The sequence below is a fragment of the Pleuronectes platessa genome, chromosome 17 (genome assembly GCF_947347685.1).
Source record: "Pleuronectes platessa chromosome 17, fPlePla1.1, whole genome shotgun sequence".
Lineage (NCBI taxonomy): Eukaryota > Metazoa > Chordata > Actinopteri > Pleuronectiformes > Pleuronectidae > Pleuronectes > Pleuronectes platessa.
The window spans coordinates 20,312,327-20,454,908 of record NC_070642.1 but is presented as its reverse complement, the minus strand read 5'-3'; the positions used below and the strand labels follow the sequence as shown (position 1 = coordinate 20,454,908).

At 44.1% G+C, this 142,582-nt stretch overlaps 9 protein-coding genes and 1 pseudogene across 17 annotated transcripts in view; 3 read left to right on the top strand and 7 right to left on the bottom strand.

Annotated features, from left to right (window-relative positions):
• The window catches only part of LOC128459908 (dihydropyrimidinase-related protein 5), a 34,832-nt gene extending 17,027 nt beyond the window's left edge, over positions 1–17,805 (bottom strand). Inside the window, exon 1 of the mRNA XM_053444861.1 lies at positions 17,726–17,805. The gene's annotated coding sequence lies outside the window, so the exon portion shown is untranslated. The remainder of the gene's footprint in view (positions 1–17,725) is intronic.
• A 5,757-nt stretch (positions 17,806–23,562) lies between these two features.
• LOC128459910 (DNA (cytosine-5)-methyltransferase 3A) lies at positions 23,563–57,823 on the bottom strand. The gene is made up of 23 exons (XM_053444862.1): positions 57,477–57,823; positions 53,033–53,231; positions 47,684–47,791; positions 41,668–41,791; positions 41,280–41,317; positions 41,051–41,176; positions 30,339–30,542; positions 29,620–29,778; positions 29,356–29,463; positions 28,789–28,936; positions 28,552–28,695; positions 28,407–28,451; positions 27,837–27,916; positions 27,628–27,740; positions 26,441–26,624; positions 26,249–26,333; positions 25,554–25,699; positions 25,333–25,423; positions 25,089–25,237; positions 24,919–25,004; positions 24,752–24,821; positions 24,302–24,420; positions 23,563–24,098 (listed from the first exon to the last, which is right to left on the bottom strand). The coding sequence occupies exons 2-23, from the start codon at positions 53,099–53,101 to the stop codon at positions 23,957–23,959; spliced, it is 2,538 nt and encodes an 845-aa protein (XP_053300837.1). The 5' UTR covers positions 53,102–53,231; positions 57,477–57,823; the 3' UTR covers positions 23,563–23,956.
• Positions 57,824–61,202: 3,379 nt separating this feature from the next.
• Positions 61,203–83,500, bottom strand: LOC128459744 (dystrobrevin beta). 7 transcript variants are annotated; one of them, XM_053444589.1, is made up of 22 exons: positions 83,386–83,500; positions 82,991–83,163; positions 76,573–76,623; positions 73,879–73,970; positions 73,346–73,426; positions 73,023–73,236; positions 72,461–72,546; positions 72,109–72,263; positions 71,899–71,998; positions 71,460–71,626; positions 70,265–70,389; positions 69,158–69,229; positions 68,674–68,751; positions 68,340–68,427; positions 68,018–68,097; positions 67,724–67,837; positions 66,630–66,726; positions 65,929–66,082; positions 65,411–65,500; positions 65,192–65,239; positions 63,360–63,392; positions 61,203–63,163 (listed from the first exon to the last, which is right to left on the bottom strand). In XM_053444589.1, exons 4-21 carry the CDS (start codon positions 73,967–73,969, stop codon positions 63,385–63,387), a joined length of 1,848 nt encoding a protein of 615 aa, XP_053300564.1. In that variant the 5' UTR covers position 73,970; positions 76,573–76,623; positions 82,991–83,163; positions 83,386–83,500; the 3' UTR covers positions 61,203–63,163; positions 63,360–63,384. The 7 variants fall into 7 exon arrangements, 6 of the variants coding, with proteins under 6 accessions (XP_053300564.1, XP_053300565.1, XP_053300563.1 ...); XM_053444590.1 differs by lacking the exons at positions 82,991–83,163; positions 83,386–83,500 and adding an exon at positions 81,652–82,145; XM_053444588.1 differs by lacking the exons at positions 82,991–83,163; positions 83,386–83,500 and adding an exon at positions 77,853–78,727.
• Positions 77,722–86,598, top strand: LOC128459743 (toll-like receptor 5; annotated as a pseudogene).
• A 703-nt stretch (positions 86,599–87,301) lies between these two features.
• LOC128459764 (kinesin-like protein KIF3C) lies at positions 87,302–105,249 on the bottom strand. Its single transcript, XM_053444623.1, has 8 exons — positions 103,262–105,249; positions 94,006–94,107; positions 93,758–93,880; positions 92,713–92,831; positions 92,304–92,420; positions 91,915–92,023; positions 89,491–89,633; positions 87,302–89,152 (listed from the first exon to the last, which is right to left on the bottom strand). Exons 1-8 carry the CDS (start codon positions 104,672–104,674, stop codon positions 89,065–89,067), a joined length of 2,214 nt encoding a protein of 737 aa, XP_053300598.1. The 5' UTR covers positions 104,675–105,249; the 3' UTR covers positions 87,302–89,064.
• A 3,698-nt stretch (positions 105,250–108,947) lies between these two features.
• On the top strand, positions 108,948–119,994 carry rab10 (RAB10, member RAS oncogene family). The gene is made up of 6 exons (XM_053444622.1): positions 108,948–109,743; positions 115,180–115,240; positions 116,166–116,304; positions 117,371–117,460; positions 118,099–118,200; positions 118,809–119,994. Exons 1-6 carry the CDS (start codon positions 109,617–109,619, stop codon positions 118,893–118,895), a joined length of 606 nt encoding a protein of 201 aa, XP_053300597.1. The 5' UTR covers positions 108,948–109,616; the 3' UTR covers positions 118,896–119,994.
• Positions 119,995–122,138: 2,144 nt separating this feature from the next.
• lats1 (large tumor suppressor kinase 1) lies at positions 122,139–129,201 on the bottom strand. The gene is made up of 8 exons (XM_053444620.1): positions 129,028–129,201; positions 127,756–128,235; positions 127,038–127,158; positions 125,058–126,502; positions 123,930–124,512; positions 123,632–123,814; positions 123,295–123,401; positions 122,139–123,120 (listed from the first exon to the last, which is right to left on the bottom strand). The coding sequence occupies exons 2-8, from the start codon at positions 128,104–128,106 to the stop codon at positions 122,605–122,607; spliced, it is 3,306 nt and encodes a 1,101-aa protein (XP_053300595.1). The 5' UTR covers positions 128,107–128,235; positions 129,028–129,201; the 3' UTR covers positions 122,139–122,604.
• A 557-nt stretch (positions 129,202–129,758) lies between these two features.
• nup43 (nucleoporin 43) lies at positions 129,759–133,686 on the bottom strand. Its single transcript, XM_053445291.1, has 8 exons — positions 132,991–133,686; positions 132,283–132,405; positions 131,999–132,076; positions 131,399–131,561; positions 131,165–131,300; positions 130,928–131,079; positions 130,716–130,832; positions 129,759–130,259 (listed from the first exon to the last, which is right to left on the bottom strand). The coding sequence occupies exons 1-8, from the start codon at positions 133,336–133,338 to the stop codon at positions 130,030–130,032; spliced, it is 1,347 nt and encodes a 448-aa protein (XP_053301266.1). The 5' UTR covers positions 133,339–133,686; the 3' UTR covers positions 129,759–130,029.
• Positions 133,687–134,215: 529 nt separating this feature from the next.
• On the top strand, positions 134,216–139,772 carry pcmt (protein-L-isoaspartate (D-aspartate) O-methyltransferase). Of its 3 annotated transcripts, none has more exons than XR_008342219.1 (8): positions 134,216–134,361; positions 137,060–137,164; positions 137,256–137,287; positions 137,457–137,561; positions 137,735–137,855; positions 137,939–138,024; positions 138,138–138,369; positions 138,830–139,772. XR_008342219.1 is itself a non-coding variant. In XM_053445731.1 (8 exons), the coding sequence occupies exons 1-8, from the start codon at positions 134,307–134,309 to the stop codon at positions 138,833–138,835; spliced, it is 636 nt and encodes a 211-aa protein (XP_053301706.1). In that variant the 5' UTR covers positions 134,216–134,306; the 3' UTR covers positions 138,836–139,772. The 3 variants fall into 3 exon arrangements, 2 of the variants coding, with proteins under 2 accessions (XP_053301706.1, XP_053301705.1); XM_053445731.1 differs by having other exon boundaries at positions 138,138–138,263; XM_053445730.1 differs by having other exon boundaries at positions 138,138–138,307.
• An 886-nt stretch (positions 139,773–140,658) lies between these two features.
• lrp11 (low density lipoprotein receptor-related protein 11) overlaps positions 140,659–142,582 on the bottom strand; it is a 5,437-nt gene continuing 3,513 nt past the window's right edge. The window contains exons 7-10 of the mRNA XM_053444779.1: positions 141,413–141,580; positions 141,272–141,328; positions 141,089–141,181; positions 140,659–141,006 (exon numbers count right to left, since the gene is read on the bottom strand). Coding sequence (XP_053300754.1) covers positions 140,852–141,006; positions 141,089–141,181; positions 141,272–141,328; positions 141,413–141,580 — 473 coding nt within the window. The 3' untranslated portion in view covers positions 140,659–140,851. The remainder of the gene's footprint in view (positions 141,007–141,088; positions 141,182–141,271; positions 141,329–141,412; positions 141,581–142,582) is intronic.

Sequence of the window (142,582 nt, the reverse complement as noted above, 5' to 3'; positions counted from 1 at the left end):
CGACAGCATTTTACCCATTGTGACGTCCTATTTCGAAGGCATGACATCAGAACAATGGAATCTTTCGAAAGCAGGCAAACCTGATGTGGCCACAATAACCCTACTGGGAGAGAAACTGCTGGAAATTGTCTATTTGGAGACACAATCCACCCTAAAGGGTCATGTGAGCACCGATGGGCCTGTGTCTCAGAACAGTCTGATTTGCTCTTTTGGCAACACACTTCCTCAGATTTTTGCTCAGGCTCTTGATGTTCCAGATGAGGTCAAGCTGGTCAGCTCAGAGAAGTTGAAGAGGTTGATTGCTAAAGAGATTGCAGAGTGTGTCAACTCTGTCCTCTCCATGAGCGTGGACAGTGGGAAGGAAAGCATTCCTCGTATCACACCTCCAAAAAGACTACAATGTCTGATTCAACAGGTCGGCCATATGATCAAAGGACTCATGAGGAACCTCACACGTATCTGTGCACCTTGTGAGAGCAGGAAGAAGGTCAGTCAGACATCATCCTCATCCAAGACAATCTCACAAGACAGAGAAAGTCTTTTGTCTGAAACATCTAAAACTGTCCAGGAGATCATCAAGGATGAGGTCTCTCAGTTCACCGAATCTTCTCCACTGGAATCTGGCTCCACTCTGGAGATGAAGAATGTTGCAGATGACGTTGCTGAGGTGATTGTGGATGAAATCATGATGCAAAACCAAGATGATCTAGAAGCAGCCCACAGCTCACCCTCGCTGAAGAAAGTGTTTGGAAGGATTAAGACATGCGCTGCAAAACAGTTTGCCCAAGCGTCCATTGGTCGTCTTGTGGAGAGACTGAATGTCAAGTACTTTGACAGCCCTGACAACCCAGCCTTTGATCAGGTTTTAAGTAGGCAGTCAATGGAGTCTGTCATGAATGATCTTGACGCTCTGCTTCCAACAGTAGCTGGTGAGATAGAGCAGGGGCAGAATGTGTCTCAATGGATTGATGTTATCCTCAGTGGTGAAACCGTCGAGTTAACCAATGAGCTGAAAAATATCCTCAGCAGTCACATTGAAAGGATGAGACCCAAGACCACCTCAGGACCAAAGCGCTTAAGCATAATGGTTTTACCGCCACATGCTATCATATCAGCCGACATCTTTGCCATGGTGTGGTGTTTCCTTGGAGTAATGAGGTGGTGGCTTCACACAGAGTCAGAACCTCTCACTTCCAGGGTGATAACACACACTTTGGAAAAAGCTGTGTCAGAGGGCTCGATCGATGAGGCCAGTCTGCCTTCGGATGAAAGTCAAGGGTCTGGCTCAGAAAGCGAGGTGACCCCTTCTGAATTCACTGAAGAACACAGTGAAGAGCAAGAGTCAACAGAGGACGGAAGAAAAGTACCCATCAGGATAATTGTTATGAAGCTGGTTTCGAGGATCTTTAAAAAAGCAAAGGTGTTGGACACGCTCAGATCACCAAACACCATCATCGAGCGTCTGTTCGAAAAAATATGGGTCGAAATCCAGGATGAAGATTTTGAGATCACCCCAAAAATGATGCAACGCCTGGACAAAGTCATTTTCCAAAAAATCAGCAAAAGGTGGCAGAGTGTTGTCAGTGTGCTTTTGGAATTGGAAATGGAAGACCCAGCACTGGAAGAATATATTGTTTCTTCCTTCAAACATCAGCTTATGTCACCAAGTTCCTGTGGATTTTTCTCCTGTTTTGGCTTCTCCAAATTCTTTTCATTAAAAACCTTTTTCTTTTAACAACAGTGTTGTTTGTTTCTATTGTGTTTGGGCTTTTAAGACAGATTGCTCCTCTCTACGCCTCTGTGTAAGTCTCCTGTTGTTCAGGTTGCCTCCTACTTTGCCTCCCACTTAAGGCCGAATTATAGTCCTGCGACTGCAACCGCGGAAGGCCACGCAGTTGCATCGACGGACTCGTTTTGATTTATGCTTTTCTAACGTGTTGCGCGTGTTGCAACGCAATTCACCGCCAGAACACTAGGCGGAGTAACGTTGTTTGTCGAAGACAAAACACACAAAGAAGAGACGTCTTCTTCTTCATCGACTGTTTATTTAGATCGCCACTCTGGCTCCTCATAGCCTATTTCTGGCGTACAAATCGGCTAGCCAGTGACGGGTTATACAAGTTGTCATACTTTTGGATCTCTTCTGCCAAGTGCTCATCTATTTCGTCTATATTCGTTCATATAAATCTACCGTGATTTCCGCGTATTATGTGGCATGAAACCGGAAACTAGACTCCGCACGGGATGTAGTAAGCAGACCAATCACAAGCCTTGTGGGCTGCGTGAGGCTAGCGTCACTTTGTCGTATAGTTAGAAAAATTGGCGTACAACCCGACTGTAATTCGGCCTTAAGTTAACACAATACAGAATCTCCCAACTGAGAGTGTGTTTATGTGCATGTGTGAGAGTGAGAGAGGGAAACGGGGGGGGGGGGGGGAATTAGGGAGAGTGTATCGAGGGAATGGGGGAAAAGGAGGGTTGTTCGTGAACAGCGAGGCGTAGCGTGATGTGAGTTGTAAACTCTCAGGTGACTAGCTTGTTGGTATAACCTTGCGGCTTCAATCCAAACAACTGAAGCAAGCACATGAGTGTGTGTGTGTGTGTGTGTGTGTGTGTGTGTGTGTGTGTGTGTGTGTGTGTGTGTGCGTGCGTGTGTGTGTGTGTGTGTGTGTGTGTTTTCCACATGACAATGTTTCCTTGTATAGTTTGCTGACATTCTCAACAAGGTCATTTATTTATGTTCTAGTTTATAATTCCAAAAAAACAAGTCAGCAAAATAAATCTAAAGGACAAAAAAAACACCTACCTGATCATTAATAACTTCACACAAACAATCGCCTGAACAAAACTGTTTTAATGACAGAAAATGTAAACTCAAAGTGTAAATAGAAAGCTGTCCGGTAGAGATCAAAGACATCTCATCCCCTTTGGAGAAAAATAAGCAGCAGTTAATTGTTCTGAATGTGTAAGAATATAACGTAAGATACGTCGTGTGGATAAAGTGTCATAGGGCCGGTTCCATAGACTTTGGTTCCCAGGTGCTGCAGCTGAAGGAGAACAACTGCACGTTCTGAACCTCGCTCCCACAATATTTGAAGGTCCTGTGACATGGTGATGTTTTGCAGAGCTGGTAAAAGTCAGACAATTTCTAACCAGCTTGCATCGTGTTATGTCGAGGTAGCTACCGCTGCTACCGACATCAACAGTCAATATTTGGGGGCGTGGCTTGTTGGAAAACTGGTGTCAGCCTGTGATGTCAGCTGCCCTGGATGCCATTCTCTTTGGTGAGTGTGTTCTGCCTTTAGTGTGTACTCTTTAGTGCATGTTCTCTTAGGTGTGTTCTCTCTCTGGATTGTTTTCTTCCTCTAGTTGATAGGTGAATGTTCAATGTAGTCTACGGCAAACCGAGATAGCACTTACTATATCCAGGAATACAAGGAAATTCAACCTGATATTTAAACGCCAAGCCAATAACAGAAGTATTGGAAAACAATATCAGAAACAAGAATATGGACATCGACAGCATTTTACCCATTGTGACGTCCTATTTCGAAGGCATGACATCAGAACAATGGAATCTTTCGAAAGCAGGCAAACCTGATGTGGCCACAATAACCCGACTGGGAGAGAAACTGCTGGAAATTGTCTATTTGGAGACACAATCCACCCTAAAGGGTCATGTGAGCACCGATGGGCCTGTGTCTCAGAACAGTGTGATTTGCTCTTTTGGCAACACACTTCCACAGATTTTTGCTCAGGCTCTTGATGTTCAAGATGAGGTCAAGCTGGTCAGCTCAGAGAAGTTGAAGAGGTTGATCGCTAAAGAGATTGCAGAGTGTGTCAACTCTGTCCTCTCCATGAGCGTGGACAGTGGGAATGAAACCATTCCTCGTATCACACCTCCAAAAAGACTACAATGTCTGATTCAACAGGCCGGCCATATGATCAAAGGACTCATGAGGAACCTCACACGTATCTGTGCACCTTGTGAGAGCAGGAAGAAGGTCAGTCAGTCATCATCCTCATCCCGAACAATCTCAGAAGACAGAGAAAGTCTTTTGTCTTAAACATCCAAAACTGTCCAGGAGATCATCAAGGATGAGGTCTCTCAGTTCACCAAATCTTCTCCACTGGAATCTGGCTCCACTCTGGAGATGAAGAATGTTGCAGATGACGTTGCTGAGGTGATTGTGGATGAAGTCATGATGCAAAACCAAGATGATCTAGAAGCAGCCCAAAGCTCACCCTCGCTGAAGAAAGTGTTTGGAAGGATTAAGACATTCGCTGCAAAACAGTTTGCCAAAGCGTCCATTGGTCATCTTGTGGAGAGACTGAATGTCAAGTACTTTGACAGCCCTGACAACCCAGCCTTTGACCAGGTTTTAAGTAGGCAGTCAATTCAGTCCGTCATGAATGATCTTGACGCTCTGCTTCCAACAGTAGTTGGTGAGATAGAGCAGGGGCAGAATGTGTCTCAATGGATTGATGTTATCCTCAGTGGTGAAACCGTCGAGTTAACCAATGAGCTGAAAAATATCCTCAGCAATCACATTGAAAGGATGAGACCCAAGACCACCTCAGGACCAAAGCGCTTAAGCATAATGGTTTTACCGCCACATGCTATCATATCAGCCGACCTCCTTGCCATGGTGTGGTGTTTCCTTGGAGTAATGAGGTGGTGGCTTCACAAAGAGTCAGAACCTCTCACTTCCAGGGTGATATCACATACTTTGGAAAAAGCTGTGTCAGAGGGCTCGATCGATGAGGCCAGTCTGCCTTCGGATGAAAGTCAAGGGTCTGGCTCAGAAAGCGAGGTGACCCCTTCTGAATTCACTGAAGAACACAGTGAAGAGCAAGAGTCAACAGAGGACGAAAGAAAAGTACCCATCAGGATAATTGTTATGAAGCTGGTTTCGAGGATCTTTAAAAAAGCAAAGGTGTTGGACACGCTCAGATCACCAAACACCATCATCGAGCGTCTGTTCGAAAAAATATGGGTCGAAATCCAGGATGAAGATTTTGAGATCACCCCAAAAATGATGCAACGCCTGGACAAAGTCATTTTCCAAAAAATCAGCAAAAAGTGGCACAGTGCTTCAAGTGTGCTTTTGGAATTGGAAATGGAAGACCCAGCACTGGAAGAACATATTGTTTCTTCCTTCAAACATCAGCTTATGTCACCAAGTTCCTGTGGATTTTTCTCCTGTTTTGGCTTCTCCAAATTCTTTTCATTAAAAACCTTTTTCTTTTAACAACAGTGTTGTTTGTTTCTCTTGTGTTTGGGCTTTTAAGACAGATTGCTCCTCTCTACGCCTCTGTGTAAGTCTCCTGTTGTTCGGGTTTCCTCCTACTTTGCCTCCCACTTAAGGCCGAATTATAGTCCTGCGACTGCAACTGCGGAAGGCCACGCAGTTGCATCGACGGACTCGTTTTGATTTATGCTTTTCTAACGTGTTGCGCGTGTTGCAACGCAATTCACCGCCAGAACACTAGGCGGAGTAACGTTCAGGCGCGGCGCGTCTCATTGGGCAAGTCGGGCAGTTGCCCAGGGCCTCGGCCACCAGGGGGCCTCGTCGTATTTATGATTTTTTTCTTTATTTTTCAAATAAATCACTCCTCATGTCCTCCTTCATTCAATATGAACCCAATAGCAAGACAGGCTTCATCGTACTTTCTTTTCAACTTGGTTTTCGAACACTGTGTCTTGTTTGTCACTGACCGGCTGCTTAACAGGAACGAGCTCTGATCTCACTCTGTGTCTCTGAGCGAATGTGAGAGGGCGGAGCCCCGGGGCCTGTGTGTGTGTGATGTCTGGGGACACACACGCACACACTCGCCCGCACAACACTGTACAGCAGACCTGGGCATTGTACGGCCCCCGGGCCGCATCCGGCCCTTTGGCTGTCTGTGACCGGCCCGCGTGAGGTCAACGGAATATTAGGAATCACATGTAAATAAGTGAAATTCATGCAGAGAATACAACAACATTTCTTTTATTTTGAAGGTGCCTTTTTTTAACATTTACCTGACGTACATCCTGAATGCCGCGAGCGGATGATGTGTTGGCGAACGGAGTTAAGAAGAGATGTGAGTTACTAAAGTCCGCAAAAGTGTCAGCCCACGTTAAGAGAAGAAAGATAGAGTTTTTAACGAGACATGGACTGCTCAGTATTTATTTACTGAAGTCAATGGGAAAGCCGTGTGCTTAGTTTGTGGAGAAAAGATCGCTGTTTTTAAGGATTACAATTTGAACCGCCACTACGAGACAAAGCACGGAGAGACTCTTACGGACGAGACGTAACGAGAAGGATCGAGGACATCGGTCATGAAAAACCTGGAAGAGTCATGGAATTGTTAAATGTTTATTTTCCAGTCCTGGAAAAGTGCTTGAAAAAAATTCCAAAAGTTTTGGAGAAGTCATGGAGATTTGTTATATTCATATTTTCATGTCGTTCATTTACGCTGAGTTTTAATTAATTAAAATGCTTTAAAAAGAAATACGCTCAAAATATAGGTAGGCATACTATCTCATACTAATTGAAATGTTCGGTGGGGAAGCAGGTGAGATAATGCACTACGCCAGGGAAGTGTAGATTTAACCATGCTTGGCTACAAATGGAAAAGTACATGCCATGGGTTACAACAGACGTCAATCAAACTATTGTCTCACTCATTTGTGTAATTCAAGGTTTACTGTATGCTTTGAAATTCTCATTGTTATCTTAAATACTAAATTTAGTCTCTTTTGCATGTATACACTGAGATCTCACAAAATGTTTCGTCATGGAAAGTTGGTTTAAAGATATTGAAAGTCATGGAAAAGTCATGGAAATCCATGGGTTAAAAATGTGTATGAACCCTGTGTATTATACATCAGGAGGTGTTGTGTAAGTCAGTGCTCAAAATGAATCATGTTACTGATGTTGTAACTAAATTAGTTAACTTTATCAGGGCAGGAGCTGAATCACAGACAGTTTGTTGCACTGTTGGAGGAGCATGAGACTGAACATGGGGACATAGGCTCCCACACAGCTGTCAGATGGCTCAGTCTGGACAAAGTGCTTAAAACAGTATGGGACCTGAGAGCAGAGATTCAAGAGTTTTGTGAAAAGAAAGGCAAGGACAGCCCAGAGCTCTCAGATGCAGACTGGATGGAAGATGAGGTAAATAGAGAGTTTAATTCTGCGTGGACAGATTCATTTACTTTCACTGCCAACGATGCAACGATGCAGGTGTATGACAATTCACCATACATTGTCATACACCTGTATGCTTGATATGTGGCGAGGAATTAGCAAACAATAAGAAATGTCATGTTGAAAGACATTTCCAGAGCGAGCACACAGCATCTGCTGAAATGTACCAAGCTGGAGATGAGCAAAAAAAGCAGAGTTCTGTGTTTCATTTAATTCAAAGTAGGCCTACACATGTATTATGTTCTCCTCTTCATAAGTTTGGTGTTTTCCTTTTTTGTAACAGGTTAAAATAGCAGTTAAACAGTTTTTTTATTGTCGTTCTATAATTTAATAAATGCAACAAACTATAGTTTTTATATATATTGTATAACTATATATATAACTTTATAACCTGTGTTATCAAATATTTGTTTGGCTCCAGGCAGATTTAATTTGGGGGAAGAGGGGGCAAAATGGCTCTTTCGATAGTAAAGGTTGACTACTCCTGGGTTAGTATGACACAAACACTAACTCACTCACTCACATGTCTCCCTTTCTCACACACACTCACACACACACAAGTCTCCATTTCACACACACTTATTTAATCACTTTCTCTCTCTTTCTCTTTCTCTCTCTCACACACATACACACGCACATAGTCAAAATAGATTTTTTTTGTTGGGGGGGGGGGCCCTCAAAATTGTTCTTTGCCCAGGGCCTCCAATTAGCCAGAACCGCCCCTGGTAACGTTGTTTGTCGAAGACAAAACACACAAAGAAGAGACGTCTTCTTCTTCATCGACTGTTTATTTAGATCGCCACTCCGGCTCCTCATAGCCTATTTCTGGCGGACAAATCGGCCAGCCAGTGACGGGTTATACAAGTTGTCATACTTTCGGATCTCTTCTGCCAAGTGCTCTTCTATTTCGTCCATATTCGTTCTTCTAAATCTTCCGTGATTTCCGCGTATTATGTGGCATGAAACCGGAAACTAGTCTCCGGACGGGATGTAGTAAGCAGACCAATCACAAGCCTTGCGGGCTGCATGAGGCTTGCGTCGCTTTGTCGTATAGTTAGAAAAATTGGCGTACAACCCGACTATAATTCGGCCTTTAGTTAACACATTACAGAATCTCCCAACTGAGAGTGTGTTTATGTGCATGTGTGAGAGTGAGAGAGGGAAACAGGGGGGGGGGGGGGGGGATTAGAGAGAGTGTATCGAGGGAATGGGGGAAAAGGAGGGTTGTTCGTGAACAGCGAGGCGTAGCGTGATGTGAGTTGTAAACTGGAAGGTGACTAGCTTGTTGGTATAACCTTGCAGCTTCAATCCAAGCAACTGAAGCAAGCAAATGAGTGTGTGTGTGTGTGTGTGTGTGTGTGTGTGTGTGTATGTGTGTTCCACATGACAATGTTTCCTTGTATAGTTTGCTGACATTCTCAACAAGGTCATTTATTTATGTTCTTGTTTATAATTCCAAAAAAACAAGTCAGCAAAATAAATCTAAAGGACAAAAAAAACACCTACATGATCAAAATAACTTCACACAAACAATCGCCTGAACAAAACGGTTTTAATGACAGAAAATGTAAACTCTAAGTGTAAATAGAAAGCTGTCAGGTAGAGATCAAAGACATCTCATCCCCTTTGGAGAAAAATAAGCAGCAGTTAATTGTTCTGAATGTGTGAGAATATAACGTAAGATACGTCGTGTGGATAAAGTGTCATAGGGCCGGTTCCATAGACTTTGGTTCCCAGGTGCTGCAGCTGAAGGAGAACAACTGCACGTTCTGAACCTCGCTCCCACAATATTTGAAGGTCCTGTGACATGGTGATGTTTTGCAGAGCTGGTAAAAGTCAGACAATTTCTAACCAGCTTGCATCGTGTTATGTCGAGGTAGCTACCGCTGCTACTGACATCAACAGTCAATATTTGGGGGCGTGGCTTGTTGGAAAACTGGTGTCAGCCTGTGATGTCAGCTGCCCTGGATGTCAGTCTCTTTGGTGAGTGTGTTCTGCCTTTAGTGTGTACTCTTTAGAGCATGTTCTCTTAGATCTGTTCTCTCTCTGGATTGTTTTCTTCCTCTAGTTGATAGGTGAATGTTCAATGTAGTCTACGGCAAACCGAGAGAGCACTTACTATCACTTACTATCCCTACCCAGGAATACAAGGAAATTCAACCTGATATTTAAACGCCAAGCCAATAACAGAAGTATTGGAAAACAATATCAGAAACAAGAATATGGACATCGACAGCATTTTACCCATTGTGACGTCCTATTTCGAAGGCATGACATCAGAACAATGGAATCTTTCGAAAGCAGGCAAACCTGATGTGGCCACAATAACCCTACTGGGAGAGAAACTGCTGGAAATTGTCTATTTGGAGACACAATCCACCCTAAAGGGTCATGTGAGCACCGATGGGCCTGTGTCTCAGAACAGTCTGATTTGCTCTTTTGGCAACACACTTCCACAGATTTTTGCTCAGGCTCTTGATGTTCCAGATGAGGTCAAGCTGGTCAGCTCAGAGAAGTTGAAGAGGTTGATTGCTAAAGAGATTGCAGAGTGTGTCAACTCTGTCCTCTCCATGAGCGTGGACAGTGGGAAGGAAAGCATTCCTCGTATCACACCTCCAAAAAGACTACAATGTCTGATTCAACAGGCCGGCCATATGATCAAAGGACTCATGAGGAACCTCACACGTATCTGTGCACCTTGTGAGAGCAGGAAGAAGGTCGGTCAGACATCATCCTCATCCAAGACAATCTCACAAGACAGAGAAAGTCTTTTGTCTGAAACATCTAAAACTGTCCAGGAGATCATCAAGGATGAGGTCTCTCAGTTCACCGAATCTTCTCCACTGGAATCTGGCTCCACTCTGGAGATGAAGAATGTTGCAGATGACGTTGCTGAGGTGATTGTGGATGAAATCATGATGCAAAACCAAGATGATCTAGAAGCAGCCCACAGCTCACCCTCGCTGAAGAAAGTGTTTGGAAGGATTAAGACATGCGCTGCAAAACAGTTTGCCCAAGCGTCCATTGGTCGTCTTGTGGAGAGACTGAATGTCAAGTACTTTGACAGCCCTGACAACCCAGCCTTTGATCAGGTTTTAAGTAGGCAGTCAATGGAGTCTGTCATGAATGATCTTGACGCTCTGCTTCCAACAGTAGCTGGTGAGATAGAGCAGGGGCAGAATGTGTCTCAATGGATTGATGTTATCCTCAGTGGTGAAACCGTCGAGTTAACCAATGAGCTGAAAAATATCCTCAGCAGTCACATTGAAAGGATGAGACCCAAGACCACCTCAGGACCAAAGCGCTTAAGCATAATGGTTTTACCGCCACATGCTATCATATCAGCCGACATCTTTGCCATGGTGTGGTGTTTCCTTGGAGTAATGAGGTGGTGGCTTCACACAGAGTCAGAACCTCTCACTTCCAGGGTGATATCACACACTTTGGAAAAAGCTGTGTCAGAGGGCTCGATCGATGGGGCCAGTCTGCCTTCGGATGAAAGTCAAGGGTCAGGCTCAGAAAGCGAGGTGACCCCTTCTGAATTCACTGAAGAACACAGTGAAGAGCAAGAGTCAACAGAGGACGGAAGAAAAGTACCCATCAGGATAATTGTTATGAAGCTGGTTTCGAGGATCTTTAAAAAAGCAAAGGTGTTGGACACGCTCAGATCACCAAACACCATCATCGAGCGTCTGTTCGAAAAAATATGGGTCGAAATCCAGGATGAAGATTTTGAGATCACCCCAAAAATGATGCAACGCCTGGACAAAGTCATTTTCCAAAAAATCAGCAAAAGGTGGCCCAGTGCTTCAAGTGTGCTTTTGGAATTGGAAATGGAAGACCCAGCACTGGAAGAATATATTGTTTCTTCCTTCAAACATCAGCTTATGTCACCAAGTTCCTGTGGATTTTTCTCCTGTTTTGGCTTCTCCAAATTATTTTCATTAAAAACCTTTTTCTTTTAACAACAGTGTTGTTTGTTTCTCTTGTGTTTGGGCTTTTAAGACAGATTGCTCCTCTCTACGCCTCTGTGTAAGTCTCCTGTTGTTCGGGTTTCCTCCTACTTTGCCTCCCACTTAAGGCCGAATTATAGTACTGCGACTGCAACCGCGGAAGGCCACGCCGTTGCATCGACGGACTCGTTTTGATTTATGCTTTTCTAACGTGTTGCGCGTGTTGCAACGCAATTCACCGCCAGAACATTAGGCGGAGTAACGTTGTTTGTCGAAGACAAAACACACAAAGAAGAGACGTCTTCTTCTTCATCGACTGTTTATTTAGATCGCCACTCCGGCTCCTCATAGCCTATTTCTGGCGTACAAATCGGCTAGCCAGTGACGGGTTATACAAGTTGTCATACATTCGGATCTCTTCTGCCAAGTGCTCATCTATTTCGTCCATATTCGTTCTTATAAATCTTCCGTGATTTCCGCGTATTATGTGGCATGAAACCGGAAACTAGACTCCGCACGGGATGTAGTAAGCAGACCAATCACAAGCCTTGTGGGCTGCGTGAGGCTAGCGTCACTTTGTCGTATAGTTAGAAAAATTGGCGTACAACCCGACTATAATTCGGCCTTTAGTTAACACAATACAGAATCTCCCAACTGAGAGTGTGTTTATGTGCATGTGTGAGAGTGAGAGAGGGAAACGGGGGGGGGGGGGGGGGGATTAGAGAGAGTGTATCGAGGGAATGGGGGAAAAGGAGGGTTGTTCGTGAACAGCGAGGCGTAGCGTGATGTGAGTTGTAAACTGTCAGGTGACTAGCTTGTTGGTATAACCTTGCAGCTTCAATCCAAACAACTGAAGCAAGCACATGAGTGTGTGTGTGTTTGTGTGTGTGTGTGTGTGTGTGTGTGTTCCACATGACAATGTTTCCTTGTATAGTTTGCTGACATTCTCAACAAGGTCATTTATTAATGTTCTAGTTTATAATTCCAAAAAACAAGTCAGCAAAATAAATCTAAAGGACAAAAAAACCACCTACATGATCATTAATAACTTCACACAAACAATCGCCTGAACAAAACGGTTTTAATGACAGAAAATGTAAACTCAAAGTGTAAATAGAAAGCTGTCAGGTAGAGATCAAAGACATATCATCCCCTTTGGAGAAAAATAAGCAGCAGTTAATTGTTCTGAATGTGTGAGAATATAACGTAAGATACGTCGTGTGGATAAAGTGTCATAGGGCCGGTTCCATAGACTTTGGTTCCCAGGTGCTGCAGCTGAAGGAGAACAACTGCACGTTCTGAACCTCGCTCCCACAATATTTGAAGGTCCTGTGACATGGTGATGTTTTGCAGAGCTGGTAAAAGTCAGACAATTTCTAACCAGCTTGCATCGTGTTATGTCGAGGTAGCTACCGCTGCTACTGACATCAACAGTCAATATTTGGGGGCGTGGCTTGTTGGAAAGCCTGGTGTCAGCCTGTGATGTCAGCTGCCCTGGATGCCATTCTCTTTGGTGAGTGTGTTCTGCCTTTAGTGTGTACTCTTTAGTGCATGTTCTCTTAGGTGTGTTCTCTCTCTGGATTGTTTTCTTCCTCTAGTTGATAGGTGAATGTTCAATGTAGTCTACGGCAAACCGAGATAGCACTTACTATATCCAGGAAGACAAGGAAATTCAACCTGATATTTAAACGCCAAGCCAATAACAGCAGTATTGGAAAACAATATCAGAAACAAGAATATGGACATCGACAGCATTTTACCCATTGTGACGTCCTATTTCGAAGGCATGACATCAGAACAATGGAATCTTTCGAAAGCAGGCAAACCTGATGTGGCAACAATAACCCTACTGGGAGAGAAACTGCTGGAAATTGTCTATTTAGAGACACAATCCACCCTAAAGGGTCATGTGAGCACCGATGGGCCTGTGTCTCAGAACAGTGTGATTTGCTCTTTTGGCAACACACTTCCTCAGATTTTTGCTCAGGCTCTTGATGTTCCAGATGAGGTCAAGCTGGTCAGCTCAGAGAAGTTGAAGAGGTTGATCGCTAAAGAGATTGCAGAGTGTGTCAACTCTGTCCTCTCCATGAGCGTGGACAGTGGGAAGGAAACCATTCCTCGTATCACACCTCCCAAAAGACTACAATGTCTGATTCAACAGGCCGGCCATATGATCAAAGGACTCATGAGGAACCTCACACGTATCTGTGCACCTTGTGAGAGCCGGAAGAAGGTCAGTCAGTCATCATCCTCATCCAAGACAATCTCACAAGACAGAGAAAGTCTTTTGTCTGAAACATCTAAAACTGTCCAGGAGATCATCAAGGATGAGGTCTCTCAGTTTACCGAATCTTCTCCACTGGAATCTGGCTCCACTCTGGAGATGAAGAAGGTTGCAGATGACGTTGCTGAGGTGATAGTGGATGAAATCATGATGCAAAACCAAGATGATCTAGAAGCAGCCCAAAGCTCACCCTCGCTGAAGAAAGTGTTTGGAAGGATTAAGACATGCGCTGCAAAACAGTTTGCTCAAGCGTCCATTGGTCATCTTGTGGAGAGACTGAATGTCAAGTACTTTGACAGCCCTGACAACCCAGCCTTTGACCAGGTTTTAAGTAGGCAGTCAATTCAGTCCGTCATGAATGATCTGGACGCTCTGCTTCCAACAGTAGTTGGTGAGATAGAGCAGGGGCAGAATGTGTCTCAATGGATTGATGTTATCCTCAGTGGTGAAACCGTCGAGTTAACCAATGAGCTGAAAAATATCCTCAGCAGTCACATTGAAAGGATGAGACCCAAGACCACCTCAGGACCAAAGCGCTTAAGCATAATGGTTTTACCGCCACATGCTATCATATCAGCTGACCTCCTTGCCATGGTGTGGTGTTTCCTTGGAGTAATGAGGTGGTGGCTTCACACAGAGTCAGAACCTCTCACTTCCAGGGTGATAACACACACTTTGGAAAAAGCTGTGTCAGAGGGCTCGATCGATGAGGCCAGTCTGCCATCGGATGAAAGTCAAGGGTCTGGCTCAGAAAGCGAGGTGACCCCTTCTGAATTCACTGAAGAACACAGTGAAGAGCAAGAGTCAACAGAGGACGGAAGAAAAGTACCCATCAGGATAATTGTTATGAAGCTGGTTTCGAGGATCTTTAAAAAAGCAAAGGTGTTGGACACGCTCAGATCACCAAACACCATCATCGAGCGTCTGTTCGAAAAAATATGGGTCGAAATCCAGGATGAAGATTTTGAGATCACCCCAAAAATGATGCAACGCCTGGACAAAGTCATTTTCCAAAAAATCTGCAAAAGGTGGCCCAGTGCTTCAAGTGTGCTTTTGGAATTGGAAATGGAAGACCCAGCACTGGAAGAACATATTGTTTCTTCCTTCAAACATCAGCTTATGTCACCAAGTTCCTGTGGATTTTTCTCCTGTTTTAGCTTCTCCAAATTATTTTCATTAAAAACTTATTTCTTTTAACAACATTGTTGTTTGTTTCTCTTGTGTTTGGGCTTTTAAGACAGATTGCTCCTCTCTACGCCTCTGTGTAAGTCTCCTGTTGTTCGGGTTGCCTCCTACTTTGCCTCCCCGATGGAGTTCACTTTCTGCTGTGTCATGGTGGATATGACAAACACCCACTGAAAAATACACACACACAGACACACACCATGCAGCATTGCACACTTGCCTCACCAGCTGCTTCAACACGCGCACACACGCACACACACACACAGCCACAAACACACACACACAGCCACACCCTCACTCCTCTACTCTCTGCATGCAGACAGTTCTTTAATGGGGTGTTAATTAATAATGAATGTGGAGCAGCAGGCAGACTTAGTTCAGACTCTCAATGTCACATCATCACAATGTAACACACAGACACACACACATACAGCTGCATGACAACATACTGTGGCCATGTAGTTACATCCACACCCACTTCACCTCGTTGTACATGAGAAGTGATTCGGATTCTTTCGTTGAGGACTAAAAACTATTAATTTAGACCAATTAGAATAAAAGAAAATTTATTATCAGTATGTTTAAGAGGCAGAGATGGAGTCATATTCATAAATAAAGAGGAAATCCAGATAAAGAATGAAATAAAATCCAAAGTCTACAAGAGCTTCAATCTGACATAGTAGCTGCTGCAATCCTCACATGTCAGTTTCCGCACAAGTGCAGACGACATGTGTGGCATGGAAACAGTGTGTGTGTGTGTGTGTGTGTGTGTGTGTGTGTGTTGTAAGTGAGAAGAAAGGAGCAGACAGCTGCTGACTTCTGCTTGATCTGCGTAGTAATCGCCACAGGGAGGGATAGTGTAAGGTGTGTGTTTGCACATGAGTGTGAGTGTGTGTGTGTGCTTGTCTTTGTGTTTGTGTGTGTGTGAGAGAGAGAGAGAGAGAGAGAGAGAGAGAGAAGAGAGAGAGAGAGAGAGAGAGAGAGAACTGCAAAGCTATTTAAAAGTCAGAACAAACGTGAATCAGACAAATTTACAACCCAACAGAGATAAGAATAGATATTTAACACACACACACACACACACACACACACACACACATACACACATGCACAAACACACACGCACACACACACACAGTGGGTGCTGCATAAGAGTGAATAGAACATTAGTAAATCACAAACACAGATAAACACACAATAACCACATAACTAACTGGGGCATCACTCCTGAGGATTAGGGGCATCTCTCTCTCTCTCTCCCCCTCTCTCTCCCTCTCTATCTCTCTCTCTCTCTCTCTCTCTCTCTCTCTCTCTCTCTCTCTGCCTCTCTCTCTCTCTCTGTTCACTCTTTTCTGTACGAGTGTATTTTTGTGGGAGATGTCCGGTTGTCTCCATAATTCAGCTTACACAGCTTATTGCAGCTTTTCTTTTTAACCTTTCATCTGACCTGTCCCCCCCCCCCCCCCCCCCTCCCCTCTCTGGGGCCACCTTCAGGCAAACAGCATCAGCTTTGATGAGAGGATGTATGAGACAATCACCGAGCATCTTTAACTTCCTGAGAGGATGAATCATTTTGATTTCGACCTGCGGACGTTTGGATTTAGATGCTCACAGCAGATGCCCACGTTCCAACATTCATGCATAATATTTAATATTCACACTCTTTCCGATATGGGCTGGTTGCACATTCAAGCAAACGTAATTTACACGTCTTAGTTCTAGTATGTTTATAAGGAGGGGTGTATCGATGATGGAAGCCCCCGGGGGGACAATGTCTGTGGACGTTGGACGATCAAGCTTCATCAGATTCCTGTTCATCGCCACTTGTCCCTTTCTGGAGCAGCATGTCTCAACCCCGCCTCAGAGTCAGAGCCTTCAGGCTTCATCCACACTAACTAACCTGCATTATGAAATCGTTTTTTAAAGCTAAGACGAGACAAATGTTTTAGCTCCGTCTCAGAAATATATTCCCCATTTATATCAGCACCTGAAATCCCACATCACGTGACCACCCATGTTTATAATGGAACAGATGCATAGATACAGGAATACAACATGAGTGGGCCGAGAGCTGCATCATCTGAGTGTTCAGCTCACAGTGATGCACCGATGATCTCATGATCCTCCAGAAGGACCCTACAAGAAGGTATGTGTGTGTGTGTGTGTGTGTGTGTGTGTGTGTGTGTGTGTGTGTGTGTGTGTGTGTGTGTGTGTGTGTGTGTGAAGGCCCCTACACAATCATATCCACACACCAGAGCAGGTGAGTGAGTGTGAAACAAGACAATGGGAAAGGGATGAAAAACTGGAAAATCATGTCACACATCAGTGCAGAAGATGAAGGCAATAGCTGTGTAATGCACACACACACGCACACACACACACACACACACACACACACACACACACACACACACACACACACACACACACACACACACACACACACACAGCAGGCTCGTTTGTATTCAGGACCACTCCTGCAGACCCTCCTCTTCATCACCACAGTAACTCGACATATTTGGTAGAAGAGAGAATAACCCATAAGCGAACGGCAGACTTACATAACGGGCAACACACACGCACACACACACACACACGCACACACACACACACACACCAGCTTATTGCAATGATTGGACACCACATACACACACTCAAATATTACACTGAGCCTTACTGCACCGATGGCAAGCCACACACACAAACACATCGGGTTATTGCATTGATGGCATGCCACACACACACACGTACACAAACACACACAGGCACGGACACACACACACACACACACACACACACAGACACATTTCATCACCAGACGACGCTACCGTGCATCGTACGATCGGTTATTTAAAATAATGTTTCACTGGATTTAATGTGAATTTAATTCGCTGTCATTCATAAAAACAGCAAAAATCTAAATTAGCTCCTCGATATTAATCCAATCTGACGTCAGTGTCTGTCACTTGCACCTAATGGGATTCGAACGCTTTCTCTAAATCTAAATCTGGACATCGGAGATAAACCCGTGGATCGTGAGAGTGACCTCCTCCTGCAGCATGGGGTCGACCCCCGCGGGCGTGTGGTCGCCTCCCGGCGGCTCCTACCTGGTGTCGTGTCCGCTTGTCAGAGCCCCTCGGCCGGCCTCGCTCTCCGCTCCTCTCCGTTGCCCGGCTGCAGCAGCACAGTGCGCGCGGACAGCTGGAGCCGCGCGAGCCGCAAGATGCGCGTCCGCTCGGCAGCCGGCGTCCAACCAATCAGGGGGCCGCTGCAGCCTGAGTGACGGGGAGTCCGACCAATGGGAGGGGAGATGTGTCCGCAGGGCAGGGGCGTGTTTCTCGCCTCTCGTGATGCCTTCACTTGTTCTTCGGAATTTTTATGTTTTTGGTGTTTAATGAGTAATTAGCGAGGTACAGGTGAGTCAAGTGGTCAAATTCTAACACGAGCCGTTATATATGATCCCTTTATGTATAAAGAAATATGTATTTAAGACATATACAATATTACAATAGGATGAATCCTGCTCCACAGTATTTTGTTTATGTTTTATGCTTTGCTTTTGGTAAATCTTTCAGTAATCTGCAACCATGCTAATCAATATAACTATATATTATACTATAATAATTATTTGTGACAAATGCTCTTTGTAAATATTTAAAGACTCCTTAAATATGATGACAAAAGAAGAAGGAGCTTTAATAAAAATTCTTTTTCAACAGTGTTTGTGCATCTTTAAATAAAGTTCCGGTGCTGAGAAATAAAGGATTTTATACCTTATATGGACTATACACTTTACACTATTCAAAAACTTACCAACACATACAACGTATTAATGGAATGTATTATTATAATATGCAAACTCTTTAATCGTTTAACTGAGGACATGGTAATCATCTATTTTGGATATAGTTATGTTTGTAATATCTTCACATATATATTTTATTTCATTTAAAAAAATGTATCTTGTTTACTTATTTACCTTATACACTGTCTATTCGACTGTAGCAGGTTAATTTTCTCTTAGGTATCAGTAGAGTGATTTCTTATTGTTAAATCGTGTGTTAGATAAAACACCCATATTGTAAAACGGCTCTTTAGTATTAACCTAAAATCTAATTATAAACATTTTAATATTCTGTAGTATTTCATTAGCAATGATATAAAGGATGGAAAAAGGAATTAGTCACATCTACATTTACTCTATTTTGCTCTGCTTTTGTTTCTCTAAATAAGTTATGCACCGATCGATCTCCACGACAAAACATTAGTCAACAAATAAAAAATAAGTCCCATTCAGTATTGAGTTTGATCTTCTGATCTGCAGCACATGAATGCTGCTCCTTAATCAACAAGTGTTTACCAGCAGCACGTGAAGGCAACAACATGGCGCTGAGGAGCCTCCGTGTTGGGACACGCCCACCTGACAGCATGGCAGACTGACCCTGGAGAGAATCCACAAGTAGAGATTAACAGAGGGAAGAGCTTTAAAGAGCAGAGCTGATGGATATCAATGATAATTAATAAATACTTAAAGGTTCAGTGTGTGGGATTTAGTGACATCTAGTGGTGAAGTGTCATGTTGCAGCTGAGAAGAGTCTGAGAAGAGAACTGACATCCACCAGTTAGATTAGCTGTTAGGAACTTAAATTAAGTGTTGACTTGCCGGGTTATTATATTTCTCACTGACATACACACACACACACACACCGACACACTCACACACACACACAGTTGAAAAACAAGCAGCATTTCAGGCTGGATCACAAGAAACAGTCCTTTTTTTTTATTCACGGTTCATTTCTTACATTGTTCAAGTACAAAGTTAAAATGCTTTTTTAATTAGTTCATATTCATACAAGAGTAAAATAATAATAGTGCCTTTTCATTACTACGACAAACTTAAATACAGTCATTGTAAAGACAAACTTGATTTATATTCCTAACAATATATTTTTCTTATTTTCAGATAAAATTTTAGCACCTTTTGAAACACCACCAGTTCCTCCTTTTTTTTCCGAAAAGCTCATCTTTCATTTAGTCCATGAGATGAGTGTCTGGATGCGCCACAGCATAGTGTGTGTGTGTGTGTGTGTGTACGTGTTGTGCGTGTGTCTCTGTGTGTCAGTAACAGTGTGTGTTTGTTTGTGTATCAGTGTTTAAAACAGCGCATCACTCAACCTAACAGCTGTCGATGTAGGCGAACAGAAACACCATCACCGTGTCACCTATCATTTAGAGATATCGACTCCATCCCTCACGCTTCTGACCGAACTGCGCTCTCAGAACAGACGCACACTGAAGTGACCGCTGCACACAAATCTGGTGAAAAGAAGCCAGTGGGTCACAACTGGGATTCTGGTTTGTTGTCCCCAGTTTCAGGTTCAAGTTTACTTTTTCAAATTCAAACTTTTAAAATACAGGATAAGAGAGAGAAGAGACCACAGGATCATTTTATGTCTCATTGCAGGGGGGTTGTAGTTCCAACCCTTGGTTTGTTTGTCAGCAGAATTACACAAAACCTAGGTAGAAGGACCCCATTCCATTTTAGTGTAAATCTGGACTGAGCTTTGGATCCACAGATTATTTACATTCATAATTTTTTGACATTTTTCACCGATTTCCCAGGGAATCACTTCAGCTCGTCTCCTGTTCGAGAGCGCCCGTCCTTTTGGCTCATCGCTTAAAACAACCATTTTTATTCCGGCCTCCTTGGATACAATAGAACAAGTCACTATACTAACTGTAATATATGCTTTCTCGAGCCTCCCTCTCTCCGCTCTACAGGCTGAGACTGAACTGAACTGAGCACCACCCTGGAACAGTACACACACACGATAACAGATTATTATTTGTAATATTATTACCATTATTTTTATTATCTTTACTCCCTAATCTAACATGAAATCAGAGAATACACTGACTGACTGACATGCAGCACCTGGGGGGGGGGGGGGGGGGAGGGGAGGGGAGGGGAGGGATTTCAGTTGGGGGGGGGGGGGACCCGGCAGGGGTTGTGAGCACCAAGCGACGCGGGGTGGTGATGTCACACCCGGTGGTGCCGTGGGAAGCCTGATGGCAACAGGCAGCCGGCAAATCCACAGTGTGTATGCTTGTGTGTGTGTGTGTGTGTGTGTGTTGGTGGCGTATGTTGCAGAGAAAGGAGAAGCGTGAACGTCTGCACCATATTTGTAGCAAAATGTGTGTACGTGTCTGAGTGTGTGTTTGTGTGTTTGTGTGTGTGTGTGTGTGTGTGTGTATGAGAGACCTGCAAGAGCACTGTAAAAAAGAGCAAAGTTTAAAAAGCACCAGACTGTTGGTTGTAAAAACGGAGAGTAAACTTGTTGGGAAAACATTTTGAACCTGCTGGTTTTACTGTTGTTTTGTGTTACTGTGTATTTGTGTGTTAGTGTGTGTGTGTGTGTGTGTGTGTGTGTGTGTCCAGTCGTTAGCTGGTATCTGAGGAAGGTCAGAGGATTCAGAAGGCTTCCTGGGAGAAAAGGATTGTTGGTCGTCCGAAGACCAGAAGCACCAGACTGAAAGAGATGACAGCCCTGTCTTAATAAAACACACAACTGTGTGCAGTGACGCGTACACATGGCGGTTAAGGTGTGTGTCATCTCCTTATTGTTTACCTGCCTATGCCCCTGTGCAAGGTCATGATGGGGCTGAGAGCATCCCAGCATGCATTGGGCATAAAAGAGGTTGAACAGTTGCATCTGTGTTGTGTGAGGAAGTATCTGTTATTGATTCAGGGCTGTCTGTTTCAGTCACAGGAAGTAGAAAACCAGCAGAGAGTCTACAAAGTAAAGGTCTCACTGGGAGTCGCTGCAGAGTTTTGATCCCAGTGAAGCAAAGTGGGAGCTGAGGCGCAGGAGATAAATACCTGGAAGTGTTCAGGACCGACACTTTGAAAACTGGAATATTAATTTGAACGCTGCTCTTAAAGAATAATCTCAGAGGACGAGTTAAACCTTATTGACGGAGCCAAAGATCTAAATATTTTTGATTATAAAACAAGTCTACTAGTTTTGATTTTAAAATCCAGAAACTTTGTTCAATAGTGTTATAAGCATGGCCAGAAATACCGATGTGTAAATCTGTTTTTTGATAATTGATTTAATTTTTAACCACAATTAAGTTTTACGTTGAAGGGCCATTGTTTGACTACTGCAGGTAAAAGATTTCAAAATTAAAAAAACACTAAAATAAAAAGCAATTTCTAGAAAGAAAATCTAGAAAGCAGATTTTAAATAGAGTAAAGTCCATATGTTCAATCTGGATTCTGAAAGCTCATCGTGCTCACTTGGATAAAATACAGAGACAGTGCAGAATCGGTGAGACAAAATTAAAAGCCGTGCTCATGATGGATAAAAACAAACTGCTACAGAACTAATGACCTGATATTTACACTTCACAGTAGCTGGGCTCTGGGCTGAGATGCAGGTTAGTCTCTCCCAGCTTAATGAAATGATCCCAGTAAGTTTTCCTTATCATCTACCACCACCTGCTGACGTCTCCAGGGACGTTCACTCTGGGACTCAATGAAGTCTCCAAGCTGTGAGACCCAATGTGAGAAACCTCTGCTACATTCACTAAAAGATTAACTGACAAACACTATTACTCCAAATTTGCAGCATTAAGATGGACAGCACGTGTACAGTATTAAATAAACACAAGGTAAAAAATACCCATCGTTAAAATGCTACAGTATTTCACAGCAATTAACTCAACTTAATATACAACCACTGCCTTAAAATCTCCATATTCAATACTAGTGTGAAAAGCTAATGAAAGCAGATCCTGACCAATGAGAGACCTGCAGCTGTGAATAGTACTGAGAATAAAAGCACATTTAATTCTTTGTCCACATTAAGTTCACAATATTCAAGCACACATGAGACTTTTAAAAGTTACTTTAAAAGTGTTTTCATGATGACATGAAGAATAAGCCTCATGTATATTTGAGTATAAAAAGAAACTTATTGGATCAAGCTAGGGCGTTAGCATTTGGACCTTCTAGTTTATTTAGGTATTTTCTTGTTATATTTGAATGTAAATCACTTTGTATTGTCTTGTTGTTTAAACTTTTAAATACAAATAAACTTTGCCAGTATCACTGACCATATCTCAGCTGGAATTCCTTTTTTTTTAGACGTTACTTTGCCAGAAAAACCCGTCGTTTACCTCGACTCCTGAGATCTTTTACTTCCAGAGCAGCGTTTTCCTCAGAGAAGAAGAGTCTGATTGAGTCCTGCTCTCTTTGGGAAGCTGTCCTGCCAGTTCCTTCACAGCAGATCTGACAAATCAAAACCTCCTGAAGCCTCACGATCACCTGCTGTTTGCATCGACCTGTGAATCATTGTGTAGTTTGACTCGGGGTCAGGGAAACACAAAACTGCAACGACTGAAACCACCAGAGACTGTTCAGTGTCTAAAAGCACCAGGAACTGTAAAAGTGTTGTATTAAAGTGGCACCATTAGGACTCTTATCACTGCCTGACCAGCACCATGAGCATCAACCGGAGTGTGTGCATGTGTGTGTGTGTGTGTGTGTTTGTTGTTGTATATATTTGTGTTTGTGGGACTGTAATATACCAGCAGCACTGTCACTACACATGGATACAGTTATGGTTGAGAGGGAAATCATTGGTGTGTTGATGTGTTCAGAGCGTTACTGTATTTAAAAAACAAAAAAGAAAAGCTAGGGCGTCTGTGTTAGCTCTAGCGCCCCCTGGAGGTTTGAACTCCAGCTGCCACCACAGAGTAAAGCCAGAAGACATCAGTTTCAAGGTTGGACAGGAAGTTCGTGTGTGAGGATTTACAGTTCAGAGACCCTGCACCAGCGTGTGTGCAAATCAATGGCTGCTCATAAAGATGGAAAAACACCACAGCTCTCAAACGGTGAAACCTAAATGTCTTGATATGGCAGCTCCATCCCCCCCCACCCCCCCCCACCCCCCCATCCAGCTCAGATGACACATAAAGCTCAAGATGGCAGCACCAGCACGTGTTCGGCATAGTTTGGATTCATTTTTTTTTGTTAAGTAGGAGGAAGTGGAGACGTGGCGGCCATCTTTATTACCAGTCATTGGTGTAAATCAATGGAAGGTAGCACCAGGGGACTAAGGTCAGCCAGTGGCCTACAGGCGTGTGTGTGTGTGTGTTTGTTAGTGTGTGTGTCTGGTCATCCTGTGTCAGCCAACCTTCATGTACAATCTGTTTACAGTGTGTAGTTGTAGTTGTGTGTTTGTCCTTACATGATGTTTATGTGTGTACGCATGTGTGTGTGTGTGTGTGTGTGTGTGCATGACAGAAAGAGAGAGAGAGTTGGTGTGTAACTAGTTGCAGGCGAAGAACTCCTTGAGTGGGGCGAAGAGGTGCCTGATGACGGGGACGCTCCAGGACCGTCCCAGCAGCCTTTGCCTGGCCAGACGACTCATGTTGGACACGTCCGTGTAGTGGACGGGGAAACCGAACACCCTGGGGACACACGGGACATCCAGGTATTTGACTTTCACGAGATTTGTGGTTGTAATCAAATGTTTAAGAGCTACAGATTTCCTTCATGCATCCAAATCTTCTATCAATTGAAGATAAAGTTTATAAGAGTTACCTTCTTTATGAATACAACAGGGTAGAGACACGTGACACACACACACACACACAGACACACACCACCGTACCTCTCCATCTCCGTGCACCAGAGGATGTCCTCCTTGTTGTCCATGTAGACGGGGAAATGCTCGTCTTTCCCCTGCTTCACAGAGTTGGAGCGTGTCGTTATCGTACGCAACTTCTCAAACTAGAATTACCATCCAGAGCCAAACACATCACACACACAGACAGACACACACATGCTGTTTGTGCACCAGCTTGGAAGATTGGGTGGTTTCATATGAAGCATTAAAAACAAAAAACTAAAGTAGATAAAAAGTAAAACAGTAGTAATGTAGAAAGTAATTTCCCCCTTTTTATATTTTCAAATATTCGAGACATTTTTAGATGCTGCATATTTACACTCTTAGCTCATTATAAGCTGTAATTTGTGCTTGAACATGAGTTAAAAACTTAGATGCCATAATAATAATAATAATCTCACACACACACACACACACACACACCCAGGTGGTTACCTTGGCATGGCGCCCATGCTCGAGGCACTCCTGTAGGTCCAGCCTGTCGTTCACCATGGCTGTCAGGGGTCTGCCACAAGGAAACGAGGGTGAACAAACTAAAAAAGTAGAAAGTTGTGTTCCAATGGTTTGAATTGTGTGTTTGTAGGTTTGTAGGTTTGTATCACCTGGACATGCCTGGCAGGTTTCCCCAGAAGTAGCGAGCGCGGTGTGCGGCCGACACTTCCTTGGCGTCGATCATTATCGGATTAGACTGCAGACAGATGACAGGGTTACGTTGTGTGTTTGTATGTGTGTGTGTTTTGTAGCTGCACTTCATTTGGCTTGTTCACCGCACCTCTAAAAAGCGAGAGATGTCCCGCTTGTCGCTGACTCCCATCGCGACCACGTTCTCAAACAGCCAGAAGAACGGCCGCTCGTCGCCGGGCTTCGGTCGCGCCTCGTGCAGCAGACGGTAGAACTCAAAGAACAACCGGCCGGTTCCCTCTGCAGGGGGAAGAAGAGAGAAAAGCCTTTATGGTGATAAGTTAAAAAATAACGACGACAACGAAGAGACGTCGTGACTCCGGATCACCTCGTACCGTAAAGGCCTTTGCGTGCAGGGTTGACTATGGAGAGGTCGTTACAGGGGCTTCCTCCGATCACCAGGTCGAAAGGTCCCCACTCCTCAATCTGACAACACACAACACGAGTCAACATCACGACAAAAGACAAGTCGTTGTGTTGCTTTAAATGCATCGTGTCCGAATATCCACAGAATCTCAGGTGACCATTATTTGTGGAGGAGGAGAAGGTCACCTACGTGTTTGCGGGTCACGTTGCGGATGTCTCCCACGTACATGATGCGTCCGTGGTGTCGCACCAGGCCGACGGTGATGGAGTCTTCACACACCTCCGACGCCACGTACTTGTCGATCTGGATTCCCAAGTCCCTCAGCACCAGCAGACCTGAGTAATGGATTTGATCGTTTCAGTCATTTACCAAAGAAGAAGAGTTTAAATACGTATCAAGCCTCTTTCGGCCTCTGCCCTGTTTAGTAACCCTAACCCTAGACATCCCCTTGAGCACTGGGAACTTGTGTTGGATCTTTTTCTGTCATTTTCTGTCATTTTATCGAGTTATTAGCTTTAAACAAGTTGAAAAAACTTAAACTTGGAGTCTGGAGCCCGGCTGGCGGCTCTGTGGGAAACTTTATGGCTCTTGAAGCAAAATGCTGACGTCTATCGAGTGTAACGTTCTAAAACAAAGAAATTCAAAATCATGCCGAAGGGAGACATTAATGTGTTCCATCCACAAATGCAAACCTCATGGTGGCGCTAGAGGAAAAGTCAGGGGATTAATAGAGTCATTAGGAATCATTATCTCTGGAGCATGAATGTCTGAAAAGGAAATTTCCCAGCAGCCCCCTCCCCTCCCCCTGCTTGCTGCCTTAGACTGACTGACGTTGTCTATTAATAGTGAATTAATTGCTAGTTCCCGCCCACGTGTTTACGTACCTGTGGCGATGCCGTCAAACAGAGAGAGGACTCTGATTGGCTGTCTCTTCTCCGCCGCCACTGGAGGATACAACTTGGCCGGCTCCTGGAACCAGAGAGTGATATATGAGTATATTCACTAATGCTATAACAGCTGTTCTTTATATATATAATAACAATTTGTTTGATAAGTGTTATCTGTGTTCATCTTACGAAGTCCTGCTCGTGGTTGTTGGCGAAGAAGTGCTGGAGCCGGCAGGGCCAGTCGTCCCGGCGCCGCAGTAACCCGTGGGTGTTCCGGGGGCCGCACATGTAACAGTTCCACGGATCTTCTTTGATGGCTATCGCTGCTGAGCCGGTTCCGACCAGCAGATCCACACACTCCACACAGAAACACCTGCACACAGGGGGGGGGAGGGGGGGGGATTCATCAGGTTAACCTTGTGATGAGCAAATTAAAGAAATTACGCCCTTGTTGTCTTTAACCCCTTGTAGAAGGAAGGTATTGGAAGCACTCTGCCACCATCTAGTGGTCGGAGTGGAAAATACATACTAGCCCCTTGGGACTGTGCAAGTTATTTTGAAATATTAAGCTGCATTTGAAATTCTGTGATGATGGAACAGCAATGATTGTACAGAAACATATGTTGTTATTCAATTTCAAGCAAAAGCAGCATCAATATAATAATCTACAAACTAGAGACTGGAAAATGTGTTAAATTAAGGTTATGCCCCATTATGCCTCATGTAGCTAATTTGCCTCATACCTAAATATCTATTGGATATGCTATATTGAAATTAACAATCTCCACTTAATTTAGCATCTGTATGACAGCCAAAAACACAAATAATATTTTGTTTTATATAATTGGAAATTAATTCAGGCAATAAGGGGTTAAGTTCTCGTCTACTTCCTGTTCAGGTTGTGCTGATATGATCTGACCTGTGATTTGTCTCCTTGGAAGAAGGTTGAAGGAGTTGAACTAAATCAAAAAAGCACATTATATATTTAACCCGGTCTTCTTGTGAGTTAAATATGATCTCACTCGTCTTCACCTGTTGCTGTGTCGTGTTTTTATTAGTTTGCCTCTCAATAGTTTAAAGTTCTCTGTCTGGACACGTCCACGTTCAAGCTGGCAGCTCCGTGCATCTCAGCACTTTAGAAGTTAAATGAAAGTTTTATTATTGCGACACTTGATATATGCAGTATTTGCAGTGATGGAGTCAGAGGAGCCTTGAAGCCTAAATCAACAGTTTACTCTGTATTCTCATAAATAAACCTAACACAGGCTGACTCGTCCTTCATGTGTCATAAACTGTTTTTCTTCGTGTGAAATCCAAAACCAGCGCCCGGGTTCTGGCCGCGTCCCACCGAGCGGTGCACCCGGCCCGGCACTGACCTGCAGCAGTTGTTGTTGCCACACATGAGCACTTCCCTGCCTCCACAGCAGATGGTGCAGTAGGACTGGTAGCCATCATCATCGTACTGGTAAGCGCACTCCAGGAAGGAGTTCTGTCAGGACGGCCAGACAGTAATTAAGGAATAATGCGGATATTATTATTTGTTGTTTCAATAATTGAAAGGAGAAGAGCTGGGTGGATTTCTTACTTTGCAGCCCTGACACATGGCTCCTGAAAAGAGGGGATGCTCCAGAGAGACGTTGAGGCTCCCGCAGGAAATACAGATATCTGAGCAAAGGCAGACGCACAAACATTTTCAAGATGTGGTAAATACACAACTTTCTCAGCCGCTGAGGGACAAGGTAAACACAAAGCACTTAAATTCACCAACACGACTGAGTCACAAACCACAATCCACTCAAACAGTAAATGATTCAACTGTTTTTTTTATCGTCGCTAAACGACTGAAACACAAACAGGAACAACTGACTTTTAGGATAATTCAATAATAACCAATGAAAATCAAATTATGTGTTGATTTAAAAGCTCCTAGATGATGAAAATAAATTGTATTATATTATCCAGAGAAAAGTGTTTCATAAAAAGGGTAATGACATTTTAAAATGATGCCGTATATCAAACAAAGATATTTTAATCCTAGTTTTTTAATATCTCAATATTCAACATTATTAAATCATTATGTTTTTCATGTCATTATTAGGAGGCTAGACAAATAAATACATCACTTAACACTTCAAATACTTTCAGAGGCTTTTACCTTCTATATTCCTGGTTTTCTGTTTGACCTCACATATGAGTCTCTCTGGAAAAACACAACAAATTAGAAAAAGTTATTACTTCATACATATATATATATATTATAGAATGATGAGTTTCAGTTCAGATATCCTGAGTCTGTTCACCTCTGGTCCCCTCGTCGATCACTTCTCGGATCTTTGATTTCTCCGCGAGGTTCTTGCGCGGTTTCTTCGCCGGCGGAGGCGTGTACGCCGCCTCAGGCTCCGCCCACATCTCCGGGTACACCTCTTTGTATGGATTCTGCTCCTCTGTGTGACGGCAAGGTATAATTTACACGTGTGTGTGTGTATTAGTGGGGGTGTGTCATTGTGTGTCTGGGAGGATGAGGAGGAGCTACTCACCTTCTGGAGGCTCCAGTGACTGTGGCCCTTTGGGCAGGAAGCCGGTCATCGCCCACTCTATCATCTGTCGGGTCTGAATGTCCACGCCGTCGCCATCGTCGCTGGCATCACAGGAAGGGACGGGCCTCCCCGCCCGCACACTGGCCACCTCAACACAAAACAAACACACAATTCAACACATACAGGTGCACCGCTTGTTTATGATAAGAAACCAATGGGTGCCACAGAGCCTGTAAACGACCACGTGCTCTGTACTAAGAGATGAAGATATATTGGACCAAACATTCCCTTGAAATAATTGATTTATACTAATATCTCTACATGTCACCACTTGTAAAGTTGGGACGGAGCTGGATGAATAAACCACCTCCACATATGCAAAACACCAACGTTACATAAGAGAAGAATGAGTAAAATACGACCTTTAGACCTACACAGGTATAATTATGTCTTTGAGATGTTTATTCCATCCACAGAAATACATGATAAGTGCAGAATGACACACACACACACACACACACACACACACATACACACACACTGAGGTTTAACGCCGGGGTGGATTACCTGCAGAGCCTCGAAGATGGCTTTCCTGTACATGGACTGTTTGTTGTAGGTGGGCTGGTGGAAGGCGGAGGAGAAGGAGGTCAGCAGCATCAGCTTCTCCACACACACCTGCAGAACACAGATAAGAACAGACCTCAAATCTGTGGTTGGACTTTTTTTGGTGATGGGGGTTTTTTAGGTCTTGATCAGAATTGCCTGATAATTTTTGCAGCTGCTGAACCTGCATCCGATCAATTTCACCGCGAAGAAGCCACGCCCACTCACCACAGAGAATTTGCCATCGCCGAACCACATGACCCAGCGGGTGCCGTCGGCGGCTCGACTCCGGCCGCTCATCCACCAGGACACGATCCGGCCGGGCCACCAGGAGAAACCTCGCAGCTTCCCGAACACCAGCGTGCCGATGCCAAAGCCCCGACCATCCTGTTGGTGCACGCACACACACACACAAGTGCACGCACACAGACACACACACACAAAGGAACCACAAGCCAAGTTTGAGGTTTCATGCTCTGTTTGTAAGATGATAACTGTGAGTTTGTTAACAGGAAAGATATTTTTTGTGTCAGCCAAGGACTAGAAACTTGAAAGTATGACCAGCCTGGATTTCTGCAACATGAAAATAAAACATTCTCCTTATAGCTTAGGTTTGAGAATACACTATAAAACGTTAGTACAAAAACACAACACAATCGTTTTCCCCCTCGTCAGACGCACGATTCTTTAACTTGTGTCTTGTTTCCGTGTAAATTTGCATTAAATCAGCACAAGACATTATTTCCTCAGGTTGTTAGAACTATTATCATCCACCTGAAATGTTTATGGGATGGAGCGGTATCAGGAAACAAGAGAGCGAGAGAGAGGAAGGTGTAAAGTGAGCAGTGGTGTCCCAGCAGCAGCAGCAGCTTCAGCCCTCGTTGTCTGTCCTTCTTTTAAATATGTTTTTTTTTTTCAGACATGGCCTCAACCATTGGCTGACGTACCTGGCACTCTACCTCATTGGGTGTGGCCTGGTCCCCCCTGGCCACCGGCTCCGGGGTCACGGCGACTGTGGGGGAGGCGGGGTCCGTGTGTTGTTGTGAGGGCGGAGGCGCTGGGCTTGCCGGCTCCTCCTCTTTCCGAAAGTCGGCCTCCGTCAGCTCGTCCATCATGCTCATCTCCGCCTCTCGGTACGCCCGCCGCTCCGCCTGGGACACAACGAGACAAACATGAAGATTAATATTATATATAAAGTTGTTTTGTGTATCGATTGTTCTATAGTTAAAACCAAGTTCACAATAACAGCACAACCTTGAGATCATGAAGGAATTTACTAGACAAAATAAACAACAAACAAAGTTACACAAAGACTTTAAATCAGGGTTCATACTAATTTTGACCAATGGATTTCCATGACTGTTTAATGACTTTTCAATAACTTTAAAACAAATTTCCATAACCGAACATTTTGTACGCGAAAAAGTGACAAAATGTAGTATTTAAACTAACAATGAGAATTCCAGGCATACAGTACACCTTAAATAACACAAACCCGAGTATGCCTGCTTATATTTTGAGCGTATTTCTTTAAAAGCATATGAATTATTTAAAACTCATGAAAATGAACGACATGAAAATATGAATATAACAAATTTCCATGACTTTTCCAAAACTTTGGGGATTTTATTTATTTCCATGACTTTTCCAGGTCATTCATGACTGTAGGAACCCTGTTAAGTGGAGTTTCCCTGTCATTTTCAGCGGTGGGTATCTCCTCTGTTCTGTGGCCTCTCACTGTGGGAACAAACTTTTTGACCATATCTGTGCATAATTACGAGGAAAAATGTTCCTAACTACGACACAAAGTCAGATTTCCCGGCACAGTCGACAGGATTCTCCATTTAAGGCCGAGTCTCTGTCAGATTTTCCTTTGGGGAAAACGCCTCCAGGTTCAGAACCTCCTCCACTGGAGCTCTTGTGAGCAGATAAAGGATTAGTCATACAAATCTTTGACTCTGTGAAACCGCACAATGTTAACAGTGGATTTTGCCGTTTGACTTTTGGGCGATCATTTTTTTGGAATATATATTTGGGAAAGAATTTAAATCTATCAGAGAGTGAAGAGTAGGAGGGATGACTTGAGAAAGCTCGGGGGACCAAATGCAACAAAGGGCGCTGACTGAGCTTGATTTGATTTTTAATATTCAAAGAAATGCCATTATAGTGTTACTATAAGTACTATAAGAAATACTGACAGTAGTAGTAGCAGTTATTTAAAGTATAAGGACGTAAGTTGAGTATTAACATGATCATGACAGCCATCAACAAACAATCTTGTGTGATCAAGTCATGTATTGATTATTCCCAGAAGCAACAGGAAGCTTTCACCAGTCAATCGGCATCACATCTGTCATTTTAAAATGTTTAATGTTTAAAGGACATTTTGGAATGCGGACGGGGATCAAACTCCTGACTTTCGAGAAGTGGGCAACCCGCTCCACCTCCTGAGCCACGGCCCCTCCTGAGAGTCTGAAAGTTGACCATGTACATATATTCTGGGCGAATCCATCTTTAAAGGACGATTTCTCCATAAATGTAAAGTTGCTGCTGATCATTTCTCAGTGTCCAGTGACTCGGCTCCTTTCTGTTTTCCTCCTGTCGGACTCTACAGGCGAACCCTGTGACGTGAGCAGATCTCCTGCGGTCGATGTCTTATGTGGATCTTTGCAGTCGATGCAGTCGCTGTTTGGAGATCAAGGCCTCGGCGCTCGGGCCCCCCGGGGGTCTGTGGCAACAATCCTTTAATTGTTCCTCTAAACAGGAAGTGAGCGAGGAGAAAGGGTGCGGTGGGGAGGCAGTTCAACGGGTTCAGCTCAGGAAGGAGAGAGAGAGAGAGAGACAGAGAGAGAGAGAGGGAGTGGAAGCCGAGGGAGAGTAAATAGGATTATGATATAAAATTGAGGAATACAATACGGACGGAGAGAAGGAGAGTGGAGCGTGTCTGATGGGCGACAGGAAGAGAAGGAGAGACTGCAGGCGGTGGATTTTCTCCTCTATTACGTCCACAGAGGAGCTTTCATCCCGGTTTTTAATGCTTTGTTTGTTTGTCAACAAAACAAAAACATCTAGACGGATTTAAACAGAACTTGATGGAAAGAGGAGACGCAGGCCGAGAAAGGAATTCCATCAATTTTGACGTGGATCCAGATCGGGGGGGGGGGGGGCAGATACAGGATTGTTTTTTTTCCCACCCTCTTTACATAACCAGATTTATGACCATCTTCACAAATCTCCCATGAATGATTTATAGATCAGGGTATATTTAGAGATTTGATATCTATGAGTGTGTGGAATTTGCTGGGCCTTGGTGGAGTTGTGTGTTCTACTGAGTGAAGTTTGTCGTTGTAATAGCATCAAAATATAATGTTACACTGTGAAAAACATCCTGTTATAACAATAAACTTTCAAGTTTCTTCCCTTTCTCTTTCTGGTGTGACAGCAATAGTCTTTGGTAAAGTTCCACCTCTGATAATACAACACGTACCAGGTTCAAAGAGACAAATGTGGAATAAGAAGTCCAGTGCAGCTTCAAAGACCAAATCCAAACTAAATGAACGTGTGAAACAGTTTGAGCTAAAAACACATTCGGGTAGAAGAAAAGAGAGGGAGAGAGCGTGAGAGGTGAAGGAGGCGGAGAGATGAAGACGTGACATAAATTCAAGTTGAGGAGACAGTAAAAAGTGAGGGGGTCCGGTTGTGACACTTCTCTCCTCAGTTTGACCCCAAAGTGAGAGGAGGGTCACTCCTCCCTGCTCCTGTTGACCCCTGACCTCATAAAGTCCAAATCAGCCTGTTACACGGATCATATACCGACCACACACACACACACACACACACACACACACACACACACACACACACACACACACACACACAGGTGCACGTGCACATGCACTGTAAGGGGAACTCCACATGTCGTCACCGAATTCTAAAACATCTGGAACTCTTGAGTCAAAAATCACATCCTCACCACGACTTTAGCATTTAGCATCCTAAGTGGTTTTTGAGTGTAAAGCATGTCTGGATAAATATTGGAAAACAGTTTTACATTTTAAAAAGACACAAACTGAAATAAAAAGATGCAGTTTGTTGGATTGTTAAGATAAAATGTTAAAGTTTGCTGTGAACCCAAAACCGTACACTAATGTTTTGTTTGTATGTCAAATTAGCATCTTATATATTTTTACAGTTTTAATGCTGCATGTTTTTTCTGTCTTTACTTTCTTGTGTTTTATTTTAACCTTGGTGTTAAGATACTTATTAACTTATATCTCCTTTATTATTCTTATTCATCTACTTGGAGACAAATTGAAAGCGTGAATATAGAAGTAGAAATGTTCCAAATGCATTAATTTGATTTCCAGCTTCATCTCCTCTAAACTTTGATGATGTTATCGTTGTGGAGGAGATGATGTGATGGTGTCTTTAAGCCTCCGGACTGAATCTCCTCTTCAACACTCTGAAAGGAACTGAAACCTGCTGCTCTGGTTCATCTCTGTCAGTCTGATGAGATTGAAAATGTGACAGAGGATTAGTTGACTGTGAAAGTTTGATGGACTTTCCCTTCATTGGCTGCCAGTTGAATTTGGGATTGATTTGAAGATTATTTTAATAATTTATGAAGCTCAGCACGGTCTTACCCCCGGTTACATTACCGAGCTACTGACTCCTCACACACACACCGAGACCTAATCTACAACACAACACTCACAACACAACACTCACAACACAACAATCACCACACTAGGATTTCCTATAAGTCAAGGCTGGTAACTGAGGATGACCAGGTTTTTACTCTGGAACTCCTTCCCTCAGGAGATTTCTTACATTATTTAATTTTTTTATAGGAAAGACTCTTAGTGCCTGAATTTTAACTGGTTTTAAAAGATGTTGATTGTTTTTAAAGTTTAAATTTGTGTTAATCTTCCTTATTTTAGTCTTGTCTGGTTTTGCCTTGTGTTGTTTTGTTCCCATGTGTTTTGTAAAGCACTTTGTAAACTTGATTAGATAAGTGCTATAGAAATAAAGGTTTATTGCCACTATTACTATTATTATTACATGTTCGGATTTTCACCAGGGAGGCATTGATTCAATTTCCACTTTTATTGCACTTTTAGAAAGTTAGTTGATAAATAGCAGCTCTTAATGGTCTGGTAATGTACCTCAGATTATTTTCATAAGATAATGGTTGTGTGTAATGTGTAGTTTCGGGGGTGATTCATGAAACTGCTTCGTATTGTCACAGAAAACTCAAGTGTGCAGATGCTCTCAGGTCAACAACAACAACAGAAACACTCGAGGATGTGTGTTGTCATGTGGGGGACAAATAAAGACATGGGGGGGGGGGGGGGGTCGGGGGACACAGAGAGGCTGTAATGTTGTGAGTTACATCTTTGAACTTTATCGTACCCCAATGGCCTGGTCAGTGTTTTCACTCTTTGTGCCGCCCCCTTGACCTCCGACCCCTCACCCTCTGACCTAGCCAATGAGCCATTTCTTAAACCCCGCCCCCTTTATGAGCGTGACTGACCCTGACCTGGAGATGAACCCGAAGTTGCACAAAACACACACACTCTCTCTCACATGGTCAAGTGACGGCTCTTTGATTAGCATTGATCGCAGCCGTGGGACATGTTGAAGAAACATGAGCAGTGGGTTTCAGTGAAGCTCCCCTGAGGTTGAACCACGTCTGATGTGTGTTTCAGGAGAAGAACCTGATAACTGGTGATTTGGTTTTTCATTTGCCATCTTTTCTCAAGATACAAAAAGAGTCCAAAATGCTTCTAAATCAAACTATAGACAAACCTCATAACCTATATGAACATAATACTTTAGTGGATTGTTAATTTTACCTACTTCAGCTCAAATACTCTTGCAAATAATACAATAATAGGTTTCATAATTGTCATATAATGCAAATATTTACTCAGACTAAGCTATTTAGACTATTTAGTGGTTTTTAAAAACTTAACATGCAGAAATATAAAGTTTTACAGCTTTTACAAGCAAATTTTTATGTTTTCATGAGGGTGACTCATCTGCTTTCCAAAGACTATTCATCCAAAACCTAAATGTGCAAAAAATACGGTTCTCAAGACGATTCAAATTCAGATTCTCCTGTTTTATATTTATTTTACTCTTTTGAATCCTATTTTAAAATATTAACTTTTATATTGTGTTTCCGTTAGTTTTAAATCTATGTTTTGAATGAGCTGTTTTAGCTGCTATACAAACAAACTTATTTTGCCTTGTTAGAAGTCAGAGGCCAAAAAAAGTTGATAAATTTAGAAAGACCAACATGAAAACAGGGAGTTGTCCGAAGGTGACAAACACGTTAGGTAAACAGTAAAAGATAAACAGAAAATAAACATAATATTTAGATCTAACCGAACTTTCTTCTGTCAGATGTTTATCCCTCAAAAATAAACTTGCCCTCGAGAAAACTTTCTGGCGACAAAAACCAACTTGTATAACTTTGTGTGTCTTACACTTTTTCACACACACACACACACACACACACACACACACACACACACACACACACACACACACAGGTGCAAACTCTGCAACACGTGCACAAGAGAAAAATATGAAATCACTTACAGACCGGATATGACAGCTCTGCAACTGTAACCCTTCCTCCCTGGATCTCTTTCTCTCCTTCATTTTCTTTGTCTGTCTCTCCGTCTCTCCCTCTCTCTCTCTCTCACCTCCTCCTCCTCCTTCACTTTCCCTCTCTGCGTCTCCTCAGCTTCACTCAGACCCTCAGGTCCTCCTCACCCTCTCCCTCTCTGCTGATTGGCCGGCAGGGAAGAGTGTGATTTACTGGCTTCTTCACCTAACAGATGTTTAGGTGAACTTTCACGTCACACACACACACACACACACACAGAGAAAGAGAGAGAGAGAGATGTCTGGTAGCCCTGGAGTTAAAGGGTGATTAACACACACACACAAACACACATATGGGCTGATGTGTATAAGAGGTGTGTTCACTGGGGGGGTCAAAGGTTACGTAAGCCTCATGGTTGACAAGGCAATAGGATGTGTTAGGGTCAGGACCTCGCAATCACACACACACACACACCCAACGACACACACGTGCACACCGACACACACACACACACACACCTACACATTACTGTGAAATGCAGTTGTACACAGAGTCACATGAGACTCTTGAGTTACAGAAGGAAAAATAAAGCCAAGCTGACATCACGTCTGTGAACTGTGTTTGGAATCAAAGGCACAATGATTGTTTTAATGAGACCAGTAAAGGCTCCACCACTCGCTTTGGCCACCAGGGGGCACCCAGCCAGACAAACAACTCCCATATACAATTATAATGCCTCATGATATTGGTGAAAACATTTACACATATGTTAAACCCTCAGCAGACACAGGATAAGTCATTTCTGGCCTGAAGCTGAAAAGTATTTTGCTGGTAGTTTGGTCTCCACCAGTTCCTCACTTAAAGCCGAATAACTATTACTGGAGATGGGACGGTAACGAGCACTGGGGCGGAACCAATAACTTTAAACAATGGATGGACGACGAGAGAGCTCCTCAAAAGTGAAGCCAAATTATCTTGACCCCCCCTTGTGGCTATTGGCAGTACTGTTTTCAAAATGAGGTAAAAAGATGCCGGCACCCGTATCTAGGATTTTTTTATATCTTGTTTTGTTGAGACGTGTTTCACAATAAAAGTGAAACTAGCGTTGCAAATGTTCATAACAAATAAATGTATTAAACATGTGTGTTAGGCCTACGCGGTGCACTCTGGGGAGAAGCTGAACGTAAACATAACTCTGCAGTTACTGATTCACATAAACACGACTATTAAGTCGGACGTCAGCCTCCATAGAGTGTGAGCTCCGTGTGAGACTTGCTTGATTCAATCGGCACAAAGATAAGTTTAAGTCACGGAGAGAATTAAGAAAGCAGACCCTCTAATATATACAACACACAACCCCCCCCCCCCCCCCCCCCCACACACACACACACTCGGGTTGTAACTCTACACGCCGAGAGAAAACCACGGCGCCAGATGTTTTTATTCTGCAAAATTGGAGAAAAGAGTTCGCAGAGTGACCAGGATTTTCTTCAGATGGGTGTGTTAACAGCTGGCTGCAGTTCCAGTGACAAATGAGTGAAAACACACACTCACCGACACACACACACATACACAAGGACACACACACACACATAGAGGCAGAAACCTGGAACTGGTTAACCTCTGTCTCCATCATTGATTTCTCCTGCTCTTTCTTTAACTGTGTGTTTCCCTCAACCCCCCCTCCCCCCCTCCCTCCTTTCTTTTCTTTTCTTCTCCCTTTCCTCATCCTCTCCTTTATTTGCTTGTCCCCCTTCTTCTCTCTTTTTTTTTTTATCTTACTTCCTTTTTCTCATTGTGAAGTTTCCCTCTGGAAAACATTCAAGTTCATTAACTCAAGTGTTGAGCTCTTGAAGTGGTTTAGTTGAGTCTGTGTTTTAGTGTTTGTACTTGTACCTCATTACATTTCACATATATAATATAATATGATATTACACATTAAACTATATTATGCTGTATTATTTTAAAATACACACAGTTACAAAGGATATTCTTCAATGAGTCCTTTAAGTGCATTCAGCCTTTAATTAATATATATTTAAATTCATGTAGTGTATCTGGTTTTGATTCTTTGCTCCTAATTGCTCACTTACTTATTATTACTAATCACTATATAACCAACCTTCATCATTTCCTTTCTGTGTTTGACTCTTTTGTGTATTTTCCTTCTTTCAATTTGACATAAAGACGTGAGAGCAACCTGCATCTCAGTCTCATGTTCTGTCACAGCCACACGGGAGCCGGCGATGAGTCAGTGCATGGTAATAAGGTGTTGACAGGAAGTCATGCATGGTCTACCTCTCTCTACCTCTCTCCCTTCCTCTCTCTACCTCTCTCTACCTCTCTCTACCTCTCTCCATCTGTCACATGCGACAGTCTGAAGACAAGCTGGTGTCAGTTTGACCAATGGGAGCTCACGCTGCATGATTTCTCTGTTTTTCATGTAATTAATCAGACATAAAACATATAAGTTGTTGGTTGACGACTTTTCTTTCCTCAAACAAATGATCTGTTGTCACATTTCTCACGAAACACCGACTGCAGTTAATTCAAACTCGAGAAGGAGGAAGCAGCGGCCACGCTCTCTACTCTCACCTCCCGGTTAACTTTCTCTCACCCGTTCATGACCACACACACATCCTGTCTCTTCAGTTGTATGTCATCAACACACACACACAAACACAGACACTGCATCTACAGACACACAACCTCTCCTTGTAACAGCACAACAGCACCTTATTTTCTCCAGTATGTTGTCAATATATTAGCGAAAAGAGTATTTTACATGTGCATTAATGTGATTCAAATCTATTTTCTTACTATCTGTCTTACACTTTAATCATAGAAGACTGTATTGTAGTCTTTCTGATTATTAGTCCAATATTTAATCCCTTGTCTCTCTGCTTTTGGTCTCCACCATCCCCTGAGGCTAAATGTTGTGTAGTTTGATGCTCAGCAGATTTATTGTCCATCTGAAATTGTGTGATAGATATTTGTGGGTTTGACCTGTTACACATTGAAGCAGTGATATGATCAATTGTTAATACAGACGTGCAGATTACAGCCACTTCACGTTAGGGTTAATGGGACGTTACTGGGTCAGGCATTCAAATAAAAAAAAAGCCAAACAAACTGAAAGACCACATCACACTCTCCAGAACGGAGGACGGCTTGAAAACAACAATGTGAGACAGAGTACAATGTTGACATTCAGTCAGTGGTTGGTTTGGTTTCAAATATTTATGGTTTAAACCAAATGTTTTTTTTACCAAAACAGACAATTGTCCTTTGAGAAATATAGAGGACGTGTGTTCCAACAAACCAAGATCAGCCAAAAGGTCCAGAAGCAGAAGACACATCTAATGAATCTTGGGGAAGAAGAAGAAGAAGAAGAAGAAGAAGAAGAAGAAGAAGAAGAAGAAGAAGAAGAAGAAGACAAGAACTCAAAAAACTGAGCTCTGTCATTGAAATGTTCAAGGTTAAATCTAATGACATTCTTATCGTTGGATAATGAAATGTGTTAATTCACTCTGCAGAGTTTCTGAAGGTTCCTGATTATTATTTTATATTGATAACATCCTTTTTCCAGTAACACTGTCCAGCATGACATAACAGAAGCTATTTAAAATCAAATCACCCCAGTAGGAACTTGGTAACACCTTCATTTCATGGCCTGAAGATTTCCCGCCTGTGTTTAATCTTTGAATTCTTAGTTCCTTTGGCCAACTCACATGGAACCGATCACAGGAACGTGGAATATGTTAAGTATTAATGTTTGGAAGATCGCTTCAAGTTAAGCGGTGGGGCAGCGGCATAAGATTAAACAGAGCACCGGTGTTTTCAGGATTAAACAAGTACATTGGATCCATGTGGAGAGTTGTGTGCAAACATATGAGGAGAGAAGAAGAAAATATAACCTCTGCAGCAAAGACACATTAAAAACCAGCTTTTCTTCAAATGTTAAATGCACGGTTATATTTTAATTCAAGAAATTAAAAAAAAAATCGAAAGAATAAACAGTTATCATGGCAAGTACAGGTCCTTATTATGATTATTAGTATGAACTCTCTTTGGAGATGTTTTGAGTCTCTCTTGCAGCCACAGCTTGTTTAACACAGATCTTCAGTCACTGTGTGTTTCTTCAAGTGGTTCACGGAGGATTTTGAGATCTGCTTTGGATCACCGTCCTGTAGCAGGAGGCCGGCCTGTTTGCGGTTTCAGTTTCAGGACATTTGCATCCAGAATTCGTTCATGTTAAATTAAAACCTTCCCTCCATCTCTGCAGCATGTGCAACTGGCCACAAACAAAGATATTAGAGTATTACTGCCATACTGAACAGCTGGCAAACTAGTGGGCTACATCCACACTACTAGGTTTCTAGTATTCTAGGGTCGGTAAAGCGGAGAAGTTTAGAGGCTCTGCTGGCCCTGTTAAATTCTAAAACTCCGGGACTGGTTCTCAGTCTGGATGTTTTAAAAAACGTATAGAAACTCCCAGCTGCTGAACCATTGAGTTGTTTTGGTCGCGACTGGCTTTTCGTGGATTCATCACATTACATCACACATCATTTAGCTGACGATGTTTAACACAGGCACTTAGAGTGAGTGCATCAACCATGAGGGTACAAACCCAGAAGGGCATGAATCACGTAAGAACATCAGCTTTAAGGTTGGATGCTCGTTAGCTCGTTAGCTCGTTAGCTCGAAGTGTTAGCTTCGATTTTACAAAAGTTCAAACGATGTTCAAAATTGGAATTTCTGAGACGGCTCTCTGGATTTATTTAAGTAAAATGAGCACTTAACAGAATCAGGACATATTAAGTGATTAATATCCTCACAACATTTTAAATGATGTCAAAGAACACTAAGTAAGTAGGTTGAGCTGATTTTTATATAGAGCTTTGGATGCTTTATAATACAAAGCAGCGTCTACAGATTCAGTTTCGAAAGCCTAAAATACTTCCCTGCAGATTTTCCGTTTTCATTTTCATTCCGTGTCACCGTTTATCATTGCACACAGACAGAGACCTGATTCTCTCCCACCTCTATCTTCCAGCGGCTGAGCCACTCGTCTCTCTGTCTCCGGCTGATGTAGTACGGGTCGCCGGCCTGGAAAGTCACCCGGGGGACCGGCCTCCTCCGCAGCCTCCCGCTCTCCCCCTGCACACACTGACACACAAACACACCTCGTTATGCACTGTACTGTCAGGACCTGATGTGTGCTGCTTCATTTTAGGAAGGAGATTAAAATAAAAACAACGGCTCTTCTCACCACTTTGGGGGAGTCGCAGTTTCTGTCGTCTGGCTCGGCTGCAGGAGAAGAGAAGTTACAGGAAGTAGCCCATTTGTACAGATTTAACAAGAGGTGCAATGAGGAGGTAAAGTCATGGTTTTCATTCATATTTTAGACAAATGCCCTCAAACACTGCATCTGGAAGCTGTTAAGCAGATTATCATCCAGGTAAACTGACAGAAGGTGCTTCTGAAAACACACATCATGTCAGGATTTGACAGTTCTTATGTTTAAAGCATCTTGATTTATAGCAAGTTAGATATATCTTGCTGGAAATCGTTATTTTGAAAAATTTGAATTGTTGTATATATGTGAACAAAGCCATGTAATTTGAAATTATATGACTTTGCATTAAAGCTATATATACCCTTATTCCTCTTGGTTCTGTCTAGTTTCCGACGCCCACGCTTCTTGCGAGGGGAGGGGGAGGCCTCCGGCTCCTCAGGCGGGGTTGGGGGGGCATTTGCACAAGGGTCAGAGGTCGCCATCTCCTGGGAAACAGACGGAACACAGTCTGGGTCTGAGAAATCTGCTGCTCGCCCTCGTCTAGACCCATCAAAGCAAGCAGGCATATTAACCGTACACACATAAAAACTTGTGCATGTACACACACACAATCAAAGAGCTGCTGCAGCACACGCACAAAGCAGTTAGTCTGCTCTTATTAGTGCAACACAGAGCAGGTACGTCCAGCAGAGCCCGTCTGCAAAGAATCAGCCTAATAAACACCCTCAACTCCCATTAACACACACAAACACACACACACACACACTTATGAGATGAGAAGGGGACTCACACCGATGTCATTAACAGCGATAATAATGATTAATGAGCACATTTATGCTAAATGATGCCAACCCCCCTCAAAATGAAAATCAAAAAAAATCCATTAGCCCCCCGGCAGCAGCCACGTCTGACTCTGATCATGCCTCCGCACTCAAAAGGCCAGCCGGGGTTTTATGTGTGACTGTGGCTGAAAGGCTAACACCTTTTATAGATGAGTCGTTAAAGAGCGGAGAGCAGGGGGGGTGAATGTCAAGCTCAAAGGCTACGCTAACCGCGGCTAGCACTCACGAGCCCCCCGAGGCTGTAACGAGGCAGGTGAGACGACCTTCAAGAGCCTGAGGACTCACAACGGCCCCGGGACAGAATGAAGTGCACCAGCCGCACACTGGTTACACACACACACACACTCGATGAGAGGTGGACAATTTAATCAGTCGCATTCATTGTGCGCCGTTGCCCTTTTTACAACACAATAATTGCAGATAACTAAGAGCATGTGTGAAGTCTCTTATCTGAGGATATCAGGATCGAGCTCTAAGAGCCAGTTGGGTTTTTATCATCTATCAGCCAATCGTCAGAAAAGTAATCGACAATTTTGAATTTTGAATTAATGTCCATCATCTACTTCTTATCCCTTGGGGGGGGGGGGGGGTGGGAGGGGGGGTACAGACAATCCAAGCTACAGTCAATTTATAGTCTTCACTTCCTCTAATCCATATCTAATGTCTTTCGACTATATGGGAGACTTGAGTGAATCAACGCAGACTGAGGGAGAACATGCACCCCCCCCCCCCCCCCCCCCCCCCCCGCACCAGATTAATGTTTCAGACCTTTTTTTATTTTTTTAAGGAACATAAAGTGAAGTACTTCCTGTTTCCAGCTTCTCAAAAGTGAGAATACGTGAAAGTAAACTGAACGTGTTTGGATTCTGGTCGGACACAAGAGCCACGTTTGAAGAGAGAACCCTCATTTGGAATAAATTATAACTTTACACTATTTATTATTGTATTACACGGGTAATAATTAGAATATCTTAATGATATTAATAGTTAGCTGCGAGTTTTGAGTTCATGTCTTCATGCAAGATTTCATTTCTTGCACATTTCCGATCTGGACAATACAGAGTTTGATCGATGACGTAGCAGCAGATAATGTTTTGTTTGAATAGAGTTATTAACACTGATAGGTCTCATTAACAATATTTTAACTTGGTAAATATGTATATAAATAATTATCTGTGAGGCTGCTTATGTGACATGTTCAATCCAAAGTCCAGACAACAATATTAGGGAATGACCGGCTAAAATAAAAAGTGAATAGACTTGTCTGGGAAAAACAAAAAAATAGAGATTTGTGTTTACATTATCTTACTGACACCATTCAACACAGAAAAATGTGACAAACACAAAAGTTCTGACAAATACAAATACACTAAATTCAACTATGCAACAAAAAAATCAAGCACGTACCTAGAAAAATACAAATGCATGACACTTATTAACTGACATATATTAGCTTACATGGATTTTTTTTAAACAAATCATGAAATAAATCAAATTAAAAAATAAATAGGTGCAGCAGAATCTATCACGTGCACACGTAACATGTTCATGTGCCCCAGACGAGAACACATGAGCTTAACATTAATCGTCTTAACCCCCAAAATGAAACTAAAGCTGCATTAAGGCATAGTTTTATTAACTATTAGTTATTACTACATCAGCATCTACTTCTAACTTTTAGGCAAACAACTCACTACTTACACATTCAGCAGAAACAGAGGAACCTGGACTCGCAGTCATCTTTTTGGCCACATGGTCGAATGTAAAGTTCAACTCAGTCCACAGACTCGTGAGAAAGTGCGTCTGGACGTCTTTTGATTGCTACATGTTCGACGCTCTTCGGCCACTTCAGCCTCTCCGGCATTCAGCGATAGACAGGAAGTGTACAAACAGCCTGTGTGAGCCGGTTGAACACTTCCCCCTCTGAGAGCAGGTGTGTGTATTTGAGGCTGTTTTAGTGTCACTAACAAAAATATGACTTAATGCAGCTTTAGTGTCGAACGGAGGGGATTTTAAGGCAGGGAACTGTTCGACCTTTAGGCTCTGACGACCTGAGATCAGCATTAACTCAAATTGGTCTCTGTTTCTAACGCCTCCTCGCTGACCTGCACTTCCTCTTATCTCAACGTCCAGCCTGGACCTGGAGGGACAGGCGGCGTGGAAAGTACCCGACTTAACTGAGCGGCTGAACTCTGACCTGAACGGGTTTCTTAGGTTTTTATAAGTGGGATGAAAAATGTTATCATACCCAGGAGGAGGCCGGTCAGGGAACAGGAAGTAGCAAACAATAAAACAATAGTGCATCAAAAATAGTAAAATATCGTCCATTTATAGACGAGTAGGTTGAGTAGCTGAGCTAATTATTATCCAAAATGCCATTTCCGATGTCAGTGTGAGACACATGGAAGTAACATATGTGCAGAAACATGTGCATTGTCATACTTCTGACGTTTCGCATGGAATAGCTGTGAGTTTCAATCCAGATTGTGTTTAGCATCAAATAAATCTTGCAAAGTTAATAAACTAAATGTCTTTCATCTTCCAGCTCAACTCCTTTCATCTGTTTTCTTATGAATTTTACTTTTTCTCGCTTCAGTTTTTCTAGTCAACACTAGAGATAGCTGCTGCGGAGACACTGGCGAGAGGAGCTATCCCTAGTTGCTAGATTAACTGAACTTTTAAAAACTAATCTAACAAATGATTTGTTTGTCAAAATGCAAAAAAAAGGAAAATACCTCACAAGTTTGTGTTGTTTTACAGCTATTGGCTTCAGGCTATACAACAGAAACACACGTCAGTCAGTGTAACACACGACTATTTCTACTTTGTCGCACATCTGCTGTGAGTTAAAACAGGAGATTGTCCAATTAGGATCCAAAAGCTGCATAAAGAGGAATTTACATGTAAACATTTGACATCTTTTAAACAAAAATATAATAACTTTTATGACAGATTTATCAGTTAAACTAAATGAATGTAAACACAGATTAATGTAGTGATTCAATGAAAGTCTTGACATTGTTTCCCGTTACCTCAACAGTCTGAGTTTGCTACTACTACTACCAATACTACTACTAGTACTACTTCTGCTGCAAGTACTACTGCTACTGCAACAATTTAAAAAACGTGATAAACAACATTTCAATGAACCAAAGCAGCAGGTAAACACAAACTCAGCTACTTTTTGCAGTGTTGTTTTACTTTTGGCCCCGAGAAAGTCATTTTTTTTCACAGCTCATGAAACTTTCTGCCAAACATTGCAAACACAACCACAATGTTCCCAGAATCTCTCAGGGACCTTTGAGGTTTTGGCGCAAAATTGGAAAAAAACGCCAAAACAAACCTGAGTGAGTTGCAAATCAAAAAAAAAAACTCTGGACTTCAGGATACAAGTGAGGACCTCGATTGTTTAGTTTGAGCCTTTGTCAAGATAAACTCTACTTTTTATTGTGCATGAATTGGGTCCATTGTATATAACAGACATCATCACAACTGGTGATGTAACAGTGTGTAATTGTTGTACTAATATAGTCTCTTTAATCCTACTGTACTTCAAACTACTCTGAAGTCTTAAAAGCCACAAGCACACACACACTCGCACACACACACACACTCACACACACACAGTAATACAGGAACCTCAGCTGCTTCACACATGGTGCCAGTGGCAGCAAGCGAAGGAGAAACGAAGGAGGAAGGAAAGACGACGAGTCCGACACCTATCTGAAGTTTGAGTGCCGAGTGAGCGAGCGCCAAAGAAAACTGAAGAGAGGCCAAAAAACCTGAAGCGTGAAAGGAGCAGGAAAAGAATGGCGGCTCCGAAAACAGCTAAGTGCCGTGTCCCTGATGTAATCATCCGTGAAACATTCTTCATTACTGTGTGTGTGTGTGTTTGTAATAGAAGTGAGGGAAGGAGACAAGTGAAGGAGACATGTGAAGGAGACAGAGGAGGACACAGTGAGGCTCCATCCCTCTCTGCTCTTTATGGTTAGTGCCACTGACGGCTCCACCCTGAGCTTCACACAATAGTTCTATTCCTGGATAGACTCCACGGTGTGTGTGTGTGTGTGTGTGTCTGTTTGTGTGTCTGTGTGTGTACAATTCATGCTTAAGACCATCATTAATCGATCTTGGAAAACGTGTTCATACAACATTGTGATAAGAACTACTAACACTGATAAAACAATTATTGTTATACTACTAGTCATACTAAAGTCAAGACATAAAAGAAAGACCAGCCCTGCTCTTTAGTGTACACACACACACACACACACACACACACACACAAACACAAACACACACACACACAGACACACAAACACAGGTCTTGTTTGATCAGCTATATTGACTTGCTGATTCTGCCGCAGAGTTCATTCAGTACAAAAGGACACACACACACACTAAAACACACACACACACGCACACGCACACACACACTCACACTCACACACAGACACACACACACACTCTGAGCACTAAGAGGATGAATGAGGAGGGAAATAAAGATGCCAAAGTCCTGAAGTGTGTCAGAGTGGAGAACTGCACAGCACAAAGTCATTACAGTAATAATGCAGCACAGATTATTTCTGCCGGCCTCAAGGTGATTGGAAGGTTGCCAGTTCGAATCCCCCGGTCAAACCTACATTAGGGTAGTACAGTAACATTGCCTCTTTGTACACGCACAAGTACCCAAGTTAAAAAACTACAGCTAAATAAGACAAATGTACACGTTGTGGTCATGTTTGCACAAACACATGCAAATATGCAAAGTATAAATATCCAGTATGAGCAGATGTGTGGATATGAATTACCACAGAGTTTATTTAATCTATCCTGTGATCAAATGTTGCTATAACCAGTGTTCAGTGTTGACAGTATCGCTGTATGACAGCTCTGAGATTGCATAGAGGATAAAAGAGGAATATCACAGCAGAGGTGTGTGTTTGGGAAGTAAAACAATGTGTGTAGATCTCTAAAGAGTGTGTCTGTGCTCTAATGTCATAATTTCTCCCTCCTAGAGAAATCCAGTCCAACCTGAAGGATTCGATTAATACTCCTCTTGTTATTAACCCTATGATTATGTGCTAAAGATGACCTAACATCCGTGATGACAGCTCGCGTCTGAACATGTGGGGGCTGATAAGTGAAAATGATGATGAGGCTGGAAATCATGAGGAAGTGAAACCAGCGCTACAAGTCTGAGGGGAGCGAACACACAAGAGCTGGTTTCAAACACAAAGTCTCCATGTCACTCAGCAGCAGAAGAACAGAAAGCAACAGGAGCTGCAGCAAGAGGAGGAGGAACGTGTTCCATCTCGTCTTCTGTCAAATGTGATGATTAATTAATGAAGACAGAGTGACCTGAGTCTTCTGTGACACGCTGCATAGCTGTGAGTCAACGTGGAGTGAGTACGTGCATGTTTAACGGGTCTCTCCAGGTTAGATGGTGGAAGCAGGAGGATGAACAGATCGATGAAAACGTCTGAGGTGGTTTTGAAGCATTGAAAACACAGGGTGTGTAATTACAGCACTCACAGGAAGCAGCTGCTTGCGTTTCCTTCCAGGGCGGCCCACTCTGCGCTTGGTGCGGGGGCTCGCCGGCGTCCCCTCCTCCGGACTGTCCTGGTCCGCTCCATCTTCACACTGGAGCAAAGTACAGAGAGGCCACATCAAACACTGAGGCATTCGAAAACGACTGTATGAAGTCATGATGGATGTCAGCTAGCGGCTATGATCACAGGCAGTGTGGTGAAGAAACAGCATCAGATGAATAGAGGGAGGAAGCACATTGAGGAAAACCCCCATGAGCAGGGTTTCAAGACTTTTTGGTGAAAGGAGAAGAAGCTGAAACTGAAGATAAATTCTAAACATACGACTTTAAAAGTGAATTTATCAAACTGAACATGGGTAAATAAAGAAAATCTACGATGGCACGCAACATACTTCTAAACCCGACAAGCCCAAACAGCAACATTTAAATTCACTAGTTCCAGATTTTGGATATTCATGAATATCAGTCCTCTTAACATCCCTGATTGTTTTCATTAAGATTCATGAATTATTCCCGGAGCAATCAGCGAAAATGTTGAAAAACGACACAAATCTCATGATAAGAAAAACAAATCGTGGATCTGTCCCTTGATCTGGATCCACAGCAGAAATATAAGAGCTCATTCCCGGACCCGGACCCGACCTTCCACCACGTTCTGTGGTAAATCCCTCCAGGAGTTTCCCTGCTGATACCCTCCCTGGTGGGGGTAACCAGTAAATGACCTGTTTACAGACGTGTAATCCATCTGTGTTTAGACAACACGCACTGGTTGGACCAGCCCGGCACTGGATTCATGTGAGCACGGACACACAACACGTCCCTGTGCGAACTGGAACAATTCATCTGAAGTGTTTGAGAAACTTGTCAGAAGCTTTGAGAACACGATGCTTCTCTGCAGCTTCGGACCTGAACTAATTCACCTCGGCCTTTTGAAACAGCTTCCTCAGCTCGGCTCACAGCAGAGACAGAGCGGTACAGTAGAGCTCAGCACCTGTGTTTTAACTGGATAGTGTGTTTGTGTGTGTGGGTGTGTGTCTGTGTGTGTGCGTTCGTAAGTTAAAAATCAATTAGAAACACAATTGAGATGCTTCTAACCAGAGGAATTAACCGATTAATTCAGCTCAAACAAAATGTGCTGACATTTCTTCCTGTGTGTTTTATTTTGATTTAATTTGACTTGTTGTGACTTCACTTGAACTTCAGCTTAATGACCTGGGATGATCTCATGTCCTTCCCAGGCCCAAAACTTTAAATATCACGTCATTATAAAGGGCAAAGGTTGTTGGATGATAAAAACTCTGCTAAGAAAACAGACGACAACATGAAAATCATTATCAAAGAGTTTGCAACTGACAAAGTTAAAGCCTCGTCAGTTTTATTTTTAAGTTATAAGTGTTTTCTGGAAGTATTGATGCACAGAGTGGATTTCACTTCCTGGCATTCAGCACAATCCTGAATCATGATGATGGAGTAAGGACTGAATTTCATAATAGCTGAAACTTTATATGATGGAGATTGGTCACAGGGTCTGTTTTTCTATTTAACACATTTTCTTTTGTAGGACTCAAACACAACATGTAGGACTTGGAGTTGAATAACTTGCAAAACTAATATTCTGTGCCACCTCTGCCTCTTTGCCTCTTTGCCTGATGCTGGAATCTGTTTCCTTGATTTAATAACATCATAAATAATGAATGGGGGTGAAGAGAGGGACTATGTTGCAGAGACAGTGGCTTGAAGGGAGGAGAAGCCCGAGTGGATCAGGTGTGAATATCTCTTTTTTAAACAGATCTGTAAACCTCCCGACTCTCCCACACGTGTCCATTCACACTTTGTATTTCTTCATCTGCTCCAGACAAACTTTGACTTTCTGAGTCTCGGGTCTTTGTAGAACTTTTACTGGACTCGAGAGGAACACCTGCTGCATCTTTCTTTAACAATACAAACTTTCATGTGGCTTCACCATGAACCATATCACTGCCCGGTGCTTTGTGTCGTGTTTTAGCCCCGGAGGCAGGAATTTGCCGTCCGCAGTGATTTTCATATCATTCATGTTCGAGCGCTTTAAATATGAATCGCGGCCTCGGGCAGAAATGAAAATCACTGGAACAAGGACTAAACCTTAAACTCTTGTTTTGCTGAAGTGAAGCAAAACAGCTTTAAACGCACCAGTCCCAGTAAATATTGGTTTTAATCAGAGGTTTGTGCAACTGGGACTCAAAGTGTGACCAGTGGTAAGGTGATGTACACAAGATTAAAACAGATGAGAAGCATCAGAGAGATCAAACTCCTCCTCTCACTGATGCTGGGTTCTGGATTTACTACTGATACTGATACTAATAACGAATCCTCTCTCTCTCTCACAGCCCGTCTCCGGCTGTAATCCCGGCGGTTTGATTCCCAGCGTCTCCTCTAATGTTGCCGAGCGGTCGCTGAGGAGCAGAAAACTGCTCAGCAACTGTCTCCGACGGGGCCGGTGTGCTGAGTACAGCTCCTGATGTCACTTCCCTGACGATCAGCATAGCAACCAGCTAGAACGAGGGGGGCGGGGGGGGGGGGGGGGGGGGGGGGTAATGGCCATATGCCGGTGTCACGACACACACTCACTCACAGACCCACAACACAACACAACATGAGCCGAGTGTACGAAACAAAAACATAAAGCTGCACGGCTAAAAAAAACACACACAACCAAATCCTTTCAGGAATACGTCTCTTGCACACACACACACACACACACACACACACACAAACAGACACACACACTAGTCAATCTGTCCGAGTGTCTTTGGTCTATTTCCGTCTCCCGGCAGGTTATTTTGGGCTGCTCCAGTTGCTAAGTTACCAGACTGAAACCAGGCGGACGGACAGAGGAGAGACGGCTTGTCCTCTTTCTGTCTTTCTGTCTCTCCCTCGTCCTCCCTCTCTTTCTACCTCGCTCTCTTTCCCCCCTCTTTTCACGTTTCCTCTCCTCTGCTGCTTTTCTTTCTCAATTTCACTCTGAATCATTTCCCTCGCCTGGTGATTGGTTGATTAATGTGTCAATAAAAAAAAGGACAAGACTCGTTAACCGAGATTCCTCCTTCACTACTACGTTTAAAAAAACATCTGTAATTCAGAGGATGTCAATTATGAATTTTATATTTACACATTGAAAACCACTTAACGACTGAAATTTAGACCCCAACTTAGCATCCTGGTTATTTATTTATTCTTCTTATGGCCTTTGAACAAACAAAACCATTATCAACTGTTACTCCACTGCTCTTGTTGAGAGGCAATGGTTGCAAAGTGGTGGTTGTGGGTGGAGGTAGAAGCAAGGGAACCCCCCCCCCTTCCAGGTGTTGACAATAGAGCATTTTTGTGTTGTTTAGAAGCTTCTTTCAAACAGTGGGTGGACTTCTATCTACTTTCTTCAACCAACAATCCAACATCATGTCCATTTCTATGAAAAAGGACACATGGAGAACCTGCCCAACCCCCGACAGGCACATGTTACTGATCGAAAGACTCACACAGACCTGAGGATAACGAGACCTGATCCAACGTCTGGTCGGGTCAAACAGAAGACATTCTCCACAGCCCATTGGCTATCGTGTGAATTACCCTCTGGGGGCAACAGCAAGTATTTTGAGGCTTCTGGATTGGATCCATATACTGGATATCTGGGCCAAGACTCCGTTCCCAGTGACCGTGTTCAAGTCCGACAAATCAAATGGAAAGTTTCTCCGCAAAAAACACCAACGCTGATACTGGTTATGGGAGTTTTAGGTCCAGACAACATTTGGGCTAATTAACAGCTCCTTGCATATCAATGCAACCAAGGCCTACTCAAATCTGACTAGAAAACGGAATCCTGAAGAACTCCAACATCTGGTCTACTCGCGAACAGATTCTGCACATTCACACGTAGAGTTTGTTTATAGAAACAAAACAGATCCGAACAGCGAGTGAACACATGATGAGCTGTTAATGACTCTGATCCTTTAACGAGTCAAGACGCGCTTTAATATTTGCGTCCTAAGAAGAAATAGAAATTCATCGAAAGTAATTGAATTCCTTTATATGCCTCAAAGACTCATTTATATTCATTTCAGTACCAACAGTGTTTCTTTTTAGCTAAAGACACAGAGAATCAGATATTTCTTTGATTGAGTTGATTGAATGAGACTAAACAGCTTCTCCAGAGACAGAGGCAGAGATGTTTGTTTATCTTCATCACTTTTAACCAGTAGCTTCTGTCAGGTGCAATCATTTATAACTGGAATAAATCAAAAACCTCCCACACCTCGGTCAACCCCCCCCCCACAGTTAAAACCTCCCAAACACTGTGACTCACTCTGATTTCACTCTCTGGGCTTTTACTTGACTCTTTGAGACACACAGCGAGCGAGAGAGAGAGAGAGAGAGAGAGAGAGAGAGAGAGAGAGAGAGAGAGAGAGAGAGAGAGAGAGAGAGAGAGAGAGTTAAGTCTCTGGAGTTAAAGAGACCCAGCGAACTCTTATACGGGAAACTTTGTCCTCGTTGGCTCGTTGCCACTCTGTGAATGTGGAAGTAAGTGAGTAAGACGGGTCTTTATATAGCTGCACTATAGAATGAACTTCAAACCTCTCGCAGATTTACAACGGCTGCTGCTGCTGCCCTGGGCTCTTGGGGGGGCGCAAATGAAAAGGGCAATTTTTCAGCCCGCGTGTGTGTCTGACTGTGTTGTAGCATGTGTGCGTGTGTGTGTGTGTGTGTGTACATGCGTATTTCAAAAAACAACAACCCCCGAAAACAGTTTGAGACTCCTGCACTCGTCTGTATGTGGCGGTGTGGAGTGTGGAATGCAAAGAGGCCTGTAGGTAATGTAAATAAATAACTGTAGGTTTAATTATTACACACACACGCACACACACACACACACACACACACACACACTCTGACTTGCCAGATTTTCTGTGAGCATTGGCTAAAAACAGCTCATGCACTTCATGCTCAGAAGCCAAAGTAGTGATGGTGGTGGTGATGAAAGCTGTAATAATATCTGAGGCTGCACAAATAACAGTAGTAGAATTTCCCCGCGTATGATTATAGAGGCAGAAACAATAACAATAACTACAACAGTGGTGGTGCAGTAGAAGTTGTGGTGCAGACAGTTGAGGGTGGAAGTTTAAAAGTGCTGCAGTGACATTTTGAAGTACTACTACGTGACTTAAGTAGGAAAGTTAAAGTTAAATCGTTAAAGTTTGCAGAGTATTTGATGCAAAAGAAAACGGACCACCATTAAACCGATTGACATCATTCTACAGTATTTACATGTGATAATATAAAAGTAATGGTCCCACTCTCACCACATCGACCACGGTGTCCTTCGCTGGCGTCTGTGGCGTCTCCGTGGCGGCCGGACTGTTGGACGGCATGGCAAACGAGTTCAGGAAGTGAAGGGAAAAAAAAAATACGTGGAACAAATCAAAACATGGGAGATGCCCTCAGAAGCACCAGGTGCAGCTTCATTCAGTCTGTGAGTCGCTCGGTCCTCCCCCTCGCTCCCTGGAGATCAAACACACAACACACAGGGCGGGACGTGAGTGGACAGACGTACAGTAGGAGGACACTTGTCAAGAAATCATTTTTAAGAGCGTGGTTCAGATATGCTTCTTCCTATCGACCCTTTTCTTACCGTTTTACACACACAAACACACAAACACACACACACATATGCACAAAGCCCCAGAGTAAAACAGGTGTGTCTCTGATCTACAGTTGATGGATGCATAGTTGCTGCACATACATTTCATCGCCGAACAGTAACCGGTTAAAGCAGGAAGTGGTCCACATTCACACACTAACACACATTCACACTCACACACAGACACACACACACATGCAGGTGTCCTCAAAGGAAATCTGCTGGAATCAGGGTAGCTTTCAACACGGCTGTCCCACAGTGATTGATGGTCTGTGCCCGTTTCATTAGACAAAATGGCTGCGTTCACGCTGAAGGTACAAAACCAATGGTCGAAATATGATTTTGTTTCCTGTCATACGTGTAACTTTTATGTTTTATAGACATTGACGGGGGGAAATAAACACATTAGGGTTGACCTCTATGACCCTGATCTTCAATTGGGGCTCCTAATTGGTTAGGGAACCACCACCACGTTCCACGATCAGCCTCAGCCAATCATATCAGTTCATATCAGTGGTTAAACTGTGAAATCTATTTATCTATCTTTGTCTGTGACGTCCTTCATGAGATGAATGGACTTTCCTGAGGTTTCATCCATTCCCCCCCCATTTTGTAAGAGCTTCTCCTTTTTCTCCAGTGCTGATTTGGGGCCATTCAAATAAAACCGGCTTCACTTATTTCCTTCTTCATGAGCATCCTCCTCTTTGTCTACTGGTGTCAGTTACTGATCACAAGCCGAGGACAAAGGAGGGCTTAACGTGTTTGTAAACTGGATTTGGGGTTTTAAAGCACATTACCACTGCAGCCACAGTGTCTGGCTCTTTGCTCGGGAGCCATTGTACAGTGTGTCACTCCTCACGCTGTGGCCTTACATCACCTACTGTAAAGACAAACAGGCGGCCGGGGCCAGAGCTACCAGCGGAAAAGGCCGGGGTGGAAACTTTGCAGAAATGGGTGTACAGTATCCAGCCCTCCACCCCTGAGGGCTCCTTGCACGAGCTGCAGGCACCAGGCCAAGCAACTCCTCCAAGTTCTGCATATGTAGGTCACACACACACACATGCACACACACACAAAGACACAGACACACACACCTATAGCAGGTCTACATACAGACATTTAAATTGTTCCAGTCGTCATGCCAGCAGTGGTTTAAATTAGAACACAGTTAAAGGCCCAGAAGCCTGAACTGGTTGGAGGAGAAATGGTTGCGCAGAGAAAAAGCTTGAAAGGTGTGTGAAGGTGGAGAGAGTCACACGGAGACAAGAAAGGGAAGCAGGTCATTAGTCTTCACAATAAAAGCATACACTGAATCACTTCCTTTGCTGTTTTATTTGTTAAACTCGAGTAGCTTTAAAAAAAGTAGCAATGGCAGATAAACGTGTGTTTTGTACTTGAGCATAAAGAAAATCATGTTTAAAGGCATTTAAAACGTATTTTTAACTGATTTATCAACTTTTTAACTTTATTTAAAAGATCATCATTCATAAAAATATGATATAGCTCGTTAAAGGATTTTAGAAATCTTGAGGTCATATGAGGTCATGAGTCCAACAACCCTCAACACATTTTTCTGAAATCTTTATGTTGCTAACCTAACTAAACCTGACTGATAAAATCCATATTTAATGGAACTCAAAAACTAGTAATCCCAAAGGACTAGATCTGAAATAATCACAACATATAAACTAAATAGTTGATTAGTTGATTGACAGAAAAATGAACATACAACTATTTAATAATCAATTCATTATCGGAATCCTATTTTACCAAAAATACCATGATTTTATCTTTTGTGACCACAATTCAGACACATTAAGGTTTGGGAATAGGTCAAGTTTAACAGCTACTAGTATAACAACTAGCATAACTAGTATAACAGCAACTAGTATAACAACTAGTATAACAACAACTAGTAGAACAACTAGTATAACAGCAACTAGTATAGCAACTAGTGTAACAACAAGTATAACAGCGACTAGTATAACAACAACTAGTATAACAACAAGTGTAACAGCAACTAGTATAACAACTAGTATAACAACAACTAGTATAACAACAACTAGTATAACAACTAGTATAACAGCAACTAGTATAGCAACTAGTATAACAACAACTAGTATAACAACAACTAGTATAACAACAAGTATAACAGCAACTAGTATAGCAACTAGTATAACAGCAACTAGTATAACAGTAACTAGTATAACAACTAGCATAACAGCAACTAGTATAACAACTAGTATAACTGCAACTGATATAACAACTAGTATAACAACTATTATAAAAACTAGTATAACAGCAACTAGTATAAAAACTAGTATAACTGCAACTGGTATAACAACTAGCATAACAGCAACAAGTATAACAGCTACTAGTACAACAACTAGTATAACAGCAACTAGTAAACAACTAGCATAACAGCAACAAGTATAACAGCTACTAGTACAACAACTAGTATAACAGCAACTAGTAAACAACTAGTATAACAGCAACTAGTATAACAACGAATATAACAACGAGTACAACAACTAGTATAACAATGAGTATAATAACGAGTATAACAACTAGTACAACAACGAGTACTCCAAAGATTCAGCCTTAGTCAGGCTACTGGGAGGCCTATTTTTCAAAAACACGTTCACTGCAGTTAAATGTTTCATTGTCAACACATTGAATCAAAGTAAGAGACTGTGAAAGAAAACCTGTACCTATGTTATATGTTATATATAACGTAGGTACAGGTTGTATATATATATATATATATATTATAACGTATTAACAAACAACACATTTACACAAAACCAACACGTAAACAAAAGAACAATTAAAAACAGGGTGAGAAGCTGTCAATCAACACTGAAGAGCACAACACTCAAATCAACCTGAGCTGAATCAGTGACTCACACATGTATAACACTGTTAAACATGTATAAAGCAAACAGCACGTTGGATACACAACTGACATCTCATCCTGCAGAAACCTGCACGTCATGTCAGCCAACACAGGTCAATAACATCTGCAGTGTGTTAGAAACTCCACGATTCAGAATGATGTTCACACAAGGGCCACATACTTTACTAAATACCTCCCGTCTATTGTTCTAGTTCAAATTGCATCATTCTTAATTGTATGTTTCGATGATTCCCCCCCCCCCACACACACACATTTGTTAGAGGAAGTTATTTCCAGTGTGAGAACAGTCGTGCAGCTTGTGATGAGGATCTGTACAATCTGCTGATCACATGTTTATATGGTTTCATGGTAGTTTTACTCTTTTTGAGGGTTTAGAACAGAGGATGTTGCACCTTGTAAAGATCTATAACACAAAGTTTGATATATGAATATGGGCTATTGCTATGAAATGCGACTGATTGATTGACAGGTGGATAAACCTGCTGATCTATTCATCAACAACAATCTGCTCGGCCTAGCGTCAGTGAGTCAGGCTTTTATTTTTCAAATAGCAAACCGGAAGTTGCGTCCCCCCTCGTGCTGCCTTAACGGAGCGCAGCATAACGATAATACAGGGAGCGACCTCACGCGGCCTTTACCGGACGGCCTCCGGGCGACCGGGCTGTAATCCCGGTGTGTGTGTGCGGGGCGGGCCGCCGGTGCCAGACACGTGTCGGTGTGTGTACCGACGATAAGCTGCAGTGTGTCCGGTAATAAACACACACACACACACACGGGGGCGCGTTTCAGACCGAACGCACCCGTTAACCCCGGGAAGGCGCGCTCCCGCCAGCTCGGCTCCGCGCGCTGATGTGTCTGCATCTGGTGGTCGGAGGTGACTGCGCGCGCTCCGGTTTAACGTTACCTGCCGGTGCAGAGGGGTGGGGGTGTCGGGGGGAGAGAACCGTCTCCTGTCCACCGGTTAACGTGCAACACGATCCCGCTACACACCGTGCGTGCGGCCCGGTGGTTCGTTTTCTTTCCTCCGCCTCCGGTAAAAAACCCAAGTCCCCAAGTTCACCGCTCCGTCCTCACGCGCACATCATCCGCCGACACGGAGCCCGCGGAGCGCGCGAGCGATGACTCCAGGAGTGAACTTAACGGCGGTAACGGGAGCGTGCACGAGCCCGAATGTGATGTTTATATTTACCGTGTCGTCCGTCGCTCTGCCTCCCGGAGCCTGACGGTGGTTCTCTCTCTCTCTCTCTCTCTCCTCCCGTTCAGTCTCGACCTCTCTCTCCCTTTCTCTCTCTCGCACACTCTCTCTCACTCTCTCTCTCTCACTCTCTCTCTCTCTCTATCTCCGCTGCTGGCTCGCGCTCCCCCGCCTCTCTCTCTCACTCGCTCTCTCTCTCGCTCCTCCCGTTCAGTCTCGACCTCTCTCTCTCTATCTCTCTCTCTCTCTCACACACTAACTCTCTCTCGCTCTCCTCCCGTTCAGTGTCTAACTCTCTCTCGCTTTCTCTCTCTCTCTCTCTCTCTCTCTCTCTCTCTCTCTCTAACTATCTCACATACACACTCTCTCTCTCTCTAACTATCTCACACACTGTCTCTCTCTCTCTCTCTCTCTCTCTCTCTCTCTCTCTCTAACCGCAGAGGCTCTGCCGCACCACACAGAAAGTTTCCGCCGGGTCCTAGAGTCTACATTCTAAAAATGTCACTCACGCGCACACACACGCACACACACGCACACAAACAGGTGTAGAGGTTGGAGTCAGGTAGGAGACACGAGCTGCGTCCTAATTCAGGGGCTGAGTCCTTCAGGAGGATGCATCCTAATTCAGGAGGCTGCATCCTTAGTCCCAAAGAGAAGGCTCCTTCAAATGTGTCCTTCCAGTTCTCGGCCCAAAGTATCCCATGATCCATTGCACTTGCGTGACAAAATAGTGGTGCACAAAAAAAACGCTTTACTACCTTTTCGTCCCTAGCTTGGTCGCTAGACATTGGCTGTAACGGAGGGACAAGCTGGTGACGCAACAGGAAGTACAGACGTCTCATTCCACATTCGGCTGATGCAGTTAACAAGAGGCCGTGGTGACGATAGTTAGCACACAGGGTAATAAGAGATACAGTAGATGGCGCTAGTGCACCTTGATGTTGGTTGCCAACCGCCAATAAACCGAAAGAGGAAGTGGAAAATGGAAAAAAAGACACAAAATGGCGACAAAGAAAGAAAACAAATAGACACATGACTGAAGAGACACAAAACGATAACTAGCGCTACGTTCAAGTTCAAAGATAAAAAACGGCAACAAATGCAAAGACTACTTGGGACCAATGAGTAATAACTGGTGTTTAGATAACTTTCCTGTTTCAGTGTGTTTGATGTCAGCAGTTTTCAGCCTGGAGGAAACTTTCTGTCACATCTGTCTCGTCTCAGGGGTCAAGGTGACGTCTGAACTTAAAATGCACTTTTAAAAAGCTCCGATCTCCAGTTTCCAGAGTAAAGAATGTAAGATCTGAGAAAAGTCAAACTAATTAACATAAGCAGTGGAGCCTCAGATGTTTCTTTGTCATGTTCTACCCGAGTCACGTGACTCCACTGAAACTTTCACTGACTTTCTTGCTCGGCCGGTTCGTTTTCCTTTGATCTTTCTGCTCAGGTTTTTCCGACAGGTGAAGCCGAGGTCTGTGGGAACAAGTTGAGACGTGTGCTCCAGCTGCTGTGGACCAGGTCTTCTATCAAACATATACAGGAAAGAAAAGAAGCAAATATAATCAACACAGCAAACTTTAAAGCAGCTGCTGATGAACAAGAAGATACATCTCGGTTTGAAGTGTTGAGTGAGTGTAAAAGAAAAGTCTCTGTGGAGCTTACTTTGATAGAAACATGTATTTAAGTTGTATTGTATAATATTGGTCATGATTTTAGTATAAGTTTGCTCCCCTCAGAGCTGGATAAGTATTTTTATTTACAGATAATTCCTCTAAAAAGATGTCGATCATCTATCATCAACTAATTAGTCCATCGAAAGAAAATGTTTGCGATAATTTGCTTTAACGAGCAAAAACTGCAAAAAAAACTCATCATTACAGGTTCTAAAATGTGAAAATCTTTCTTATATATCATAATAAGTTGAATCTATCTGAGCAAATCCAAGTTGTGGGCTTAATATTGATTCAGAGTTAATTGTTTATTTCAATTGTCAGATCAAATAGACCTCTGCTTGATTCCTGCAGTTAGTTTCTAGTAGAGAAGGTTAAACTCAGTTTGACCTCTGAGAAGAGAAGGATCTTGACTACACAGGGTCATAACTACACTGGGTGTGTGTGTGTGTTTGTGTGTGTGTGTGTGTGTGTGTGTGTGTGTGAGAGAGAGAGGGCACACAAGAGGTGGGGGTTATTTATAGCAGTCAGTGAGGTCACAGACACACAGAAAACCTCAATGTGCTTTATTCAGTCTATAGTTTACACCCCCCCCCCCCTCTCCCCTTGTATACACACACACACACCCACACACACACCCTCACACAAACGCACATGCACTGAGTCACGACCTCTGCGGGGAGCTCATGGGAAAAGTGAGAACTGCTCATCCACACTAACGAGGACACTAAATCAGGGGGAAAGTTTTTTAAAGTCTTAACATTGAGGAGGAAAAACTGGTGTTTGTAGTGTATGACCAGGCTGGGGGTGTGGGGGGGGGGGAGGTATTTATAGAAACTGGGTTAGGACTGAAAAACACTGGCTCACAGGAAAATGAAAAAAAAAAGCTTCCACCGGATTACTGAGATCACGTTTGGATGGAAATATGCGTGGTGTTCTTTTTTCAGACGGCTGCCTGTTATTGTTCTACCCTCGGATTAATTACATTCCTAGAATGGTTGGATTATTTTAGGGTAGTGGGTTAGAGGCCTAAAATAGGTGGCGTGTTTTTAACGTGAGATTCTTCTTCACTGCGACCCTGGAATCTCTGCTAGAGGCGGAAGAAAGATTCAGATGCTTTACTGGGAAAGTAGAAAAACCAGTGAGTGTAAAAACTACTCAAGGAAAGTCCTGCATTCTTGTACTTGAATGAAAGTAATACTCAAAATCAGAGTAGAATTTCTAGGCAGTATATAGATGTTTAATAAAGCTCCTAAGGTAAAATTAAAAGCAATTAAAGCTTTTATAATGAATAGCATAAATCAAAAGTTGTAAACAATAAAATAAATATTTTATTACAAATACTGCACATTACTTTAACTCTTTAAAATGACCATAAACAGGATCTGCGTACACAAAAAACATTTTACAGTGTTGTAAACAAGGTATGCATTACAACTGCATTGCAATCAAACAAATTCAACTTGTGTAGTTATGAAGTTTGAAAGCAGGACGACAGTGGCAATGATAAATACTGTAAAGTCTGGTGATTACAGACAGAAGATACCTTATGGGGCTAATGGGGAAGTAATAAACTCTTAAAGGGTTTTTGGTTTTATGGAAACTTTGAGGATTATTAGGATTTTTAAGAAAACACATTTTCTTAGTTTTACCACTGGTTTAGTCACGCTCTCGTATTTCTTCCCCCCCCACTGGTTTGTTTTTGCAGTTTTGTTTCCAGTTGTGTTGGAGTCGTTGTAATATCCTGGGATTTAGAAAAAGTGCAAGACTTCAGCGGAGGGAAGTCGAGGAATTTCACAACTGGGTCACTTTCCAGGAACAGAGTGGAGAGTGTGGTTTCCAACTTATTAGATGTTTCAAATGTTTCTGCCAAACTGCAGCACGAGGAGAACATGGACACACGAGGAAGGAAGGGAAAGATGGAAAAATCTGAGCTACTGAATTCTATTAATACATTTTAGTTGTGTTGGTTTAATAGTTTTGAGCCTCAGGAAATAGTCTGTGGTGTCGAGAAAGAAGTGAACAAAGGAAACAAGCAGACGCTCAGAGGTTTGATGTTAAATATAATTTATTGCAGATGATCCACACGTTTCACTCACACAGCGTCTCAGCTCCGGCAGGTTCAGAGCTGAACGAGTTTCATGTCTGGACGAGCCGGTCCTGTCAGTCTTGATTTCTCTCGCTCTCCCTTTTTCTCACACACATACATACACACACACACGTTGAAACATGAGTTCATTCGTTTATTAAATCACTGGCACTGTCAGTCAATCATCGCTGCGGACTCAGAAACGTGATAATCCCAGCCGCAAGTAGTCAGGCGAACAAAGTGGAGTCCGGGAGGGGGGGTAAACTGATGCAGAAATGTACATTACAGCAAAAGTACAACTTCCTGTGAACACGAATCCAAACATGTTTATTAAAAATAACATCTCATGGCTGCTGAATGAAAATCAGATCAACCTGACGTGAGTCGAGCTCAGTGAGTCGCTTTGGGTCCGGTTGAAGGAGGAGGGGGGGGGGCAGAGAGTTCATTTTGAGAATATTTGGATGGAATAAATCACATTTGAGTTTTATTTGCAGTTTCAGGACTTGAACGGACAAAATTCTGTAATTTTCAAACCTTATTTCTGATTATTTTCTTCTTCTGTTGTTGCAAGAAATTAATTAACTGATTTCTTACTCTATTAAAAAATAAAATATAATAAATAATGAGTAAAGATCAAATTTAATCAAATTTTACACATAATTTAAATGATTAGCTCCAGAATGTGCTTATTGTTTTTTTATTTGTTGGCAGGATTAATACAGGAAACTATTTTTAACTTGGAGGGACGAGGTCTTACATGTTGGTGCAGATGTGCACCAATGGGCAAAGGGGGAACCAGGAACTATTTTTCAAATTCTTTATATATTAAGACAAATCAAAATTCATATGATCAGACGACTTGCTTTTTTCTTGTATATATTAATTCTCTAAAACCAAAACAATCAAGTGTCGGACTGTTGTTGGCTGGTTATCCAATATTTCACAAATTAAAAACCAAGGATTCTTTTTAATTTCTCTTCTTGAACTGATCCTTTAAAAGAAAACTTTTAAAATGGGCATTAAGGATTTGCCCCTCCCCTGTTGAACACACACACACACACACACGCTTGCTCTCACACACACACACACACAGTAATCAGATATGACCTCTTTAACCGTGGTCCTGCTGCAGCAGTGGGATCCACAGAGAGGCGTTGACGACTTCCAGCACCACGGCACTAATCTGGTCCAGGTTTCAGACCCGGACCAACACTTCAACTCTGCACCGCTTGGACCAGACGAGGGGGGGGGGGGGCATTAAAGCTTACAGCAGGGCCCGACCACACTGGCGTACACAGAGGCACTCAACCGTATGAATAAATGTCAAAGATCAAATCAAAGCAATAAATACTAAGCACACAGTGCTGAAACTTGAAACGTTACATCTCACTTCCTGTCTCTCTCTCTCTCTCTCTCTCTCTTTTTCACTTTCCTATGTTCCTCCTCTCACGTGGTTACGCACACTTCCTTCTTCCTGGTCCGGAAACTTTCCTCCTTTTTAAAAAAACAACTATTCCTTCACAAATGTCCTGAACGCAGCTCATCTGTCTCTTCACGGTGTCTCTCTCTCTCTCACTTGCTCGACCATCTCGCAATACCGAAAAAACACAGATCACACACACACACACACACACACATGCTACAGTACAAATCAGCAGGTTTCCGTCTGCTCGTTTAGCTACACACGATCAAATCAAAAAACTAACGTAAAACCACAGTGACCAGACACACACACACACACACACAGAATCACAGCTATACATCAGTAGGGACCCCCCCCCTGCTGTGGGGGTCATTTGGTGTCCAGCATCGTGATTGGTTGATCGGCAGTGGAGCGCTCATCCCCATTGGCTAACGAGGTTTCTAGGAAGATCCGCTTGAATCCCTGCTGGGTCTCGTTCGGCCAAGATGAAACTTCACACCTGAGGAGAGAGAGACACATCAGAGGATCTAATAATTCTGTCACATGGAATTTAACAGTTTAACCTTTTATGAATATGCTTGTTAACTTTGTCGTCAAGACTTAGATGAGATTATTAAATCTGTTTGTGAAAACACGGAGCTGGAACAAACAACTGAGTATAAACAGTGAAACAGACTTAAAATCAAATTACTTACTGCTCTAGTTGTTCCTCCAATGATTTTAACCTGCTAGAGAAAGAAAGTTGTGTTAGAAACAAGTGAAACAAGTGCTTCAGGAATCTGACAGAAACTACAAATAAGATTCAGACCAGTTCTTACATAGAAACTTAAAATAAAGCTGTGCTAACTAAAAACTATGATGTAGATGATCTATCGGGGTTTCTTATGCAGGCTGAACCCTGGCCTCCTGTCTGTCTGTCTGAGGGAGGGGGGGGGGGGGGGGGGGTATTCTAATGAGTTGTAAGTCTGGGGCAGGAAGACCAGGAAGTAGTTTGACCACCTTGTCTCTGCAGGCGTCCTCTCGTAAAGAGGAGGGGCTCCATAAAGCAGAGGGTAACGAGACGGAGTGTTAATGAAGCTCACAGCGGAAAGGACGAGAGCACCTGGAGAACGAGTGGACAGTGTGCACGTGGGCGTGCAAGGACACAGACAAATGAGCGTTTAAAAAGCAGAACTTGGGACGTTCGCCTGAAATGATCCAGAGGGTCTGTGAGCGAGAACGTTAACGTCAGAGTCAGTTGCTGTTAGTGAGACTCACTCTGAGTTTCTCCAGCCGGCAGCACAGTAACAACTCAGGAGAAAGTCCGTGGGGAGCCCTGCTGGGTTTTTATGTGTGAAAGGGAAACTCTGGAAAACCTCCAGACTCACTGGTTTCCAGAGTTCACGTCCCTCACATGATAACAACTTTGGACACCTCAAGGAGATTTGAGGATATCCCTGTCCTTTCTCTCAAGTTACTTTGTGAGTTTACTACTTTAACTCAAGTAAAGGATCTGAATACTTTTTACAGTGTAACCCCATTTGCTCTCGCTGCTGCACATATGATCAAGAACGCACCGCAGAGAGAGAAAAGTTCAAGCGTGCCCTCGAGAGCCGAGAGGAAACATCAACTCAGCTGATGTGTGGAAGAGCAGATTAACTTCCTCTGAGCCCTCGGGGGGGGGGGGGGGGGACGACTTACTCTTGCTCTGTGATGGTAAACTCAACATTCTGTTATTTTAAATTTCCTTGAGAAAAAGAGCTTTTTGAATGTGTGAACTTGGGCCACAGAATAAATATATTTCAAATTGATTGAATATTAAAGAACGTAATTATCAGATGTATTGATAAAGGAATAAATTAACAATCTCTTATCGTGGATTAATACGACGTAGCCTGAGGTTTTCTGTGAGTTAATAATTTAACAAATTGAAACAGTTTAATAAAACATTACAACAAATAGTCACAGTTCAATCTAAATTCTAAAATTGGATTTTGACTCCACTTTACTCCGAGGGCAGAGTTGATTATTTTTACGTCAGTGGCACAAGTTGCAAACTTGCCCCCGGGCGGCTGCCTGGTCGGAGCAGTTAGAGATCCGGCCTCAGACGTGTGGACCGACTTATTAACTGAACCAAACTCTTCACTGTCACGAGATCCCACTTCTGCTCTTTCTTGTGTGATCAGGATTTTCCATGAATAACCGTTTGAGACATGTCCGTGGAAAACAGATTTTTAAAAACTTCCCAATTCTTCACAGATTTTAAGCGAAAAACTTGCAGAAAAATCCTCTCAGAATGAAGCACTGAGTTCATGAGGACTTTTCTGTTCACTTTATATTTGTTTTACTTGTAATTTTCATGTATTCAATATGTTTTTTCATTGTTTGTTTCGCATTATTAATGTTAAAATCTAAAGACACTGATTATAAGCATCTGGCTCTGTTGTTATTGTTAAATCAGCAATTTGTTAATGGAGTAAATTTTAGTGACACTTTATGACTTTACTGAGAAAAGGTCATGAGACGCTCGTGGGAGAGATGGATGTACCTCTGTCCTTCCCGTTCAGCAGCCGCTCCTCTTCCTCCCGACCATCATCTGGTCAGAGTAAAAAGTCAACATGTGAATGTGCGTTGAACAAAATGGTTTTAGAAACTCACTAATACAAATTACATTCATTCAGAAGCTACAGAAATGAGTGAAGAACATCTGCAGGAAGGTGAGGGAGTGTGTTGTTTGTGTTGTTTGTGTTGTTTGTGTTGTTAGTACCCGAGTGCAGCTCCTTGACCAGGGAGGACACAGTGTTGGTGATGGAGTCAGCTGCCACCAGGAGGTCGTTCCTCAGGTTCCTTCTTGAGCCTGAAGCAGGAACATGAAGAAAAAAACAACAACTTTCCTTATCTAGTGTTTTAATGTATGTATTTAACAGCTGTGTGCGTCTAACCCTGGAGGTCACGCTGGTTAACTGCATTTCCAGTGCTTCTTAACTTGCCAGTGGCCGAGTAATGCAACTTACTGGTGAAACCAATCTACTTCAAAGACCTGGTGACAGATTCAAGTACTTGCCGATGTGCTACTCAGACTTTTTAGCGGCACCAGAACATCTCTTACTGTTAAACCAGAAACAAAATCATAACCAGCCACAACCCAGCAACGACATCAAATGGAAACCACACCTCCCAGTTTGACAATGAAGCACAAACGCACAACTACAAACACAGTTTTTCAGCCGGTTAAACTTGTCACAGCAGGAATGTACACACTCACTTATAGAAGGTCTCTCTCACCTTGAGCGAAGGCCTCTTGAACGTCCCCCCCCACCCCGGCCAGGGAGTCCTGGGGGGGGTACATGTGAGCCTGAGGAGACGCGGCACCTAGAGAGCGAACGGCTGAAGGACTCGGGCGGGAGGGAGAAGCGTGAGAAGAGCCAGCGGCCTGCGCCTGAGAGACGGGTTCAAGAGGCTTGTTAGGACCTGGAGGCGTCTGTGATACTTGTCTGTTCTCACAACTGACAACTGACAACTACAGGAAAAGATTTGTCTGACTTCAATAAGAGGCCGTCAACAATCCAACATATCAAGGTTGCAATTAAGGAAATGAATTTGCCCGCACGGCTTGAAATGTTTTGTCTTATTTTGACATAAATAGGCTAAACTCAACATAACAGGGAGGAACTTACTGCCTGTCGCTGCTCCTCATCCTACAGGGGCCACAACACGGGCAGGTGTAAACAAACAGGGAGGAAACGGAAGGAGAAGAGGAGGTCAGACACAGGCAGAGGCAGAAACAAGAGTCAAATGAGACAAACAAGGAGGAAGTAGAAGAAGAGGAAGTAGAAGAAGAGGAAGTGAAGCTGGTTACTGCAGAGACAGAGAAAGAGACGAGGCCCTCTAGTGAGAGGCAGGACACCGGGCTGAAGGCGATAGTCAGTGTGTGTGTCTGTGTGTGTGTGTGTGTCTGTGTGTGTGTGTGTGTGTGTGTGAGTCACCTTGAGCAGCTTCATCAGCCCCTCCAGCTGCACCATCAGCTCCCTCCTGCTCTCTTGTAGAGACGACATCCTCTGCTCCAGCTCGTCTTTCCTCTGTCTTCAGCACAAACACACAAACACACAAACACACACACGCACAAACAGCTTGTGTCAGGAGGAAACAGGAAATACAAAATAACCAAAGCACCAAGACTCTCTGGAGCTAGAAGCTGTAGTAAGATGAAAATAAACAGGATGGAGAATTTCCAAAAACAGAGAAGTAACCAACTAGGACAAGACAAGGGCTCAAAGATGAATCTTTAGTTTTTCCTAAACAGAAGAACACTCAGTATCTCCACCAAGATCAAGCTGCAACTAATTACACACATTCAAATATATCAGTCCCATAAATATGACGGATTTCTTTATCAAGGTTCATGAATTATTCTCTTGGAAAACAGCAAAAAAATGTCAAAGTATATTTGTTTTCAGGAAAATATAAGTTTCAAGCTGAGGAGTGAGGTCAAAACTTTGATTCTCAGTATATATATTAAATATTACAATCAAATACTTTAGTAGAATCAACACAGTATATTGTGATCTGCTCACATTTATGCCAATTTGAGTAGAAATTCAAAATTTGCATCTGGCACCCCCATGTGGTAATGAAGAATACACCATGACACAGTGACCTCATTCTAATATTCAAAATCATCTGAAAGACGTTAGCATCTCATAAAAACAAATATATATCACTATTATAATAATTGTTCAACCATATTATACATTACAGTGAACAACCATCGTGGATAAACAGCTTCAGATTAAACCCGCTCACTTCCAGCTCCTCCTCTTCCTCCCTTGACTTTTGTTTTCCACACTAAGCCTAAAACATGTTGGTGGTGATTTTTAGCTTTTCCAAAGGTCGACCATCTGCCGCCGCCATCTGCCATAAAGCCCCCCCCCCCCCCCCTTTGCCGCAGAGCAACACGGCCGAGTTCCCTCCGAACCCAACTGGGGATCTCTGGACCTTTAGAACACGGTTCTGTACGTTTGTGTCCGGCAGGTTTTCGTTGTGTAACTCCTGATCCTCCTGCTGCGGAGCCGGTGTTTACCTGAGCAGGCGGAGCTCGGCCAGCAGGGTGGGGTTGGTGGTGCCCCTCTCCGGGCCGAGCTGGCAGGCGGCGTCGTGCTCCGTGCGGAGATGTTTTATCTCTGCCAAGATCTCTCTAGGAAATGTTCAGAAGATAAACAGAGTGTTCAGCTCGGGCCGGGGCCGTGTGGGAAGCCAGGGCCAAATAACTGGTTTATATTCTTTTTTGGAAGGAAAAATGAATTTGAGACAAAGTGAATGTGAAAAGCTGTGGAACACACAGAGTAACACAAACTGTGTGTTGACCCGTTTGTACCTGTTTTTACTCTCCAGCTGAGCGATGAGCTCCCTCTTCTGCTTGTTCACGTCAAAGTTGATGCTCCGGTTCGGTATCACCTGAAAGACACACAAACACACACACACACACACAAAGACACACAAATAACTCACTTATTAGAACAATGACTGTGTGGGTTGATCATTGATCATTTAACGACCACAAGACTTCATTATTGTGTGTGTGTGTGTGTGTGTGTGTGTGTCCTGAGTTCTGTGCACGTGTGTAGCAAACGAGAACCTGATTTGAAGATTTGCATATAATGGTGTTAGAAAACCAATGGAGGTGTTTGTTGACTCACTCCTGAACCGTCAGACTCCGCCAGGCGGGAGGTGTAGCGGGCGATCAGTTTGTGCTCCTCATCCTGTCTGCTGGGACAGTCCACACTACTGACACACACACACACACACAACACACACACAGACACACACAATGCACGAACGTTAGCAACATATGGCTAATGATCTTCAGAAGTGTTAAAAAGGCCATCACTCTCTCTTTTCCATTATTTTGAAATCTTTGACTTTTCCCTGAGTTGTCAAATGTCCCCTGTCTCCTGCACACTCTGGTGTCTGATCAAACAACCATGTGACCAGCCTGTAGCAGGTGACAATGCCCCCCCCCCCCTCTCTCACCGTGGGCTGCTCTGGAGACGGTTCACGTACGCAGCGATCAGAGCGTGTTCCTCGTTCATGCGCTGAGCCGCTGCCAAACTGGACGACAGACACACAACACAACAACAGACAGGAAATAACCAGTGAGCATGAAAGACGGTGATTATCAACCAATTTCACCAATTTGCAGGAATCACAACAGCTTTGTTTTCACCCTGACGGCCAAAATGCAAATTTACATTTTTTGACATTATCATATAATTCTAATATCGTGCCAGGCCTTTTTTTAACTCCTGCAGTGAACCAGCTGCTGAAAAAAATACTTTTATTTTCATATAATCGAATCACAAACATGTAATTGTCAGTTGATGTAAAGTAATTGTGCAGTAAACTGTGATTTGCAAGCAACAAAGGAATAAAGCACGTTGTTAAAAACCCCATTTTATGACGACACTAAAACATTATGGCCTGGTAGGAGCTGGTTTTCTATCTGTCGAGTCTTTACCGTTTGGTGGAGCCGGGTGAGGAGGAGGACAGCAACATGGCCTCATTGGCGTTTCCAACAGGCCGAGAGGGGCTGCACGAACACAAACACACACAATGAGTCACATCCATATCAACAACTGTACAAATATAAAAGCGATAACAACGACATTAAACCGAAAACAAACACAAAAAGGCCTTCGGGTTAAAAGAAACGCACATTCTCACACTCACACTCTGCGTCGGCTTTTCTGTGCATTCATGCACTCGTGAATCGTTCTAGTCTGAGCAAACACACACAGGCCAAAGATCGCCAGAGGGGGAGAGAGAGAGAAAGAGAGAGAGAGAGAGAGTTTGATAAACCTTGTGTAAAGTTGGACAGAGCTCTGCTGTCAGCGTACTCACAGCAGTGCTACGTCTCTGAGCTCTGCCCTGAACACCAGTCTAGTCAGAGCTTGCCGGTCGGTAATGACACAGTCTGTCGGCGCTCGCTGGAAAATCAAACAGTGGGAATCCAGCGGGAAAGGGGGCGGGGCCCGGCCCGAAGAGGCGGGACTTTGGTTTTATTCATGTTATCATAACTTTCTGTGCACGTGTGACTTTGGTGACGGCCACAGAAGCAAGAGACAACGTGCTGGTTAATGTTTCACCTTCTGAGATGATAAGACTGATTATTATTTATTCCCATCGTATGTTTTGTTAGTTTCTCAATTTTGATTTGATTTTTGATGCTGATAATTCCAGTAAATACAATACAAAATATTATTTTATGATATTTCTACTTAACCTGACGTGTTCTTAGCATTTTTTTCTCTTTTTGACATAAGAAGTTGAGATGATGTGAGTGAATCTGATTCAATATTATCATTTAGACGAGTATATGTAGCTTAGATTGACTAATATAATTCACAAGTTTTATCTAAACAATTAACACTATAGCAGAAAACTGTGTTGTATTGATTTAATGATGGAACATATTTATATCTTATACATGTACCATTTATTTTTCAAGAGGAATAAACTGTAGTTGTTTGTCCTGCATGGCTAACATAGGCTCAAACCCTGGTGTGCGTTATGAAAGTTGTGTGTACAGTGTGTGTAAGTGTGTGTTAGTGCTGCGAGGTCTTACACGATATTGGACAGGTTCAGCGTCCTCTCAGGTTCCTCTGGATAAATTGGGTGGGGGGGATCTCTGGATGACACGCAACCCAGAGTCCTGCTCAGGGCTCGACCAAGCTTAGTCGCTGGGGACTTCTACAAACACACAAACAGAGACACACACACACACACACACGTCAGGTCAACGTTCACAGACCGTGTGACTGAAGCAGCGTTAACTGCATTAGGAGCCGGACTGAACTCTGTGGAGGGAACAGTTAATCTTGAAGGATGAAAGTCTGAACTCGTGTTATCAGTTTGTTGTTTATGTCGGTCGGTTACACACAAATCACAGCATCTGTTGCACGCTCACACATCCGTGTGAGGAATCCCTCATTTACTGCAGGAGTCTTTTACATTTCTATTGTTTATAATTATCATACTATTATAATTATTATGATAACCCTCTGTTGAGCTCTAAAGAATACACAAAGTCCGACAATGTGTTGCTCTGTGAGTGGAGCTCGGACCCACTCACATGATGGGTGAATATTACCCATGATCCCCAGCTTCCTGAACCAGAAGAGGGGGCCACTGCAGCAAATCCACCAAACTCTGTTTAGAATTCTTCATAATTGAAGTTTCCTGCTGAACATTGGAGATAAACTCTGTTTTATTATAACTTCTGTCTCTTTTTCTAACTGATCTGTGGTCAGTCGGTGCACGGTGCAGCTCTGAAGGTCGACAGGTAAACTGAGAGTGAACTGAATCCTGTGGGAGGTGATGTGCAAAGTCCCAGGAGGATTATTAGGAGAGATTTACTTTGACGAGCAGGAGCAGCAGTGTGGAGGAGATTAATTCCTGAAACATTAATAAGACAAATGACGCCAAGTCTGAGTGATGAATAATTCAACGACTAGGTTTCCATCTATTTATACATCATTAATATACTGAAAACATTCTCTCCCTCAGCCTCCAGCAGCTGTTTGTTAAGTATTATGGAGATTTTACATATTTAATTTCCAGTCAGACTTTTGGATTAAACAATTCACAACAGCAGTGACCAGGAGGTAACTGAGCTTTCCTCTTAAGTCACTTTATACTTTTACTTTTCCACATTTGATTGGCAGCTTTAGTTACTTAAAAACATTAACACACACACACACACACACAGACAGAGATGGTGCCCCCTGGTGTGATGAGCGAGTAATGGCCCGGTGACTCACCCAGGACGAGTGCTCCTTCATCTGATGCCGGCTGCTGTGGGAGCCGCTCACGCTGCCGCGCCAGAAGCAGTTCTGACAGAGCTGGTAGCCGCGGCACCGGAGGCAGCGGTACCGGAAACCCGTCATCCCCTCACCACGACAGAAAGAGCAAGACACGGGATGATGGACTGATAGAAGGGAGGGAGGGAGAGAGAGAGAGAGAGAGAGAGAGAGAGAGAGAGAGAGAGAGAGAGAGAGAGAGAGAGAGAGAGAGAGAGAGAGAGAGAGAGAGAGAGAGAGAGAGAGAGAGGGGACACAACAGTTGACGAGTTTAGATTTTGATCTCAAAGTAGATATACTGCTATACTGGTAATACACATATTTAAATATTTTGTATATATATCCATATGTGTGTGTGTGTGTGTGTGTGTGTGTGTGTGTGTGTGTGTGTGTCTGCTACCGTGCTCCACGTTGGCCAGTCGGTGCATGAGAGGCAGCCAAACGAGACACTGAGGAGGGTCGGTGACAATGTCCAGGAACATGTTGAGCATCACCCTCTTCTACACAACGACAACAAACACAAGAGAGACAACAACAAGAACAAACACAACAGTGAATAGAAAACAATGTTTAATAATAAACTTTCAGATGAATCAGTAACTTCACTAACCTGCTGTGGGAAGCACGAGCGAGCTGTTGTGTGTGTGTAGCCGAAGGACGGCGCTTCATGAACGACGGTGGGCAACTTCAGAGCTTCCCTCAGGAACCCATCGAATTTGGACAGAACCATCACACCACCGGAGTCAGATATCTGAGAAAACACATCTACACACACACAGACACACACACACACACACACTGTTAGAGAGCTGTTACACTAACCTACTTCCATTCTTTTTAGACGAGTTATATGCAAATCAACCTGAGAGAACAGCCGCACCGACGTACCTTCTCCACAAGGGGGCACATATCTAACGCGGCTACATCAACAACAAGCACAACACACACTGATAAGAACTCACAACGGAGTTTATCCACCAGTTTGCCTCCACACAGCATCGCCAGCATCGCCTTCACCGACAGCACCGTCAGTCGGCTCTCTGGTTCACTGGAAAAAAAAACACACAAACACACACATTTGATTGAGAAACACAACCCTGATTTTCACATAAAACCCACTGTGAGGTAAACAGCAGTTCTCAGGTAGCCTTGCAACCTCTTTATTAAGCTTATTATGATGAATTATTATATTCTAAATGCCACAGTTCTGTCCTCCTGCTTATTTAGAAGACACATTTATGTATTTTTTATCTAACAGATCCTTAATCAGTCCTTAAATGTCCAAGCAAACTTAGATTCTTAGAGATTGGATCTTTCAGAAGAGCTCAGGTCAGTCAACAGTAAAATCCCAGCGCCGTGTAATAAGATAATAATTAATGAAGGTGTCTGAGAGTTTGGGGAAGTTTGAGAGAGCTGCTGCCTTGTCGTGCACATCTGCAGCCAGAATAGATTCAATTTGAAACAGATGCATCATGGGACATTCACCCTGCAGAACACTGGGATCACACTCTGCTTTGTAGTCACCTGTCCACGGCGGCCAGTAAGAACTCCACGAACAGGGCGGTGCTCTCCTGCGGGTCGATGGTGTGCGTGGTGGGCAGCCGCTTGCTGAGCTGGTTGAACAGGGACGACACCAGGTTCTCCAGTCGGTTCACGGAGATGCCGGCGTTCAGCTCCACGGCGTTCAGACCGGCGTCCCGCACCGCCTCGATCACGTTGTATATGTCGATCAGATGCACTGGAATGAGAGGGGGGGGGGGAGTTTTCTTATACTGGTCGTATTTCAGTATCTGTATCATTCCACAAGTTTTTAATAGAAAACTGTTTTTCCTCCAGCTTTGACTCACGGTTGCATCTCTTTTGTACAAACCGGAGTTTGCAGGATGTTCGATATGTAGAAAGACAAATGGCGTCGAGGTTCTGCTCTCCTGGGACGAGAAGAAGAAGAAGAGGACGTTCTGAAAATCTGCTGAGTCATTCATCCTCACACAGGATGTATGGCTCAATGAACATTTTATTTTATATATATTATGGTTAAACCAAAAAGTATCAAGCCTCAATTACATTTCTTGACATCTTAGGAATTAAGATGTCAAGAAATAACAACAAAGATAATCACTCATCAATCTGGCTTTAATAGATACAGGATATCTATTATTGGTAAATCTTTTGACTCATGATCTTCTCATCAATCTCTTTCCAAAATCACACACAGATTATATCTCCTCTTGTCTGAGTGAATATCAATAAAGTGATATTTAAAGAAACACATTAAAACGTTTTCCAGGAACTGAAAGGTAGTTCTGGTTAATCCTGTGAACAGAATTCCTCGGCCCTCACGCCGGGTTCAGGTCATTGAGGTTCAGCGCCGGTCACTCACCGAGCTCCACGAAGATCTGCCGTCCCTCCGCTCCGGCCAGCACCGGACCCCCCCTCCCTCTGTCTCCTGGACCCCCCTCCTCCATCACCATCCTGCAACAGCCAAACACAACATGAGGACACCTTAGTGCCAGAGTGAAGGAAAATCTAAACATCACGAGACAGTTTCAACGTTTGACGGAAGTGGAAAACTGTTTTTTTTTGTAAATAACTGATGCAATAAAGAGTGAAATCCTGAAATCACCAGTTTCTAGTTTGGTTTGTTGCAGCTGAAATAAGTGTGTGGATATTGTGAATTGTAAAGATATGTGTTTACAGCAACCTTAAGAAAGGTCCATCCTGCTCCCCCCCCACTGAGAAACCATTAGAACGACCATTTAATCTAATAATCACAGGTGATGTTAAAACACCTAATTTATTAGTTAAATACGACGTGAAGTGTGTAATAAATGATTTAACTTTAGCTGAATCAATTTGTGATAGAACAATAATTAGTCATCTCTATGCTACTGTAACTATTGGATAATCAATCATTATTTTCAAGTATTTAATTTGCTTCCTATCTTAGGTTTGGATGATAATACATTTAAATATCTTTGGAGATTATTTGATTAAACACACATTTCAATGTCAAGACGTTAAGCTTTAAAAAACTTCGATGGGTATTTTCTTTACAGAAGAGAAACAATAATCTATAACTTATATAAAAGACCATTAAATAAAAATGTCCATGTCTGAAGTGTTACAGCCAGAGACAGTGAAGAAGGGAATGTGGTGAACTAAGAAATCAAAGTGCAAAAGGAATTCTTCAAGTGTTGAAATGTGATTTATTCCAATATTTCAAGAAGCTGCTTAAAACTCCTTTCGACCTAAACTGGGAAATACAATGCGTGTATTTTTACACACTGGTTTACTGGGTGCATACCGACACACCCGTCTAAACATCATGGGACAGGGTCCGTGAGAGAGGACGAGTGGAGCGCCTGGTAAATAAACACATTAATGAGAGCAGCTGATGTAATCTGACCTGCAAGCTGGCATTTAGAGGACGAGAGAGAGAGAGAGGGGTGGAGAGAGAGAAAGAGAGAGAGAGAGAGAGAGAGAGGTGGAGAGAGAGAGAGAGAGAGAGGTGGAGGGAGAGAGAGAGAGAGGGGGGGGGGTTGGACGGGCGGTGAAAGAAAAGAATAAGAACAAAAAATAAAAGTTAGCCGTCAACCCCGAAGCCTCCAGGTGACACGGCCATGGCAACGGTTACACTACACCACGAAACTAAGAGACACGCACACAAATATTTGCATTCCTCGTACAAATGTGGTGACAGACCGACCCCCCCCAACACACACACACACACACACAGACACGCACGTATAGACACACACACGCACAAATTCCAGAGAGGATTTAAAAGCTTCCCAGGAGACTTCATGCTTCATCCAGACAAAAGGACTTTTCTTTTCAGTCACTTTCACACACTCACACACACAGACACACACACACACACACTCTCGAAGCTGCTGCAGTCAAGTGCAAGTGTAACCCGCGATGATGTGTCCCTGAGGAGGACACAACTACAGACTCACACTAGACTCCACGTTGCACAGAGGACGTCTCATGTTCCTGAGAGTCACCTGGAGCTTCTTCATCATCTGAGGGGAAGTTCCTGAACTGGGCTGAACACTGATGGGAGTTGCTTCCTCCCACTGCCACCACTAAACATCATGTTTTGATCCTCAGCTCCTCCACTTCCTGTCCGGTGGCACCGCATCAACCTCACGTGAACCAAATAAGGACAAGTGGCCGTTTCCCAGAGTCTCACTGACTCATCAGTTACAACTCTGGACTCTCCTGTGATGAGTAAACTGTTATTTCCAGCTCGGCCCTTGGTGATAACTACACCCTGTCTGTCTGTCTGTCTGTCTGTCTGTCTGTCTGTCTGTAGCTGACACGCAGGAACGCTTGCTGTGTGAGGTTTGCTTCTTATTTTAACTTTCCAAGCTTTAAGCCATCGTAGATATAATTAACCTTCCTGCAATTACCCCCCCCCCCCCGACTGTGTCAGAGGGCCAGGAACAGCTCCTCGGACGTTTTTAACCCCCCCCTGGGTCAAGGCGCCGAGAAGTGGCGCTGGGAATTCTTCAGATTGCAACGCTACAACATCTGAAGCTACCAGGCGACACTACAACTACACATTTTGTCACACAACAAGTTGCTGCGTCTGTTTGTGCGTTTGTTTTGACAGGGCAACGTGTGATGCTCTATTCTCTTGTGAGAGGACAAAGTCAAATCAGCTTTGTATCATTTTCTACTCTGTCCTTTGAGTTGTGTATTTTCCTTCAGGGACTCGTTTATAGAAATGAAAGTAAAGGAAGGAGAAAGAGGGAGAGAAAGGGGGGGGGGGGACAGACGTGGCTGACACATGCATGCGTGTTGCTTCTCTGTGATTGTGTGGGTGTGCTGCACACTGACGCTGCACCGTGGTGTGTTACTGTGGCCGATAGTTGCTGAGCTTTACGGAAACAAACACGCCAACAACAAACGCTGCTCTGAACACACACATACACATACACACACAGACACACACACTATGAACCACAGGAAACGCTGTCTCTGTAATGCTTAATTTGAAATGAACGGTGTCCTTGTGTGTGTGTGTGTGTGTGTGTGTGTGTGTGTGTGTGTGTGTGTGTGCGGTCACCTCTCTGTGTCAGGGGGTCACACAGGACAGACGAGCTTCAATACAGGACGTCTAGCAGAGAGACACACACAGGGAGAAGTCTTTTCAGTCTTCAAACAATAACATCGAAGGCTCTTTGGAGACACACTGATAAAGACACACAATAAACACAACCAGTGGGACACACATTCCACAACTACATCTTCACACTAGATAGAAACATGTATATTATATTATTTTTTAATTCCAAACTTGTCGGTTTTGTAACATGCAGCAGTACAAATTAGCGTAAAGTACACTTTATATACATGTACTGCACTTTACACAACAGGATATTACACAGGAGATGTAAATTAAAAAGCAGGAAGCTGTGAGAGAAGCAAATAGTACAAATTAGATGAGTTGTTACATAACCACCACACGTGTTGACATCTGTCTCATAAGAATATGATGTTCCCGTTCTACATCCTGTTACCAAAGGCCACATGTGATCATAATCACAACCGTCAACTCTCAAAAACATCTGTTGACAGAGGAGAGACAGAATCCTGTCCCTAGAATCAATCACTGGTCAGATTCTTAGTCTTATGGAACATCTTCAAACATCTGGTTTTGTCTGAGCAAGTGTCCAAAGGTCCAAAGGTGTTCAGATTAATATCAGAAATAAAAGATTAAAGATCAAATCCTCACATTTAAAAAAAAGCTAGAAACAGCAAATATTTGACATTTCTGCAAAAGAAAATGAATTTTTAAACAAAGACGATTTGCCGATGGATTAATCAACAAATCGTTAAAGCTCTATAAACTTTTATGTTCCCCAAACTGCTGTAGTGTGAGCTGTCATTTATACATCCTGCACACACACACACACAGACACACAAACATACACACACAAGTAATCACGAATGACTTCCTTACAAATATTATTGTGAGTCTCAAAAACATTTCATTTCTCACTCTTTTTAACAGAGGGTGTGTATGTAGGGAAAGTGCATGTAAAAGTGGGTGTTGTATCAGTACAGGCCACCCAACTTCTGCACCTGTGCATAAACAGATTCACACACACACACACAGACACACACACACAGACACACACACACACATGCGCAAACCACAAGCACAGACACACACAGAGCCCTCACACACACTCTAAAGAAACTCCTCAGTGATTAAACTTATGCAGCACCAACACCTGAGCAGGGAAAATGGTCCTGAAAGCAAACACACACACACACACACACACAATCTACTGTCCCACAACCATCACACGCACTCACTCTCACACACACACACACTCTCACCTGTTCATAGAAGTCACTCACTCTCAGTCTGAATCATTCGTAGCCAAAATTCAAAAACAGAAAATTACCTCCGCGTTCGTTCTGTGGGGGGGAATCCACGAATTAATATTCACGAGTGAAGAAGAAGAAGAAGAAGAACAAGAAGAAGAAGAAGACGAAGAAGAAGAAGAAGACACTGATAAAGGGAAGAGCTTCAGGCAGGCGAGCTGGTACTAAAGAGAGGTAAGAGAGTGTTTACCCCCCTGCACACCCCACACGCACCATGCATGCCACATGACCACATCCAGCTGCTCTGTGTTCTCAAAATCTGCCCTGACAGGACCCGACCAGTGTGTGTGTGTGTGTGTGTGTGTGCATGTGTGTGCGTGATGATATATTTACAGTCGACAACTTTAGACACTGTCGTTGCTGGAATACCTACGAGCTCCATTTATCCTCAAAACGACCTCGATTACTGTAACACACAAAGCAGACCCACAAAGCTCTGCAGACAATTTGAGAAACTTGGAAGTTTGTGCGTATTGTGGAGTCGAGTGAAGAACGGTGGTTTGGCCTCGAGGCTCCTGAAACATCTCAGACATGGTGGAGACCAAACGAAGTGAAATGTGGTGCTCAGCAAAAAGCTGGAAAGTTCGAGGAGGAATCTTTAACTTGATTTATTCCAATATGCTGCTGCAACCGTGGACAAATATCTCTTTGATAAGTAGCAGCATGTGTAGTTTGATATTTTTTCATATTAATTATAACATTTAACATCACTCGAGGTAGATAGAGAAGATGTTGCTCCTTGAGAAGAATGAAAATTGGAAGAAAAGCAAAGTTTTTATATTTGATAGCATTAAAAAGGTCAAATTTCAAGCCTGAAATACCAAAATAAAAATGGGAAGTCTTTAACATCTGCAGAGCAGCACCTGCGATGGTAACACCTGAACCAGAAGCACCCCCCCCCCCCCCCCCCCCACACCTCTCCAATCTCTCTGCCTCCCGACCTCTGACCCCTGAGCCGCCCTAGAGACGGCCTGGCTGACCCTGCCTGACTCCAGGGGTGTCAGCATGCAGGTAAAAACAGAAGCAACTCATATCTGGTTACAACTTTTTTTTAAAGATAAGGGGGGGGGGGGGGGGGTGGGCGGGGGGTTGTCTGGAAGACTGGTCAGGAAGCTATAGCGTTTCTCTGAGTTAGTGGTGGTACTGGTGGAGAAATACGTGCAGGCCCGAGCTCCTGGTCCCATTCTCAGACCAGTAATGTTTTTACGACTGTTGTGAAACTAACTTTAACTTTACAGGGTTGTAAAATCCTCCTGTGTCGTCTTACTGTAACGTTTTCAAGTGATTTTGTTTGTGATAAGACGTCAAACTCGGATTTCATAGTCTCACCGATACCTGAAGCAACAGGTCCCAGCAAACCCTTTCCTTCTGAATACCTTAATAAGACTCATTATCTGATTCCTATCAATTTACTACATATACGCTTAAATCTGTGACTGCCAGCAAGTGAAGTTTAGGAGTTTATCTCCGACTGGTAATCTGGCTTTCCCGATGGTGAGGGTTCCATCTCCAGTGACGTGGTGGTCATGCTGGTTGCAAAAGAAGAATGGAGGGAATGAAAGGAGATAGAGACAGTACGGGTGGAGAAGGAGATAAAGATGTTAAGACGTGAAGAAGAATCCAGAGGAACCAAGACTCCAGAAGGAAGCAGAGAGTCAGACGCTTGGATGCTGAGTGCCAGGAAGAGAGTGAAAGAGGACAACATGTTTGATAACGTGACCTTGAGTCCTGGAGCTGGATCGATGACTCACAGAGTTATCAGTGTCCTTGGTCCAAAACAAGGTCTTACTCAAACAAAGCTCCATGACATAACTGGGGAATCTGTACTGGGAGATAACCAGACCAGTCATCACGCCGCAGTACCACAAGCCATCTGAGAATCTACCTCAGTGAACGAGTGGCGAGCTCCGAGGGGTCGCCACAAGTGTCGGAGGCGACTTCCAACTGCTCTCACACGCAAAAAAAAACAAAGCAACTCTTAAATTACACTATAATTTAATTCTAGAGAAATAACAGAAACTAGAGCTGGATAGGGAACAGGGCTGCTGCTAATTATAGGTTTCACCCTCACGGCTATTATCTCCTCACCCGCGGTGGAGACAGCAACACACAATTCAGCACTACTGTGGATCAGCGTCCTCTCAAAACACTTCCATATGGAGACGCTGAGATGAAAGGGCAGAGAGACAGTGGGGGGGGGGGGGGAGGTAACGTCTACAGGTGAAGCACGAGGGAGAACGGTTTTCATATCTGGTTGCGGCCTCCGGGGGGGGGGGGTGGGGGGGGGGGGGGATTTAGGAAAAGTCTGAAAACTGCCTGAACACACAATTAATAAAAAACCTTGACTCAGTGTGGTTTTGCTGAAGTAGTCGAATTTTCACACTGTCACAAATTCTACTTAAAAAAGGGGCTCGGTCGATTTTCTGTTAAAACCACCGACTGTAAAAAAAGATAGGCGACCTGACAGCTCCCCAAAATCTCCCCCTGGTGGCCGACTGCAGTACAGCTCATAAAGCCGGCCTCCTCCACGTTAGTAGACGGGAAATAGACCGAATTCAAAAGTCACTACGCGTCAATTACTTGTTTCTCAAAGATGATTCCTGTCGTTTGAGGAATTTTTTTATCACATGGATGTTTTTTCAACTTTCTCCAGTAAGTTTGGTTTTACTTTTGTAGTTTGGTTATTTGATGAAACCTCATGATTGACAGCTGAGACTGCCATTGGTCGAGTATCACTGCACAGATGGCGATTGGATGGCAGCTTTCATATCTGGGATATTTTGGCTTCATTTCTAGACAGTGGGAGGAGTTAGAGACACATCGTCCATCTTCTTTTACTTTGAGCTTCAATAGTACTACATACACCGATGTAGTACTATAGTAGTAACAGGATATAATTTAAGTGCTCAACTTTTAGATAGAGCTTCAATCACCAGGACATACTGGTTGGCAGTAGTAGCTCATAAAAGGCCGAGTTCACCCTGTTTCACTATCTGCACTAGATGCATAAGATACACACATTTCAGAGGGTTGGGTTTCAGAGCCACACAAATGCTCGGGGCATCTCCTGCTAACACCTTTTTGGCAGGTTGTGGTGTGAGAAGTCATTTCTGTTGACCCCCCCCCCCCCCCCACAGGTCATATGAAACGATCTGTTAAAGAGACTGGCCGGTGATCCCGTGAAGTGAAATAAGATTTATTAATCACCAAAAAGGTCAAAGGTCATTATCCCAGCATTCTCCCCCACAGCTGTTTCCATTCAGCCTGTTGTGTTGTCGCCATATTTTTGAATGGAGCATGGTTCCTCTCGTAGAAGGCCATAGTTTTGATTTGAAAAGTTTTTGATTTACGACTGAACACCGGGGGGGACGACAACACGTCAGACATTTTTAATTATAACATTCAAATGGTAATTTCTGGACTCTTTAAGTTTCCATTCAGCTTGTTGCAAACATAAACCATAAAACCTGATGAAATCCTCAACATGCAATAAGCCGAATTACCCAGTGGACTCTGGTGATTTAAAAAATTATGCAATGATGCTGAATATGATTTGTAAGTTTGAGGAATACGCGTGGTAAAGTAAAATCTGCATATTTCTGAATGGAGCATGGGGGAGAACAGCAATAGTTTTGATTTATGTCTGAACACTTTTTAGGGACAACTACACACTGCACATTTTATTGAATTATAAAACTTCAAACTGTTCTTTCTCGACACGTTTGATTTTTATGATTTAATAAAAACATACACTCCCCTGAAAGCTTCTGGTTCTGCTTCTTGTGGCTCTGCCTCCTTCTGGGAAGCTGTGTGACATCTGAGCGGCCATGTTGCAGAAAAAAAAAGTTCGACTCCCCTTTCACCTTGTTCCCCTCGAGCCAATGCGCGCGTGAGACCGCTCAAACTTCTCCGCTTTCCTCTTCACATTAAAACCCAACACTTCCGGGTATCGAACCTCAAACTACCGTCTGTAACTCCCCGTTGAATCCCCTTTGAATTAACGGAGCTCTGGGCTCTACTCACCGGGACTGTTTCCGCAGGTATTCAAACTCGCACATCAACACAGGAGCGCGTGTCACCGACTCTTCCTCCTCCCGGCTCCGAGTCCCCCCCCCCCCCGTCCCGGGTCCCGTTATCTATTCCCGCGGGGGAACCATGTGTGTCTGTCTCGGTGCCCGCCGCCTGTCCTCGGTCCTCTGAGCCGGGCTCTGCTGCTGTGATGACGGGAACTATTTTTGAAACGAGTCGCTCTGCCTCCTTGGTCCGTCCCCCTCCTCCTCTTCCTCTTCCTCCTCCTCCTCCTCCTCCTCCTCCTCCTCCTCCTCCCACCGGTGTACGCTGCTCACACAAAACCAACTCATCACTGGTTTCACTTCTAATAGTAGTTGGTTCCCTGGGCTTCTTGAAATTAACTTTTTTATTTATCTTTATTTTATTTCACCATGGGCGTATCAGGAGAAAACAAGGCCCTGGGCACAGATGTGGAAAAGGCCCCCCGGCCTTCTGGAGCCGGACACCCCAACAGAAAGAGATGATGCTGCGTTTTTTGTTCCTGCATCTTTGAATCTTACTTTTATTCAGTCTCTTATCAGCCTTTTTGTTGTGCATATTTGAGTTTATTTCGAGTCTCTTTGTTGTCGTTTCGCATCCTTGTATTTGTCGCTTTGAGTTTCTTTTTTGTGTCACACTTGATTGTTGTTTTGCATTATTGTTATTGTTTTTTGCCTCTTGATAATTGTTCTGCATCCTTTTAGCTGTCGTTTTGAATCTGTCGGTTGTTATTTTGACTCTTTGTTGTTGTTTTGTGTCTCTTGATAGTTTATTCTGCATCCTTGTTGTTATTGTTTGAGTCCCTTTGTTGTTGTTTTGAGTCTTTGTTGTTGTTTTGTGTCTTTTGATAGTTGTTTTGCATCCTTGTAGTTGTAGTTTTGAGTCTTTCTCTGTAATATGTTTAATATGTTCCTCTGTAAAAAAAAGTATAAAGTGCAAACTGGAAATATTCAAGCAAACTCTAAGTAACTTAAGTAAATATACTCCCATTACCTTACTGCTGGCTGCAATTTGTGTTTTATAACAATAATGAAACTCACAGTTTTAAGTAAGATCGGATGTAGCATCACTTCCACAGTGTGACTCTTCCTCTGCCTCTGTTCCTCTTCCTCTCTGCATCGTGTTTGACAAACCTTCATTCTGCAGAGGTTGTGAAATTCCCCAGCACCGTGTGATAAAACACCACACACTCCCCTGTTTGCACTGCTTCAGGCTGATTACAGTGAAAATGAAGCATTTAGAGTTAACTGATTAGTTGATTGAAGTTTAAAAGTGATGTTTTTATGCCAATGAATCATTAATCATCAAATAGAATGAAGTAGTGGATGAAGAACTGCAGTATGTAAGCATTTAAAAAATACTGTAGACTACACAACCTGCCGTCTTTATTTACTTAAAAGACTGCGGTGGAGAAAAAAAGTACAATATTTCTCACAAGTCCTCTCATCCAGTTGTGCAACCTCAGTACACAACAGAAAAACATAGAAATCGTGGCAAACAAAGAACACAAACATGTTATTGTACTTCCCCATGTCATGTAAATCTGGAAACTGCAAAATAAAAAAAGAGGGAACTCCCGTCAGTGTCATGTTTGTGCCACAGGGTCGATGCCGTCCTGCTCAAGTGACGCAAACACAGCAGATAAAAGCTCGGTCGAGGGGAATCTGTGCAGAGGAGATCTGGTTGTAACGCAGCTGAGACCAGATCACACGTTTATCTGAAGCTCAACGTGGAAGCTGTCTGAGGATGAGGTGTCTTCAGCTCGTTGCCATCGGGGTTTTCCTGCAGGTGAGTTAACATTCAGGATGATGACTGAAATTATAGATTTGAAGAGCTGTGAAATGTCTTGAAATAGAGAAAACAAAACCATTTTCGAGAGAAACAAAGTGCAAATTAAAAAATTCTAATTTGTATTGAGATGAAAAACACAATTTAATGTTATTGTTATTATTATTGTAGTTGAAATCGGGTTTTCAATTCAGATTAGACTAACATTTATGGAAACAGTTTTTGTTTCTGAGAATCAATTTGCTCTCAAGGTTTGTTATTTTAAATGACATCATTTGGAATTATCTTTGCAATTTGATTTGTTTTCTGTGTGAAAGAATAATTAATATATCTATATACTTTTTAATTACTTTACATTTGGTTTGTTTGAAAAATATGTATCATCAACCGAAAAAATATTTAATATTGATGTTTACTGTCTCAGAGCAAAGGCAAATTGGGATTCATCTGGTGCATTTTTGTTATTGAAAGGTCTTTCAACTAGAGTACATCAAACTGATGCAAAGGAAATAAAGAAATTCAATAAAAGATTGTCATTAAATCAAAGTATCTTCATTAAAATTTTAAATGTCCGCTTGCAGATACCAGGATGTTTCCCATCATGCCTCATCGTTGGCTCTGTAGCAAACTGCGCCTCCCAGAACCTGGTTCTGGTTCCTGCCCTCCCTCCTCACATCACCCACCTGTTCCTGGGGATGAACCGCATCGGTGAGATCAACTCCAGCTCCCTGTCGGGCCTCGAGCGGCTGCAGGAGCTGGACCTGGGACGACAGAGCGTGCAGCTCGTGATCAGAACCGACGCCTTCAGGAGACAGAGCCGCCTGAGGAAGCTTCTGATCGACTCCAACGTGGACCTTCAGCTGGAGCCCGGGGCCTTCGTGGGACTGTCCAGTTTGCAGAAGCTCCACCTGGGTTACTGCTCGCTCGATGAGTCCATACTGAAGGGACAGGTCCTGCAGCCGCTGTCCTCCCTGGAGACTCTGGACCTCTTTGGAAACCGCATCAAGAGACTCCAGCCTGCCGCGTTCTTCACCAACATGAGTCACCTGACAGACGTGAACCTCAAACTGAACCCCATCGATAGAATGTGTGAATCAGACCTGGCGGGTTTCCAGGGGAAGCACTTCCAGGTCCTCAACCTGGACTCTGTTCGCCTCCAAGCCATGTTTACTGGTGGATTTGACTGGCAGGGATGTGGCAACCCTTTCAGGGGAATGTCCTTCCAGACCCTTGACCTGTCCCACAACGGGTTCAGCCTGAACATGTCGAAACAGTTCTTCAGAGCCATCGAGGGGACGAAGATCTCCCACCTCAAGCTGTCAGGACACATGGGGAGAGGCTTTTCATTCAATAACCTCCCCGATCCAGACCGCAGCACGTTCGCCGGCCTGAGGAACAGCTCGGTCCTCATCCTGGATCTGTCTAAAAACAGGATGTTTGCTCTGCAGCGGGGGGTTTTCAGTCCACTGAGGGACGTGGTCAATATTGACCTTTCCCAAAACAGAGTGAACCGGATCGACAGAAATGCCTTCGAAGGTCTCCAGGGTCATTTGGCTTCACTCAACCTGTCGCACAACCTGCTCGGGGAACTCTACTCGGACACTTTTGCTTCTCTGTCGAACCTGCGGGTGTTGGACTTGTCTCACAATCACATCGGAGCTCTGGGTCACTCTGCGTTCCGTGGACTTCCCAAGCTGCGAGTGTTGGACCTGACAGGGAACGCTCTGCGGGACCTGGGTTTCCCTGCAGCTCTACCACGTCTGGATCATCTCCTGTTGAGGGACAATCTGTTGACTCACTCGTCGATGAGGAGTGTCCCCAGGTTTGCCGGTAATGTCGTGCATTTGGACGTTAAGAACAATAGAATCACAGACTTAGCGAATGTTTACAGCTTCTTGACTCGGCTGAAAACGCCTGCAGCGTCTCTTCTATGGAGGAAACTCAATCCGGTGGTGTGTTCCCAGTGCACAGGCTGGTCCCAATGACCTCCAGGTCCTGGATCTCCACAGCAGCTCCCTGCAGTCCGTCTGGGCTCAGGGCAAATGTCTGAATCTCTTTGACAAACTCGGAAAAGTGATCGCTCTCGACTTGAAGTCTAACGCTCTGCAGGCCCTTCCTCAAGGCATCTTCAAGGGTCTCACCTCAGTGGTCCAGATGGACCTGTCCTCCAACTCCTTGACGTACCTCCACCCGGACGTGTTGCCCAGAACTCTGGCAGTGCTCGACCTTTCCAACAACTTCATAGCCTCCCCCGACCCCGACGCCTTCCGCTCCCTCAGCTTCCTCGACCTGAAAATGAACCGATTCCACTGCGACGCCGACCTGAGGGTTTTCCTGTCGTGGCTGAACCAGACCAACGTGACCTTCCTGAGTCCTGCTCGGGAGCTCAGGTGTGAGTTCCCCTCTCGGCTCTATAGAGTTCCTCTGTGGAAGTACACTGCTCAAGTCACAGAGCAGTGAAAGCAGAGGGAGGTCAGGAAATGCAATGTCAGCAAAGAAGTTGTCCAGTAGTATTAATGCATGGTAATAAATGCTTGCATAAGTAGTGCAGTCATGTAATATCCGATGTTAGATCCAATGTCAGTTTCAGGAATGTGTGGAAATTGTAATATGAGTAAAATCTTTCAAGAAAATGTAATAAAAACATTTTCTTTATTTAAAGAGGTCTCTGATTTGCTTCATAAAAAATAAATATGCTTCTTTTAAACTATTGTATGATGTCATATATCAAATTAAGCTTTTTCTTGCCTCATTATCTCAGTGGAAAAGCAAATGAGGATGTGCTTGAATAATGAAGGGGACAGACAAAGTGCGTTATGTACATATATAGACATTAATAAACACAATTTCTGTTCAATAAGGTATTTTTCTGTTTTTGTAGTTCCAGCAGAGATACTATATTTCCCTGTAGAATCAGAGGCAGCTGTCTTCTCCTCCTCCCGCAGCAGAGGGCGCCCTCGGTCCAGTCAGGAACCTGTTGACCTTCACGCTGCCTCTCAGCCACAGACTGAGAATAAAAAAAAGCTCTCAGGAGTAAAACTAGTTCTGAAACCTGAGTGTTACACAAATAATCTTTAAATTTCATCCAATCAGCTTCCTCCCTCTCTCTTCACTCCACTCACCGATGAATAAATCAATATTTAATGAGTCTAATCAGAGATGATTCAATAAATCTGAATATCGTGGCTCTGGGTGACCACCACACGTGTAGATTCAACACACACACACACAAACACACACACACATTCTCGCAACACGGTCATTTCCATAACCACTGACCACCTTTGTATTATTATTAATATTATTATTAGAGACACGACTGATGGAGCAGCAGGCACCTGTGACAATGTCTTTATTATATTTTTTTCAGCCCCACCGGCCCCACCATGATACATACATACATATATAAAGAGAATTCCCCCCCCCCCCCCCCCCCCATCCCAACACCCTTTGCCAGCAGGTTACCATGGAAACAGGCTCCTCCACAGTCACTTCCTGATTGTCTCTGGATTCCTGCATCCACCCCCCCCCCCCCCCCCCCCCCCCCCCCACACTTCCCTCTCTCTTTCCATCAGCAGCAGCAGCCTCGCTCCGCCCCTCCCCCACAGTCCTCACACACACACACACATTTGTACAATAATTTCACGGCCCTGACACAGATGGGAAACGTTCATGGATATATATGTATTTTTTTTTTTACTGAATAATATGACAACAATGTTTGTTACATTAGAAACTGACCTCAGTTCAGTTTGGAACATCATTTAATTTTACAATAGAGGCGAATAAATAATTTACTGTTTTAAACGTTAAAATTTGATGTTTTCAGAATCGTAGACACAATTTGTTTTAAATATGTTTTAGCTTGAATATCATTATTTAAATGTATTTATTTGACCAATAGTTTGACGCTGTTTTGAATCTGGATTATACATGAAGATAAACATTCAAAACCCTCAGTGTCAATCAGTCTGAGACGGAAATAGATTTCAATCAAAACAGCTTCTGTAATTTTCAAACTTCACCAACATTTCTGGCAAATTTTGACACTTTGTGCATCCAATAAGTGATTCAGCCATAATGCAGATGTCTGTCATATTATCACATATAGTAAATGATATGATGTTTTGGTTTAAAAACATATTCTGAGACACACAGGACGATGAGGTCACGTAACAGAGATGTGGACGTTTGGATCTCATTGGGAAATAGACTGGGTGCTCTCTTGCACTCTGCAGGGGGTTCGGCTGCAACAGGATCTGAAGCATCAATAATACAGTGGTGATCCGTGCCCCCCCGCCGTCCGCTCCTCTTCACCTCCATGAAGAAGACAATGGAGTGACTGCTCGCTGCCTCCGGAACCACAGGGACGCTCCACTCGGTCCAGCTGCAGCTTCTACTGACTGTCTTACCTCAGCAGCCTTTCGGGGGGGTTTTAAAGAAACATCTTTATAACTGTGTCATTTCACAGAAACCAATATGCACAGTACATAGCCAGTAGTACATTCAGCGGCTCTTGCTATGCACTGGAGACAAGTCCTTAATTATAGGGAATCTTAATCATATCTCCTTTTTCTTCTGATTATTATTTGAAGGCGTTTCTTATTCGTTAGACATCGTGGAGGGACAGAAGAATGATGAGTGACACCGGGTATAAAGATGAAGGTCATCATTCAGGCTTCAACGCACCTCTGACCAACCACAGCACAGTTCATATGATATATTAATATTTTCTAACGTGCTCAACACAGACATAAACAATCTTAGGGGAGCCGACGATGGATCGGACCAAACCCCCCCCGAAGGAAAATAAAATAAAACATGACATATTTACACTGATTGATATTCTACAGGGGAATCAAGCAGTTTGTGAGCTCTCAGATCTCAACTGGTCACAATTAGAAACACAAACAGACAATCATACAACCCCCGTATTCACAACACACACTCACACACACACCAGTCTGGCTGCAGAACCACTCTGCAGCCAGACGTTGTTTAAAAGACAATCCACGGCTCTTGGTCCCAAACATGCAGGAACGAAGGAGGAAAAAAAAGTCTTTACATCCGTAGAACAAGAGGAACTGATGTTTTCTACAAGTTTCTGAGTTCATTTAGTTTTTCCCGTCAGGAGATAAGTTCTTTATTAGCGACCCTTTAAAAGTCTGTGACCTTCAGGGTTCGGCAGAGGTCGTAGCGTGTGCTTGTGTCCCGGCTGTGGGCCTCGCTGTGAAATGTTTTCAGAGGAAAATCAGCAGGAGGAAGCAGAATAATGAAATAAATTAACAATAGAAAAACAAACACCTAAAGCTTCTTCACTGAAGCTTTACTGTGCCGCGGTGGGTGAGGCAGCGTGACACGCCGCCAGGGAAGCGTTAGACGAGGAGGACGTGATGGACTTTGGCGTCTGACACCTGTGAAGAGAAGAAAGAAGAATTATAAAAGTGAGATGAACTTGAAGTCAAATCCCTGTCTTCACACGGAGCATAGACGCAGGTTAACAAGATTATCCCACATGAGTGAGATTACAGGGAAAATGTAAAAAAGATAAACCTTCAGATTAGGACCATGTAGAGAGGGTGTGGCTAATCCTGAATAATCCCATTTAAAGAAGCATCGAGTCTAAACCATTTACGCACATAAGACACAGGATGAGCAGTAAAAGATATCTCCCTGCATACAAAATAACACAACATGCGTCCACTACATTACAAACTGGCTTCTGGTAAAAGGGGGGGGGGGCTGGACTCACCAGGAGCGAGACTTGCGGACGCCCCCCCGCTCCTTGGACGGCGAGTTGTCCCCGGAGGTGCTTTGGTTCGGCTCCGTCGAGCGCTCCAGAGAGGCCGTGTTCGGAGGAGTCATGTCCAGCTCCAGGAACATGATGTTCTCCGCCTGAGCAGAGGGACAGAGGGACAGAGGGACAGAGGGCCAGAGGGTCAGAGGGACAGAGGGACAGAGGGACAGAGGGTCAGAGGGACAGAGGGACAGAGGGACAGAGGGTCAGAGGAACAGAGGGACAGAGGGACAGAGGGACAGAGGGACAGAGAGACAGAGGGACAGAGGGTCAGAGGGTCAGAGGGACAGAGGGATAGAGGGACAGAGGGACAGAGGAACAGAGGGACAGAGGGACAGAGGGTCAGAGGAACAGAGGGACAGAGGGACAGAGGGACAGAGGAACAGAGGGACAGAGGGACAGAGGGACAGAGGAACAGAGGGTCAGAGGGACAGAGGGACAGAGGGACAGAGGGACAGAGGGACAGAGGAACAGAGGGTCAGAGGGACAGAGGGACAGAGGGACAGAGGGACAGAGGGTCAGAGGGACAGAGGGTCAGAGGAACAGAGGGACAGAGGGACAGAGGGACAGAGGGTCAGAGGGACAGAGGGACAGAGGGACAGAGGGTCAGAGGAACAGAGGGACAGAGAGACAGAGGGACAGAGGGTCAGAGGAACAGAGGGACAGAGGGACAGAGGAACAGAGGGACAGAGGGATAGAGGGACAGAGGGACAGAGGAACAGAGGGACAGAGGGACAGAGGGACAGAGGAACAGAGGGTCAGAGGGACAGAGGGACAGAGGGACAGAGGGACAGAGGAACAGAGGGTCAGAGGGACAGAGGGACAGAGGGACAGAGGGACAGAGGGTCAGAGGGACAGAGGGACAGAGGGACAGAGGGACAGAGGAACAGAGGGTCAGAGGGACAGAGGGACAGAGGGACAGAGGGACAGAGGGTCAGAGGGACAGAGGGTCAGAGGGACAGAGGGACAGAGGGACAGAGGGACAGAGGGTCAGAGGGACAGAGGGACAGAGAGACAGAGGGACAGAGGGTCAGAGGAACAGAGGGACAGAGGGACAGAGGAACAGAGGGACAGAGGGACAGAGGGACAGAGGAACAGAGGGACAGAGGGACAGAGGGACAGAGGAACAGAGGGTCAGAGGGACAGAGGGACAGAGGGACAGAGGGACAGAGGGACAGAGGAACAGAGGGTCAGAGGGACAGAGGGACAGAGGGACAGAGGGACAGAGGGTCAGAGGGACAGAGGGTCAGAGGAACAGAGGGACAGAGGGACAGAGGGACAGAGGGTCAGAGGGACAGAGGGACAGAGGGTCAGAGGGACAGAGGGACAGAGGGACAGAGGGACAGAGGGTCAGAGGGACAGAGGGACAGAGGGTCAGAGGAACAGAGGGACAGAGAGACAGAGGGACAGAGGGTCAGAGGAACAGAGGGACAGAGGGACAGAGGAACAGAGGGACAGAGGGACAGAGGGACAGAGGGACAGAGGAACAGAGGGACAGAGGGACAGAGGGACAGAGGGACAGAGGAACAGAGGGTCAGAGGGACAGAGGGACAGAGGGACAAAGGGACAGAGGGACAGAGGAACAGAGGGTCAGAGGGACAGAGGGACAGAGGGACAGAGGGACAGAGGGTCAGAGGGACAGAGGGTCAGAGGAACAGAGGGACAGAGGGACAGAGGGACAGAGGGTCAGAGGGACAGAGGGACAGAGGGACAGAGGGTCAGAGGGACAGAGGGACAGAGGGACAGAGGGTCAGAGGGACAGAGGGTCAGAGGGACAGAGGGACAGAGGGTCAGAGGGACAGAGGGTCAGAGGGACAGAGGGACAGAGGGTCAGAGGGACAGAGGGACAGAGGGTCAGAGGGACAGAGGGACAGAGGGTCAGAGGGACAGAGGGTCAGAGGGACAGAGGGACAGAGGGACAGAGGGACAGAGGGTCAGAGGGACAGAGGGTCAGAGGGACAGAGGGACAGAGGGTCAGAGGGACAGAGGGACAGAGGAACAGAGGGACAGAGGGTCAGGGCTGCCGTACAAGTCTAAACCACGTCTCCTCCATGTTGGCAGACGGGACATGGACCAAATGAAAAAATAAAACGAGGGAAGTTCTTACAATAACGCATTATTTATGTTCTCATTTTTTAAATTTTCCTGAAAGTTTGGATTTAATTGGTTATTTTAGGCCATAAAAACAGGATGATTGACAGGTGGGACTGTCTCGTGATTGGTGGAGCACATTTATCAACGGGACCTCAATCTCAAGATGGCTTCATCTCTGGATAGCGGGAGGAAGTGGAGACATGTTGTCCATCTTTATTTACACTACACAAAACACACACACAAAACACAACACACACACACACACACTCGCACACAGACACCTACCCTGTATCTGGAGTGGGCTCCCATAGCTATGGCCACCCTGGCATACTGGGTGATGGGTCGTTTGTATCCGACTGCAGACGACGGCCTTTTCTTCATCTGAGACGATTTACTGAGGAAAGATAGGGGGTGGGGGGGGGGATCAATATCAATCAATGTTGTCACATCAAACCAGTTTCTACAAAGGTAAAATAGTTATAAAGGATTTTAAGGTCTTCCAGTGAAGGACACGGATAATTGAAGATAAACAATCGATAGTGAGAGGAGTGACAAAGGTCAGGAGGTCGTTGACCTTTGACCCCAAACCACCACATTCTGAGCTCGTTAGGTTTGACCTCGGGCCACCGATGGAAAAACACTGAGCCCCCGATATATAATTAAATCAAACCGACCTCTCAGCGGGAACCAGGGGCTGGAACTTCCACTGGTCCTCCTCGGTGTCGAAGGTCAGCCTGTTCATGATCTTGTTCTTCTCCTCTGGAGGAATGAAGTTCTCTATGATCAGGTACCTGCAGGAACAACACAGCAGCCGTCAGCTCTTCTTCACGGGCTACAGGCGGAACATCTTCATCGTGTTGGAACATTTGAAAACGTTGCGAGGAAGAGGACGCTGGAGGATTTTATAAATATGGGAAAGGCACTTTAATGCTTGTACACATTCTTTAAATCGATGTAGAACACAAACCAGCTGAGATGTTTTTGTGCCAGAGAGCTCAGACCTCTGTCTCTCACCCAATCACGTTGTAGCCCTGTGATGACATCATCGCACTTTGTTATGTGTGCTATGTTCGCTGGACTCACTTGAACTTGAGTTCTCTGGTGAGCTCGTTCTGAGTTTGCTCCAGCTCCTGTCGGCTCCTCACGTGCTCGTCGTTCACGTCCTGGATCTCGGCTTTGATGCACTGGAGCTTGGCGTACAGCTACCAGGAGAGAGAGAGAGAGAGGGAGAGAGAGAGAGAGGGAGAGAGAGAGGGAGAGAGGGAGACAAGCAGAGAGGGTGAGGACCAGAGATGTCGCCGGTGAACTGGTGAACCAAATCGCTCTGGAGGCTCTGGAGAAACATGGCAGCTCTCCCTCCTCACAGCTCCTTCCTCCTCTTTCCAGCAGCTTCCATACCGATAACCTGGTCCTAATGGGTATGACCAGTGGAACAGACATTTTCACTGATAAGGAGCTTGCATGTGATGTTTTATTTGTACGTTTCATTCTTGTTCTCTTCCGCCTAGTGGCGGCACCATGCAGTGGTAGAGGAGTGGAAAGGCACACACGTGGCGTTAGGGCATCAGAGGCACAATAATCAACACGGGGATCATTAGTCACATGGTCATCCACACTCACACCAGGGGTTGTCTGGGGTTAGTCCGACCGGCAGGGTCGGTGCGACGGGTCGGGAGGTGAGAAGAGCAGGAGGTGTCGTTTGAGGGTTTTTTGCATTGAAGGGTTTTTTAATGTGCGATGTTGAGAGAGCCGGAGAAATCTGACGAGCGAGAGGAAACGGGCTCAAGGGATCAGCGTGGAAAGGATGGACGGAGAGTGAGGTAGACACAGACAGACGGAGGGAGGGAGGGAGGGAGGGAGGGAGGGAGGGAGGGAGGGAGAGGTCCAGGAAAGAGAAGGGGACGGCAGGACAAACCTTGAGGTACTGAGATTTAAGTGAGTGTCCATTAGGAGCACAAGTCCGAGGGTCATTAGGATCCAGGTCAAAGTTCAGGGGTTCAGGGGTAAAAGAGGGATATACTCACATTAGGAAACAAAAAAGGAAGGCGTCTGTGTGTGTCTGTTTGTGTGTGTGCAAGCTTTTTGTGCACACACTTAATTGTCTTCCATCCAGCTGCAGATATTTTACCTTCTTGAGTTTCTTGGTCTTGGCCTCCACCTCCTGCTGCAGAGAAGTGAAGGTCTCTCTGAGCTCCACCGTCTCCTCGTCCTGGACGAACATCTGCTGCTGCATCTCCCTCTCCGTGCGGGTCTGAAAGCATCAAAACGTCACCTTCAGGTTCATAAACAACAACAAGGAAGGAGAGAACTCTGGGTAATAATCATAACAATCTCCTCCTATGAGAAACACACACACACACACACACACAGGTTTACCTGGTCAGCGATCTCCTGCTGCTTCATCTCCAGCATCTTCTGCTGCTCGTTGGTGTGATCCATGATGTTCTTACCTCCGACCAGCAGCTTGCTCTCCATCGCCTGGAAACATATTACAACAACATCTGGATTAATAATTAATAAACAAAGCTGCAATGTGTTCTTTTCCATGTCTGGTAAAATATATTTAAACACATTTACATTTAAAAGTGAAGGTTAAATACGACAAGATCTATTGTGTAGTTAATGACACTTAAAAAAAAATGTACATTTTTGAATGGTAGGTAATTGGATTTCAATTTTTTAGAATAAAAGATTTGAACAATTTGTATCTTAACTTTGTTTTACAAAGCATCAACAAAACAACAATGAAACACAAAATGATATTGGATAAAAGGAGAATTCAAATCTTCTTGAGGTCAAACAAAGTTCAATGAGACATTTAACAGTAAAGTCTTTGTGCGTGTGTGTGAGTGTGTGTGTGTGTGTGTGTGTGTGTGTGTGTGTGTGTGTGTGTGTGTGTGTCTGCTGCAGTGAGTGCAGACTTTGTGCTGATGAGGCAGACGGAGCTGAAGCTCAGCAACGACCTGATGTCACCAGTCGACGAGCAGCTGAGCTCAGGTTTATATCAACCAATAAATATATTTTACAATCTAGTATCTATATTGGCCCCTTAGAAAATACATCAGCTCTACTTCTGATAACCAAAAAGCAACAATTATTAACTGTTTGTTTGATTTTTTGCCGTTTCCTTTGTGTTTTTTCTGGCAGATCCATAGAAACAAAGCAGCGAGAGGATCACAGAGGAGAAAACCAGCTCATCTATCTGTAAATAACAACAAACAAACAAACAGCAGCACAGGATCACACACACTCTCTTTCTCCACCTACAATAAAAACCTCTCTCTTTATGAGGGTTTATCAAGAAACAAAGTTTGGAACATCTTTTTGAAGCATTGTGTAAACTTAAAATGTATTAGACGTATAACACAGGCCTATGTGTGTTGACTCTGATGACACAACATCATGCCTCTGGGTTAATGCATCTCCGGTTACTGCAGAGATTCAAAGACACACACACACACACATGCACATGCACACTATTCTGCCTTTATCTGTGAATGAATGATCTCATGTCCCGAGGGCAGAAAGGACGAGAGACGAGAGACGAGGAACAAGAGACGCAAAGGAAACGCAGAGACCAAGAAAATGTAAAAAGCATGAGGACATAACCGAGAGACACAAAAAAAGGAAAAGGGGCCCGAGGAGGACAAACTGGGTCCATGGCCTTTTTATACTGGTCACATTCCAGTCTCTGGACGCTCTGCACAAAGACAGCATGTGTGTGTGTGTCTGTGTGTGAACTGTGTGCCGCCTATACATTCTCAATTACACGTACATACCACACTGTCCACTCGATTGTTCACCATCGGCTGGACTCTAACACACACACACACACACACACACACACACACACACACACACACACACACACACACACACACATGCAGAGAGTACAGTGGAGTCCTTCAGAGGGGATGCGTCTGCAGCAGGTCTTTACAGAAAGCCTCTTTGTTTCTCTGTGTGTGTGTGTGTGTGTGTGTGTGTGTGTGTGTGTGTGTGTGTGTCTGTGTGTCTGTGTGTGTGAGCTCTGCTGCTCTTTGTGTTTTGTCATATTCTTTCATTTTCATCACGGGGCTGATTCATGTCATGGATTTCCTCCCGTGTCTCTTGCTCTTGACAAGCTGGTTTAGAAAAAACCTGAACTTCATCTAAATCACAGCAGCAGACAAACACAATGTGCTCAAGCTAATAACACACACTCGTTTATCCTCTTTAGTGTCTTTATTGAACACGCTCATTAAACATTAATGGTGCGGGTTGCACAGCGGATCGACTGATCTGCTCCCTGATTGGTGCAAAAGGCTGATTGTCTCCGTCTGTTGTACATTTATTTTAACGTGTGTGTGTGGGGGGGGGTTCATGATAATACATTTTCTTTGTAAAAAAAAAAAGCTCAAAACAACCTCAACAAACCTCAAACTGTGTCGCTGCGTTTTCTGTTAAACTAAATAGCCAAGACTGGCAACAGCTCTATAGAAGCAAATCTGAGTTTAAAGTAATAACAACACTGTCATGTTCCCTGATGTTCAAATGAAAGACGACAGAGCTGGAGGAAGAGGAGGAAGAGGAGGAAGAGGAGGAACGATGACTCAGTGAGGAGCCCAAATGACCTTCAATACAATCACATGAGAGACGACTCACTTGTCGTTTGAATCATTACACACACACACACACACACACACACACACACTGTTCTTAAGGTCACAGCTTATTTGAATCTGTCACCAGGTCGTTAGAAACCTTCCTGTAACTGCAGCTCATTAACTCTGAGTCAGTCTTGATTCTGATTAAAGACAAACATGTGAAGAGCTCGAAGGGCCACAACACATTGTTTTAGTTTATTTGTATTTATTTATAAATGTGTACACAATGTGTACATTTATAAATAAACGTATATTTAAAAAGTCATGAAAATAAAATAGTTATGTGCACTTAGATACTAAAGTATTTAGTTAAAGTCAACCAACACGTGTGTGTTTTGGTTTCAGAGGAAGTCCACGTCTGCTCTAATGCACATGAATAATCATTAAAAATTACTTTACTCCACTTTAATCAAATCACTTTGGATTCTGCAGGACGAGACCTAAAAGAAAACCTGAAGTTTTAATAGACACATTAGTCTTTTCCTGCAGGTGCTGAGTGAATCATGTGTGAGAGTGTCAGGCTTCTGTATTTGTGCGAGTGTGTGTGTATAATCTACCCATAAGTGTGTGTTCAATCAGTTCTGGCTGTGACTGACTCGCTTCCTGCCGGGAAAGTGAAGATAATGTGAAGCGCCGCGTATCGAGCCGGCACCGGACAGCCAATGGGCGGAGAGGCTGGGGCCTGCTGGGAGCGAGGGAGCGAGGCTATAAATACCATGTGACGACAACAGGTCTTGTGTGTGTGCGGGGGGGGGGGAGAGAGAGAGAGAGCTGGCTGGTGAAGACAGACACAAAGACGAGAGACAGAGAGAAGAGAAGAAAGGTCACAGCGGCTCCGAGGATCTGGTTCATTAGAGTCTTGAGATGTCAACTGTCAATCATCCACCTGCACCTGACAATCACACATTCATCAACATGGAAAACATCCATGTTTACATCCTGTGCACACAAATGTGAACAGTTTGCTCGTCTGACATTTTCATTTGTGTTTGAGCCGCTCGTCCATATTCACGACACTAAGAGAGAGTTTAGCGTGTAGCATGTAGCATGTAGCGTGTAGCGTGTGGGAATCGATGACGTCACAGCTAACTTCGGGGCTCACTGGGGCTGTGTGCAAAGAGCATGCACCAGAAACAACAACAACAACAATGGCAGCTATACCTGTCTCAGCTGTCAATCATTTCAAGAACTACCTAAAAGTTAAATCTGTACTTTGACTTTTTTGTTTGGTCTACTAACATGGAGGAGGTGACCTATACTGCAGCCGGCCACCAGGGGGCGATCAAGTTGATTTCACCTCCTCATGTTGTCAACTCTATATTTGGTCATTCCATACTAACACACATAAAAAATAATGACTCGACCAACCACGTGCACTGGTGTGAACAGGAAGCAGTTTGTCACTTAGCACCAGAAGACACTGGTGAGTACTGGTGGGAGTTCCATTCCTGGACAGATTGAGCCACTTCCCATGGAGTCATGAGATCTCTCCTCAGGCCGTGAGTCACGTGATCACAACGGTGTGACCGGCGAGTGAGTCATCAGCTCCCATGTGACCTCTGGCGGCTCTCAAGGTGTCAACGAGCACACGAGAGGTTAAACTGCCCGTTAGTCACGTGGAGCCGGAGACGCCTCGGGTCAGAGGAGACACGTCCTCAACCACCTCGAGTCCAGAGGCCTCCACATCGCACTGAGAGACACTGAGAGACACTGAGACCTGGACATTGTCCCTCAGACGAGATCTCAACAACAGTCAAAATGTCCTCACGCTGACGTTCTCACGTAAAGACACTCTGGAACATTTCAGGAAAATGTCCGAAATGAACCTGTTCCTTTAAGATGAAAAAGCCGTGGGAGGTTTGTTTTTAACTCGTTTTACACAGCGTATATAAAGAGTGATAAATTATTCATTTGATAATTGTGGTGTATATTTTATAAGGGCTGCAGTCGTCACTTTAGCAAGGTATTAAATCTTGTTTCCATCCTATACAAAACAAAATTTACAATGTGAGCCCTGCAACACAAACACATGTTTAATATTTAATGTTCATGTGCTGATATTTCTGTTTGTGGTTTTCTTCTTCTATGAAGGGATTGTGTTGTTTTTAAGAAAACCCCCAAAACATCTGACATAAAACAACTAATAATGATTCATTTCATCTTCAATACATTTTTAATTAAAAGTAAAATAATCTGTAAAACAGCAAATACAGTAACTCATGCATTAAGTGGCTTGTGTGTCTGCTTTCTCCAACGATACCACAGCTTCAGGAGAACCCAAACGCACACACACACAGACACACACAAACGCACCTACACACACGAAAAACCCACAAGGACGAACACAGTCGATTCATCAATATTTCAGTGATGCAGTCCTCCATGCTGAAAGATGGAGAGAAGAGAAGCTCTTTTCTGTTTATCAGCACACACACACACACACACACACACACACACACACACACACACACACACACACACACACACACACACAACACACAACACACACACAACACACACTCCACCCTCTGTCCAGGCTTTCTTTTGCCTTTAATTAGACAGGAAGGCGACTGTATAAACAGGAAACAGACATTTTACTCATAAAGCCATGCCTGTATATGTGTGTGCGTATGTGTGTGTGTGTGTGTGTGTGTGTGTGTTTGTGTGTGTGTTTGAGTGTGTAACACTGGCAATCTTTCCTATGAGGCCGTGGGCATTGTTTTTAGACATGCGCTGTGATTGGCCGGACCTCAGCCGACAGGATGTTAACCTCCTGCAGCCGACGGTGTAAAGACGAGAAGCTGAATTGAAGCTGAAGCTGTAAACTTCTGTCTCACTGTCCTCACACCTCGAGACAGCCCCCCCCCCCCTCCCCCCTTCGGCTCGCTGACGGTGCAACTTCTATTTCAGGCTTTTTACCAAACAACCAATCAGATCAGACACATCTGAGAGAAACAAGCCAGTGTTTCCCGACACAGGCTTCACCTGGGCATCCTGCCATGGGCCGCTTTGTAGTCTCAGTTTATTAGGGTCGTCTGTCCTGTAATTTCCCTGCTGCCACTTTCATCCAAATTTGTATAAACATTTCTCAACGCAATTACTCGAGCCTGACGATATGAGGTTATTTTAAGGCCAATTTAAATAGTGATGTTGAGATTTAAAGAAATTCAGAAATTTCAGCCCTAAATGTAATTAAATGTGGATATTTTCAATTTTAGAATGAACTTTATAATGAATAACTATTAATACAAAGAAACACACAAGACCAACTGAGAGGCCATTACAGAGCTGGAAAACTGAAATTCTGAAAGTCGTGTAATATAATTGAAACCTTGTTTTTTCAGAAGATGTTTAACGGCAGGTGGAATAAAAAGCCTTGAATTGAGCATCTAGGAGAATGAATGTTTTTAAGAGTTTTGTTTATATAATCGATTTTCAGGACCTACAGAAATAAAGACATCACTAATGTGAGAGACGTGATAAAGAGGAAGGTTTGACCCAGAAAAGTGGATCTAAGAATAGTCCACAGTGGAGCTGCTGCTCAGGATGAAGCTCTCAACAGCCACTGCACTGAGACCTGTTTCATAACAGCACTACTGTTAAAGATGCTAATTACAGCCACAGTGTTAAAAGATAAAACTACTCAAGTGAGAGACTGAAGTAAAATTACTACAGATTTAGTAGCTACAGCTGTTTTTTCAATATTTAATCTGCATGTAAGTAAATATAGAAAATGTACAAGATTGGATTTGGGATCAGCAGATTCCCATTTGGAATGGAACTTCTGGATTTGAGCAACAAACACATGGCCACACTGGATGAGGTCAGTTTACCCTGTGGTTACTTCTGAGATCACTGCAGAAGAAGCGATTGCAGTGCCATCGATGCTCTACCTCACTTTTTTCATAAATAACAGCGAAAGAGAAATGATGCAAACAGGGAGGAGCCGAAGTTAAACCCATGATGGTGTGAATGGTTGATTTTCAAGGCCAACCGGACTCCGGACCATTTTCCCATGTAGATCAAAGCCGGTGTCAGCAGCAGAGCAGAGAACATGAAACTGTTCCACCAACGTTTCGGTTTGATCATCAACAGACAGAGCTTTGTACCTCAGAGGCCGGTTAACTAACTAACATCAGCTGACCAGCTTCATAAGGCCAATTTATGACCTACTTACATGTTTTGAGTGTGTGTTTGTGTGTGTGTGTGTGTGTGTGTGTGTGTGTGTGTGTGTGTGTGTGTGTGTGTGTGTGTGTGTTTGTGAATGAGACGACAGGGGAACAGATTTAATTGCTTTCCTTTTTGATATTATCTATAATTGGGTTTTTTTAAGCTAATTTCAACTGATGTTTTCAGCCAGTTCTCTCTCTCTCTCTCTCTCTCTCTCTCTCTCTCTCTCTATCTCTCTCTCTCCATCTCCCCCTCCCGTCTCTGCCTGGAAACCTCTCTTTGATTGGTCGGGAGCACAGAGAGAAAAATGGACCCCCTCAGGCCACATCATGTGGTTGGTGGGTTAATATCTCACCAGCCAATCAGAGGGAAGCTAAACCTCCTGCTGAACCTGACTGTGAGTTTAGTTTGGCTATAAAAAACCTTATTTGTTTATGTATTATATAATTTGTTTTCATGTTTAAGCCCTGCAGCTCATTATTGTTAACTCATTACCATGGGATATGTACTATATGCTTATTTATCCATATATTTTAATTGTGCCAGATTCTAATGGTTTTTCTTTCGAGGCATTGTTAAGGTAAGATATTTAGAAGGCATAAAAGGTATTTTTGAAGTCACCTTGACCTTGACCTTTGACCTTTAACCACTGATATCGAATCAATACATCTTTGAGTCAAAGAGAATGTTTGTCCCACATTGGAGTAAATAAAGCGTCTTCGATCAAACGTATGAATCCGTTCCTCACATGAAGAACATCACTTTGAGGTCGCTCTGATTTCCTTTGAAACCACCAACAAGAAGCTGATGGATCAAAGCAGGGAACGCTCTTCTACTTAATCATCTTCCTCCTCAGGGAGGGGGGGGTGGGGGGTGGGGGGTTGATTCCCTGTGCTGACAACACTCCCTAGCTGCCCACTCAGGGAGAAGCAACACGAGCAGCCTCACACTCAGGATCAGGATACCAGCTCCTTCTCGTGGGACTTCCCCAGACCTTCACTCACAAACACAATGAGCCACATCCTACCGAGGAGGCCGATGAGGAACATGTGCTTACGCTGCTTTTAAAGAGACGAGCGAGGAACAAGTGCAGCGTGAGCTCTCTGTCACTTCCAGTTCGGCCTGTTTGGGGGAATTTTTTTGACTTTTAAATAACCTACAACGAAGGAAAGAAGCAAAATATACCATGGATTCAAATTGCTGTAGGGAAAAATAATGTAAAAGATAAAGAACTTGTACCTGATCAAATTATAAAGTATTTTAAATAAAGCTTTCGGTCAATAAAGTCAGTTTCTCCACTGGAAGCAGCTTCAGCAGAACAGAAGGTAATTAAGTCAAAGCACAGTTTGTTTTTTGACACTCCTGTCAAATCTCTCTGTGTTACTCCAGGACTCTTGCAGCTGTCGCTCTCTCCACCCACACAGACTGGTTTCCACCCACACCTGAATGCATCACACCCACGCCTCTGCTCTGGGAGCTGTTAAATCACTGTGGTGGGTTCAGGGGGAAGTGGATAAAACCTAAAACATGTACAGAACACGATTTTTATATTGCTCTAAAAATACTCAGATCGAAAAAGTACAACGCGTCAACTTGTCAGTTTCTATTGTTCCTCCCCGAGGCTGCTCGCTGCTGCTCAGTAAACTGATCCTGGATCTCTCGGACACAGCTACAGTTCTATATAGACTGCAGTGTTTCTGCACGGGCGACTTATTGACTGGATGTGCACAGGAATCAGAGCAAGTAATGAATGCAGGTCAGACTGGGACTCTCTGATTGGAGGCTTTGTGTTGGCGTGTTTGAAGGAGGGTGAAGGGAGAGCTGACATTTGAAGCTACAGTGACCACAGCTCCGGTCTGGACATGTGACACACCTGAACACACTGTGGTTTGAGGACAATGGGGACAAAGACTCACACTGGACCAGTGACTGGAACCACCAGTGACTGTATATATGGTGCATGTCTACTGTAAGAGATTTTATTCCAAGAAGCACAGAGACGCTCGACTATCAGCCCCAAAAGTTCACAATCAGTTGGATTATAACACACACATACACACACACACAGACACACACACTCACACACACACACTGTATTTAGTCGAAGGAGTCAGATTAGGGACATGCGGTCCACGGGGATTATCATGTGTGATAATCTGATGAGCTGTTATTAAGTGACATTATGGACAGTAACCCTGGGAGCTCCATGTCTAATTACACCTCTATTTGTGTGTTTGTCTGTGTGTCTGTGTGTGTGACAGTGTGTGTGTTTGTGTCTGTGTGTGGTCCTTAAAATGTTCATGTCTGTGCATATCTGTAGCTTCACTGAACATAAAAACATGCAGCTCTCCTGGTTAATGCAATGATCTCCCATGTTTGAGTCATTATTTCTTCTACCTTTCTGATAAACCAGGTTCACAATACTACAATACCCATGAGCCTCCACTGCTCTTGTTATGGAGAGGTTTGAATTGGAGTGGCAGCAAATTCAGAATTTGTCTTTGTTGCATTTGTGAACAAAACTCGACTCATCAATAAAACAATTGGTTGATGAGCAGAAATATAATCGATGCATTTTTGAGTTCCAGATTTTCAAATGGACAAATGGAAAAGATCTGTATTTTTGTCGTCTATGATTGTAAACTGAATATCTTTGGGTTTTGATCCGTTGACCAGACAAAACGAATGAAAATGTAACCTTGGGTGTTTGTCGATATTTATCTGATATGTTGAATAATTCATAAATCATCCATTTATTATCTACAATGGGTTGAGGGACAAAGAAAGAAAGGATGGAAACAACCTGTTCGACCTCTCACCTTGTACTTGGCGGTCAGCTGCTCGGTGGCCTCCTGCTCCTTCCTCAGATCCCCCATCATCCTCTGATTCTCTCCCAGCAGCTTCTGCTTCTCCTCGGCCAACATGAATCGATCATCTCTGATGGCCTCCTTCTCCCTCTCCAGCCGCTGCTCCTGCAGCTTCACGTATTCCTCTGCGTCCTTCTCGCCCTCCAACTCCTCGTCCTCGCCCTCCGTCTCCTCGTCCTCGTCTCTCTCCCAGCTCTCACCCTCCACCTGCTCCTTCTTCTGTTTGCTGCTCCACTTCCTGTGGTTGAGCTGGGCCCGGAGGCGAGCGATCTCCGTCTGGAACTCGCGCAGCAGAGCGTCCTTGGGGTCCTCGTTGACCCTCGGCTGGTTCTGGATGTTCTTGGCTCGGTTGGCGTAGCGGAGGGTGGTGAGGGTTTCGTCGTAGTGCTGGGGGGCCGGGCCTAAGGTGGCCACCATGACCGTCTTGGCATTCCCACCTAAAGAGTCTTGCAGCAGCCTGGTGAGCTTGGAGTCCCGGTAAGGCACATGGCCGCTGCGTCCATCTGCTAGTGCTGAGATCACATTCCCCAGAGCTGACAGGGACAGGTTGATCTTGGCGGCTTCTTTCAGGCGCTCACCCTGGACGCCGGTCTTGGCTTGGCGCTCGCTACCCGCCAGATCCACCAGGTTGAGGCGACCAACTCGAATGTGCTTCCTCCCATCTGGTCCCGGCTGGCTGCACTCCACCGTGATCAGGAACAACGCATGGGACCTGGACGAGTACTCGTTCATGTCTGTCGCCGCGACCGCCCTGGCCTGGTTGCCCACGTTCATCACCTCCTCGATCTCCTTGATGCTCTTGCAGACACACGATGTGAGATCTTTGACGTACACTCCGGTTTCTGGACTCTCTCGGAGCTCCAGGGCTCTGGCGGTGTCATGGTTGGGATCGAGGAGATCCCGAACCTCCTCCAGGTAGATCTCGAGGTAGGACGCCCGCACCAGGTACTGCCTGTCGGACTGCGAGCGGGAGATGTGTGTGAAGATGTGGTCAAAAGCGTTGGGGATCACCCCCCGTTTCTCTGGGTCCATCCATGCCCCCTGCATGGTGTACGTCTTCCCAGTTCCGGTTTGCCCGTATGCAAAGATGGTGCCATTGAAGCCTTCCAGCACCGAGTCGATCAGGGGCCTCACGCTCTCATCGTACAGGTCTCTCTGTTTGGAGCTTGCATCATACACACCATCGAACGTGAAGGTCTTCTGGGGCTCGCTGACCGGTGCTCGAGGGTTCCTGAGGATCACCTGTCCGAGACCCAGGTCCATCTGCACGATGCCCCCTGCAGGCCCGTGCGACTCCTCTTTCCGGTTCAAGGGACGGCATCGAACCACCACCTTCACCGACTCGCTGCTCTTAGTCTTTGACATGACTGCTCTCTGATTAATTTTAATAAAAAAACGAATCTATATCAAGCTACTCTCATTGGAAAAAAAAACAGGCTTCCCGGAGCCTTTAATTGGCCTGGATGTGCTCCTGTCTGCGCGTGACTTGTGTAACCATTGATTTCTGAATCATTAATAACAAATTCACTGTGGGAAATAGCGACACAGCAGAACAACACAAGCCCCGGTGCACACGAAGGGATGCCACGGTTCCTAAAAGGCTAATTTCCTTTGCTTATTGTCTGGAGCATTCGCCTGGAAGCCGACGAGCAGCGGCTCTCACGCTCCGCACCGATGCTCCATTGCGGTTCCCCGGCTCCGCGTCCAGATTCCAGATGAAAACACACAATCCGGATCAAGCAGTCGCGTCGTCCTGGTTTCAATCCGCCGGTAAGATCCACTACACACCGACGTCCTCGTCCTCATCCTCCCGTCCGACGCTCACTGATGCTCCGCGGTGGGTTTGCGGATCTGTCGGGTCCTGTGCGGAGAGACGGAGCTCTCCTCCTCCTCCTCCTCCTCAACCCACACACACATTCACACACACAGATGTACACACACTCACACACTCATTCAATCACCACACCCCACATCACTGCGGAGCGGAACGAGGGATCATGGGAAATGAAGTTTTTTTTTCTCATGTGCAAAATGACAAGTTTAATTGCTGCATCGTTTCAGTTGTGGATGCTTCACTTAACAGACAATTTTCCTATTATTTTATTTATTGTATAATTGTTTATAACCATTGTCTACTGTGCATGATTCAATTTGAATCTACACAACATGTATTTGTCATAACTCTTTATGTTTGTTGTTTCAGTCTGACATTTTGGAAAGTTTGATGGTCTCTACAATGATTTTAAAAGATTCTGAGTAAAGGTCAGTTCTGATAATTATGCATAGACAAGAGATAGTTTAGATCCTCTTGAACTAAGATATTTGATAGATTAAGATTAATATGTCCATGGTGTTTTATAAATCAGCTGTTCTTAATGGGATATTCTCTTTAACAACATCGTGTTAGTCTGATTTTAACCTATTTCTTCTGTTTAATTTATATTTGGTTATGTTTGAGCAATGCTTATATATCGGAACTGGATTTGTCTTCAGTTTTATTTCTGTATAAAGAGTTGGAAGAAAAACTATGACCTGGTCAATCAGTTATAATTATAAAACAATAAGTAATAATTGCAGTTAAAATATGAATGAAAGGATTGAATTTAAAATATTAAAAAGACAATTTACATTCACTTAATAAGATGCTTGTCCTGAATTTATGTCAAAGATGTGATTTCTGTCATGTTAAAGCATTTTCTGCATGGATTTTTATTATTAGAGGCGATGGAAGTCACATCTAAATGAATGATAATCCACTTGGTCATCAGTGATTAATCCAAGATGGATTCCCATCACTTCTTAAAACCAGCACAGATTGAGAACAATGCAAAATTAATCATTGCAAGACTTATTTAACTATTGCACTCATTCAAATAACGACACAGCAGCGCCACCTGGTGGATTAACCGTGGAGCACACCCTGACCTGCAGCTGGACGTCGCCACAGGAGTTGAGGGGATTGATGAGAAGAGCAGAGTTAACTGGTACCAGGTGTAATGGGGGAGGTTCCACTATAACTTCCCATTTTACATCATCAGTGTTATTTAATGGATTAGTGCTGCTTTAGGCCTCATGGGCACAAAGAGGAGAGTCAAAGCCTCACTGGGAATTCAACAAATATCATTGTTCCTAAAGCTACAGACACAAACTGCTTCACCTTTACTACGTCACCTCATTGTGATGTGTGTGGCAGTTAGTGACTGAATGTCACTGTTGGCTCGTGCACTGTTTGTTGATGTTTTATGGAGCGGAGCCATAACTTTATCCTATGAGTCCCCTTAGCTCAGACACTCGTGGCTTCACCTTGAATGACTCATTCTCAGGAAAGTTAGAGCTCAAAGTAAACTTTCCAAATGTGTGTGTGAGCCCGAGAGCTGAAAATAGGATGTCAGGAATATCTGCCTAACAAAACAAAATGAATGACTGGTATTAAATAAAAAGCTCAACAGTCGATTAAAAGAGAATTGCATTATTTAACTTTCTTCATGTGTTTTCAAGACAGAGGAAATCTAGCCTTAGAGAAAGTTGTTCTTATATTAATGTAATTATTTTTCATCATTAAAATTATACATGGTTATTTTTCCGTCTAGTAATGTCATTTAAAGGATCTATTAATTGTATCCTTTATAGCCACTTACAATTTAAAACCTTAATCACCTTAAAACCTTAAACTTAAATCAGTCATTTAAATAATGATGGAAATTTAAAAGCTGAAAGCATTTCTGCTTTAAAGTTACTGAAAGGACAAAGTTTTAAATTGACTTCTTGTTTCAGCTGAAGAATAAAATATGATTAGCTGTTGGGGAGAGTATCATATTTCCAGGTTAAACATAAGGTTTGTGCTTCCTGGCGTGCTCGTGATCAACATGCATACCATATACTGTTGCTGAGTTATTCCCCCCCCCCCCCCCCCCTTACTTCCTGTCACCTCTGAACCATCCGAAGTTGTTTCAAGCACAAAAATCCCTCCTTAAATACCTTAAAAAGCCCAAAGGTCACCTTGTTCACTTGTCCAACAGGTACGTGTGTCTGCAGAGTTCTTCTCTTAAAAGTGTTTTCAACTGTCACTGGCAGAACGGAGCAGAAACTTGAGTCTCTGGCTGTTTGTGAGTGTGTGAGACGAACCCTGGGGCCCCAAGCAGCAAAATTCAGGAATGCACAGTGATGTGGGAAGATTTCTGCATTCGGACATGATTTACAAGCGTAACAAAGATGGTGGAGGCCTTCGATGAGAATACGACCTAGAATTTAACCTGCGCTTTAACTTTAAATGTGAAGAAAAACAGTGAGCTTCATTCAACTAATACCTCTTAACCATCTGTTTTAGATATCTGCATCTCGTTTCTTTTCTTTCTGCCCTCCCTCACAATCTATACGTACACAAGGTATTTCTGAAAAGTCTGACAATGATTAAAGTGTTTATGCATAACCTAATGTCTGTTAGAGATGATTGTGTGGAGGTCAAGGGTCACGGGGCAGTTTTTCATTCAACCTTGTGCATAAGGTCAACTTTTTGTTCCACTACTATGATTTATTAACGTGCTAAACCTTCATTAATCCCTCCCTCAGCTTTGTCCTGACTATCTTTCTCTCCCTCTCTCTCTTTCTTTCTGTAGTGTTTCTTCCTTTGGTTCGTTTCAAGTCTGTACTCGGCAGTAGAAACGCAGCAGGGCATACTCAGCATTCCTAGGGAGTGTCTGAGAGTCCAACTACTCTGACAGGCGGAAGAGGGAGAGGGCAACACAAACACACACACACACACACACACACACACACTCACACACTCACAAACACTCACACACAGTATGCATTTAATCTCTCAGTAAAAAAGACAGGATACATGCGTGTGCACTTCATGAAACAGAGGATGTGGGGAAACGCCCGTAACAAGCACAGAAGTACTTTTTATATGACATCACTTTGCCTGAGTCACAGCTGGGACAGTCACCGCATCACACGCCCCGGCTGCGAGAGATCCGCATGAAACCGGCCGCCATGTTGGATCAAACTACACATTTCTTTTTTATTTTATTTTAAAAGAGGAACAGAAGAAGAAAGAAGCACACATGGGGCTGTGTTCAATAAACAAAAGGAACATACAAAAGTTTATACAAACCAGGGGTGTTGTGTATGAAAATCATAAATATCCTGTAGAATTTAAAAATATTTTAAAGTTTTAAAAGCCTTTTTGTTGGAAATTGTTCAACGTCTTTCAGGCAAACACTTTTATTGCTATAGTTGCCAAAAACTAAATCAAATGTATTGCGAAATAAAACACTTATATTCTTCTTTGGGGGAGGCTTTCTAACAAAACTAAATAAGCACATTTTCATTAAAAAAAAGAAAATTATTGAATAATACGATCAACATAAACTTACAGTAGTGAATTTATGGAAAATGTATGAATAATTCTCAAGAGAATTGAGATTTGAGCCCAAATGTCAGCGCTGCGCACTCAGTCGCATTTCAGTCAATTATAAAACACGCCCCGCCATACACCAGTAACCAATCACATTAGGCCGGGTATGTGAGTGAAGGCAGCGTTGACCAATCGAAGGGCTGAAGTTTGACAGAAGGGGCGGGGGAAGGGGCGCGGCCGGGCCGGTAGGGTGTCGCCGCGGTGGCTCTATTCGAAGGCGGCGGCGCTCGGCTCTAATCTCCCCGGAGGAAGCGAGGAAGGGAAAGAACCAAGAGCCCGAGAACCGACTCGCACCGGCGGCAGCAAACCCAGAGCAACTTACCCTCCCCTGCCCCCCCTCCATCCCGGTGACATCGGTCCTGCTGGAAGTATTGTGGGTTCGAACGCGCGGCGGCTGGAGTGACGGAGTGTGCCGAGAATTTGAATTAGCTCGCCGTTAGTTTGAAGAAAGAGAGAGAGCGAGCGAGAGAGAGAGAGGGATAGAGCGAGAGAAAGAGAGAGAGGAGCCATTTTGTCCCGACTGAGTGGGAGCAGAGAACTAGTGGAAAAGAGGAATCACACGGGAGGAGTGGTTCGGGCTCCTTTTTTATTTTGTTGGCTTTCTGTTCTCCTGCTGTGAAGCGACAGGGGGGGGGCAACGGTCTGGCCCGCGGGGAATCGAACACATCGGGACACGGGCCGCTGCTTTGGTATTTAAGCCACAACTAGCCCCCGCCGAGCTAATCAACACATCCCAGATCGGTTCGCTGCTGAACGGTCCGGAGGAACGAAAGGGAGCCGGCTGTAGACTCCACTCGGGCGTGTTAGGCTGCCATTTTTGTTTTGTTTTAGTTGTGTTGCCCCTTTTTTGTTGTTGTATCCACCCGGGTGAACACACGCTAGTTCTCAATGGCGAAGAAGACGTACGACTTGCTGTTCAAGCTGCTCCTGATCGGGGACTCGGGCGTGGGGAAGACCTGCGTGCTGTTCCGCTTCTCCGACGACGCCTTCAACACAACCTTCATCTCCACCATAGGTAAGAGGACACCTCCGTCCCCCCCGGGGGGAGAGGGGGACACGCTGGGGCCCGGTGGTGTGTGATCTGTCCCCGGTTCCACAGCCCGCGGGACTCGTACCCTTCAGCTGGGAGAGGCGGGCAGGGCGAGTGGAGCTAGCCGCCGTGCTAGCAGCGTGCGGCGGCGGCTTTCCGGGCCTGCACAGGTTAGCTTGGAAGCTAGCCGTGCGGTTTTACGAGCTCTTGGTCGAATCCCGGTTAACCCCCAATTCTTAATTAAGTATATGGGAGTTTAATAACAACACCTGGGGGTTGTTATGGGTTTAGTTTACCAGTGATGTCAAGTGGAACCAGTTTCTGAACCAGGGGAGTTGCTGTCACGTCAGTTGACCCAGTAGCTAGCAAGCTAACTGGGCTAGCAGCAGTGCAGGGCCTATAACAGACATATACAGGTTAGGGTTAACCTGAATAAAACCTTTATAATTACAAGCGTGTCAGTAATTATATAAGTTTTAGACTTGTTTTCTTCTTACGTCACAACAGTTCGCAGTTGAACGTGTTTACAAGCAGCAAATTAAGTCTAAATAAACAGATATATGTGGTTTTATGTTTTATAACTTATCTGAACATAATTTCTCATCCAGATCAGTTATGAATAATTATCTACAGCTGCATAGACTAATTGTTGATAAATTGACTTTTAAACTATTAGTCAGTAACTGTCTTCATCACATATTTGTGAATTTAATCACTTTTCGTGCTCAAATGTCAAACTTCTCATGTTTTTGCTGTTCAAACGTCATCATTTGCAGCTTCTGCTCCTTAAATATTATTCATATAGATTTGAAATATCTTTAACTTTTTATCTGCAATGCAGGCAAATACATTTTTACATGTCACCTCTGATCGAGATGCAGTAATTGGGTAAATTATCATAACTTTCAGAATAGGGTTTAGTATCTGAAGTCTCTTCAAATGTCACTGGTAGCTGTCAAGTTATATGTAAACATACAGAAATACAAGTATCTGTGATTTATATTTAAGTGCATAAGTAAATATACTAGTAACTTTCCACGTCTACTCAGAGGGGAACCGTAAACAATTCATCAAGATGGCATCATCAGCCTTCCCCCCCCCCCCCTCCTCTACGCATGCGTGCGTCCATCATCACGCTCACATGAGTCAAGTGTCAAGCTATGTCAAATCCCTGCACGGCCCGAGTGGAGACTCCATTTACTGCTCAAGATCGGCGCTGAGTAATAACGTAACATTAGACGTGTGTTGCTGAACCAAATGAAGCCGACTGTTTGCCACGAAACCGGCATTAGATCCTTGATCTCTTGATTGGGCTTTACTTTCAAGCCCCGGTTTTTCGCAACCTAGGTGTTGACAGACGACTCCTCCTGACTGCAGGCCCAACAACACACAACCATAATGGGCACCAGTGTTCCCGGTGGTATCCAGGCTAGATTAGATTGGTTGAGGTACAGCCCTGTGCTGTCACGTGGAGGTATGTATTTGTTTATGGTTTGGTGGCTGCTGTGGCTTTTCTTTGTCTTGTCATCAGCCGAGTACTTTGAGACTACAGACAGTCTTGTTTCTCAAAACATAGACATAGGTACTTATCCCATAACTCAGGGAGACAACGGCACAGTGCTTGATCAGAACCGGTCTATCATGAAGATTAGAAGTGCAATGTGTGGAAATCCCTCGGGTGTCCAAAAAGGTGCCAAGTAAAAGATGCAGATTTAAGGAATTTCAAACCATCTCCTCTTTCTCTGGTTTCCTTCAGGAGTTGTCCTGGTTAAGAAAATACAACACAGTTGTCTTCCAGTCAGGATTGTCTCTCCCTCTGTCTCTCCCCCCCTGTCTCTCACCCCCTGTCTCTCACCCTGTCTCTCCCCTTGTCTTCGTTCTACATCTGTACTCAAAACAAAGAAGCTTGTCGTCTGTTGAGCTGCAGAGAGTTAGGAATATGCCGGAGTTAATCCACCTCAGCTCATTTAATCTAGATGTTCAGTTGCCTTCATTGTTTTTTAGGCCAGTTTGTTGACTCATTCTGAAAGTGAAGCCTCGTTCAAGTTCCCAACTTTACATTTCCCCCCACTGCCCTACTTGGCCAGTAGATCAGAGCCTCTCATTGGCCTCTTGTAAACTTTCACAAGTCTGAAGTTTCGTTATATAATAATAAGAAGGGCCTTTTATTGCAGCACTCGTAGTAAAAATTAATCGTTCTTTTACACTCTTAAGAAATTAATGAGTGGAATAAAAGGGGACAGAGCTGCCTTTAATAGATTTATTATAGTTTTATTGCTCAAAACAAGGTAGCACTGGAAACGAGAGTCATCCAGACAAATGAACAGAGCGATCAGGGCGTCGTGGAAATCTGCATCTGGTGTGAACGCACCATTAAGACTCCGTTGACCAGTCATTGGCCTGGACGGACCAGTGACTGGTCAATCAACTCGCCCTGCACGAACCTTTCCTGGCCCCGGGCCACTGGTAATGTTGGACTGGTCCTTGTGGATACAGTCCCTGCTAGGAAAGTTGAACCCTGCTGGTTTTCCTTGTGCCTTGTGGTGACTTGTTCTGGTCGGAATCAGCGATGTTATATGATTAGTGGTTTCATGTCACTATTCTGGCGCACTGTATGATTAGTGAAGGCAACGAAATTAGTGCGGAAAAAAGACGAGAGTTCAGCAAAGCCATGAATATGAAATGGATACTGGTTAAATTAAAAGATCTGTGTGATGGATTTTATTCACAAAGGGTGGAAACATATTTCACAAGAGAGACTCTGCATCAACAGGAGCAGAAATCTGGCCCGACATAACAGCAGAATACAAATGAGCAGTGGAATTGTTTACTCTGACATTTGCAACGGTCTCCAATTTGGCCAGAGATATTAAATTCCTCAATATATAACATTTTTGGGGACGACTCCCAGTGGCTGCAGCAGGAACTGCAAAACCAGTGTCTTCCCCATCTCTGTCTGTACATCGTGGACCAGACTGCACGTGAATATCTGCCAGATGCAACTTTTAAGACCAGATTCAAATCAGGTTCAGATCTGGATTCATAACTTCAAACCACAACGTGTGAGTGGAAACAAACATTGGGGAGAAATAGCAGAACCAGGACATGTGAAACAGAAGTGGGTTCTTCCCCTGACACAGCACTCATACCTTTGGAGACACAGTGTGATTGGAGACACAGCTGTTTCTCAAAATACCCCTGCTGGAAACCACCCCCCCTCCTCTCGCATCAGTCACTCATCCTTATTTCCAATCCTCTGAGTGTCTCTCTCCCCCCCCTCCCCCCCAGTTTACATTATCGGTTATGCATATTAATAGTGCTGAGCATGCATAATGTCGCAGACTGAAACCCCCGTCGTGAATTTTGCATGGAAACTGGCAGATGGAGTCGGTGGAATTCCTGCTCGTGGAAGGAATGCTTCCTCTCGGATGAAAAGGAAAACCGCTCATAAACCAGTGGACTCTGTGTCCAGCACTTCCAGTTCAGTTTTTTGACTGGGATGGAAAGCGTCGCTGTCTTTTTTCCAGCGATTGGATCAATGTTGCGTAATTGCACAAAGCCAGTATTTCCTTCATGACCTGCCAGTGCCCCCCCCACCAGGAGAAAAGCGCGACAGTGTTTTTACTCCTCAAAAGGAACAACACTTATGTTATGTGATCTGTGCCGGGCCAAAAATCTGAGTGCTTAAACTTTTTTAAGTGGTTGACGCAACAAAACTCAAATGTTTTAGAGGTGAACGTCAATGTAGGCAAACACAGCTGCAGTTCATTTGCTGAAACATCCATCTCCTTCCCTTTCTTTCTCTCAACCTCTATCGTTCTTTCTCCCCCTCCCTCTCTCTGGGGTGTGAATAATACATAGTGAGTCATACCTTGGCAGCCAGTTCCTTCATTATCCTGTGGCCCTGCCCCACCTAGAGCACAGCTGTTTCTTGGTCTTTTTTAGCTAACCCCGATTTCTGACCCGAGCAGAACTGACAGCTCGGCGTTTAACAGGAAAACACAACTCTGTGGCCAAAGTGGAATCGGTGATGAGTCACCACTTTTTAAATTTTACCAGGCCTCCCTCGGGTCTTTCCAGTTATGACGACGATAATGAATATTGTAGACACGAGCATTTAGAGTTGAAACCGTCAGAAAATTGATTAGTCACTAGTTCCCTTTTCTGCATTTCACTGTTTCACCGATTACGGAAATGTTTCACTTTCTGCAGCACTTATTTACCCACAGTGTTGATCTCTTAATCTAGAAAGTTATAGACTTAACAATTCAGTTTGACATTTTTGTCTTTCACTTAAACTTGCGTCTACTTGTTGCTGCCATGAGTCTCTGCCTCAGGGGTGAATCTGGTAATACTACAAATATTTATTGATTTGTTTAAAGAAAGTAGAAAAGGCCAGAGAATAATAAATGTGAAGACCCCAGCATGAAGCCTTCACAGGCCTCTTTCTATCCAAACAACAATCCTCAAATTGTTTGATTTATAAGCTGAAACAAATCAGTTAACTGTAAAAAGTCAGTCCTAAATGCTCTATGGTTTGTTAGTTATGCTTTGTTGTTCTGAATTTGTGCTCCGGTTTACTAGAATAGTTTCAAGATCATGGGTTACCTCTCTGTCTAAGCACTATAGACGTGTATATTCAAAGTCATAGAAATAAAAAAAATACAGCTTTTTATGGACATAACCAGGATAAAAACATAAGAGACGAGAGTCCAAGGAAACAACTTGGTAGGAAATGCAGCGTCTAGATGAGAGGAAACATCAGCACACGTCCAAAATAATGAAATCCAAAGTCCAGAGAACAGAAACTGAAAAATGAATTTCCATTGCTGAACACTTTGTTATTTGTGAAATGAGAAACAGGCACACGGAAAAAAGTGTCTGCTCTCCTGCCCCAGAAAGTGAAGAGTCCCTTCACTGCCCCGACAGCTCTTCAACATCACATACAAATATCTGTAATCTAACCAGCTCGGGTTTGTACAGCGCTGAGGTCACTGTAGTGCATCAGATCATTGTCTCTGTTTTCCTGCCTTAACCTGATTTCACTGTGTTACCTGGTTCCGTGCACGCGCTCATTGTTAACCAGCTGCTGATCCCACAACCCTCTGCTCACGGGTTCAAGGTCTGGGCATGACACGGCAGAATCAGGAAGAGAATAGTTCATGTTATTGTCTCCCTGATGGAAGCAGCTGTCGCACACTTTCCATTTTACTCTCCTGCTCGACTTTTGTCTCGGTTGTTTCTCATCCGTCGTTGTTGATGTTTCCATTTTCTCCTGACATCAGTGCTGAAGTCTTTTAAGCTCTGTAAGCTGCTCTGTATCATTCATCCATTTCCCATCCTGCTGCCTCTCACACGCTGCACGTGTCCGCCCCTTTCTGACGGATGTGTGTACTAATATCTTTGTCTTTTGTTCCACAGGAATAGACTTCAAGATCAAGACTGTGGAATTACAAGGAAAGAAGATCAAACTACAGATCTGGTGAGTCAGTGCGTCGTTATGAGAGTTTCCTTCTCTCTGTGCAGGGCGGACATAAATGCACAAACTTTGTTGCATCATAGTGAAACATCTGTTTTTGACAATCCTCCCTCAAGTCTAGAAATATGTCAGAACAGGAAATAGTCATTGGCCCGTCAGGAGGTCTGCAGAGGGGTTACCAGTTTCCTCCACCACTACAGCAACTAGATGACTATGTTTCTGTTTTCCAAACTTTCTCTTTCTTTCTTTCTTTCTCTTTCTTTCTTTCTCTTTCTTTCTTTCTCTTTCTTTCTTTCTCTTTCTTCATGGCTTATGTAATGTCCTGTTTATGATGGTTCAGATGCCATCGCTGTTTATCACTGTTACGAGGCTGCTGCACAGAACTGAATTTGATACCCTGACATTTTTTGAAGATTGCCGCCGCAGACAAAAGTCTTTTCATTTAAATCATTCATTGATATCTGGAGCTGATACTGAGACACCTGCACATCCACACCCATGGTTATCTTCTGGAGACTGATTGTGATATTGATTTGAAGTCCAGCCCTGTGATGTTGTTATAAGTCACAGCTCTAATATTAATCAAGATAAAAGAAGGTGTTTCTTTCTTTGTCACATATTGTAAACTCAACATATTTTGAAGGGTTATGAGCCTACTGATAAATACTGAAAGTCGGTCTGTGGCATAAATAATGAGGTTACATTTTCTCACTTGAAGCAAAGCAGAACAACAAATGAAGAACTAATTTATCTTAATGCTGAGTAATCTCTTTTTATTCTTACATTTCAAGCAAAACCTTAATACGGTCTGTAGCTGTGTTTAGATCAGAGTCTCTCAAACCGTGCATGTTTTTTTAATGTTCATTTTTATGTCTGGGGCAAAAGATGCAATGAATACAAATGTGTGTGTTGTGTTGTGTTTGTTTAGGGACACAGCCGGTCAGGAGCGGTTCCACACCATCACCACCTCCTACTACAGAGGAGCCATGGGCATTATGCTGGTCTACGACATCACCAACGCCAAGAGCTTCGAGAACATCAGCAAATGGCTGCGCAACATTGACGAGGTAAAGAAGTAACACAACACCAGAGGGCTGCTTAGACATCCCAGTGGATTATGGGTAGATGTGAGGGGATCTAACAGGATCTGTGAGGACCGCTGTTTGAATCTGTGTGTGGCTGTAATAGATTTAAGTGTGTAGACTATTATATGAGTCATTTAACAAGCCAGATAATTCAGAACGATGAGCTGTCGGTAAAATATGCTGAGCTAACTCTGCTGCTGAGACCTGAGAGCGACAACATCTCTGCCTCTGGTTCAGCTTCCATCTCTCTGGTCTGATCCTTGTTGGTGTTTTTCACCTTCACTCATGTCTCCTGTGTTCAGTGCTGTCGTCTTATTCTTTATCTCGGTGAGTCTCTGGGATCCGAGCCAGAACCAGCACGCCAGATTAAGTCAATAATAAATAGTTCCTCTTTCCTGGGTGTAAGAAAACACTGTAATGTTGCAACACATGATCAGTCTGAAGGTGTTGGCTAATGAATATGACCGGAGGGGGGGGGGGGACTGAATTCATCTGGAACACTCCTCCCCCTCGCTGTTAAAGAGCTTTGCGTTGAGTTGAGGAAAAGGAAGCACATTGCATTTCCTGACAACTTTGAACTCGACCTCGTTGTAGCTCCGGGTTTGAAAGCTCGTTCCCTCTGGACTAGGTTCCATGGTTCTGTTGGAAAGTGCCGTGAACACTTTGTTAAATCACTGAGTCTCCGCCTTCTTTTGTCCTTTAACACTCTGAAACAACATGATATCAGCTCCTGACCTACATTTCAACTGTGTCCATCTCCGAGTTTTGACACCTGTAACCAAAAAGCAATGTAAACAGTCAGTTGACAGGATTTATGAAAACTTTTAATGACAGTCAGTTGTAGTGACAGTCTGACTGCCCCCTGTTGGCCAGGAGACGCTTCGATATGTAAATATTAAACCTTTTTTTATCACCATGAGTTTGATTGATTTACGGGACCTGGTACAAATGTGAATGAGTCAAAACAAACTGTGTGTGTGTAAGTTTTGTTTTGTGTTGCGGAAGTTGTCTAATAATTGTTTTGTTTTTTTCTTCATCTCTTTTTCAGCATGCAAATGAGGACGTTGAGAGGATGCTGCTAGGCAACAAGTGTGACATGGAGGACAAGAGGGTCGTACCAAAAGCCAAGGGGGAGCAGGTGAGATGGTGCAGTCCCTACAGGAAGGCCCTTCGTCCTGATTGGCTCGTTTGTTGCTGCCGTTTTGTCGATACATGTTCAGTTCCCGGTCGTGAACACAGAGACACCATGTGATCACTAAGTGTCCTGCTGACGTCATGAGAGCAGAGTGGTTTTCACATGTCGACACAGTTTGAGCTCATTCAACACTAGAGCTTATGAAACAGTGTGAAGTAAGAGACTTAAACACACAAGGCAGAGATGATGGGATGACACCGGCCGTGACGCAGATAAACGTTTGTTTGTTTGTTTGTTTGTTTGTTTGTTTTCTGCTTCATGACTGTGGTGACGCGGCTGCTCAACACTAGAACTTAAGCTTTCAGTGAAATCAGGACAAGTGAAAACACGTGAAGGTGTCAAAAGCCTTTTAGAGCAAAGTGAACCAGCAGTGACTCGTCAGTCTGCAGATTTAGCAACATCAGATACACTGCTTACTCATAGACACACACAGACACACACACACACCTGACTACACCGAGGCGTGTGTGTGTCTGTGTGTGTTAGCACCAGTGATACCTGATCTCTGCTCCACGTCAGCCACTTTATTTTGGGAGCGGACCTTCTCGTGGCTCTAACTCGTCCTCGCTTCCTCTCCACAGATCGCGAGGGAGCACGGCATTAGGTTTTTTGAGACGAGCGCCAAGGCCAACGTCAGCATCGAGAAGGCCTTCCTCACGTTAGCAGAAGACATCCTCAGAAAGGTGAGTGAGCAGCTGTGGGATCGGGGGGTAGAACCAGTTTGTGTGTTTGTGTTTCTTTGCGTTTCTATCTGTACTCGTTTGTGTAGATACTGGACGATGTTGGATTCTTGCATTGATGTAATTGAGTACTTCACTTTTTGGTTGGGGATGTACCCAGGTCAATAAGTGGAACTTGAAAATGAAATGTATAAACTGAAGAGCTGAGATTAATAATCTGAGTCTATGACAGAATAACTGAAATCAACTATTTCAATCAATCCCTTCTACATTGTGTGAATCTGCTTGTTTCCTTTATCATATTTAATAACAGGATCAGACAAACATAGTGGAAATAAAGTTAAGACATCACTTAAGCCTCAGAATATCATAATTCGATATAACTCAAGAAATAATTCAATATTTAGAATAGTCCTTTGTTGAAACTCAAATTGATAATGTCACATAATTGTTGTAATCCAGGAGGACGTTGTTAGATTTATCATCTACAGCCTTTTTAGTTTTCTGTCAAACATTAATAAGTAAAGTTTCTGAAACACGTTTGAAGTTGATTCTGTGTTTAGTGTTCGTGAAGTTTGATTCTAACTTGTTTTTCTGTGTCGTCCGGTCAGACGCCTGTAAAAGAGCCCAACAGTGAAAACGTGGACATCAGCAGCGGAGGTGGAGTCACAGGCTGGAAGAGCAAGTGCTGCAGTTGAACAACTCCTCTGATTCACGCACACTAACGCACACAGACACTCACACGGACACACACACTCTTTCTCTCTCTCTCTCTCCCTCTCTCCCTCTAACTGCTAACTCTAACTCTCTCGCCCTCTAACCTGTCTCATGAGTTCTTCTTGCACACTGACACTCGTCTCTTTTATCAGAATAAAACAATAAACCACTTCACTTGTTAACCCCTCCACCCTTCCTCCTCCTCCTCCTCCTCCTCCTCCTCCTCTTCACCCCCCCCACCATAACCACCTCCTCCCACCTCCATGTTTTTCCATCTGATGCTCATTTTTATTTCTGATAAAAAGAGAAATCCAGTCACGTTTCTTGTCATTTGTTTTAAAGGTTGTTAAAAAAAAAATTTAATAAAAAGAGTGCGAGAAGACAAGCTCATTTTTTAATATTTCCTTTGCCTGAGCTCACCTGGTCGGACCCCCCCCCCCACCCTAACTCCCCTTCCCCCACCCCCTAACCCTCAGCACTCACCTTCAGTCAGAGGAAATTAAAAATACATAAAAAAATACAAAAAAAGACTAAGACAAACGTAGGATTAACATTTTGTACATTCAGTGAGGTTTCTGTTGTCTAACCATATTCGGTCATTTACAATTTGTTACCAAGTGACGGAGGCGTGGCCAGCTCCTTTTGTATGTGGGGGTTTATTTTGTCCTGTGCCTTATATGGAAGACAGGGGCGGGGCTGTGTGGTGGGCGGATCCACATCCACCCAATGAAATTACAGTTTAATATTCTGTCGGGTTCACGGAGACGCCGAACCGAAGCGGAAACGTTTGAATTTCTCCTCCAGCCAAGAGAACGGCATTATACAGTATATGTCCTGTTTATTGATGTTTTATTTTGTCTGTATGATTTTATTTTACTTTTTATTTTCTTCCCTTTTATTTGGGTTGAATTGTTTATTTTTTTTTTCCTGCATGCAGATTTCTTTGGGTTGGAAGCGTTTCTGTAACGTTGTGTAACGTTTGCCACTGGGTAACTGTGGGGGGGGAGGGAGGTACACAAGTTCTCTTTGGAAATTCAGACAATTTTGCAGATCCATTAAAAATAAGCTTGTTTAAGTTAACTTGTTTGTCGTCAATCGTGTGATCAGTTGTGAAGTTTCATGTGTCAACGTGTGACGGGTTTTAAACTCTATTAGATTTACAACAAGCCAGGTTCGGGAAATGAAACCTATGATCATAAATATGCAACTTTTGTCCTTAGATTCTCGAACCGAATATAAGAACTTCACCAGGACAAAAAAAGGATGAAACCTACTAGCACTTGTGATTAATTAAAATTTTGGCTCATTAGGTTAAGAATTCATATTTGATCAACTCTCAAATCAAATGTTCTGTTAATGTTAGTTCAAACAGATATTGAAAGTATAGAATTGTACAGTGAGGCTAATTAAACTGGGTCAGTAGGCCGGGTTGCCACTGTCTGTTTGGCGCCCCCTTGTGGCCACAGGTCTGAATATCATCACACTGACCTGCATCTTTTCCATGAAACTAAATCTGAGGTGTCACTTTACTTTTATCACAAGTTAATGATTTGGACAGTTTCTACTTTCAATTTAAACTCAAATTTTTGTCTTGGCTTTGATTTTAAAGAGTCATTTCAATGTCTAAAATATTTTATTCCAACACAAATGGATGTTAATGATTCAATTATTGGAAATGTTGATGTTCTACTTAAAGAAACTGTTTCAGATCTGGATTTAATTTGAGCTGAAAATGTCAAGACCAATTTTGTAAAAGCCCCAAATTCCCTCACAGATGCACATATAGTTTCCTAAACTAGTGGAAAGTTGTATCTGTAATATGGTTTATTAATTGTATTTGAAGTTTTGAATTGAATAAGTCAAACTATACCAATACTGCTGATCTATAACTTGATCAGATGATGAAAATACTTGTTAATCTGAACAAAACCACGAGGCAGGTGTGGATATAAATCATGTTTTCTTGTTTACATTCTTTATTTATCACCTCGTCCCTGAACCCAAACCTCCCGCAGCAGTAATGTACACAAAAATAAACATTCTCTCACTTAACAATGAAAACACAGAAGCAGTGCACAATCACCATCAAGTCCACAACTACATTCAGAGAGAATTTCCTCAACACAAAGAACAAAGTACAGCGGGTTTACACAACCACCAGTTTGTGTTTTTTACACTTTTACTTCAGACGCACACAGAACTTGTCACGTGACGCAAATTGTGTTGCTCAAAGACAGGAAGTGTGTAAAATAGGCATTTTGTGCTCGATACTGAAATAATGTCATCTTTCTTCTTGCAGTGTTATTTTCTAAAAACAAAAAAAAAAAAACTATTTAGTGCTTTGGTCGAGAGATGAGAATAACCGGGTGAACAGCGATGGAAGAATACGTTTTACAAAAAGGTTTTAAATCTACACTGAGTGGTGTGAATTAGTGATTTGTGTGTGTTGTGAGACAGGAAGACGACAACATGGAGGCAGCAGCAGCAGCGACACTGACGAGGGCCTGCCCTAAACAAAACAACACAAAGCAGCTGACGGGAAGAGAAACATATTTACATCAACTGTGTACAACTTAATTTATAAATACACTTTTTTTTACGTATAAATTAGAAAAATAAAACAACTAGTGTAGATCAATCACGCTACTGCTACTCTCATTTTAAAGTCTGATTATTAACCCTCTTTATATTTGGTGAAAGAAAAAGAAAAAGAAAAAAGGCACAGCAATGAATAATTAGAGCGGTTTCCTCCCTGCAAACTTCTACATCACTACCCCCCCCCCCATCGCAACAGACAGTGGAATATAAATTAAGACGATTTTCTATTCTTATTTCTTTTTTTTTTTTAAACCAACAGAAGAATAAGTCCCCGCACTCAAACAGCAGCTACACTAACGTCACCAGTTACAATTCTCTTAAATAAATTAAGGCTTTAAAGGGGATTCGGGTTGAGTCAGAGAAACAGAACCCGGACTTTAACAGGAACCGGCTTCATGAGGCGAGAGGAGAAGATTGAAAACCTTTGAACCTGCTGGTTTAACGTGTTTCATCCAGAAACCAGTTTAAATAAGCTGTGGTTTTTCCTCAAGAGTTTCCAGAAGACACGTGTTGTAACATAATCTAGTAATATTTCAAAGGAAACATGAGAATATGATGCTTTTTTTTAATCACACGACATCATTGGGTTTTGTAGTGTTGGTTGTTTTTAGTGTTTAGCCCCCCCCCCCCCCCCCCCCCCCCTCGAAAGGGCGAGTGGAATAGATAATAGATGGATTATGAGACCGTGGGACAAATTGGACTAAAGCCCCAAAGTCTATGTTGCTAATGGGAAACACAAAGTGTGTATTGACAAAACAAATAGTCAATGATCCTTCAGGCTGAGACCTTTAATGTCTTCCCAGTCCCACAGTTCCCAGTGTTTCCTGCTAAGCTAACCAGCGTCATACTTATCGTACAAACACGAGACGCAGAAATTGTCTCGGTGAAAAAGAAAATTAGTGTTTTAACGGTTCCTTGTGTGAATACTTGAAGTTTGTTGATTTGATCTCTGACTCGTCCTAATAACACACTTTCCTATGTTAAAGGTTTTAAATGCTGATCTGTTCAAACGCCCTCCACACACACACACACTCTCACACACACACTCACACCCTCAGCAAACTCGCTATGTACAAGCGGTGCAGGCGGGTGCTACACGTAGACCAGGTCTCGGCCCGGTGTCGCCGAGCTGCCGGCCGCCTCCTGCTGCTTCGCCGGGCCCTCGGCCTCGGCCTGGTCGTCGTAGCCCTCGTACTCGATGGGCTTGGGGCAGCTGTACGGGTGCCCGTTGTCGTCGAAGAAGCGGCGGAAGGTGAACTCGTAGAAGGCGTGCTCCGGGTGCTTGCCGTTGCGGAACCAGCCGTTGAGCGTGTCGTTGAGGTTGTCCTCGCCGCCGCTGTCCTCGCTCCACAGCTTGTCCGGGTCCACGGGGTCGAAGTTGGACGTGTCCGTGGAGTGGGCGATGGTCGGGATGTACGGCGCCACCTGCTGCCGCTGGTCGCTGGAGAAGTCGATGGTCCTGAAGAACACGTGGGCTTTGATCTCCTCCGCGCCGTTCTTGCCGATGCGGTCCTCGGGGCCTCGGCACAGCTTGATGATGAGGTCCGACGCCTCCGGGCTGAGCTTGGCCTGGGGGGGGATGTGCAGCGTGCTCTTCCAGTTTATCACCTGGTTTCAACAGAGAGAGAGAGAGAGAGAGAGAGAGAGAGAGAGAGAGAGAGAGAGAGAGAGAGGCTCAGAGACAATGCAGTCCACACAGAGAGAGAGAGAGAGAGAGAGAGAGAGAGAGAGAGAGAGAGAGAGAGAGAGAGAGACAATGGAGTCTGAGGACTCATCACATACCTTCAGCTGCGTCTCCAGGGGCGTGGTCGCCAAGTAGGGAGGCTGTCCCACAACCATCTCATACAGGATGACACCGACACTCCACCAATCACAGAGCTGCGTGTATCCTGGAGAAGATTCAAGACGCGTTTAAACCAATCAACCGTCAGCAACCTCATCTCAAAAGACCATAAATTAATATAATATTTTAATTGAATAAACTTGTGTCTTACTTAAAAAAGCATGTTTGAGGATTTGATGCTTTTCTTTTGCCATATTTTGCTAAAAACATGAATTTCCTAATAGAACTAGTCGGATCTGGATGAACTTTAACCTCCACCCTCCTCCAGCACTCTACCTGTCCGGAGCAGCACTTCCGGGGCGATGTAGTTGGGCGTCCCCACCAGCGAGTGAGCCAGACAGCGCTGGTGCTGCCGGGCCTTCCTCCTCTCCAGAGGCTTCAGCCGGTCGGTGCAGCGGCAGTCGGTCGGGTCCTCCCACTCTTTACTGAAGTCCATGCTGTCCTGCCGCACGTGGTCGCCTGCACAGAACATCACATTCAATCACACTCTCTATGTATTTAGCATTTTCCTGATTTACAAATATCTGCCGGGTTGGACTGAAGAATTGAAATCAGATTAATAAGTGACACTAACCGCTCTGGTAATACTTGGAGTCGTGCGTCCAGCGGAAACCGGTGCAGAGGCCGAAGTCCGTCAGCTTTATGTGTCCGTCCCGGTCGATGAGGATGTTGTCGGGCTTGATGTCCCGGTGGATGAAGCCCATCTTGTGGACGCTCTCCACGGCGCAGGTGAGCTCTGCGATGTAGAACTGAGCCAGCTCCTCCTTGAAGATGCCGAGTCGGATGAGGAGACTCATCATGTCTCCTCCGGGGATGTACTCCATGACAAAGTACAGGTTGTCCTTGTCTTGGAAGGAGTAGTAGAGACGCACCACCCACTCGTTGTCGGCCTCGGCCAGGATGTCCCTCTCGGCCTTGACGTGGGCCACCTGGTTCCTCAGCAGCACGTCCTTCTTGCGGAGCGTCTTCATGGCGTACAGAGCGCCCGTGTCCTCTTTCCGGGCCAAACACACCTCGCCGAACGCGCCGATGCCGAGGGTCTTGATCCGTTTGAACATGGACTTGTCCATCTTGGCTCGCTTGAGCCGGATGTAGTTGGACTCCTTCTGACAGAGCATCATACGCATCTGCTCCTGGGCTTCTGAAGACAGACCCACCTGAGGACAAGAGGAAGGAAAACACCATTTAAAATGTGACCTGGCCTCAGAAAAGTGTAAATCAAAATGCACGTTATTACAAATAGGAACTGAGGAAAACAAGTGCAAATCAAACAAGATGCAAAAATATATTGTTAACTTCAATTTAGTCCAAAAAACAAGATACGTGCACAAGCAGTGATGTTATCAGTGAGATGAAGTTCTTCACATGCGTTTCCTTCAGCCACAGAGAGAAGATAACATGCTTTTTACACAAAAGAACAGTTTCTGAACAGCAGCTTACTTGTGTGTGTGTCTGTGTGTGTGTGTGTGTGTGTGTGTGTGTAATGAACAGCAGAGAAACCTTTACCTTTTCAGATCAGCTGTTAGTGACAGCGAGGAGAGAAAGGAAGAGAACAGCTCAGAAAAAAATAGAATAATAAGACTCAGAGAAAACAGAGATTACAAGATAGTTCAGGGAAAAACAGTTGGAAAATAGAAAAAGAGTCGAGAAGATTCACTCGTGTGATGAATTAAGGAAAAAATGCTTTTTTCTGATTCCTCACCCGGTTCATCTCACTCTCCAGCTGCTTCCTCCGTCTGATCCGCTGCTGGTGGTTCTTCAGGACGTTCTCCACGTGCTGCTCCATGAAGAACTTGAAGGCCTGAGGGGAGTACAGGGCGATCCGGCCCGACTCGCCCCTCGGCTCCTCGTCTTTCTTTTTACGGCGGACGGGAACGGGCGAAGTCGTGATCTGTTTATTCTCCTTCTCGGTCGCCGTGGCACTTTTGCCGTTTTCCGCCGTCTTGTCTCTGGAGTTGTCCCCCCCGCTGCTCTCCTCCTCCACCGGCTCCTCCCTGCCAGAGCCGAGCTTATTGGCGCCCGGATCGTACGCTGGGGGTAAAGGTGCGGGCGCCTGCTGGAGGAGGTGCTTAGGGTAGGGGGGAGGAGGACCCTGGTAGCTGGGTACTTCTGCTACTACAGGGATCTGAGGAGGAGGAGCTGGGGGCTCCTGGTAGGCCGGTGCAGCTGGAGGGGGTGGAGCCTGCTGCAGCCATGGAGGGTGTGTGGGCGCCACAGCCGTGTGTAACTCAGGTTTGTGAACACGCATGCTCTTGACCGGCTGCAGGATGGGAGCTTGGGTGATGGCAGTGACGGTGGTGGCTGAGGGCTGGGAGCCGGCCGGGTGCGGTGCCCTGCCGTTCAGCTGGTGGTTGTTGAAGGAGTTGGAGCGGACTGGCATGTTGTGTTGCCACGATGGGGACAGATCCTGGTTGCTGCTGTTGCCGGAGGAGGACTGAGGCTGATTGGGGACCAGAGGGGGCTGAGACCAGGACTGGGGGGGGCCTAGGTTGCACAAATCAAGGTTGTGACTGTTGCGGTTGGGTACCATCAGGGACTGAGGGATGTTTCCACCGTTTAAGTAAGAGGGAGAGGATGCGGGTCCTCCCATCTGATCAGTGGGACTGTGCCGGCTGCTCTGGTTGACTGGGTATGGGGGCGGGGGCTGTCGGCTGTTCCCCGCCATGTAGTCTGGCTGAGGGGAGCCATTCTGGGACCAGCTGGAGGGGAAGGTGAACTTACTCCCTCCAGAACTTTGCATTATGATGGGCTGGTGGCCCACAGACACTGGGCTGATCCCACGCTGGTTCTGAGAGGCTGCGGCTGAGTAGCCATCAGGCCACGCCCCCTGGGGTACTGGAGAGATACGGGGCACCAGGTAATCCATGTTACCAGAGTAGCGCTTGGTTGACGGGTTGCTGTCCCAGGACGTGGAAGGAGGCATGGCACCACGATTGGGTGGAGGCGTCACACTGCGCACCTGAGGAGGCATCGGAGGGTTGACTCTCTGGTTGTTCGCAGGGTGACCCTGGGGGAAAGCGGGCGGTGGTCCGGGGCTGTCGGAGCGGTAGATTATTCCATCGACCATGATGGGACCGTGTCGAGGAGCCAGAGACTCCTTAGAGCCTTTCCAGCTTGGCCTCCTCATCACAGGCATGTGGGAGGAACCTAAACACACAACATATATAGTTAGACAATTACAATTTAGTAATTTAAGAACAAAGAAATGTACATTCCCCCGATTTTATTTCAAACTCAAGACGATAATACAGATCTGTCCTAATCCAGATTTATATTTTGACTTGATCTCTAATGTGATGTGGTTTGTCGTCATGTGTTTCCAACTCTGCTGATCTTACCCTGTAATTATTTTTAGTGGTTTTAATCCAGAACAGTTGTCAAAACACACACACACACACACAAAATACTTATCAATAGACAGTATGTTGGCAGGCAACATGGTGGTTACACGCCTGCTCTTCCAAGAACGTATCATTACCGACGTCACGTGTGAAAATCATCAACCTAATTTCCGCTCACGTCTTTCCTGCAGTGACTCGTTCTCTTTCTCTCGGAGCACTTTGTCATTTCTTTAAGCAAACGTCCCGAATCCTGAAAACAATAATGGAGACGGAGCGATCCCGCCTGGACGGGGGACAAAGGAGACAAACCAGCCGCTCGTCCCAGAGGACGCTTCACGTACCTGGGGCTTTCAGGCCTGTTGTGTTGGGGTTGTTGACGACCATCGGATCCCTCATAGCGTCCTGATAGGTCATCTTACCCATGTAGTCTAAAGCCACGCCCACATTACGACTGTTGCTCGGCTTCGTGGGAAAAAAACAGACAAAAAAATTGTACTTTGTTAGGATTCATAACTTCAGCAAACCAGAACAGATTATATATATACATATACAACTGCTTTTAACTTAATGTAAATGGGTTGTAGCTTATTGCACATCATTTTCTCCATCAATATATTTATTTCTTTGTATATAAAAAGATACATTTTTATAGAATCAAGCTGGAAACAAAGATTTTTATTTGGATAACTAAACAAATCTGTTGGTCAACGAATGAATTAATAGAATAAACACATTTTTATTATATTAAGATATTAATTTCTTTCTATAAACCTGTTACAACCCCTGTTACGTACAAACCACTTCATACTTCGTCATCGAAAACACTGGCTCAAAACCAGTGGGAGCCGCCGGCTGAGAAACCACTTCTGTTCTCTCAACTGCACAAGCTTGTCCTTCTACTTTGCATACTTGTCATTTTCCAAATAATTCCCACTTAAGCAAAGTGCAACCAGGTGATTACACTCAATCACACAGACACGTACAGTCTGACACGGCTCCTGCACAACAACAACAACCTGTGTTGGCAACACGACAGCCGACAAAAAACACTCATCTCACCTCCTCGAACCCGGTGAACGGGGGGGCGTCCAGCGACATGTGCTTGTTGGCCTCGGGGCCCGAGCTGTTGGGCTCATTGGCAAAGGGCATCAGGGACTTGCGGATCTCCTGCAGGGCCTTGTGGTAGGGGTTCTTGGGGTTGATGCAGCGCCCTTGCTGCCTCGGATCCTCTTGGACCATTTTCCCGGCGCCACCGAGGTCCACTTTCGGCGGCTCCGAGGGTTTGGTCAGGTGGCGCAGGCTGTTCCTTATTTCCTGCAGCATTTGCTGGCTGTTGCCGCTGTAGTTGCTGGCGGGGAACGTCTTGGGCCTCATCTGTCGGTATCCTTCGGGTTTCTCCCCTCTCTTCATGTAAACGCATGTATGGGGACGATGGAGGGGGATGAAGAGGAGGTCGCTCAGTGCGAGGGGGGGTGGGGGGTGGGGGGGGGGGGCTGCAGAAGGAGGTGGCGTGGGTCTGAACTTCACCTCTGCATCCTCCTGAAAACACACCAGCCATTAGTAGGAATCCAGAGCACGTTTCATGTTACCTAACAGGTTTGGCAAATGAGATGTGGTGAGAGCAGTGGTTAAAGAACAGTGACAGATACACATGAGGAGTTAAGTATTGGTCAGGCTGTTATGACTGAGAGCTGATTGATTCATAATGTATCGATTTAAGCATCTTTTTAATTACAATAAAAACAAACCAGGCAGGTAGTGTAATGATTCAGGATAATAAATAATAACAATTAGCTGAAGACTAAACTTGAATACAACAATAATGGAGCAATAACACGAGGACAACAGTCATAACAACAACAGATAACTTGATATTTTACACAAATTAGCAAACGAGAAGCAGAATATAACAAACTTTCCACGTGACAAAGTTATTTTTATACTATTTGACTCGTTTAAAACCTTTTGAAACCAATAAAGTTGAGATTCCTGGCTCCAAAATAAAAGCTACACCTCTTCAAAACAAGACCCCGTCCACCTGCTAGCATCGTTAGCACTGTGCGCTATAAGCTCGCTGCTCTGGCGTCGACGATGCTAACGCGAGTCCCCGACGCTTCTCGCTAAATGACCCGAGAAACACCCAGAAATTCGCGGTTTAACGACAAACACACTGCGTGGTCTTTTTCTCGATCCCACTTTGCGTGAGACCTAACGCAGCAGCTGCGTCCCCGCGGCCCTTGCGGGTCCCAGGCGTCCATTTGCTGCCGCTAAGCTAACGACAGGTTGATAGAGTTAGCATGCTAGCTCGTTAGCCTCGGTTTGACAACTGACCCGGAGTCCTCAGCGGCCGCTTCCCTCGACACTTCTCCGGCTCCGACAACAGGCGACGTCCCCTCGAACCTTTTCCCGGAGACAAGGACGTGATTTCGGGGTCAAACGTGGAGTCGAGCCGCTCGTTCTCTGGAGCTCGTGAATTCCTGGGACTGGATTGACAAGTACAACAGACACAAGATGAACACCAAAACAACACACGGCACTTCCGGTGCTTTCACAATAAATGATCAGGGGGATATTTATATTATGTGAAGAAAATCCTGAAAACGGATAAAACTAAATGAAAAATCCATACATATAATTAAAATAACCAAAGTAATTTCCGAGAACCAGAATATCTTACTTGTCAATTTATTACATTTTCCAAAAATCTTTGTGTTCAAAGACAATAATGTAAGTAGTGCTGTGTTGTTAAATTGGTTTGAACGGCAATCTACACTTAATACTTAAAAAATATATAAGGAAATGTTTTTTGCAATAGTTTGTCCCTCAGAAATAATCTAAATCGTTAATGTTATATTTGAGCTTTTAATTTTAAAAGCAATACAGGAAACAGTAGCAGAGGTATTTTCTGGGTGAAGCTTCATTCAAGTTCCCCGGATGCAGCTTCCTCATCCTTCACCTGAGATCAGTGAACAAAACTAATCTGAGCTGTAAAGTAGAATTATATTTAATAAACAGCAGCAGAGTTCATTTTAACCTTTTGTGTATAAACTTTGAAAACATCATTTATTATTTTATTGGTTTATTTCCAAAAGTGTTTTAACGACAACATACATACAAAAAGTTCAGCTGAACTCAAATACTCTGCTTGGAACGATTTACAAAAACAATGAATTCATAATGATTCATCAATGCATCAGCAAAACACACAAGTAAAGCCACAATATCACAAACACACTTGTGAACATTTGTTTTGATATCTGATCAAAGCAGAAAGTAAAACCTCAGCTGGGACCGAAACTGGCTGCAAATAAATATATTTTTCTCATGTGCACTTTAAACTGGGATCTGCCTGTTGACAAAAATGGCCTCTCCGTCAGTCCCGCAGACGAGACACTGTCCGAGTACGTCCAGGCTGTTGACCGACAGCGTCTGGCTGGGCAGCATGTGGGTCGTCTCCAGGCGTCCTTTACTGGAGTCTCCGCTCAGCCAGGCGTTGACGAGGGACTGGTTCCCTCCGGCTGGAGCCATCGCACTGCGAGACATCATGCTGGTGTTCCTGCCGCCTGGGAAAACCACAATGAAGCATATTGCATTTGAGTTTATTGGGATTTCTGTGCCATTATTATGTTGGTGTATAGATTCCTTGGATTGTCGATATGCTTGGTTATTTTGATCTCAGCTGACCAATAAATAAAAGCTGAGGGTTTATGTCTAATACATGAAATATACAAATATCCTCTTTCTAAGGCAGAAAGATAAGTTGCTAACGTAGGATTGAACTTTCGCGTATAATTGTAACGACACCTCAATCATGTGATGTGCTGATAACATTTGGTGAATGGTTTAGATTTTGGAAACCAAAAGTCACGGTTTACAACAAGTCTTATGGAAATACTCTGGATTGTGGCAGAAATACCAATTTATCGGCAGCACAGAGCAGTTTTTTCTTTGTAAAAAAGTGTTTGTCATCTCCCTGTGCACTCAGATGAGAAGGAACCATGTGACATATGTAGTCTTACCTTGTAGGAAGGAGGGCATGTCTGACTGTGAGGATGTTTCCCAGTGTAGCAGCGAGCCGTCCTCTGAACAGGTGAACAGATGGTCTGGGTTGGTCGGGTGGAAGTGGACCTCCCACACTGGATAGAGAACCACAGAAAAACGTTTACGTAAAAAAAAAAAGCAGCAGTTATTGCTTAAAAGATCAGAATGAACTTGTAAGTTTAAGTCTTACTCTCAGCAGAGTGCGCCTCCATGAGTGAGAAGGGAGCGCTGCTTTGTCTCACGTCCCAGACACAGAGCATGCCGTCCTGGCCTCCTGTGGCTACGATGTGCTGCTGGTTCGGATGTCTGTCCACACAGTGCAGAGGAACTCTATCCCCGGAGCTGAGAGGATAACAACTTGTCAGTTTTGCTTATATTGAAAAGGAAAGAGGAAAATCTTTTTAAATGATGCCTGTGGAGATCTTACAGGGAGAGGATCTGGGAGGGCGAGTTGCTTTGTTGTCTGAAATCCCACAGCTTGAGTTGGCCGATCGAGTTCACCGTCAAAATCTCTGTGGTCCTCAGATAAGTCACCGCATGGATCGTGCTGCTGTCGGCGTTCTCTGGCAGTGATGAAATAGTCCAATGAACCATGTGAGTCCCAAGAAACATTAGTCATCACATTTTATCGTGAAATGTTGCAGCTTTAACTTAGTCTCACCTATGACTCGGATCACTGCTTCCTGGTCGGCTCTGAAGACGATGATCCTGCCGTCTTCTCCGACCGTAACGATCTCGGGGCTGCTGCACACGACACCGGTGCAGGGGGCGTTATCACAGGGGTAACGATGCGCCCTCGCCCAGTGCTGAGCCAGTGATATTGTCTGCAAACAAGAGAGAGAGAGAGATGAGATGAGACGTTGTATCAAAACACAACTATGTCATACAGGGTTTCCTGTTGAGAAGTTTGTCTACAGTTCTTTCCCTGAACTGAAACATATTTGTGAAGCTATTTCCAAATGCAGGAAGAAGAACTGACCCCTAGTTGACCCTCATGGGATAAGATTCAGGTCAAATGTTGCTCTACTCTGGGTTTAACTTCACTGTTTGATCGTCTTTTTTGCAACATGTTTTTTTTTTTATATTGTACGCCCTTATTTTGAAAAGCAGATATTCCACAAGAAGCATCAAATAGAACTGAATGCTATCACATTATTGTCCAGGGTCTGTAGGTAATGGCTACATCTGTCAGACTCCTTCTGGACCGTGTGGTAGTAAAATAAAGTTATTATTATTATAAAGTTATTAGTATAACGTGTACCTGACTGTTTTGGTGGTGGCGGTAGATGCTGACTGCTCCAGTTGAAGATGCCGTGACGATTCTGTCTTGGTCCAGAAACTGTAAAATATGAAAGGTTGTATGAAGGCACAAGATGAATTCCAGAAATCAAATATAATCTAACAATTGGATAATAGATACAAAACATAAACATGACAACACACTTGTGATTTTTCTTTGTCCAACACTGTGACATTTAACATTTAACCTTCAACCAACTCCAGGGGAGGTGAAAAGTTTAAGAACTCCTGCACTAAGAGACTCACCTGAAGGTCGAGAACATCTCCATCGTGCTTGTGTTCACACAACAGTTGAGGATCTCCTTCAAATCCATCGTCCATGTCTGAACTTCCATTGCTCCCGATGGACCAGATGGAAATCTTGTTGTCCTGCAGACACATTCACAGGAATTGATGTTTTAATACAGCAGCAGAGCTTGTTTACCTCTATTAAAACAATTATAAAAACAAATATGTGCCCACATAGACTCTTAACATATACAAAACACACTTTTACCCACATATAAATACTTGTATATACATCAATGTAAAGTAAACAGAGGCTTGTGTGGTAGATGTTGAAAGAGTTTATACACGAATGACTGAAGTTAGATGCTGCCACAGGATAAGAGAATAAGCAGTAAATCCATATCAATAATACAAATATAGAATATACACATTACATACAAATAACTCATAAAGACAGCTTTCACCACAGTTAAGATTTATGAAGTATTCTGCTTTCTCTCAATGTATTTATGAGCTTATCTTTATGACTCGTATTAACAATAAATAAACACTTGTTCGTGCAGCAGATTGAAGCCGAATTGAGACTTTATGAAAAACAACGGGCCTAAAGTCGAGATCGGCCCAATCTGATCCAAGGAACCAGACTACTTTACAAAATGAAACTGATTCGAGTGTATTCTCTATGACGCCTGGTGTGAAGTTCAGTATAAATATCAACTTGCCGACCTCGTTGTCCCACGAACCGGCCGCGAACACGTCCGGCTGCTGCAGCGTGGACACGGACACGGGCTTCCATCTGGTCCGGCTCACTTTCTGGGACACGTACTTGGCGTTTACGTTCTCCATCGAAGCAGAGACGGTCTCGAACGCTTTAAGGCAAAACACGTTAGCCGGGGTTAGCTTAGCATTCACGAGCCAAACCGAACTGTACGCGCCCGCCGCCTTCCACTGAGTACGGTGGCTCAGAGGGGTCAAAACACTCTGACAGCAATGAGAATGAGCGCCACCAGCTGGTGTGAATGGTTGAGACTGTGGGATAGTAATGCATGTAGAAATATACAGTTTAACAATCATAATAATAAAATAAGCACATTTCAAAACAGTTAAAAAAGTGTCTTAAAATTCAAACTACTACTGCAACTTTTCACACGTGTCTCTTGTTCATAGTTTTGTCATCGCTTGTATTTAGTCTCTTGTTTATAGGCTGATTCTTTGTTATATTATATTGTAGTACTTTAGTGTGTATTCTAGTGCTTTATTGTGTATCATTGACCCAGGGAGTATGTATAGTTTTATTACATTTTATGTTTTATTTCATTCTATTTTGAGCTATTTTAATTCTTCGTAACTGTTTTATTGCTGCTACACATGCTGTTGTAACAATCATTTACCAATTTAGGATCAATAAAGTACATCCATATATTTAACTCTCTCTCTCTCTCTCTCTCTCTATCAATCTATTTATCTATCTATCTATCATCTCTCTCTCTCCTTCTCCATCAATCCACCCATCCATCCCTACCCCTCTCTATCTATCTATCTATCTATCTATCTATCTATCTATCTATCTCTCTATCTATCTATCCATACCTATCTCTCTCTCTCTTTCTCTCTCTCTGTATCTATCCATCTACTCATCTTTTAATCTATCTCACTTTCTCACTCTTTCCATCCATCCATCAAAATAAAGAGAAACGTGTGTTTCCACTACAACATGTCTCTCACGCCCCCTAGCGGCCTGAGTCCATAGAGCGGCTGCAGATCTGCAGGACTCCGAGTGGATTGTGTTTTATTCTGTGTGTTATTATCCAGATCTGATGTAAACTTGTATTCAGGGTTCGATGCCCCCGCAGTGCACCGCGCTGAGCTCCACGTGCCCCGCCCCGTGCTGCGTGCGGGCCGCCCCGCAGTGAGACGGGGTCCGGATGCCCGGTGACGCTGCGCCGGCTCCTCTGGAAGTTCTGGGCTTCCTTGGTAAAACGTTCGGCGCAGGCGCGGCACTGACAGCTGCCGTCTACTTCCTCCGCAAGGTCTGCTTCACGATGGCCTGGAAATCTGGGGGAGCCAGCCACGCGGAGCTCGTCAACAACCTCCGCAGTGAGTAGTTTGCACAGCGGCGGCACCTCCACGCACTGCTCGCCCGGTAAAACCCTTCATTTGGCGGGTTGAGGTTGTCAGCGCAGCACGGGGGAGGGACCTAGCCACCTAGCCACCTAGCAGGCTAACTAGCTAGCCGTGTGGTCAAGTTGTTGTTGACCCAGCGCTGCCTCTCTCTCCTCCCCTTCCCCGAAGCATGCTCACCCCGTGGAGCACATGTCTCCGCGTCGCTGCTGAAATAAAACAAAAACACACTTTTTTTAAAATATTGTTTGTGGTCGCAGGATATTTTTGCATATGTTTTGCAGGGTTAGCTTAGCGTGCTAGCTCTATGTGCGTCACTCATAGACTGGCTTCACTGTAGCTAGCGTTAGCCCGCGCTGCTAGCTGCCCTGCCCACACTCCACCCTGCACCATTCACCTCCACCTGAACGACGCTGACATCTGCTGCCGCTGCTGAACCTTCATTTAGCGGATGACTGTGAAAGACACCCCGCTGTGTCCCTGCGGCTGCTGCTTGTGTGTTCAGGCGGGGTGAGGGTTCTTCTAGAGGGGGCAGTGAGGGTGGGGCACCCCGCTGGGATCAGGTGCCATGGGTGCCACCAGTGCCACTAGGTTCATCCTGCAGCCCAGACATTACAACATCGTGTGGGCACTGGGGCGAAGTGCAGCAGCCTCTGATCTGCACCTGAAGGTTTGACTTACACTGAGCAATGTGATGTGCACTGTCATCACATCTGATGACTTTAATATTAGATATCCACCCGATGCTATTTATATTCTGCTCAGTCCAGCTCTGCAGCAGACTTTGAAGCTGCAAGCCTTGTGAATGTGTGACTCGTCTTTCTGTATTTGCTCCTTAATCAAAATCATAACTCGTGTATTCAGCCATATTTATCCTGCACGTTAAAGACTACATTCTAGCATCTGCATCAAAGTTAAATGGGTTCCTCCTTGGCCCATGTCCCATCCCTCCACCCTCAGACACAGGGGATAGGCTCCGGACTTCACCCGCAGTCTGGGGTTACACATGCCCAACGCAGCACAGGGAGGTTCTCTGCACAGACAGGTTCACACAACAGCATCAAATCCTCCGCATTATTCAGAGAGAGAGAGGTGGAGCAGCCGGGTGCAGCAGACAGAGGCAGAGTAAGTGACGTATTAACTCCGCTGCGGAGATCACGTGATCGTGTTTACAGCAGCCGGACTTCGTCGCCAGCCCTCATAACCACAAACTCTCTAGACACGTGATAGAAGCGTCATCATCTCACAGGGTTTCAGTCCCTGCTGTGTTCTCACATCGACCTCACCTGGATTTCCACGGACTTTACACCCGGAGGTCAGGTGGAGAAAGTCAGCAAAAACTGCGGAGCTTCTCACTCGGACATTTGCTTTCACACATGCACCTCCTCTGTGGAAGATGTGGAGGAGCTGTAGAGTTCAGTGCATGTCTGAAAGCAGCTTCGGTGCAATAAATCCATCATTAGCACAAGATCACGTTTTCTTTCTGTGCTGTGGTATAGACGCTTGTCAAATTTAAATGATGTGGTCATTATTTTGGATTTCACTCTCCTCCTGATTAAACCCTGGACTGGACACTGACCCATTTAGTGGCTTAAATTTAACCCAGAATGAGCACAAGCTGGATTCATGCAGGTCACACACAGGATGCATGCTAATTCACCACTTTGTGTCGAGCCTCCTGATCACACTGCTCAGGACTGCTCTGTTCAGGCGGTTGCAGTTCACCCAGTTGCATTTGTTCTAATGCCTCATGACTGTTTAAAGTGCTGCACCTCAGTTATGTGTCAGAGGAAGATTTAAATGCGTCTTTTGAATTGCGTGTGTGGGTTTAAAGCCTCGAACGAGGTCAGAGTTGGTTTTGAATTTCCCAGGCAATTTAGAATCCTGAGAATAATTGTGGATGGAATAAAGAAATGGCTCGAAAATGGCCGATGTGTGTAGTTTTAATTTCATAAATCAGTAGTAAGCGTCCATCTGGTGGATTTGCAATGAATCCAAAAGCAGTTGATAGCTGTGAGGGGAGTCGGTAATGAGAGAGCGGCGCCGGCTGTCGTTGGCGACTCCTGCCTTTGGCACCAGCTGCTACAGGAACCTGTTCAAAGGGATTAATCTGAAGACCAGTACTTTTATAGGGAGTTTATTCCCCCCCCCATGAGTTGTCTCTAAGGGTTTGTCACATATGCGAATGTGACTCTGCAGAAAAGTTTTATCACTAAAAAGTCTCCACGCTTTCATCCTGCATTATCTCTGACATTGTATTTTTCATACATGGCAAATTTTTCTATTTAGGGCTGATCTAGTGAAAAGCTTTCAGCTCTATTTGTGTTTTTTCATTTATAGTTTTCTACTAAAGTTTCTAGTTAAAATGTAAATTACTGAGCCTCAATTAAAACGTTGTGTCATGGGAGGTTGATGAAGGAATTTTTTGCGTATATTTATCATAATTCTGATTTAATATATCCCCTAATATAGCTATCGGCCTCTAGTAATCCATATGGGTCAGGGTCTGATAAGAAGTCCTGCTCATGGATTTGGTTTTATCAATGACAGGTGAAGGTTGACACAGTATTAGTAATGTCTGCTCCTGCTTCAAGGTTGTGTCATACGTTTCCTCCTGGTGTTTGTATTTGTCCATAACCTAGAGTGAGACAAACTTTCTCTCTTTCCTCCACAGAAAATGGCATTATCAAATCCGACAAGGTCTATGAAGTCATGCTGGCCACAGACCGATCCCACTTCTCCAGGTGTAATCCCTTCATGGACTCGCCGCAGTCAATAGGTACACACCCTCGTAACACACTCCTATATTCAGACAGTCTGACGTCTGAGGGATGAGGTGACCAAATCTCTGCCTTTCTTTTAACCAAAAGGTTTTCAAGCAACCATCAGCGCCCCACATATGGTAAGAGAATCCTCTTTTTTTATTTTGAAAGGTTTCAAACTGAAGCCAAACACAACCAGGCAGTTTTATCGATTTGAATGCACACTTAGAGACAAGTTTCCATGTTTATCAGTTATTTTCATCCTGATTGGCCTGTACCTTGTCATCACTGTGCCCCCCCCCCCCCCAGCACGCCTACGCCCTGGAGCTTCTACACGACCAGCTGTACGACGGGGCCAAGGCTCTGGACGTGGGCTCCGGCAGCGGGATCCTGTCCGTCTGCTTTGCACGAATGGTGAGCCACACACATGACGGGTAAACGCACACAACTTCTCCATGGTGGCTTCCTACATGTTATCATTTAATAAGCTGGACAACCAGTCGGTGTGAAATCAGATGAAGTGAAATCCTTTTGTGTATATGAAGTGAGCCTCATCTCCCCCTCCTCCCCCCCTCCTCTCTTTACAGGTAGGCCCTAAAGGGAAAGTTATAGGAATCGATCACATCAAAGAGCTGGTAGAGGATTCTGTAAACAATGTGAACAAAGATGACCCCAGTTTGTTGACATCGGGCCGAGTGACGCTCACAGGTAACTCGGGAATGTGTTTCCATATGTGTTTCGTGATGAGGAAGCTCACCTGTAGCCTTTACTTGACATCCTGTGTGTTTCAGTGGGAGATGGGAGACTGGGCTACGAGGACGAGGCGCCTTATGATGCCATTCATGTCGGAGCTGCAGCCCCCAGCGTCCCTCAAGCTGTGAGTCTCACAGAGTTCCCAATTTCCTCTAAACGGGGAATGAATATATATGTCATTGTAATCCATCCTGGACATTTGTTTCCTCACGCTCTTACCCCTCCCTCCTCTCCCAGCTTCTGGACCAGCTGAAGCCCGGCGGTCGGCTGATTCTCCCCGTGGGCCCGGCGGGAGGAAACCAGATGCTGGAGCAGTACGACAAGATGGAGGACGGCAGCACCAAAATGAAGCCCTTGATGGGGGTGATTTATGTGCCTTTAACAGACAAAGACAAGCAGTGGTCCAGGTGGAAGTGACTTCCTACTCCCTCCCCTCCTCCCCCCTTCTCTGCTCCTCACAGTGGCAAAGGTGAACTGGTGTGGCTCGGAGCAGGCGATGGATCGCGAGGGGCTGCGTTTTGCTGCTTGTCGACATTTTTTGCTTCCTCCATACCACACCTGCACGTTTCCTCCATTTTAACACTAAATTGGTTTGTAAAAACCTGCCTGACGAGTGAAATCTGAGCTTATAGTTATTTTTGGAGCCAAAAAATTAAACACTTAACTAATTAGTGTGACGTGTGAGGTTATATGCTTGGTTTTTCAGAGCATGACTTCTTCATCTGGATTCTAATAAGACTGAATCATCGACTCTGTGAGATGTAGAAGAATCTAATTGTAGATGTTTGGATTTTATTGTGACAACCAATCTTAATATGGTGCATGTGATTCTAACTCCCAATTGTTTGCACGAGGAGCTCCCGGTTTGTGTTGCTCACGAGCCGCTCGTTTGTGTTTCCTCTCTAACGTCCGCCTTGTGTTTCTCACAGGGATGAACTTTGAAGAGGAAGACCGGCCGTTTTCCACCTTGAAGTTTGAACCCGGAGAAGACTTGGATGGGGTCGAACCGCCCTCGTCATGTTGCAAGCATAACAAAAACAGGCTCTTTTTTTGTTTGTACATCTAACAACGGAACAGCCAGTACCACACCGGTGACAGCCCTGGGACGGCTGGGGAGAAGGACTGCTTCAAGCTCGGCACAGAAATAAAAGGGAGAGAGCGTTTTGCGTTTGTTTTACGAGTGCGCGCATCTTTTTTTCAGAGGGTTTTGTTTTGTTTTTAACTGCTGGATTTAATTTTTGGTTTTCTGCATCGTTAAAAAAATGCAGTCAAGACAGTTTTACAGTTTTACATTTCAGCAGCGTCAAAGCTGAATGTGGGAGGTACGGAGGAGGAGGAGGACAGCCGGAGACTTTTAGATAATTTCACTAGCTACAGTGTGTGTGCTCTCTTCCCCTGCCAGCAGTATTAGGATCTCACACACACACACAAAGGCAACACAACAGCTGATGTAACCCACTTTATCCTGTTTGATGTGCAGCACTCTTTAGGTCATAGAGCAAGCTACGCAGTGGATCATACCGAGCCTGACTCCAGAGCGAGCGGCGCTAACAACACTGACTCACGTGCACATCCAGGGGCTGCGCTTTCCACTCGGTGATGTGCTGCTTTTCTGCCATTAACCATTTTCCTGCAGGTTCTTCTGGTGACCGACACTAAAACGGCTTCGTCACTGCTTTGCCAAAACGTTCTCCAACAATATAAAGCAAATGAATGTGTGTTCTCTTGAGAGAAAGAAAAGGAAAAATAAAAAATCCTACATGGAATTTAAAAAAAAAATAGATAAAAAAAAGCACATTTCATTTTGGGTGATACTTGGCTTTCACAGTTCATGGAATGGCATATGAAAATAAAGAGATGTTTTATGTCTGACTTTGGTTATTAAATCTTTTGTGTGTTTCTCATGTACAAAAAATGTCGTGCAACAGAGATGGTTTTGTTGAGCTGTTTCACCGATATAGGCTCTCGACCAATTGCGTGTCAGTAACAGCTGTCAATCATGATGTTTCACACCCTTTTTTTTAATAGGGTCAAATAAAAACCAATTTATCAGAAACATGAAGACTTGAACAAACACCAGATGGATAAGAACTATGACAGAAACCATAATTTAGGGGGAAATTCTCGTGTACATTGACTTTTTAATTTGGTCCATGTCCCACCTGCTTCCATGGAGGAGGTACGGTTTAGAGGCAGCCACCAGGGGGCGAGCTACCATCTGGACATTGTTAATGTACATGTCTGGCTGCAACCTAAAGTCTCACTGAGGTTTGGAAAATATTCTAAGTAAAAGAAACTAGTATTCAGCTCAATAGTTGTTTAAAACATCTTTAAAATGCAGGCTCATTATTTGTATTTGTATAAATCATTATCAGCACACCACAGCAATATTGTTGGATATATATAATAAACTTTAATATCTGACATGTAGGACAGCACTTAGAGGAAACACATGGATAGACAGTCACAGACTCCACACAGACATGTTTGCTTGATGAAGACGTGTGTAACAGATCCAGGCCAGAGAGGGACTGGACACAAATCACTATGTTTACTACTGGTCTGGGATATTTAAATAATAACTCCAACATCAGGCACTCCAGAGGATTAACACTTCTGTCCCCAGGTCACATCTACAGATTTTAAAATATTAAAATAACTCATTTGTGGATTGGGTATCATTTCAATAAAGGGGGTAATCCAATCATATGTTTATATATAGAGGTAAGCGTTCTACAGAGTTCCCTTCTCACTCATCGTGGATTAAGCAGCAGTGTGAACTCTCTGTGTCATCGGTTCTGACAGCAGCAGCAGGTCCAGTCGTTCAAATGCAGGGAAACGTTCATGACACCAGAGAGTCGGGAGTGCACATTTGAAAAAGTCCTGGCATCAGCTCTTCGTGATTTTCTAATTCGTCAGCTCTTAATACTCGCTGCCCCCCCGGGTTCTGGCTACAGGTACATGCCGTTGATGAGGTAATCCGACTCCTCGGTGGTCAGGGGCCGGGTTTTCTTCAGCTTGTGGCGAACGAGTTTGAGGCGGCAGCCGATCATGAGCAGCAGCAGAGCAGTGATGAGGAGCCCGAGAGCCAGAGGCAGGATGGCGCCTGGAGGAGGAAACAGAGTCGTTACACATGAAACCATTAAAGGAACCAGAGCGGGACAGGTAATGGGACGTCGGGGTGTCACCTGACTCCGGGACAGGATGTCCTCCCATCGCTGGAAAGGGTTTGGAGATGGGGACGTCGCTCTCTGATTGGCTCTGGGAGACTTTAGGTGCAGCTGTGACAAAAACACAAATACACCTCAGTGCATGAAGCAGTCAGCTGACTCGTATGTCATTCTTTATAATAATAATAATAATAAACAGACCTATCTCTGTCGGTTTGGTGATGGGAGGAGCCACGGTTGCAGGTTTGAAAACTGGACCTGAAACACATTTTCCATTATTTGTTAAAAGTATGGTAGTTTTTCTGTTGCAGTTACAAAAGGACACAAAACCCTAATACTCACTCTTCTGTATACATTCACTGATGCAGTCTGCTTCCTGCAGGAAGTTGTTGTGGTTGCCCTGGCAGCCTCCGTACAGGAAGTGTTTGCACTCGCCGGCGTTGTGGTCGTAGTACCAGCGAGGGAAGCTGCCTTTACAGGGTCCCACCACCGGGGCGGCAGCGCAGGGATCTGCAGGAAACAGGATTCAGAGAAAACAGAGTGAGGTTTCACCAGATAACACACCGTGACCCCGGTTCTACGCTTCCCTTTCTCTTTAGTGCAGGAGGTTTGGAATCCACACCACGACCACCCTGAAGGTTAGAGCCGGTCCTGCACTCACCTGAAGGTCGATGGTTCGATCCCCCGTCTCCTCCAGTCACACTAAATTGCCCCTAATGGCTGTTACTTAAGACTGTGATTGAATGATAGTACTGCGTGAATGGTAGAGTGTTACTGGTAGTGGTTAGGGTTTGAATTCTATCTTCTCTTTATGTTTTTAAATGATTTATGAACCAGAAACAATAAAGATTCAGAGTTTGCAGCTTCTCAAACGTTTTTCTCTGTTTGATTTGATTGAAAATGAAAAAAGTTTTGTTGTTGTGCTGCAGGTTGAACCATAAAAGAGAAATATGAGGGTGTCATCACAGGCTTTGGGCGACTGTGACAGACACAATCAACTTCCTGACGTCTTATCGACTCAGAAATGGATTCGTTGAAAGAGAGGATTTCCTATCAATGATATTAATGATGCTTTTCTCTTTCACGTCTTCTCCTTCATCTCAGCTGTGATTTCTCATCTAAGACTCCTGAGAAAACACCTGCCTCATATGATACCTGTGGTAAAACAGCAGAGGGGGGGGGGGGGGGGGGGGGGGGGGGGGGGGGGCGATGCCCTTCAGGTCGCTCTCTGATTCCGGGATCAGGTGGCGGACGGGACAGAGGAGCTTTGTTCCAGCACCGAGCTGTTTTTTTTCCCAGCTTACATTTCCAGCTCCGTGCTGTGACTCAGCGTCTGCCTGCAGGGCTCCATCTGCTTCCAAATCCAGACACACACTAAAACCCACTAAAACCCACTCTGCCTCTTTCCAAAGGGACGCTGCACTAACGACGCAGAGAGGGAGAATCACAGCGTCGAGGACATTTGAACAACAGAAGCTGATGTAAAAGGAAAAGCTGGTGGATTCATTTAAA

Bases quoted from the DNA above. Each gene is read 5' to 3' on its own strand.
- LOC128459910 (XM_053444862.1), bottom strand. From the start codon at position 53,101: ATGCCGTCCAACAGTCCGGCCGCCACGGAGACGCCACAGACGCCAGCG. The intron at 29,464-29,619 runs GTGAGTGGGCGT...TGTGTTCTGCAG, and splicing joins GCGATGGCAAATTCTCTGTG to GTGTGTGTGGAGAAGCTGAT. The intron at 24,822-24,918 runs GTGATACAAACC...TCCTTGTGGCAG, and splicing joins AACCTGCCAGGCATGTCCAG to ACCCCTGACAGCCATGGTGA.
- LOC128459744 (XM_053444589.1), bottom strand. From the start codon at position 73,969: ATGGTGATGGAGGAGGGGGGTCCAGGAGACAGAGGGAGGGGGGGTCCG. The intron at 68,428-68,673 runs GTGAGAGAGGGG...TGTGTGTGTCAG, and splicing joins CGTCTCCAGAGCAGCCCACG to TAGTGTGGACTGTCCCAGCA. The intron at 67,838-68,017 runs GTACAAACGGGT...AACATTTCCTAG, and splicing joins CAGCTGGAGAGTAAAAACAG to AGAGATCTTGGCAGAGATAA.
- LOC128459764 (XM_053444623.1), bottom strand. From the start codon at position 104,674: ATGTCAAAGACTAAGAGCAGCGAGTCGGTGAAGGTGGTGGTTCGATGC. The intron at 93,881-94,005 runs GTAAACCTGTGT...TGATGCTTTCAG, and splicing joins AGCAGGAGATCGCTGACCAG to ACCCGCACGGAGAGGGAGAT. The intron at 92,421-92,712 runs GTGAGTCCAGCG...TTGTTCCTGCAG, and splicing joins ACCAGAGAACTCAAGTTCAA to GTACCTGATCATAGAGAACT.
- rab10 (XM_053444622.1), top strand. From the start codon at position 109,617: ATGGCGAAGAAGACGTACGACTTGCTGTTCAAGCTGCTCCTGATCGGG. The intron at 115,241-116,165 runs GTGAGTCAGTGC...GTGTTTGTTTAG, and splicing joins AAGATCAAACTACAGATCTG to GGACACAGCCGGTCAGGAGC. The intron at 117,461-118,098 runs GTGAGATGGTGC...TCCTCTCCACAG, and splicing joins CAAAAGCCAAGGGGGAGCAG to ATCGCGAGGGAGCACGGCAT.
- lats1 (XM_053444620.1), bottom strand. From the start codon at position 128,106: ATGAAGAGAGGGGAGAAACCCGAAGGATACCGACAGATGAGGCCCAAG. The intron at 127,159-127,755 runs GTGAGATGAGTG...TTTCCCACGAAG, and splicing joins CGTTCACCGGGTTCGAGGAG to CCGAGCAACAGTCGTAATGT. The intron at 123,402-123,631 runs GTAGAGTGCTGG...AATCTTCTCCAG, and splicing joins GGAAGTGCTGCTCCGGACAG to GATACACGCAGCTCTGTGAT.
- nup43 (XM_053445291.1), bottom strand. From the start codon at position 133,338: ATGATTGTTAAACTGTATATTTCTACATGCATTACTATCCCACAGTCT. The intron at 132,077-132,282 runs GTGAGTCTCTTA...CATATTTTACAG, and splicing joins GAGATGTTCTCGACCTTCAG to TTTCTGGACCAAGACAGAAT. The intron at 131,562-131,998 runs GTACACGTTATA...TCTTGTTTGCAG, and splicing joins GCCACCACCAAAACAGTCAG to ACAATATCACTGGCTCAGCA.
- pcmt (XM_053445730.1), top strand. From the start codon at position 134,307: ATGGCCTGGAAATCTGGGGGAGCCAGCCACGCGGAGCTCGTCAACAAC. The intron at 137,562-137,734 runs GTGAGCCACACA...CTCTCTTTACAG, and splicing joins CCGTCTGCTTTGCACGAATG to GTAGGCCCTAAAGGGAAAGT. The intron at 137,856-137,938 runs GTAACTCGGGAA...TGTGTGTTTCAG, and splicing joins GGGCCGAGTGACGCTCACAG to TGGGAGATGGGAGACTGGGC.